The sequence below is a fragment of the Sylvia atricapilla genome, chromosome 11, assembly GCF_009819655.1.
Source record: "Sylvia atricapilla isolate bSylAtr1 chromosome 11, bSylAtr1.pri, whole genome shotgun sequence".
Taxonomy (NCBI): Eukaryota; Metazoa; Chordata; class Aves; order Passeriformes; family Sylviidae; genus Sylvia; species Sylvia atricapilla.
The window spans coordinates 2,450,712-2,594,890 of record NC_089150.1 but is presented as its reverse complement, the minus strand read 5'-3'; the positions used below and the strand labels follow the sequence as shown (position 1 = coordinate 2,594,890).

The 144,179-nt window shown below is 42.9% G+C and overlaps 1 protein-coding gene across 1 annotated transcript; it reads left to right on the top strand.

Moving 5' to 3' along the window:
• Positions 1-56,842: 56,842 nt before the first annotated feature.
• On the top strand, positions 56,843-132,895 carry LOC136366241 (contactin-6-like). Its single transcript, XM_066327163.1, has 20 exons — positions 56,843-57,013; positions 73,044-73,139; positions 79,790-79,993; positions 81,995-82,097; positions 90,509-90,693; positions 93,011-93,147; positions 96,966-97,095; positions 98,059-98,209; positions 113,783-113,910; positions 115,994-116,169; positions 116,544-116,661; positions 117,482-117,640; positions 117,733-117,882; positions 122,092-122,162; positions 124,289-124,523; positions 125,561-125,676; positions 127,504-127,690; positions 130,939-131,051; positions 131,768-131,936; positions 132,632-132,895. Exons 1-20 carry the CDS (start codon positions 56,872-56,874, stop codon positions 132,763-132,765), a joined length of 2,904 nt encoding a protein of 967 aa, XP_066183260.1. The 5' UTR covers positions 56,843-56,871; the 3' UTR covers positions 132,766-132,895.
• Positions 132,896-144,179: the final 11,284 nt, after the last annotated feature.

Below are 144,179 nucleotides of genomic sequence, written 5' to 3'. Positions count from 1 at the left end.
ACATTACATAAAGAGAGCTCTTTTTCAGCCTAATCAAAGTTGGTATAACTTTACCAAATTCAATTATTTCTTCCCGACGCAGCATGAAAAATATTTGGGAAACGACTGAAACAATTCTTAGAGCAAATTATAGCCCTGTCAGAGAACAAGAAATCAGTGTGTCAAAACACGAGGATATTTCTGTACAAAGCATCCAGCCAGTGACTTCATACAGACGATCCCTGTCTGAATATTATGTTCCTCATTAATTTTATCTACAGCTGGAAAGAGGAATATTTTCTGCTTCCCACTGGAAATTAAAAAAAAAAATAATAATAACCCCAATGAAAAATGCCCTCAAACATAATCCAAAGAAGGATGCAGGAAAATGTTATGTTTTAATTCATCTAAACTCACTGGGTGCTGTAAAAACCTAGGTGTAGCTTTACAGCTTTTGTGAGCCTCAAATAACTCCATTTTCTGCAGTAAAACCAGATCTATAAAATTCCACTCGCTCTTCTCATGTATACATTTTTTAATAAGTGGATTTTATGTGCTGGTTCCCTAAAAGAAGGGCATGGACACTGTTAGACCACAGACACTGCACTGCTCGTATTTCCAGTTACACCAAGTGGTGATGGAGGCAGAGATGCTCAGGGATCATCCTGGGGAGAGTGGCTGGGAAAGGAGCTGGTGAAATTCCCTCTGCCATGGATCTGCTCGCACTGACATTAACACCTGGCTGGAAATGAAGGAACCAGAGGAACCAGGAGGGAGCAACAGCATTTGATGGGATTTTGTATCATTTTTTAAAACCATTATCAAAAAATTCTGGACTAGTGTGAGTTGGTAGGGACCTTAAATCCCACCCAGTGCCACCCCTGCCATGGCAGGGACACCTCCCACTGTCCCAGGTGCTCCAACCCCAGTGTCCAGCCTGGCCTTGGGCACTGCCAGGGATCCAGGGGCAGCCCCAGCTGCTCTGGGAATTCCATCCCAGGGTCTCGTCATCCTCATGGGGAACAATTCCCTTCCAATATCCCATCTAAACTTCTCTCTCTCAGTCTGAGGCCATTCTCCTTGTCCTGTCCCTACAGTTCCTGATGAAATATCCACATTTTCCCTTTCCTTCTTTTAGATAATGATTTTTTTTTTTTTTTTTTACATTTACACTCAGCATTTTCTTGCAGGGCTGCAATGTACCAAGCAGTGAGACACAAGTCTTTAAGGGATGCAAAAATCATAGAGGAAATTGAACATATTTGCTGGTTTAAATCCACTTTTTTATCTATCTCCATGAGAACGGTGCCTGTGATGCAGCATTTATGGATTTTAATTCTTAATGCCTTATCATTAACTATAACACTTAGACATTTACCTGGTCAAGTGTAGCTACAGAACCCAAAAATCACTGAGCTTAGCCCTGTGAGGTCATGGAGTCCAAGCTGTGACCAGTCCCCACCTTGTCCCCAGCCCTGAGCACTGAGTGTCACCTCCAGGTGACACCTCCAGGGATGGGGATCTGAACCTCCTTGGGCAGCTCCAACTCCTGAGCACCCTTTCCACGGGGAAACTCCTGCTGATGTCCAACCTGAGCCTCCCCTGGCCCAGCCTGAGGCTGTTCCCTCTCCTCTGTCCCCTCTGCCAGGTGTCAGGTAAAAGAAAGCCACTTTTGAAAGGATTCATTTGGTTTGTAGCTCCACCAGTTCCTGTGAAGGAGAGGCTGGTGCTGTTGTACACCACAACGACACAGACTCTGACTTCAGAAGGCTGAAGATGACTTTTTAATTTTTGGGATGTGTTTCTTTTTTATACTATTTTATACAGACCAATCTGATTGGTGACACAAAGACAAACCTTTTTAATCACATTGGTCAGAGCAGAGGGACATCAAGGAGAAGTCCCTCCTAGGGAAAGGAATGTAAACAAAGCTGCAGTTACAAAAATATGTCTCTTGTTTGCAGAAAATTCCCTGGGAAAAGGATTTCAGAAAAACCAAAACACCTCAGGCACGAAATCGGAGCTACAGAGAGGGTTTGTGCATTTTTCTGTTCCGCTCTGGGTTTCTGAGCGCTCCCTGTCACAGCTGAGTGGCTGCTGGCAGCTGACACCCATTAGGTGACATCTGGTGCCCTGGGCATGCAGGCAGTGATGCCTTTGTGGTCTCCTCCTCCACGGGGCACAGATGGCGGACATTGATCCAGTGACCACTCAGCACGACTGGGAGGAGAGGTAATGGAAGGGACACTGCAATTCCCAGGCTCCCCGCTCCAAGTTTTCTCTCCCTTGAGGAAAATCAATGCAGAATGTCAGCCACTTATCAGATTTTTCGCATCCAGGAAGGTAGGAGCATGAACACAACCCTGGGAATCTGGAAAGGCACAGCTGGTGTTTTCTCAGATGGCTTTTTTCTTCTTTAAAAAACAAATTTGAAAAAACAGCAAGAGAAACGTAAGTGTAAAAATAAAAGCACAACCCCACACCTCACACGAAACCCCTGAAGAAACAAAGGGATAAGCAGGCTCCCCACATTTCACGAGTAGAAGATCAGGGCAGGATTAGCCACAAAGCCACCAGAAAGTCTCACTAAGGTCACTGTGATTGTCTGGAGAGCAAAGGTTGTTCAACAGTGATTGCGCTTCAAAGCACAAACCGCATCCAACAACACCACCAGCTGCAGCAAAAATAACCCCAGTAAACACCTTCATACCTCTTCTTGCTTTTAGTTTTTAAATTTCCTTGTCCACTCATTTCCAGTCGGGGCTGTCCTGGTGTTAAAGGGCTTCCAGTCCCATTACAGATAAACCCCCAGCTATTGATCAGAGCATTCCCCACCCCAAGAATCAGCACACAGATTTGAAACCTGTTTTTTTCTGTGGCAGCAGAGGAGCTATCCAGGCTCCTCTCAGAGCATCACTGCTGGCTCCAGAGGTCACCTTTGCTGGGGGGATCATTAATAAGCTGCACATTTTGCAAGGATTAACACCCACTAAACCTTGGCGTTCATTCCAGAGACGGAGATCAATGGGGCACTTTAGCACAGCACTAACAACATCCCTGAGCTGCTTCTTTCCCTCTTTAATCATCTTTGGTGGTGGAGGGGTTTCAGAGGCAGCAGTTCAGAGGGTTTGTTTTCTGGTTTATTTGTGGAGCCGGGAACTAATTAATCCCCTCGTTATCAAAGCAGAGCCTCTGACTGGGGCTGTCTGTAACTCTGAAATGGAGCCCTGGACAAACCACACGGAGACAAAGCCTGAAGTTCAGGCAGAGGAAAGAGCTTTGTGGAATACAAACAAGGGATAAAGTCCCCTAATTCTGGTTCTTTGATGGGTCTAGTGTGGAAAAGAAGACCATTAATACTTTGAATTGTGTCTTTTTTGTACTCGGCAGAAAATCTGTTTGAACTCTGAACTGTCAAACCTGCAGATCTCTTTTTTTTCAGTGTCATGTCTCCACCACGTGTGTGTGTCCCAAGTAAAATAAAATCTAGAAAAACTACAGAAGAAAAAGCTGTTCTATTTAAAAGTGTATGTCTTATAATTGACTTTTTTTTTCTGAAATAATATTCTTCAATATAACTCAGAGTGCTAAAACACACAGAGAAGGCACTTAGTCCTCTCTCCAGCTGCAGGGTAAGAGCAAAAAAAGGATTTACAAATATTATTTGAAAGAATATTTACACAAAAAGGTAAAAATTGTGAACATTGCTTCCAGAGGAAATTTCTTTCCTTTTACTGGAAGGCTGAATTTTGGAAAAGGATCCAAAGGGAAGGATCCTTTCTCTGGAGCTTCATTGCTGGAGTGGTTGTACCATCTCCCATCCTGGTGGTGGTCACTCTTCCAGAAGTCACCAAGAATTCAGGCTGGTTTGGTTTGGTTGGGTTTTCTTGGTTTTTCTGCTCCAGCAGCAAACTTTTTGGGGAATTCAGAGTGCAATAATCTATTTTTTTGTGGAATTTCAAGACCTCTTTCATGCAAGAGCAGATCATTCCCCAACGCCTGCACGTTCAGCCACCCAGCCTGTCCAGCAGCTCAATTTACTTCGTGGTACATTTTAATTCTTACAGTGCAAGTGAATTATGATGGATTTTTGCTCTCAGGTTTCCAATATCAGTCTCTGACAAAACTTCAAGGAATATTCACAAGACAAAGGTGGTGTAACTCCATGAATCTGAAATTACATCACCTCTGTACTGAAAAGCAATTGCAAGGCTACATTCCTGAAAAATGACATTGAAATTTACTTTAGAATGTGTCTAACACGGTTGAGGGAAAACGAAGCAAATAATTTGGGCAATGTGTACTGAATTAGCACTTTAAAAGTAATTAATTAAATTATTAAATTAATGATTATTCTTACTTGAGTAGTGCCCTGGATTCATCAAGATGGGCAACTTGGGGTTGGTGAAGGTGTCCCTGCCCATGGCAGGCAGTTGGAATGAAATGATCTTTCAAGTCCCTTCCAACCCAAAAGCGTTCTGCAGTTCTGTGGTTTAGAGAATTTTAGAGTAACCAAAACCCTCTGCACAGAGTCAACACCAAATTGCAATTTAGGTGCAGACGTCAGAGCAGAAGGTGGCACTGACTGAGTAAAGCACCTCATGGCATGGGATCATATTCCTTTGTTTTAAAAAACCCTCATCTCTGGGCTTAAATCCTGCCTTTGTGGTTGCAGGGATTTGCCCTTGAGCAAACTGACGTTTGTGCACAGTGGAGAGTTTAGACCATGTCAGTCCTTGATCTAATTCACTTAAAAACTTGGTAAAGACATCCTGGATTTTATCTCCTGTGTCTAAAGGAGAGACAGAAGAGCTGACAGAGCCAGAGGGGGCTGGAAAGCTCCAGCTGCTGAAGGCACAGCGACAAAACCCCACGAGTATCATCCCAAAGCATCTCCAATTTCACCAAGCAAACAGAGGAGAAAGTGCCTCCCAGCCCGAGTTTTTGCAAGAGACACCTTGGCTCAACTTGTAATTCCCTCCTGTCTCCCAGCCTGTGCTCCTGATGCTTTCCTGTCTGCTTTATAGACCAGATCCTATCTCCCAGGTATTTTTAGCCTACGACAGTGTCCTGAAAGCTACACAAGGACATGGTGCACTTCATCCTGAGACAAGGGAGCTTTTGTCACTCCACAGCCAACTTTTGAGGTGACAGGAAACCCATCCCAGGCTGCTGAGGTTGCCCCAGTTTGCAGGAGGTGTCTGTGCTCTGACACTGTCAAAACTCCAAGAGGAGCAGCCCTTCCTTAAAGCTGGAAAAGTTTTGTTTAAGGGGTTTTTGACAGCTGGAAACCCAACAGAAGTTGAAAATTTTGTTTTATTTTGTTCTATTTTGTTTTATTTTTAATCATCAGTGTTAGCTTTGGGTTTGTTTCTTAGGGGTTTTTTAAATGTGTTTTTTGGTTTGGTTTTGGTTTTTTTCTGATAGAATATCACAATTCATCAAAAGCAAAATATTTGACAAAAAAATGTTGATCTCAATGGATTTTTGTTTTGACAGGGTACCAGGCAAAGCCACAGCCTTTGGGTAACATGCAAATGTTTTATCCTGACCTCTAGGAAAAGGCTGGTTAATATTCCAAGTTATCATCACAATTTTCTCTGTCACTTCTCAAAGATATGGGCGGAATCTTTAATAGCGTATAAGATAGTTCACAAAAATCTTAATCAGAATTTTACAAGTTCTAATAAAAAGAAAATTCAGATGTTCAGAAGCTTAAACTTCAGCCACTGAAATGTTACAGCCTTTGTTGAATGGAAGAGAAAAGAGACCACAGGAAGGTTTGGGTTGGGAGGGACCTTAAATCCCACCCAGTGCCATGGCAGGGACACCTCCCACTGTCACAGACTTCTCCAACCCCAGTGTCCAGCCTGGCCTTGGGCACTGCCAGGGATCCAGGGGCAGCCACAGCTGCTCTGGGAATTCCATCCCAGTCCACCACCACCCTCGTTCCTTCCCAATCTCCGATCCAGCCCTGCCCTGGGACAGTGGGAAGCCATTCCCTGTGTCCTGTCCCTCCATCATCCCTTGTCCCCAGCCCCTCTCCAGCTCTCCTGGAGCCCCTTTAGTCCCTGGAAGGGGCTCGGAGCTCTCCCTGGAGCTTCTCCTCTCCAGGTGAGCACCCCCAGCTCTCCCAGCCTGGCTCCACAGAAATCTCCAAGTGAACAATTAACCTTTTGAAGAGACATATCTAATATATATATATATATTTTTCTTTTACATTCTCAGCTGGAATTGAAAAGTTTTAACAGCATTAATTTCCTCAGCAAGTGAAAAATTCTGCTCCCAGTCTTGTTAGGCAAGAAATGCACAAAGTAATTCTTTTATTTTGATGTAGAAAAGGCTAAATTTTTAATAAACTTTTTGAATTGGCTACCAAGAAGCTTGGTTAATCTGTTGTAAGCAACTTTTTTGTGTATTTACTCTCGATACCACTTAGAAAAAGCCCCGTAATTATTTTTTAAAAATTTAGTGAAAAAATACCTATAATGCCATTTTAAATTTTATTCCTAATTAAAAATGGAGCCGCTAATTACAATGCCTATCTCCTTTAGAAGGTGCTGTAAGGCCTAATTAATTGTCGGCAAAGCTCATTTGAGGAGCTCACAAGGATGGAAGTGCAAAATTGTTTTTGTTAATCAGGAGGAGGCTGAGAGAGCTCCTGAATGGGGCTGAAGGGGCTGCTGGGCACCTGTGGGGACGTTCCAGGAGCTGCCACCTCCTGCTGTCCCCATTTCCAGGACAGCTGAGGTGCTTCCAGTGTCATCAAAGAATTCTCCAGGAGAGTGGGAGAGGGACTGGGATCAAGAGACAGGACACAAGGAATGGATTTGAACTGACAGAAGGCAGGGATGGATGGGATTTTGGGAAGGAATTCCTGGCTGGGATGGAATTCCCAGAGCAGCTGTGGCTGCCCCTGGATCCCTGGCAGTGCCCAAGGCCAGGTTGGAGCAGCCTGGGACAGTGGGAGGTGTCCCTGCCATGGGACTGGATGGGCTTAAAGGTCCTTCCAACCCAAACCACTCTGGGATTCAGTGATGAATTCAAATAACTTTTCTCACTAGGAGAAGGACTGTCCCCTGCCTGACTCTGCCTTTTCTCTGATGGTGCAGTCCCAAGAGGGAAAATGGAAATCCAAGGAGGTTTGAAGTTCAATCAGAATTTATGTCTGAGCTACTTCAGACAAGAAAATCTCCCCCCCATTTTTTTTTTTTTTAATTTGTTGAATATGTAGCATATGAAGGGGCAGTTTGAGGTGTTGAAGAGGTCACTCCATGCTGGGATGTGGCTCAAGTCACAACTCCCACCCCACGAGCTGAACCTGACCGAGCTCAGGACACAACAGTGGGCACCAAGACTGAACAAAAACCATCCCCACTCCTGTTCTAAACCTAATCCCGTGTAGTGACCCAGTTTTTGAGGAGAGAGCTCTGTGATTACCTGACAGGAGCTGATATTTGTACGAGAGGAACAGCAAGAGCACATTTAATCTTTCACGCTCCGCTCTGACAGCTGCGCTTTCGCTCGCTCAGCTTTCTTGAAGGATGAGCCAGGCAGAGCTAATTTTTACACATCCCAAATTTCCAGACAGGGAGATGCACAGGCTGTAGGAGCTGTTTATCTGATTGAGGCACTAATTGTGTGTGGGTCCTAGAGAAAGGCAGCGCATTTCCCGCTCAGCGCCGGGGAGGGAAGAGACACGCAACGCTCGGCGGATAAAAAAAGGCTCGTGGTCCCAGCTGGGAAAACAGTTCCATTATCTCCCCCAGCTGCACAGACCTTCCAACACGGCTCCGTTCTGCCTCGCTGAACGCTCTGCCTGCCTGAGAGTCCTGCAGGAAATTGGGGGGAATCCTGAGACATCTCCCTGCTCGGAGCTGTAAGTACAGAGTGGTGATGGGCTGCTGCAGTGTGGATGGGGAGCTGCCTTTGCCAGGCTGGGCTTTTTATCCTTCCTCTGCTCCTTATCATTTGCATAAGGAGGGGAGGGGGGAGAGAAGGGGGGTTAAAAAAAAAAATTAAAAAAAAAAATCCCTGCTGCTTTGTTCCTTCCGAGTGTCTGGAAATGGCTGATGCTCCAAAGGTGCGCGTTCTGGGCAGAAAAAGGAGGTGTAGGGTGGATTTTCGGTGTGTGGTGGCCACAGGCAGCACAGGTGCACGGCTGAGGCTGTCACAGCTCCGTGCTGCAGTGGAACGGGCAGCACAGAGCATGACAGTGCTCGTTCTGCCACTTCCAGACGACTTTTCTGCGGCGTATTAAGAGCTGAAGTGGGTAATGAGAGCCTAACCTCATTTCTGCCAGCTGAAGGTGAGGAAAGCAATAAAAATAAATCTGCAGGGAAATGTAGTTAAGTCCTAAAGAGAAAGTTGTTTTTTTTTTTTTTTTTTCCCTGTTGCTCGTTTGAATCATCAGTGGGAAATGTAAAACAAGTTCCCAGCCTGTGCTGAACTTCGGGTCTGCAGCAGGAGGGCTCCTTTGGATATTGTTATTTATTTACACTGCATGACACAGCTTAAGAGGATAGGATTCTTTATCGAAAGTTTGGGAAGTCTGTGCTTCCAGAAGTGCCTGACTAGAACTTCCTGGTAAAAGAGATATTCCCAAGGTGTTTTTGGGGTGAATCCTTGGATTCAGGCAGTTGTTGCCTGTGGAAAGGGGCTCCTCCAGCAGCTCTTGCAGGAGCAGGATGCTCCAGGCTGACAATCTCCTGCAGCACTCATGGAGCTGAATGATCAAGCAAGATGCAGACACTCTGTAAATAACATTTACTTGTCCTTTTGTCAGCACTACAGATAAATATTGTGAGTTAAAACTCAAATATTTACTCCTCTGAAGCAGCATTTCCACTTCCCCTTTTATTTCCCTCCCCCAAGGAGAGGAGACCTGCGACTTCCACATAAAGTTCTTAAAGTTCAGAGGATTTTTCTGTGTGTGCCACCAGACCTTGCAGTGCTTGTAATTCCAGGCACCACGTCCCCACAAATAACCCATCTCCATCAGCCAGCTTTGCCTCTGGTGCTCCAGAGGCACCGTGTCAGTGTTTCACATTCCACAAGTCTCTGCTTCACAGGTTTTATGACACTAAAAAGTCCCAAATCAGTACCTCGATGAAGTTAGCAACAACCATAGATCACATTTTATCGTGTTAAAAAAAAATACAAATAAAAATAAACCCCCCCAATGTTTGCAGCCATGGGTTTCAGAGGCTGCTGAGGTACTGCTGGCCATGGATTACAAGTTTTACCTTCCATGCTGAGGATAAAATTATAAATAATCCATAACAACTTAAGTGCTTTAAATCAAGCAGGAGCCATGTCTCTTTTCCTGTGCTTCCAGCTTTATGACCACGATTAAAAGGGTTTGTGGTGCATAATAAGCTACCCTAAAATTAATTTCTTGCCACTGAAGCAAGTATTTCCCTCACAGAACAAGGTGCCAGAGTGCCCAAGGGGCCTTAAAACACAAAGCTGGGCAGCCCAAAGCACCATTTGTGCTTGAACTAAGAATTTTCATTACAAGATTATTTCGTGAGTCCGTGGGAATAGATCAGCTCTATGAAAGAAAGAATGCAAATTTGTGTTTCCTCCCGAAAACTATGTTAGCTGCGTGTTACTACAACGTTCCTTCTGCTCAAAACTGAGTTTATTGCTGAAGATTGCCACGGATTGGCCTCTGCTCACCTTCCTCAGGGAGAAAGAGACACAAAAATCATCTTAATGATGCCCTGCTTGTCCCCAGCCTCCCACCCTGTCTGGAGCAGGAAGAGGAAAACCAGAGAAGTCTGACACCAAAAAAATCATTTATTCCTTCTTCCCAAAGGCTGCACTCCATAACTCAGTGCTTGGCCAGGTCTGTACCCTCGTGTGTGCAGGAGGGAATCTCTCCAGGAGAAGGGGAGACACAAAGAAATTCAGGCACAGTTTTACAGCTACAACTCCCTGCGTGGTAAAAACCATCCCTGGGACACAAACAAAAAACACCCCAAAAACCCAGACACAGAAGGTTTTAGGTGATTATTTGCATCCAAAAATGATCAGACTCCACAAATCTCTTATTTACACAAAGCCGTTCCACAAATGCAGAATAAGCAAGGAAAAAAAATGCACAACTTAAGAAGAGAACAAAGCGCCTTCAAGCGCCCTAATCACAGTAGTCAAGAACAACCCCAATCCAAAGAGATCAGGGCACTCTGCACTTCACATTTCTCCACCTCTTGGAGGAAAAAAAAAAAAAAAAACCCACACGGGTGTGAGACAGAGCATCAGAGGTGTGGAAACCCTACCTGGAGCTAGGAAAGTGCTGAACACACCAGGGCAGCACGGAGTAAAGAGCCAGCAAGATATTTTTGCACAAAAACCCTCGTGGGGACTTGAACTCCTGTTTCAGAGGCTGGAGGAGAAACAGTGTGGATTTTTTTTTTTTCCATCCCTTTCTGCTCTGAGCTCTGTCTCCTCTCCTCCAAGAAGCTCCAGCCGTGGCTTTTCCTGGTGGGTGAGGAGCAGCCGGTCAGCACTTCCTGCTGCTTCTATTCCTGAGGGCAATGGGGCTTCTTGTCACCTTTTTTGGGGACTGGAAATATGTTTGATCTGTCTTATTGCAGACAGATAGTCCCTCCCAGTGCCCAAAGGGGCTCCAGGAGAGCTGGAGAGAGACTGGGGACAAGGACACTGGGAATGGCTTCCCATTGTCCCAGGGCAGGGATGGATGGGATTTAGGGAAGGAATTTGTGACTGGGAGGATGGGCAGGCCCTGGGATGGAATTCCCAGAGCAGCTGTGGCTGCCCCTGGATCCCTGGCAGTGCCCAAGGCCAGATTGGAGCAGCCTGGGACAGTGGAAGTTGTCCCTGCCCATGGGATGAAATGAGCTTTAAGGTCCCTTCCAACCCAAGAAATTTCATTGTTCTACTCTCTCATCTCTTAATTTATTTTTTTGGGGGGGGTCTTTGTGTTCTGGGCTTCCTGCAGGAGTTAAAACTCCAGAGCCTGCAGTGCTCAGGGGAACCACTGAGAGAGAGGGATGGGGAGGAAGGAGCTGGGGAGAAGAATTATTTCCTCACTCAGACCCTCGGATGTATTTTTAGCCTGTAAAGACCAGAAGGAACAGACCAAGTGAGTCAGAGAGGCAGTTTGTTTTATTAAAATTCCTGACAGCATCTGCTGCAAAGCTCTTGTTAAAAGAGATGGAAAACATCAGAAAGATGAGAGAAGCCGTGTTCTGTCCTTGCTCTTTACACAACATAATCATATGGAAAGGAGTGTAATTGGTTTCCCAATAACTGGTTTTATTGGCTGTCGCCAAACACAAGTGACCCAGGTGCACAAAAACCCTCCCAGGGTTCTGATCCCAGCTCCCACCAGAGACAGCTCAAACAAATAAAAACATTCTGCCCACTTTTCCTACAATAAATCCACACTTCTCTTCAGGACACCCTGATGTGATCACCAATAAGATCCATTTGTTTAAAAATAATAAGATTCTTCAGAAAAAAAAAAAATAATTGCTTTATATTTGGTGATGAATCCAGCAACCAAACCATGAGGATCTCAAATCCCTCTTAGTGGTGATGCCTGCAAGGGATATTTTATTAAAATTCTCTTATTAAACTTACCACTTATTAAATGAGGGAAGACTGCCTGGAAAACAAGGATCCTCTGCTGTAAAAAGTGGTGTAAATATCAAGTCTGTACCTGTGAGGAACACTTGATTTTAATTCCCATCCCTGTGATTCGCACTGGGAATGCAGAACCTGGCTGGGATGAAATTCTGTGCCAAGTTTCTCACTGAAAGGAATGAATTTTCAGACATTTTGTGATTATTTCTGCCTCAAGCACACCTTTTTCCTTGTGTGTGCATTTGAGGTTTTGCCACATCCCATTGCCTGCTCCGTTGTAGGGTCAGGACATCAGGAATGGATCACAAAGTGCCCGGCACTTGAGCAGTTTAAATCCATTTCTCCCAGACATTCCCTCGGCGAGTTTGGTGTGTGCAGAACACAAATGGTGCCTTTGGTGAGGGGAATGGGGATTAAAAGCACAGAAGTTTCTGCAAGTTCATCTCTTGCAGCAGTTTCTGATAATCCTACCATGAAATTACAAAACCAGCGGGACCAGAGCAAACCTCCCTGGAAATTGTGCTGCCTCCATTTGGAAAGGAAGCCAGATAAGGGGTAGATTTTTATCAGCTAAATGAGAGTGTCACATGGACCTGCCCAGGATCCCACCCCTCAGCTGAAATCCCTGTCAGGACAGAATCTGGGCTGTGGATCCGTGGTTCTCTGCCTTTGCAGCTTCCCAAGGAGAAGAAAGAAAAAACAAACCCCAAATTCTCCACAGAGCCACTGGGCACCCACACCGTGACCTCCTGGTGCCTCAATTTCCCTGCTCTGATCTATCAGCTGGCAGCCACAGTTCCAGCTGTTCCTGATGCTTTGGAGTGGGATAACCCCGGCTGGTGGCAGCTAGGAAATGTTTTACCCGTGACACTGTCACTTGTCCCCGCACTGCAGCATCCAGACTCTCCTCACACTGATGCCACTCTGCCAATTCCCTTAATTCACCCACTTAGCCCCAAATGGGTTTGTTTTCCTTCAGCTGATCATGGCAGGGAAGCTCTGCAGGCCCCAGCGAGGGAATTTCTCTCCCAGAAATTGTTTTGTCTGCTGGTCGAGCGGGAGCACTTGGGCTGCACAGCGGGTTAGAGGTTTTACCCCTGTTAAAGTCACTTAAACTGCCACCTTTCCCTCAGCACTGATATCATTAGTGGTGACACATTGCTGCAGCCTCTCCACAGAGGTCACCCAGCCCTTTCTGGAGCTATCACACAAAGCTAAAAGCCATAAATATCATATTTAACCCTCTCCTGTCCTCTGTTACTCCAAACCCACTGGAGGTGCAGGTCTAAATCCTTCCCTGAGCACGCTCTGACTCCTCTATTCCACCCAATCCATGAGTTATGTTTGTGTTTTCAGTCCTGGCTCAGTTTTCCCACCCCAAAATCCAAATAAATACCAATATTTGGTATAAAACTCTCATGCCTGGGCAGCTGGATTCCCATCTGTCTGTGAGGGCAGAGCCACAGGGGAAAGACTTGTCAGAGGGGTCTTCTCTTTACAAGGAAAATCTTTGTTTCCTACATCATTGAAATAGGAGCAGTTATTCATGAATGCCTCTGCAAAAGCCTGGGTTGGTGGAAGGGGGTTGGCACAAGATTATTTTTATGGTCTTTTTCAGTCCAAAGAGTTCTGTGACCACTTGAAAAACTTCATATAAAAATAAACAAAAATAAACAAAAAATCCTTTTTTTTTTTTTTTTTTTTTTTTTTTTTTTTTTTAAGGAGTGAATTCTTTAATTACTAAAAATTCTAGAGCTGAATGTACTCTAAATATTTGTGGTTGCTGTTGAAGTACCAAGCAGCTTTTGGGGAGGATGAAGTCAGGCTGGTACCTGTGCTAACATTCCTGGGGAAAACACCTGTCCCAGGGGTGGGGTGGTGAGGAAGGGTGAGGAGGTGCAGCCCTCAGCCCTGGAGGTGTCCCAGGAATTCCTGGAGGTGACACTCAGTGCTCTGGGCTGGGGACAAGGTGGGGATTGGTCACAGCTTGGGCTCGATGCTCTCAGAGGGCTTTTCCAAGCTCAGTGATCCTGGGATTCTGTGAAATGAATCCCTGAGTAGTCCAAGATGAGTCCTCAGCACTCCCCTGCTCAGGTCCCACACAGCTCTTGCTGTTCCCTGTGTGCTGAGCACAGAGCTGGAGGTTTAATGCATCATTTGGCCACTTTTCCATGTTTTTGCTGCCTGTGAATAGGATTATCCACCCCCTGTGCTGCTGCCGTGCCCCAAACCTGGCTCAGGGCTGCTCCATCCCCCTGTGCTGCCCCTCTCCAGGTCTGATCCCACCTGAGACATCTCCTCAGCTTTCACTGCACTGCCTGAGGCTAAGGAGAATCCTGGCTGATGAACCTGCTCTCAATTGCTGCAGTTCCAGCCAGGAATAAAGTGTTCTTAACCTAAATACTCCTCTGAGGACACTGAGCTTGGGGGAAGAGGCATAACTGGGCTGTATCCAGTGCAAGCAGGGATGACTGAGCCTGGACATGCTGGATAACTTGGGAAAGCAGCTGGAAAAAAAAATAAAGGGGAGGGAAAGGAAGACACTGGTGAACTCAGCTGAACAATGATGACCACTTTAGACTGTAGTAAATGCCATGTTTCCAAATAAAACACGCGGACTGATGAACCTACAAAGAATGAAAAAGCTGCCAAAGTGAAGGATTTGTCCAAAAACAACCAAAAAACTCCTCAAGAAGGGAAACTCCCGTGTGTCCAAACCCCTTCCATGGTGAGGCTGTTGCTGGTGCTGGGAACCACAAGGAGCAGCACCCATGGAATTAATGATATGGGAAGTTAAAGAGTGATAAAAATGACAGAGTCAAGTGGGCAAAGCCCAGTGGAAGAAGAGCTGGTGTGGAGTTAGGTTTGCAGGAAAAATATTTTACTCACTTCAATGCAAAAATACCCACTGAGGTGAGTCAGGATCTACCCCTGGATCTTAGAGAAATCTTGATTACCAAGAGACATCTGAGGCATTTGGGGATGTTCTGAGGAAAGTTCTGGGGTGTGCTGTTTGGAATTATGCTGCACTTGAGGTGTTTAAGCATTAATTGCACAGCTTTACTCAGAGATTACTCATTTTCAAGTTAGTCTTACACAAGGTGTTGAATAATGGATGATATTAAACTTTGTGTTAGGGATTCAGGGCATTGATTTGGAAGACATAGGTGAGACATCCCCGAAATCTAACTCCTGTCAAAAATTAGCAGAATAAAAGTTACATTTGAAGTGCAAGAACTGAGAAAAAAAAAGAAGAAAAAACCACCCTTCTCACCGATTCAGGCAAAATAAAAATGACTAAGCCCGTCACGATTTTACCTCTTTGTCTGGCTGACTTTCTCAGCAAGATTGATTCCAAATCCAGCTAAGCCCTGAAAGGAATTAGCAGGAAACTGCTTTGTTGGAGGATGCTGAGGGGGTGGGTTGAGCAGCCAGGGAAGCAGCAGCAATATCCAAAAATAAAGCCCCAGCTCTGAGTAACCAGGGGGCTCTGTTGGGTTCACTGAAGCATGAGTAAGTCATAAAACCTCTCACTGGAATCCACAGAGGCAAAAGTGATACTTTGAGAGAATAAAAAAAGCAGGTGAGGAAGTGTTTGTGAGATCATAAAATCAGAGAACACAGAGTGGGAAGGAGCTGAGGGATCATCCAGTGCCACCCCTGCCATGGCAGGGACACCTCCCACTGTCCCAGGTGCTCCAACCCCAGTGTCCAGCCTGGCCTTGGGCACTGCCAGGGATCCAGGGGCAGCCCCAGCTGCTCTGGGCACCCTGTGCCAGGGCTGCCCACCCAGGGAGGAATTTCTTCCCAATTTCCCATCTAACGCTGCCCTCCTTCAGCTTTGAGCCATTCCCCCTTGTTCTGTCTTTCCATGCGCTCACAAAAAGTCTCACTGGCCCTTCCTGTAGCCAGGAGGAGGAAGGTTTCATCCAGAGAAAGGCTCTGGGCTGGATTTGTAAGTGGATTCAGAGTTTTATATTTGACTGAATTTATACAAATATATGTGTACATATATTGAAAGCAGAGGAACTTTATGAAGTGGAAGTCCTGCAGTCATGCTTATGCTGTACAGAGACCTGCAATAAAAACTCCTGACCCTTAAAGCACAGAGATGAGGGACAAACAAACTGTAATTACTGGTGTTAATTAGCATTATTCTATCCAAAGCCAAGTTGGACACTGGGGCTTGGAGCACCAGTGGAAGGTGTCCCTGCTGTGGCAGGGGTGGCATGGGAGGAACTTTGGGGTCCCTTCCCACCCAAACCATTCCAGGATCCTGTGACTGTCAGGGCACTTTAGAGCAGGATCAACTGCTCACCTGTTGGCAGGTGAGGCACCAACATTTTGCCCTCTGTGTCTTGGTGATGGATGGAGCAAAGGTGGCCTGTGAGCACCAAACTGTCGCTGTAGGACACGAAGGAAAGACTCCAAATATTTCAGAAGGCGAAGAGCATAGAAAAAAGGTTTTATTTTCTAATTCTTACTACCTTTATAAGGTGTTTTGATACAGACTTGCCATGATTAGGAAGAACATGTGAATAGGAACAACAGCTCTCTGATGCCATTGGTTAAACCAGAGAAACAGCAAAATGCAGCCCTGGTTTTGTGCCTGAGGTGTTTTGGTTTTCTGAAATCCTTTTCCCAGGGAATTTTCTATAAACAAAAGACGTGTTTTTGTAGTTGTAACTTAGTTTTTCATTCCTTTTCCTAGGAGGGACTTCCTCTTGATGTCCTTCTGTTCTGCCCAATGTGATTAAAAAAAGTTTGTCTTTTTGTCACCAATCAAATTAGTCTGCATAAAATAGAATATAAAAGAGTCACATCCCAAAAATAAAAGAGTCATTTTCAGCCTTCTGAAACTCAGAGTCTGTGTCATTGTGGTGTACAGCAGTGTCAGCAAAACACCACCTGGAGAAGGATTGTTTTGAGAAAGGAGAGTTGTTCGCTGAGGTTGTTTTGAGAAAAAAACTTTTCTTGAGAAGTTTTTCCTTGGGAAACAATCAGCAGCTGCCAGCAGGCTAAAAAATCCCCAAAGTTTCAGACTCAGAAATATCAGACCCACACCAAACCTTCCTGCAGTCCCATTCCTTGTGCTCAATCCCGGTTTAGGCCAGGCCTTGCCCCTGGCTGCTCACCTGTGCAATTACCCACTGCAGTGATCAGTGCCTGCCTCTGGTGGATTACAGCTAAATAATAAACGAGCTGGGATGAAGGCTGAGACAGGTGACAAAGCATTTGCAATGGGCTGTGCAGCCATTAAATGCAAAATAAAAAAAATAAATAAAAAAAGAAGCATTAAAATAAGCGTAAAAAATAACCAGAAATAAAGATGCAGGAGGGTGCCAAGGGGATGCTCAGGTCACTCCTGGTGATGCCACACTGGAGTTTTGGGCTGTTTGAGGGGGTGTTTTTCCTGCCACAGTGCAAATTTGGGTCAGTCCCCACCTGCTGTGCCCAACCCTGCCAGGGCTGGCCAAGGACAGCCAACAAAAGGTGCAGGAGATGCCTCCAGGGAGGTCTCAGGAGATGCTGCTGCTCCAAAATCAGCCCCCAGAGCTTTGGGTTAAACCCTGGCTTTGCTCTGAGCCCTGCCTAACTCTGCACTAAGCCCAGGCTGGGCAGGGCTTGGAACACCCTGGGACAGGGGAAGGAAGAGCTGATCTCTCCTGAGTCACACACACAGGGAGGGGTCAAGGGGATGTCCCCAGGAATTCCATTCTTCAGAGGTGTTTCTGTTAAAAAAAAAAAAAAAAAAAAAAAAAAAAAAACCACCAAAAAAACATAATGGATGTTTTTGTTTTGCTTTTTTATTTCAGTGTTTTGGAGGAGCAGTAATGCTTTGGGTAAAATTCAAATCAATGCAAACCTCATAAGCTGATAAAATTTTATAGATGGTTATCCAATATGTAATTTGTTACACAATTTCTCTGTGGCTTCTGTTTATTGAGACATAAAGACTTTGTGTGCTTTTTTTTTTTTTGAAGGGAGGTTTTATGTGAGGAGGGCATAAGAAGGAATAACCTTTCATACCTATTGTGCCATAAACTAAATTACTCTTAACCCAAACCATTTATCTTGTGGTGGCAGCCTAATGAGACCAAAGGAAACAGAAACAAACTGCCTGGAATTTTCTTGAAGGGACAACTTTTATTTCCTTTTATTTCCATCGAGCCCACGGCTTCCCCAGGTTGGCCACGTGGATGTCACAGATGATAATGTCAGATAATATAATAAAAAAAAATAACCCAAGAACATGATGAGGACATAAAGCTTGGGACAGGGAGTGAGTGTAGAAGAGATGTTCAGGTGTAACTACACACTCTCTTTATTTCCTGGCAGGAATATCCTGCTGGATGTGAGTGATGGAGGGAAGGAAGGGAAGTCTGAGCAGCAGCCTGGGGGCTGCTCAGAGGTCACCATGGCTTTGGGGATTTGTGTCAGGGAGGCTGCAAAAGCTCTCAGGAAGAATGATCCCCTCACCACAGTGAGGAAATTCACTGCAATGCCTGGTGCTTATGACTAAGATGTTCTTTCTCTAATACAGCTTTTCTCTTTGCAATCTCCTTTGGCCTGTACACAACATCATTTTTCCCCGTGTAATTTCAAAGCAAAGGAGCAAAACTTCAGAGCAAAAACTACCTTTTCTTTTCTTTTTTTATTTTTTGAGCCAGACACACAAGCATAAAAGGAGCTTTTACTCAGTAGGTCCTGCTTGAGGTATGAGTGCACTGACCTGGAGATACACAGAGTAAAAACCCATTTGAGGCTGTCTCATAAGTTAAGTGAAGCTCCAAGCCTTTGGAAAGCTGATCTAAATCTTGCTGGAATCAGTGGGGTGTGTTTTCCTTTCCCAGGACTGGATCAACCCTAGCCTGTTGCTTATTGGCACCATTAATTCCTGGGGGATTTTCCCTCCCCAAGGTGCAGCTGTGGCTGTGGGGTTTGCCTGGGCACAGGGACTGAAATGTGTGGCGATGTGCACTCTGATGAGGACTGATTCACCTATTAAAGAAAGAAAATCTAAAGGCTTTCCTTCCTTTAATAGGATAGTGGATCTCTTCAGACCCCAAATTTGCTATTTCCCTTAAAGGATGACAGATTTTTGTGAGAGGAGCAGACCAAGAGAGGGATAGAAATAATCTGTGTGTTGCTCTTAACATAGAACTGGTGGAAAAAAAAAATAAAAATGGATTTGTGTCACTGCGAGGTAACAACATTGTTTTATGTGTCAAGGGAAAAAGAGGAATAGTCCATTATTCAGATCAGCACCGGTAAATGGATGTTGTTAAGACTGAAAAGCGGGGCCATCTCCTCCTTATCATCTCCATTCAATCTCCTAAACTCTTGCTGAACTTGTGACAGAGCCCGGGCTGGAGAGAGAGAGCCAGCCGAGGCTCAGAGTGACACACAGTGACACCAGCAGGAGTTATTAGAGGAATTGATGAGCACAATCACACACGGGGATGACAAGAAGTTGGGGAAGAGCTGCAATGTGCCAGGAAACAATCTGCATTATTGAGAGCAGAGCTCCAGGGAAGGTGTGATGAGCCTGGCAAAAAGTGCAGACCCTTCTCTTCGGGACCCTCCTCAAAAATCTCTTCCCCCGAAAGCAGAAGCACTTTCAAGCCCTTTTAGAGACCAAACTCTGTTTTGAGGTTTTACCATTTCAGATCCAAGGAATTAGGTAGAAACTCGTTGATGGGGCAGCTTTGCAGGGATGTGAGGCTGAAAATGAGGCAGGGATGGATTTGATAGTCCTGGAGAAGCACCAGGTTGGGGTTGGAATGGTCCCAAAGGTGGCTCTGAACTGGTGTCAGTGTTGGTATTAAACTGGTCTGAACCTTCCTGAATGGGGCAAAACCAGCACAGCTTCCTCAGTGTTTAAAGACTTGAAAAGAAAACTTCATTACTGAGTGTTTTAGATCCTTGCCCCACAGAAGCACTCACCAGAAGGGAAGGAAAGATGTAACCATGGTGGTTTCACTGTTCACGTTTGCCAATCAAACTATTTAAAAGGATTATTTTTTTCCCTTTTAATATGCAGCCCCAATTCAGCAAAACACCTGAATCCATCTTTCGTAGTCAACGTGAGAATGATCCTATAACAAGGAATGCACCTGTAAATATGTTAATTAGCAATTTGTGCTGTGGAGCAGCCATTCCACAAACCTGGCATTAGACAGACCGTCAAGCAGGGAGCCTAAATTCCTTAAATTTAATCTTTTCCTTGAAGAAGTCCTTACTTTTCTCTGGAATATTAGCAGTGTTAAATCACCAGCCTCTGTTTTGAAGACAATTTGTCTTGGGCACCTTTAAAAATGAAGAGGAAATTTGGGATGTTGACTTGTTTTGATTTTGATGATGTGGATGGAAAATGAAATTGTGATTCCTTGATAATGAATTTGCTCATGGATTTCTTGAAAAAGAACATTTTTTTCATGTTCTAAACGAAGTAGTTTTGGTTTAAAACAAAGGACAGCCTTTGTTAAGAGGTTTGGTGAAATCATGTGCTTTAATAGAGACTCCAAAAGGCAAAATTTGCTTTTGATGAGGGATAAAGGATAAGAGGATGAGGAAAGATCCCCTTTGCTATGGAAAGATGGATTTTGATATTCTGAAATTCTGATGAAACAACCAACAGTTTTTGATGCAGGAATGAAACCTGAAAATTTTCACTTTTTTGTGTCATCAAAAAAAAAAACACAGCCAGGCATGGATTAGGGGTGGAGGAACTGCTTGGGAAGTCCACAGAAACAGGATATAAACATAGGATGGAAAATACAGAGCAGGGGGACGAAAAGGGAAAGGAGAACAAGCTACACATGAAGGTCAATTTTCACCATCTCCCTTTAATTGGCACAATAACAATATTCAAACCCTCCAGATTTTTCACTCTGGACATTTCTCTGGTTAATTGTGAGGTTTCCCTGCACTTTTCCTGGGTTCTCAGGACCGTGGTGGTGATAGGAATAATTCTCCAGCATCCCTTTGTAATTTGGGCACTTAATCAGCAAAAATCAGGACTTTGCCAAGTAAATGCTCCTCAGGATGGCCTTGGGTGAGCCAGCAGAGTTTAATTCACTTTTTCTTCTCTGTTTTATGACAGATCATTTGCCATTGTCTCCTCTCAGTTATTCTCTGCCATTCCAACACCACGTTTTGGTGCATAAAAGGGAGTGGAAATAAAAGGACTGAATGGAAGGGGAGAAAAGAGGCTCCTTGGAGAGCTGATGTTGAAAGGCAACAGGTGAAAGTCTTGTTAGATTTCAGTGTCCAGTTTAATGGATGAGGAAACAAAACAGAAATGAAAAGGAAGTTCTGTCTCTGGGAAAAAAAATTATGCACTGCCAGGAAAAATCTCTTGCTAAATATTTATATCCAGCCCTGGACTTCCATGGGCCTTCACGTTTTTGAATTTTAGAATTGATTTATTTTAAATAACTGCATACATAAATAAGTGCATCCTAAATATACCCCTCTGTGTATTAGGTGACTCTAAGTAAAATTATTGTTTTTTATTATAAACCAGATAAATTTAAAGAGTTCTTCCTCCAAATATACTTGGTCCTGGTTCCCAGCTGGTGCAAATTTGCATTTTTCCATGAAGGTCAAAGTTTTCCTACTGTCATCCTGGAATATCCAACCCTGTTTACCTGGTAAAAAATCCCAAGTAGCAAGTTCAAGTTGTTTAGTGCACCCAGGAAGGGAAAACATTCCTAAATCCTGATTACTATTCCTGCTAACATTTTGCTTTCCTAACCTGTTCTGAGTTTGTAGGAATTGTCTGCTGCTTATCCAGCAGATGCAAATGCATCAATCCCTGTATGTGTGACTTGTTTGGAGTGCAGGGCAATTATCCAGGAATAAAATCAATTTCTAACAAATCATCTGCTGTGTGCAAAGCAGGACTCTAATAGTAATTAAAGTCATAAAATGGATTAATGTTTCTCTCTATCTCCTTCTTTTACCCACTGGTAAAAACAGCTCATACAGGAGTTCTAGGAAAGAGCATGAACTGCAGAAGAAATTAATTAATAAACAACAAATAGTCACAAATCAATTCATTTCAGGCCTAAGATTACATCATGATTTGAAGCAACTTTATATAATTGCTCTATGTCATGTGAACTGACTTTGAAGTGACTTTGAGGGAATTTTGATGTTCATACGGAACTTGCAGCAAAAATAAAATCATATTTAATATGTAAAAAGGGAAAACTAGATACCTCTTGTTTTAAATGCACCAAAACATTCTCTGTAATAAAACGAATCTCTGAAGCTGTACTTCTGTTTAGCTGACATTGACATGTTCTTCTCCAATATACTCAAATAAGCAGCTCATAATCAAGTTTTCTTCTCAGATTGCCAATTTAAATACAAAAAAAATGAATCTGTGACTTACTCCCTGACTTGAAGCACAACTATCTTCTCAAAATCAAAACAGTGGTAAATGTTAAAATGGGTAAAGAAAGAAAAGGCTATTTATATTTGTGAAACACTAATAAGTCAATAATTTTAATTGAGAGCAGTGGACTCTCAATTTTACTGAACAGTTCACTCTGGGCAGGGAAGATTTCCCAATTTGCAGTCCTTGCTCTTCCTCCTCCCTGGCTTGGCTGGAGCAGCACCCTCAGTGTTTTTATCCCCTTTACCTGGGGGGATCCCTCTGCTCCTCCCTCTTGGATCACCCAAACCCTTCGGGATTTTCCATGGGGGATCCTTTAGGAACTCTAGCTTTTCTCCTTGGCTGCTGTTAACAGAACTTCCTCCTCTTCCTCTCCTTCTGCATTCCACCAGCATCCAGCTCTCCAGCTCCAGCAGAAGAGGTAAATCATTTGTATTCCTCTTCCCATCTCCAGATAGTCTTGAAACCTGTCTAGACACCAAAGTGATCTGTTTGCTGCACTGATTATTCCACTTGGCCCTACCCCCTATCTTAAAATACATAGATTATGCTGAATTAAGTCCAATTTCATCCAGAAACCAACTGATTATTTTCTCCCTTTCCCTCATTATCCAAGAGGTTCTAAATGATGGCAATAAGCAGCAACGGCATCACCAAGGAGGAAGGGAATGATCTTCATTTCACACCAAATCATTCACTTGTTAAACAATAAGCCTTGAAATTGACTTTCCCTCCTGACACCACTACATGCACAAATGCAAATAAAATGATTACAGGATTCATCTTGGGGCAAAAAAAAAAAAAAATGATGGTCATGGATGGTTCAGCTAATCTCAAAGTCACCCTGGAATTGCTGCCCTGCTTGTTCCTATTTATATTGGTTAGGATTTCACCTAATCATGGTTTAAATCTGTGGCCACTCAGGTCAGTCCAGAGCTAGTCCTGGATGCTCTATTTATTGCTGCACTGCAGTGTAGGGCTATTAAAAAATCCAAATATTTCCTGACAGCTCTCGGGGGAAATCTACAGTTCATAATTTCCTTTCATGGTACTATTAATACTTCCTGACAGGCTGAAAGCCAGTTGTTAATAATCTGGCAGATTTCCAGGTTCTTGTCTAAAATTATCTTCAGTTTCACTTCTATTTTTTTTTTTTTTTTTTTTTAATGTGTGTGTGTGTAGTTTTTTTTAGAAAATCTTAACCCCTGATCCAGAATTTTCTGAGGCAGGAGTGGCAGGTGGATGCCCCAGCCTTGAAACTCCTGGTTCAAAAACTCCAAAACTCCAGGGATGTTTTGCTTAACTCCACATCCCCTTTGGGAAGAAAGTTTGGTGGGTTGGCGAGTTCTCTGCGTCCAATGGGCAAAGAAATTTCCTTTATTTTATTTTTTAAGGTGTTGTGAAGGCCACCAGCTGAAAGGCCAGATGTGTAGGAAGTGCAGCAGCAAAAATAATAAATACTGAAGATACTGTTTTATTTGAAAGGAGAGCCCCATAAAGATATCACAATGCCTTTAATATGGATTTTAATAAAAAGATCTGGGATATTGAATGTGAAGAAGCAGGAGATTAAACTGCAAACATGCAATAAGAGACTTCAGGGTGGCACCAATGAAAGCATTGCTGGGATATCAGGCTCACAGAGAAACAACTTCTGCACGAGATCTTGGAAGAGATGGAGTCTTCAAGATATCATTGTAAAAGTTGATCAACAATTCCTTTATTAACCTCTGTATCTTTGAAGAAACCTGCTCACAGTCTTTTGATGATATTCTAATTTTGATCCTCTTTTTACTGAAGAAATGGGAATTTTGCTGCTGACTTCGGTTGAAAGAGAATCTTTTTTTTCAATCATTATTACACTGATAATACTTGGAAGGAGGTTTTCTTGAGCTTTTGATCGTAGATATGGAGTAGATATTAAACTTTTCACCTGGGAAGAACGATGTGTGCACTTCATTCCCAGTGTATGGGTGCCATCAAAGTCTGCAGCTTTAGTGTTTGCAAACGTGCTAAAAGAAAAGTGATAATCGGTTTTAAAGTGATATTTCCTGATTTGGTAAATTTAATACTTTCAAAAACTGTATTTCACAATGTATTGAACTGAAAATTGATCCACACTTCCACTTCAGCCAGGCCTTAGAAGCCTTTTTATCAGACTTTTCCCATCTCAATATTTGCTCAAAAAATTACTGCGGACTGTATTAAATCTTCTTGTTGGAAATTATCTTCTAAATTCCAATTCACATGGAAAACATTCTCTTCTGTAGTCCCCCTTAACCTCTGAGGGCTGAACTGATGTTTTCATCCCACCAACACTTCCAGGACAGATCTCACACAGGTGTTGGAGGTCCATTCCCACATATTTAGGGATTAAAATGAGAGCAGCAGTGTTTCAGACAAGGAATGAGCAATCAGCCCTTTCAGGCTGATTACTGGCATTGCACAGTGTATAAATTTTAAAAAAGGGTGTCAAAATCCAGCTCCAGATGTGTTTGTATGAGAGAGCTGCACCTGGGTCCAGCACAAGGATTGAGTTATAATCTGTTATATTCATTGTCACTTCAGCACTTTGCTGGTGAAAGACATTTTTATGCTGATTTGTCAACAGCAAAACCCACTGGGGTTTCTACTTTTCATTCTTTTTGGGTAAAATACAGCAAATTCTCTCATTGGCTCTTGCCTGTAGAGACAGGGGTATTTACAGCTGGGAATGGCCACACAATATTTGGCTACTGTACTGGATCAGTCCAGAGAGTCATGAAAAGATGAATGGATGGATGGAAGAGTGGATCACCCAGAGACCTTTCCAGCAGCTCCAGTGGGATCCTGGAGCACATGGACACCTTTGGCAGTGCACTGAGGGCAGAGGAGGATTTCTCTTTTCCTGCATTCTGCTTTAAGCTCCCTAATTGCTGCTGTGAAAATAAAAACACAGGGGGAAAAGAAATCAAAATAATTTAAAAAGATATTTAAATCCTACTGTGTCTTGTGTTAAAGAACGTGTGAATCCTTACAAGGACGCTTGGAATCATGGAATGGTTTGGGTTGAGAGGGATTTTAAATCCCATCCAGTGCCACCCCTGCCATGGCAGGGACACCTCCCACTGTCCCAGGCTGCTCCAACCCCAAAGTCCAACCTGGCCTTGGGCACTGCCAGGGATAGGCATCCACAAATTCCCTGTGCCACTGAATCCATCTGGGATAGTGAGTGAGGCCTCATCCTATTTCTCCTCAAATGCCTGGATTTGGGGAGTTCAAGACAACAAAAGCCTCTGTAATGCCCCACCGTGCGGGATCTCAATGTCACCTGGAACACGTGGAGCTGTTTGCTCGGATCTAGGAAAATGTTTTGAAAACACGAGATTTTAAACCCTCCCCGAAGGCTTTATGTGCTGGATTTGAATCACAAATGAGCCACAACCTTTTCAGTTTCCCTAGGAAAAGTAAGCAATAGCAGTCAGGAGTGAAAACCAAATGAAAATCCAAGTCCTTTTGTGCAAGAGGAAAAATGGGAGTGATCAGTATCGGAAACCTTTGTCAAAGAGCACAGGGTGCTTTTCTCCCTCAAAATACGGTTCAATAATTCTAAATAAGCAACAAGTACTCCAACAGCATCCGTAAATCTTGCTGGAGCCTGGAAAACTAGTGGCTCCTGCTCTGGTAGCTGCAAGTGTTTGCTATTCACTCTGTTATGGATATCTGGAAAATAGTTTGAGTGCAGAAAGCGCCTCAGGGATGAAAAAGGTTTGGGAAGAAAAATGTAGCTGTATATCATTGGCATTCATGAGAAAATTCCCATTCGGGTCCTCGGAATCAGGTGCTCAGGAGACAATAGAGAGATCAGGAGACAATGGTGTGCCAGGAATGCAAGCCTGGCTTCTTTCCTGGCACGTGAGGAATACAAAAGCGTGGAAAGGCAAATTCAAAAGATAATATAGACGTGTGGAAGCTGCTGGGAGGGAAAACTGAGGCTGCAGAATAAAAGGCTGTGCACTCCCTGAGTTAGAGACTTTTCCATTCCTTTCCTCTCCCATCCAGATCTCATTCCACAGGTGGTTACACCAATAAACCTGTCCTGAAGCTCTTCCACCAGCACCACTGGGGAATTTGGCCCCAAATCCCTGTTGTTAAACATTTTGTCTTCCACCAGGTCAAAAAAAGCTGCACTTGCTGCAAACACGGCTACATTTCGCCATGGGTAAAAATGTCAATTTGCTGGAATTTAGCTGAGAGCAAAATCTCATCATTCCCAGGGTCTGACAGGTTTTACCCCAGTTCAGTGTCACATCACCACCTGAACCAACTTTCGCTTTCAGAAAACTTAACAGAAAACTGTGGCAGAAGTGGCAAATGGGGCCTATCCTCATGGAAATTCAGATGACACCAGAAGAGCCTTTTGTCTTTTGTCACAGGTTTGGTCTTGGAAATGTTTGGTTACTCAAAAAAATAAGTGGTTGTAGAAATTAAAGGTCTTGAAAACCAAAGCCTGGGCACCAGGTCGGGCTCAGTAAAGAACAAGACATTGGTTAATTAGACATTAGGTTATTGTGCTAAATATATGTCAGATTATTTTAATTAGCAGATGAATCCATGGCCTATTCCCTTCTAAATTCCAAGGAAAAGAGCTGTACAACTGCAACCTCCAGCCATACACTAGAAGAGCCTTTCCCTCCTTGTGATAAGTGCCAAGTCAACACTCAAATCCCACTTTTAGATGTGAATTTTTCAACATCCCACATGTCCAGGAGGGAATGTTTGATGACAGCAATAGGTTTGTGCAATGATATTACTCCTGTAAGGAGAAGCAGGTGTTGTACAGCTCATCCACACAGAGCCATTGCTGACCTGGGTATTTTACCCACCTTTTCCCATTTATTCCCCTCCCTGTGTGCCCCACACATTTGGGTGTCTCAGGAGCAAATATCTCTCCTCTCCCCACAGATAAGAAGTGAAAATGACAGATATAAAGTATCTGAGGACTGAGTTCTCTCCTATGGACTTGTTTTCTCTAATGGGAAAACAACAAAAAAATGATGTTGCCTATTTCTGTAACAAACGTATTTGTATAAATTACACCCTGCTGACAAATGGACACGCAATCAGGATTTTTAGGGGGAAATGTAATGTTTCCCCCATGATCATATTTAACATATTTTGTTTTCCATCCATCTCTCTGCTCAAACTGTGGCATAACAATTAGAATAAGTGATAGCAGCACGTCCAGAAAACAAAGGGTATGATGGCAGAATTTATCTTGTTACATTTCTTGATTTAACGCCAGTCTGGGATTTCTGGTCTGAACCAGATTTTTCTTATGCTATAAATATTTCAGTTTTTTCATTTATTCTTGATTTAGTTTGACAGTAAATAATCCCATGGAAGCAGCTGTTGGAAAGATGTTGTAAAAATTATGAAGTGTCTGTTCGCCAGTTCGGTCCTTGTGTTTGTCAAAGGGAAGGGAGTAAAACAGTTGGGTGACTTAAAGGAAATATGTGTGTGTGTGTGTATTTACAGTAATGCCCCATAATTTGCAGTCCTGGGAGCAGAAGAATTACAGTTCTGAGGACTGATCAATACCTTGTATGAATACAAAGGGTTTGGGTTGCATATTCTGGGTTTTGGCAGCTGCAGGTTCTCATTTCGGGGCTCCAAAAGACTTGTCCAGAACCTGACAAGAGGAGAATAGAAAGCAGGGAGAGTTTCAAAAGGATATTTCCTTGAAAAAAAAAAAAAAAAAAAAAAAAAAAAAAGGATTTGTCCTCTTGGAAAAGGCAGGGTCTGGCAGGATTTGGCTTTTATTGGTTATTTTTTGTTTGGAATATTTGTTTTGTTTGGAATATTTTTTTTATTTGGAATTTTAGGAAGTACGTGAGTAACTCTGGCTGGTCTAAGTCCATTCCCAATTTCCTTTGCCAAGCCTTGCACTTTTAGAAAGGATTTCTGCACTAAATAACCCCCACACCCAATGCTCAAGGAGCAGAAACTGGATATATTTGAGAGATCTTGAGGAAAAGGAGTTGGGTGGGACCAGCCCTGGGAAGTGCTGCTTGTCCAAGAAAACCACCACAGAAAAATACCCAGCACAGAGGAGAATCCAAATAGAAATGCCAAGGAAAACACGTGGGAATGTGCAGAACTGGGGGAGATAACTTCAGCAAAAGGGGATAAATTGCAGACAAACGCTGGTTGTTATCTGCTCACAGCCAATTTGGCATCCACCCGGCACGATTTGTCAGCAAATGGGCAGTCTGAGCCTCCTCACCCTTTCTTGCTGCTGCACACACAGGTCCTGGGTGCCTGGGGAATATATTCCCTCCTCCAGGAGAAAAAAAAAAAAAAAAAAAAAAAAGAAAAAAGCTAAAACTGGGACAGGTAAAGTCACAAAATTAATACAGGAGGAATTAGATGACATCTAAGTAATGAATTTAAACCCTAACTTACATTTTTTTTTTATCTGAAAGAGATGTATTCTATTCAGGAAGGACAAGGGAAAACAAATTTAAAGCGTGGTTTTGTGGGTTTGTTTTGGTGTGGGTTTTTTTTTTTTTTGTCTCAGATATCACGGATATGTACACGAGCTTTGAGACAAATATTGACAAGCAGGAGAAAGGGCGCAAAATAAATATGATGTGATTCAAGCAGGAAAAGCACCAGGTTTTCCACTGGAGCAGAAATAATCGATGCCTGCCTTCAGTGTCGACAGGTGGCTTAAAGCAGGGGTTGGAATGGAACCTGGACTGGAGGCAAGTGCTCCAAAAGTGCACCCAAAAGTATTAAAAAATAAAGGAAATATTGATTGAAGGTATTTAGGCTCAGTTACTGCTGCTTGGGGCAGGGTTGGTATAAAAAGGCACAACCCAGCTCATCCTCCTCTGTTCCTGCTTTGACAGAATTATAATTTAGTACTTTTTAATCCTTTTCCTTTCAAACGCTTATAAATTTTGCAAATGTTCTTCAGTAGATCACAGCTGTGTGTGAAGTAGGACATGAAAGACCAAAAGAAATTGGGGTTTTTCCATCCTTTTTTTTTTTTCCCAAAACTTAGAAGCTTCCCCAGTTTTGATCATTCCTCGGGTTTTTGAGAGACCACCTGCAATTTTTAGGTGAAGTTTATAGAAAACAATAACAAAATTTAGTCCCTTAGAGAAGCGGGATAGCTTCCAGGAGATTTAGATTTCTTAATTTTCTAAAAAAAAAAACCCTCTCTCACTCTTATCAGCACTAAGTTCCAGGGCAACCCTGGATGAGATCTTTTCACACTGCTGTGAAAAATGAGACAAGTGAGAAGAGAATATGGATCCATAAGTGTGGCTCATAATTGTAATTTCTCAGTGGAAAATTTTCAGCGCTTAAAAGGTTTGGAATGATTTTACAATTTTGTAAACTCATTTTATTAAGTGATTTCTGGTTTCAGCTGCTTTGTTGAACTGAGCCCCACCAGTAAATCTCTCGTTTGCCCTTGGGGACTATAGGCCAAACAAATACTTTCTTCCTGCCTTAATTCATCGTCTGTTGACTGAAATGTCAAAGGAAATTAGAGGAAATTGTTATGTAAATCCTTACGGGCTGATGGTTCCTTTCTGAAGGATAAAACTCCACGGACAAAAGGTGTTTATTTTCTTTTTACATGGGGTGTGTGTGACATTGTGATCCCTTCTCCTCCCGTGGGAGATCCATCATTTTGCATCAGGATCTGCTCAGGTTGCAACAAAGGATCCTGGCTGGGATCAGAACCAGCCCACTGTGGGATCAGGTAACCCCAGACTGGTTTGGGTTGGGAGGGACCTTAAAGGTCCAGTGCCACCCCTGCCATGGCAGGGACACCTCCCACTGTCCCAGGTGCTCCAACCCCAGTGTCCAGCCTGGCCTTGGGCACTGCCAGGGATCCAGGGGCAGCCACAGCTGCTCTGGGAATTCCATCCCAACCCTCCTTACCCTCACAGGAAACAAATTCCTTCCCAAAATCCCATCTATCCCTGCCCTGGGACAGTGGGAAGCCATTCCCTGTGTCCTGTCCCATCATCCCTTGTCCCCAGTCCCTCTCCAGCTCTCCTGGAGCTCCTTTAGTCCCTGGAAGGGGCTCTGAGCTCTCCCTGGAGCTTCTCCTCTCCAGGGGAGCACCCCCAGCTCTCCCAGCCTGGCTCCATTTTCCCTATGATGAAACAAAAAATATCTTAACATTTGATGAAGATTTAGGAGTTGGGAAAAACCCATTTTCCCAAACACCTTTTCTCCCATCCCAGCACTGCAGGGCAGAGGAACCACAGGCAGATTTTTCTTTCCATCTTGGAGAAACTCCCTCCCCTCCAAGAGGTCTCTGTGCCACGTGGGGAGGATGGGAGGAATCCCAACATTTCCTATGATTTCCATTCCAACTTTGTGTCCTTTTGGAATTATTTTAACGCCAGGATGATCCCATCCTATGACATTTGTAGTGTCTGAGTCTCCAAAATGTACAGTAGAACGTGATTTTACCTGGGGAAATTTGGGGTATTTTCTTGGAGTCTGTGCTTTAATTGCCCAATATCTCTTCCTGTTTTTTGCAGAATATCCAGGTAGTCACAGGAAGACACACTTTACTTTCTTCCACTGATTGGATGGGAGGAATTTTTGACCTTGGAAAGTGGAGATGGTGTTGCTATGGAAACTAATAAGTCTGCTGCCATTCATGAGCTGCAGCACAGGTAAAATGTTCCACTATTAGTGTTTGTGATTGATAAATCTCTATCAGTGTCATAATTCTTGGAGAAAGGAGAAGCAATTACCAAAATTAACAGCCCTTTTTGGTATGAACAAGTGACTAAGGAGCTTTTCATAAGGACAAGCTTTAATTTTAAACAACTCCAGGTGCTGCCTTTGAACCAGGAAAACATGTTTCAGGATCATAAGAAAGCTGGAATCCAGGTAATGCCTTTAAAAAATAGTCTAAGCCATAACAGTGAGAAAGAAAAACAATTGTTACTTGGGTGACAACGCCATGAAAACATTTCTTGGCCACAATATCAGCAAATGAAGCTGGATTGAAAACCAGACCAGTCTGGGAGCACTGAATTAATGGTCTTGATTCCACATTTCGCATCACACCCTTCAAGTGCTTCCATACGAGTGAAGTGTCTTTATTGAAATCACAGTGAACTGAAAGGCAAATTAAAGTATTTGTTTATGAAGTCCAAAAAAAACGGGTGAGAACCATAAGGACTATCAATATAAATACACAAAAAGGAAAGAAAATCTTGCTTAAAGCCTAAAGCAAATGGAAACATTCCTGCTTTGCCTCCTGCTGGAGTGATGATGGACCCTCATCCTCCCACCCTGGGCATCCTGACACTCCTCAGGTTGGGATCAGAGGACAAGGTGTCATTGGAGGAAGCAGGAATTCACCCCCCACCTTTCTCCTTTTTGAATATCCCTTGTGCTTAATTAAAATATCAACAGTTTGTAACATATTGTGAGGTAAAATGTTCTTCTCTGCCTGGCTGGGCATTGCTCACAGTGAAGGTTTGGTATTCTGAGTTCATTCCTTCCCTGAACCTTTCTTCTAATTAAAAGCATATAACTTGACAATCCTGCTTCATAAAGCCATAAAAATGGGATTAACTCATGTGGCTCATTACAGCCTCGTCTCCAAACAGGCACTGAATGGGAGCTGAACTCTTTGAGGTTATAATGAATTTGGGGATGGACTGACCCTTCACAATTGGCGGTGATAGAAACCATGACAACTGACTTTTGTCTCCAATTAATGCATTGAACTCTAAATAGCCAGGATATTACTCATGTACTTACAAGGAAATTGTATTAAAGTAACCTCAAATGATACTTAAATTAATTATGTAGTGCATGAGTCAGCAGCTGTTTGAAGTGAAGAAACAGAGCAGGGGGCAGACTTCAGTAGCATTTTAAAATACAATTTAAATGAAACTCGATGCTATTTTATCTAAACGTGAGATGTAAACCTCAGGATAAAAAAAAAAAAATGTAAATCTCAGGATCAGACTTACTGTTAAATCAATGTAAAGTTGCTATTTCAGTAACAAACAACCAGCATGTTAAGGACTAAAAACCTTGGAATGTGTAAACTACTGTGATATATAAAATATTTCAAGTGAGCAGTCATTCATTTAAGCCCAGCTTTGCTGAACTAATCTCAACACCCACATGTTTAAGACCCAAATCTTCCTTTAATTCCCCCCTGCCCCACTCAGCCCTCTTGAGTCCCTCTCACAGATCTACTTTACTACTGCTTTCCTACTCTGAGTAAAGCACTTGTACCAGTGTTTCAGAGCACAGGATTCCCTGTCATTCCTTCATTTGTTGGGAACTTGATGGTGGGCCTGGAATCTGAGTCCCTGGAGGAGCAGGACAGCTGTGTGAGAGATAAGATATACTTACACCCATGATTTGTATCTCCAAAAAGAAACTTTTCTTTCCCTTTTTATTTTTTCTCCCCCCTCAGGCTTTAATTTTTGAAACTTTTTGTGGTGTCTTCATCATTCTTGCCAGAGGATCATCGTTAACAAGCCCAGTCCCAGGCTTTAAACCTGAGTTAAAAAGGTACTGGGAGCTCACTTCTAGATGAACATGTTCAGCTGTTTAAAGACTTAAAAATAGCTAAAAATGTAAATGTTCCGTATTCCCAGGCACCAGGAGTAGCTCACAACGGCACTTTTGTCCTGTTCCTTAATTAAAGGAACAGCAAAAGCTCCCACTGACTTCAGTGGGATAAGTTAATTTATGCCTGGGTATAAATTAACTCCATTGATTTCAGCAGAGCTCCGCTGATTTTCGCTCCATGACATTCTGAAATATGCCTGATGGTAACAGTCAAACTGCACTTATGGCAAAACTCCTCTGATTTATCACATGGAAGGTTCACATCAATTCAGGAATGATGGGAATGGGTGGGAGGATGAGGCGCCAGTCCCGACGCTGAGCAGAGCAGTTTTGTGGGCTGGGGATGGAGAGGAAATTCAGAGTGTTGGATGGCATTGGTCACTCATTTCCTGCTTGTTTCTACCTCACTTCTACCTGAAAATGATTTTGACCCACAAATTAATTTACAATCTCAGGATTAAAAGTGCTGTGCAGAAGAGCTGGGTGTTATTACCCCCTCCAAACGGCAATTCAATTACTCAAAAATCCAACTGCCCTCTATGTTCTCTTCATAGGCAAAAATCGTGGAGAGAATAATGTTCCCTCCAACTCCTATTTTCCAGCAGAGCTTTTTTATGTGTCTCAACGAGGGTCTTTAGGATTTTTCTTGCCTTAGGGGACAAAATAAAATAAAGTAATGCATGCACAGTGACACAGCGAGATTAGATTTTTTTTTTCTTCATAACCCATTGCTATTTAAATGAGATAATCTGATCTAAGCAGAGCACCAGAGGCAAGAAGGGTGATGAAGATAAACTCAGAGATCATTACTTTAAATTCTGTGTACTTGCTGTAGGGATGTACAACAACCATCTCCTGACACTGTTGAAATTTAAACATTATTTGATGTGAATATGTTAAGAAAGAGCCTTCACTTTCTGGATTAAAGGTGTAGACAGGATTTGGGGAAGTTGAAATGAACAGACCTGTCCAAAGTGTTCAACAGAAGAAAATAATTGTCTCTTCACATCAAAACTCTCTCAAGTTCACCTCCTATGGCTGCTTCTGGATTGGGCTGCTTCCTCTGGGCTTGTTATAAAGGACAGCTTCCCAAGAATTTCATAATGAGGGAAAAAATTATTTTCATCTTTAATATCATATTTCTGTCCTAAGCGTCCATTAGATGCACCCCAGACTGTTTTTTGGGTGTGGATGTCAGCTCAGGTTCTCCATCAGGCTGGAGGAAATTTCCTCACCTCTCCCCCTCTGGTCCCTCCATTCTCTCCTCCCTCAAAAAGGAATCACCTTCTGGTCATTTCAAGTGTCTCTTCCTCCTGGACAGCTGATCCAAATTTCTTGTGTCTCTCCTGTTCCTTAAGGGAAATGGCACCTCTTTGACCTGATTCTTGGTGGCTTCTTCCCATAAAATACACCCATGCCAGGAGAGGTGGCCTTTGTGACTGTCCCTTGTTCAGCTGATGGTCTTGGCCCCACCCTGGAAGCAAAGGGGATTTCCAGGATTAAAGATGAGATAAAAGCAGAACAGCAGTGAATTCTGTCAGGCTGTGGACAGCAGAAATATCCCAGTCTGACCTGCCTTTTGGAAATGAAGCATCAACTGCATTTCTACACGGCCCTTTTTGGCTTCTCGCCTCCAAATCAATCGAAGATGCAGCCACAACCTCCCGGGCTGGATTTTTGGCCCATCATTTTGAAGCTGTTAAATTAGAGAGAGACATTTCCTGATGTAAAGTGTCCTGATCCTCCTCTGGGTCACAGCAGGATGAATATTGAATACATCGCATCCCACACTCTGCCTGCAGTGTCTCGCAGATTTATTGTTGGCATAACAGCACCTTTAGGGATGGAACAGCAGACCATATATTTTAAGACAAGTGACATCTTTGCTATTTCTAACAGCAAAATGTGGAGATGAACTAGTCCAGCCTGGAAGTGTTCAGGCTTCCCCGAACAACCAGAGGCATTTGGAGATCTGCTGATGAGTCAGACACTGGGATTAATTAGGTGTCCCTCAGACAGCATGGAGTTTTTCATGGTTTTGGGAAATAAAAAGCTGGATTTCTGTAAATTATTTGCAAGGCAGTGGCTGGACGTGCAATGGCCTTCCCAGGAGAGGGAACAGTGAGGTTTGAAGGTTTTATTTCCATGCTGTGGGGTGCCAGGGGGTTCAGCTCATCCCCCAACATCAATGAACAACAATTATCTCCTGGTGCGACAAAGCCAGGAGAAAAAGGGACCCTCACACCCCCAAAATGCAATGTTATATTTATTACATTACTATTACATTATTTTATTACATTTAGGGAAAATGAGGTGACGCTGTTTTACACCACAACGACACAGACTCTGAAATTCAAAAGGCTGAAAATGATTCTTTTAATTTTGGGATGTGTTTCCCTTTTATGCTATTTTACACAGACCAATTTGATTGGTGAAACAAAGACAAACCTCTTCACTCCCATTGGTCAGAGCAGAGGGACATCAAGAAGAAGTCCCTCCTAGGAAAAGGAATGAAATAACAAAGTTACAGTTACAAAAACATTTCTCCCGTTTACAGAAAATTCCCTGGGAAAAGAATTTCAGAAAACCAAAACACCTCAGGCACGAAACCAGGGCTACAGTGAGGAGGTTTGAAGCTTTCCAGCAGACAGACACAAACCCACCTGACACCAGGGCCACTCTCTTATTTCCCAAGGACTCCACATCACCCCAAACCTGGAGACATGGAATTCTGTTCAATACTCCCTACCTCAGGCTAGACTCACTTCACAGCAGAATCTCCTTAATTTTGTTTCATCTCCCAGAAAAAATCACTTTTTTTTGGAATTCCCCTGAGTGCAGGGACCTGTGGTGGAGAAGAGGTGAGGGCTCAGGTGCTGCTTTGAGGGTGCACCTTGAGACTGGAGCCTGGATCCATTTCACTGTCAGGAAAATATTATTTATGATTTCTGGAGTGAGCGGGAGATGCTGGAATTCATGGATGTGACTTCACCAGAGTTTCATGTTTTCTACATGACTCTAGACTCTAAATTCTCCAGTCTGGAAGGCCTTGCCTATTTTCATGCTGGTTTAAATAATTATTGCTTCCCAATCTTTTCAATTAGTTGCTTTACATTATTTTCCCCCTTTTATTTAAATTTTACATGATTTCTTCCTGTTTCATATCAAACCATTTTATCTCCCAGCACAAAAGACTCATTAACTTTGTAAAATAACATCCTGGTACTTTAGAAGTCATTAATTTTTTTTTTTCACTGTTTTGGTTGCAGCAGCTTCAAAGACAATTCAATTTTACTTTATTATCACTGCCAAGAAGTTGAAATTAGCAGGTGATTAAGCACTTCAAATATTTTGAGCATTTTCTATTGTCAACAATGGCAAATTTAAGTATAAAGAAATTAAACTTAAGAAGGCACAATAATATATTACTGAAACAGTTTATTGAAGCACAAAATTTTCAAGGAAAATTTTGAGTAATTGCTTGAACAAAGAGTAGGTTTAGATCAGATTTTAGAGATAAATTGTTCCCTAAAAAAGGTCGAGGCCCTGGCACAGGTTGCCCAGAGAACCTGAATTTTGAGATTCCTCGTTTCAGAGTTGCCATAATGGATTTTTTTTAAGTTTAAGAGCCAAACCCACTCCCTTTGTATCTCCACAACCAATGTCTCAATTAAAGATCCGACACTCGAAACCTGAGATTTTATTATGGAGAGAATGATGTCCTTAAAATCATGGAATCACTGAAGGGTTTGGGTTGGAAGGGATCCCAATGATCATCTATGTCGTACATGAAATAGAGAGAGAGAAACCCAGCTGAAGTCTAATTTTCCACTAGCAGAAATGAGAATTTCGAGGATTTTGTTCCCAGAGAGCTGACCTAGGAAATGCAAAAAACAAAACAAAAAAAAAAACAAAAAAACAAAACAAAACAAAACAAAACAAAACAAAAAAAAAAAAAAAAAAAAAAAAAAACAAAAAACAACAACAACAAAAAACCAAACCCAAAAACCCCCAACCTCCCAAAAAAATTAACTCTCCTTTATTTTGACATGAAAACCCTGACACGGATGAAGACCTTGCCCACGAACTTTTAAGTGTTGCACCAATATCTATTTACATAATCACAGGCTGGTCATCCCTCCCATTGTTTGCAGAAACTAGAAAATAAAACGTCTGGAGGTTATTGATTTGCTACTTCTTTTTCATTTAGCACCCATTGATTGTTGTTTATGTTGTGTGTGTTTTTGTTGAGCAGAAATTAACATTGAAAACTTCTTGGAATTCACTGAGTTCAGATCCAGTTGACATTCCTGGGGAAATCTTGCTGCCACAATCCCATTCCAACTGGGGCTCAAAAATTGGTGTTTTCTGCCTCTTGGCAGAAAAAAAAAAAAAAAATCATACACAAAAAGCTGATTTTTTTTAAATTCTATTTTTTTTTTTTATGGTTGGTACAGGAATGTGGTACAGAAATGGCCTGGGACAGAAAATGTGATTGTCACAGGGTTTGAGCTGCCAGAGTCATGTCCAGCTCCTCAGGATGATTTAGGCCTACATTAGAAAAAAATAAACCTCTTGGGCTTGGGAGGTGTTTTTTCATCCCTGTCTGCGAGAGGAAATCTTGAGATTGCCACAAAAAATTGCATGTTGAGCGTGGATGGGAGAGCAGCTCTGAGGGAAATAGGGTGGGAATATCTGGGATGGCTCTGAGCTGTCGCAGCTGGGCTATGTGGAAAGCACTCCTCTCATGGCTCTTGTGATGTTCAGATCCCACAGTTTTCCCAGTTCTAGCTCTAAAAACAATCAGACTCAAAGGCCAACCACGGATTTCCCCGGAGACTGAGGTGTAGTCCTGAACCACCCAGTAGTAACGTGAATGGATTATTTTTATTTACCTTACTTGTGTTCTTCACACCCCTTTCCTCGATTACTCCATTCATATTTAGGATTAAACCCTTCTAAAAAAATTAAACATTAAAAGCAGTGTTTAATGGTCACGGAATTACCGAGTTTCAGGAACTGGAGGAACAAACCCCACGTGCACCACGCGAGGATTTATGTCAGTAATTGCTGTGTTTGCTGCCACAGTTACCACAATTCCATCCAAAGGCAGATAAGGCTCTCTAAAGCTTCTCTTTCAGGAGGTGAGAGGGGGACTAGAGGGTAAATTTGGGGTGTGGAGGCAGAGTTCAGGCACAGAGGGCACCTGCAGCCCCCATTCCCTCCCTGTTTCCCCTTGTGTGCAGAGTCCACCCAGAGGTGCCAATTCTTGTCCTATGGGTCACACACTGCCCAAATTCCCACCTGGTTTGCAGCAGGAGGAAAATTGATCAACTTTATTTTGATGTATTTGATATTTAGACCCTTGTAGGATTTCTGTGATAGCCAGTATTTTGCCCTGTATTCAATATTAATATCTGCTTTATTGTTCTATTCTAATTACAATCTCATTATTAAAGGGGCCCTATGTTTTCCTGTGACAGATATTGCATCTCATCGTTAGTGGATCTTGGTTATTCCATGCTTATTGTTATTAATAATTTGTAGCAATTGGATTGGAATTACAATATTACTTTGCTAAATCACTTTTGCTGCTAATTAAGGCGCTGTGTGTGACATTGTTTAGCTCCAATCATCATTGTCCTGCTTCTCAGCCTGCTCTAATTACCTGTAACTCATTCATTTCGACTCAGAAATCAGGTCTTTTAATCAAACTCCTCTGAGCATTGCCGTGGTGGGAGCTGCTCCTGGTGGGAATGAAAAGTTCTCATGGACAAAGATATTTGCAATGACAAATTCACCTTTCACCGCAGCCCCGGAGCTCCTTAGAAACAGAATAATTGTCCTCAGTTCTTCCAAACACAATAGGAGGAGGAGGGTTCTGAGGGAGAAGTGAAAGATGACTGAAAAATTCCGACTCTTCAAGGTATCAGCGAGGAAATCGCTGTGGCTTTAAATTGTCCTCTCTGCACAGAACATCTGCGAGATCAGATCTGTCACACTGTTTGCTGGGGTAATATTTCCTCTGAAGAAGCAACACCATTTCATTATTTGCCTGGGAACTTTACTCACTTTGGCTGCCAGACAAACAGAAGACACACAAAGGTCATGCTTGAGCCAGGAGTGAAAACTCACATTAATGGCCAGGGGCTTCCTGGTGTGTGTCTGGCATTAGCAGGAGTGACAGAACCTCTCACATATCCTGAATATTGCAGCAGTTTGAGGGAAAGCAGAAAAAAAAAAAAAAAACAAAACCAGTTTATTTCTGTGCAATCCTTTCTGCAGCCATTTTAGGAGAGTGCACAAAAGGTGTAAAAAAAGTGCAGATATTTGTCCTGCAGCTGTTCTGCACACAAACCTGTGCACACACTAAGCAACTTCACTTTTCTTTCGTCTTGGAATCGCAGAGTGATGGAATGGTTTGGGTTGGGAGGGATTTAAAAACTCATCCAGTGCCACCCCTGTCATGTGTAGGGACACCTTTCATTGTCCCAGGGTGCTCCAAGCCTCAATGTCCAACCTGGTCTTGGGCATTTCCAACAGCATCCCTGCACCCAGGGAGGAAAGCTCCGAGGCAGGCAGGGATTCAGGCATCACTCCAACATCTTTCCCAAGCCAGTGGAAGGTTCTTTCCATGGGAGGTTATTTCTGGGCATTGATCTCCAGCCTGGGTGGGTTGTTTGCCAGCAGATTTCCACAACAGCAAATGCAAAGTTCATTATCATTTGGGAGAACTGTGTGGGAAAACAGCAACCAGTCAGAAAATCAGAGCACATCATCCCTTAGGGTTTGCTTCTCTGTGGATTTGCTGGGTGCCCTTGGTCAGGCTGGGGGTTGTTTTATTTGTACCCAGCAGGTGCCCAGGCTGCCACTCCTCCCTCCCAAACCTTGGGATTGTCTCCATCTCAGTGCCCTGAGCTCACTCTGGAAAATTTAGAGCACTTTGGAGTAAAATCTATCCAAACTTTGGCTCACGTGCTCAGAAAGCCTTTCCCCCCAGCCCCAGTGTGATTTATGGAATGTAATTTCTTCATCCTCTAACATTGTCTCACTTCATACACTTATGCCAAATAGTTTTTGATGATTTATTACTTTTCCTACAGCTTATTAAAAAAAATGGGTATCAATACAATGTCAACAGAACTGCAGAGGTTAATCTCTAGTAACTTACTGAGCATTAATCAGATTCTTATTTCAGTCATATTAGTCTAAAGCTACTAAAATCACTGATGGTGTAATGCAACTTAAATCAGAATATAATGTGATACCTCCAACTGCTGCTTCTATTTAGATTTATTCTGATTTACACTACATATGGTAGAAATAAAAGACTTTTCTCTGAGTCTTCCCTGTACATTTGTGAGTTTGCAAAACACAAATAGTTTGCTCTAGGCCAGAGGAAATGTAACCATTTATGCAATAGATATTGAATTCATATTTGCCTGACAAGTGACCTTATCAGCTATTACTTGTCATCTCCTAATTAGTCTACATTTATTTTATTCACTCAATTAACCCCCAGCCTCTCCAGGAGATAAGTTGGCGATACACAAAATTATGTGTGGTGCTGCAATTAAAATGGTGCTGCACATGTGCTCCACAAATTTGCCTTAAAGAAAGGTAAACCTCATTAATATCCCACCAGCCTGACTGCAAATTAACACGGTTTTATTGCCAGTGATGCCACTGACTTTCAGTGCTCACTGGCAGGGAACAACAATGTCTTTTCTTCAGAGAATCTAAGAATAGTCACATAAAACTAAGAGTGTGCAGTGAGATTGAGAGAGCAGAAATTTCTATGTATTATTAAACCTCTCCTTCCCAGAGAAATGCCCAAGTTCTTAATTAAAAAAAAAATAAAAATTACAGATTAAGAAAGGTGAGCACCTAGGATTTGTATGGAAAAGAACAAAAAAAACCCCTATGAGCAGAATCCAGCCTGATTCACATTTTGTACCTTGAAATAACTTGGGTTAAGCATTTTGGATAAAAATCTGGACCACATGATCAACAGAAATTCATGCAAATTTTAAGAAAACCAAACCTGAGTCAAGATTTCTGTCCCACTTTGATATGTGTAAAATGCTCATGCATATGCACAGCTAATTCATAGGAGAAACTGGGACCAAGAGAATTGTTGTAAGCCCGAAGGTGGATGTCCCCTGCAAGTCAAAATAACAAAACAAACATTTATTGTGTTGCAGTGACATTTTACCCAGATGTCTGCATAGTTTCCAAGATATTAGGGATGTGAAAACACCAACAGGCAGAAAATGAATGTGGTGAAATAGGACGTGCTGTAAATCCAGTCGGATGCAATTACTGAGGAGAGGGAACCTGGAACACCCTCCTCTCTTTGCTTTAAAACTCTGCAGTCTGAATCTCCTGGAATTAGAGCCGAATCCATCATTGATTATGTCATTCCCCAGAAATATGGCCTTGGGCAGGTTTGTCATAACTCTGCTGGTGAAGCTGCACCGTGGGCACGGCGACCATCAGTCAGAGGGAGACAATTTCCCAACGACCACAAGTCAAGCAAATGTGTCCCCAGCCTTGTGGGACAAGTTCTGCTGGAGATGGATGGCAGCAGGATGGGGTGTGATGGATGGCAGGAGCAGGGCAGCTCCTCACACACCTCTGTGCTGTGACCAGGGTTTAATCCTTAGGGAAGGACAGGATTTCCACTCTGAAATCTCACAGAAATTGCGGGAAAGGGAAGTGCTGGATGCTCATCCCTGGAAGTGTCCAAGGCCAGGTTGGACAGGGCTTGGAGCAGCCTGGGATAGTGGCGGGTGTCCCTGCCCATGGCAGGGAGGTGGGGCTGGATGGAACTGAGGTCCTTTCCAGCCCAAACCATTCTGTGCTCCATGATTCCATGATCCAGCCTGAATTCTACACTTGCCCTTTTGTCTGAACATCCTGAAACTCTCCACCACCTCTACATCTCTTGATTCATCTTGATTTATAATCTCACTCGTGTATTATTTTCACTTTTTGGATTTCATTTTTGCTTTTCCTTTCATTTTATCTTTGCATTCATTACCTTTCACTGCTCACATTACCCCCCACAATTTAAACACTCTGTCCCAGCTCAAGCAACTACAATCATCCCCCCTATATCAAGTGTCCTCCTTTCTCTGGCATCAAAACACTTCCTTTTTTTTTTTTTTTTTTTTTTTTTTTTTTTCCCAATCTGCTGCAGTTGGAATTCCACCACTGGCAGAGATGAGATGACTAATCCAATTTCCCTCTATGCAGAGAGTCTCTCTTTGCATTTCTCTCTGCACTTCTACTTTTCCCCTGAATAGCCGTCATTTAATGCCCCGTTATCTTGGATGGCACTCATTTAGTGGTTTATTAAGCAGTAATTCAGCAGCCTGTTATCAGTTCCTACTAGAGCTGGGGAAAATATGCCAGCCAAGTGTGCGAGATTTCCGCAGAATTACAGCGGTTTTGTGATTTTTGGATTAGAGAAAAATCACCCCAAAGTAATAGATATGAAATGTTTTCCCTGCATTTCATTATTGGCCTGGTGCTAAAGCTCCCATCAGGCCGTTCTCACTGTAGATTGTCTGATTTTTATTTCTGTTTCCAACCCAAGCAACAAAATTCTACAAAATCACAGAGAAGTCAATGGACTGATAAGTCCTAAACCTGGACTCACTTTTTCTCTTGCACTCATGTCCTTTCTGAATGTTTCCATGTGGGGAAAAAGACATAAATTAATTTTGTAGAGCTTCTTAAAAACCAGGGAGTTGAAGTGAAATAATGGACAAGGGTGTAAACCGAAGTGTAGAGTGATCAATGTAAATCCCAGCTAGAAAAAAAAAATAGGTTTGTGAAATAATTTTGATGGTAGAATAGGCAAAGGCTTGATTGGAAATCACAGCTTGCAAAAGCTGATGAAAATAGTAATTTTTAATATAAAATTATTCCTGGTTCCTAAAATGGCTGGATTTTAACAAATAATGAAAGCAGAGATAAAAGGGAGGAGGTAAGAGGGTGATGGAGCAGCTAAACTGGCACCAGCCACAGAACACCTGCCAGAGTTATGGAATTTTTCATATCTGCTTATGAAAAGCATTTCAGGTTCTGGTTTCCCTCTGGAAACTTGCACAGGAGACACAGGAGGAGAAATGGAGCAAACTCTTCCCATGGCCTGGCATTTTGAGCTCTCTAGGCTCCTCTCTGGGGTGAGAGCCCTGGGAAGTGTTAACAGGGACCCCTCCAACCCCATTTTTGGGCTGCTACTCTTCCTGTACAGCTTTGCAATGGTGCCAAACATGGGCATTAGGAGAGGAAAGGCAGTGTATAAATGGGATAATTTCCAGTTTTCCCTGGATTTTCAGCCTGCTTACATGGCTAGCAACATTTCCACCTCACATATCCCTGGCTGGCAACTCTTCCTGCTGATCCCTGTAGCCTTGGTTTTGTGTCTGAGATGTTTTGATTTTCTGAAATTCCTTTCCCAGGAAATTTTCTGTAAATAGGAGAAATGTTGTGTAAACTGTACTTTGTTTTCTTTCCTTTCCCTAGGAGGGACTTCTTCTTGATGTCCCTCTGCTCTGACCAATGGCAGTGAAGAGGTTTGTCTTTGTGTCACCAATCAGATTGGTCTGTGTAGAATAGTATGAAAGGGAGACACATCCCAAAAATAAAGGAGTCATTTTCAGCCTTCTGAAATTTGGAGTCTGTGTCGTGTTGTAAAACAGCATCAGCCAAACATCAGCATTAGGAGAGGAAAGGCAATGTCTAAATGGGATCATTTTCAGTTTTCCCTGGATTTTCAGCCTGCTGACATGGCCAGCAACATTCCCACCTTACATATCCCTGGCTGGCGGCCCTTCCTGCTGAGCCCTTCTCTTTCCAGCTCTGCTCTAAGGCAGGATTTCAGTGCAGCCCCATCAGCCTGCATTTCCCCCTCCTTTCAGCTGGGTTTTGTTTTGTTGTTTATGCTGTCAATTCTTTTTTACTTTTTTTTTTTTTTTTTTTTTTTTTTTTTTTTTTTTTTTTTTTTTTTTTGAGAACACATCAGTTAAAGGTCATTTTTCTCTGAATAGAAAAGCACAGTAATTTTGACAGTGAGACATTCCCAGCTTGGTCTACATCAGAAATGTTGATATTAGCTCCTTTAAAATAGAGAGCAGAGACAAAAATTGCCTGAGCAACTCGATGGCTGGCAGTCATCTCCAAAAAATCCCCAAAAAAAACCCCAAAAAACGAAGAACATTTGCAAAGTTATGCTTGTGGCTTCTGCTGAATTCCAGGGTGCCATTACTGGAAGGATTTTTAACTTCATTTGCGTTTGCTCAGAAAAGGAAAAAAAAAAATCATCATGAAGATATTAAACAGCCACAAAAGATGACGGCTTCAAATAGTGTCTTTTGGCTGATCCATAATCGTTTGCCTTGGCAATTTTATTGGGGAACATTAAGGCTGATCACTAACTCTGTGTTCCTAATTATTTCTGAAGTATTGTGCTGTTTTCTGTGCTGAAATGCGGAACGAGCAGAGCAGTGGGCTGGTTGGGACTGCAATGTTCTAACTGGGTTTTAATCAATGAGTGATAATGAGAGCTTGTGTTTTGACTTTCCCTTCTTAATTGCCAGTAATAAAGCAGAACCTCATTGATGATATTTAGCAGAGTTCAGTTTCATTCATCTCTGTTTATTCTATTTATTCAGAAAGTGCCTGGGAGCTTTCAGCGTGCTAGACACAATAACAGAATATACAATGCTAATTATATTTTCCTTGCCTGATATTTTCCACAGCAGAGGATGATGCTGCCTTTTTCTGGGGAGTGATTGCATCTCCCTGTTATCAGCAGGTTTTGGGAATGCAGGAGGAGTCAAAGGGTAAAACCATGAAACCATGTTCCATGAAATCCCAACCACATTTTGGTGTTTAAATCTCTATTTCTCTTCTGCTGCTCATGATAGTTGAGATTTTTTGGTTTTGTTTTTCTTTTTTTGTTGCTGTTTTATTTTTTGTTTGGTTGGTTGGTTGGTTGGTTTGGGGTTTTGTTTGTTTGTTTGTTTTTGGGGTTTTTCTTTGGGGTTTTTTTTGCAAGGGTGCCATAAAAGAATTAAGCACAAATATTCTCAGGATGAGGCACATCTACAGGTGCTGCTGGCCAGGAAAATTCATCTTATCCAAACAGCCACAACAAAGCTACATGAGGTGTGATCTATCTCAGGTGGATCTTCACTGGCCGATTGTCAATTTTGCAACCTGATTTTTGGTTAAAAAAGACCATTTTTTTTTCCTAAAACTTTAAGCTCCAGATTTAGTTTTGGTCCTTCAAATGGATGCCAGTACTGTGATGACAAATGCATGCAAATCAGTCAGTCAATACAATAAATATTTTGATAATATCCTGGCTGAATAATCTAATTTAAATCAGGACCTGCCTTAGGTTTAAAACATTTTAAATATCCCTTCCATTCCTCTTCAATTATATGTAAGAAAATAAAGGGGTTTTTAATCTTGCCTGGATCATTGCTTGAGATGATTTATATCCCAAGATTTTCTTCCTGAGTTATCAATCATCTGAAAGCAAGAAGTAGGTGGCAGCCTGAAATTTCTATATCAGATCTTCCTGTGTCCTGAGGAATTTTTGCCGTGGCAGTAATTTGGGCTACAAAAATAAATGGTCTCCACGTGTTTTTCTATTATCTTCACCATCTCAATTATTTCTAAAGTGTTATCCCAGGATATAAACCTTGTTATCTCCGTATAAAATCACTGCTGATGTCAGGGTCTTACAGCTAATTCCTGACTGGTTTAATTCATCCCTCTTCCTTAAGCTCTAGTGAGAAAAACAAGCAGCTGGGAAGGAGCCATTTTGTTCCAGCTATTCCAAATAAATAAACCAAATTTAAATAACTTGTACACGCAGCTTAAACACCCACCTGCATTATAGCGCTGTAGAATGGAGATTGTATCTGTGTTTCTGCAACGTCTGGGACTCTCAGTGCTGCAGAACCAAGCTACAACTTCACATTACAACAATTTTCCTGTCGAGCATAAGTGGGAATTACCAAGTGTGACCTCTGGAAACAAAGATGAGTCACTGCTTGTTTTAGCAAGTTCAAACTATTTGCAAACCAGCCTTTTCCATGATTTCTCCCCATTCCAGTGTGGCTGGAGCTTTGAGTGCAGAAATTCTCCTTTTTTCCCCCTCTGTCTTCACAGTCACTGGGTGCGAGCGAAGTGTTGTAAAGACTCAAATAAGTCTGAAATTCCCCCAAATTCCGTTTTTTTTTTCCCCCTCATTCTCTGTATAAGCAGAACTGCAATTTCTCATGTTGTTATGTGCTCATGCAAGTCAATGTTTCACTCTCTCACATTAACAAGGCATTTGTTGGGCATCTATCAATGAAATTTGGGAATCATCACACAAAATTCCAATGACAAAAGTCACCTGAGCTTAATTACCCCCCCCCTCCTCTAAAAGAGCAAAGCACAGTTACATATTAAAAAGTTAGGGAAAAAAACCCAAAGTGCTGGCTTTATTTAAGTGGCAGGATATTAAATGATATAGCTGTTATCTTTTCCTGTAGTATAAATTACTGAATTAAGCCTTCAGTCAGTTTGGCAGCAGTGCCAAATGAATATTACAGGAGTACAATGCAGCAAACAGAATCTGTCATTGAATCTGGGGCTCCCTCAGAACTGAAATTACAGTGAACAAAATGCCCGTGCACTAGATTGGAAAAGGTTCATTATTATTTATTCATCTTGCCTGGTAACACAAAAAAAAAAGGGGATGAAGTTTTGTTGAGAAGGGGCCACGTCAGGATTGGTATCCATCAGAAAGGCACATCCCTCCAACTTCATCAGGGGATATTTGTCTCCATAATTAGATGTCTGTTCCACGAGAGTTCTCCATCTGAAGGACTTGCCCAAGCTCATGACACGAAACAAATCACCCACACTAATGAAAAGGTGATTTCTCACCTCTTATTTCACTTGTCTACAGCTCCCACAATAGCACAAAGTTCTCAGGAAATCTTTCCATAAAGCCAAAAGAAGTCAGGCTCAGGTAGGAATTTCAGCCCTGTTGCTCACATGTTTGTTTGTTTTTTCGGTAAAATATTCCATTATTAATGCAGGTGACACATTGTGTATTTATAGCCCCTCTCCTGGAGCACTGTTCCACACATCCCCACAATGAATTGTTTATAAATCTGTGCTCATCTCCAGTCAAAAGCTTAAATCAGTGCAGCTCCACTGAATGCTCTCCACAACCCCATCCATTAGGAGCAATTTGCCTTCTCTGCAACTTGAACTCCTGCTCTGGAATCTTTAGGGAATATTTGGGGGGGTTGTGTAGAGCACAATATCCTGTAAATCTGAGGTTTGATTGCTGCACTTGGGGTGACATCAGGAGAAAACGTCATATTTTGGCATTTAGGGTTCCATCCTAAATTATTTTGGGATTAGAATGTGTGTATCTAGATTAGATTGGTAATAAATTCTTTGCTACCCAAATATATTCCTAGAAAGTGTTGAAGCAATACTGGTTATTATAGAACTCTTAAAAAAATGTCGGGAGTATCACATTTTGACAAAATCTTTTGTCACTATATATATTTAATTCCAAAAGGCTCATAATTCTCATGGCTGTGACAGTTTTTGCATAATACTTCCTTAATTATCACCTGTGATATATTACACCTTAATTTTCTATGCTAGGTTCTGACAATAACGGTTACATTAGGAATTAAATCCTTGTTTTATAGCTTGGATGTTTGTTTTCACACCCAAGGGAAATGTGCAGTCAGCCCATAACCTGAGCATGTTGTTTGCCAGCTCACCCTACCTGCCCCACCACGAAATCCTGTTTAAACAACAGGAAAAATATTGGAATATTTGACTAATTTCTCCAGGAATTCAATTGACAGGCTGCAGGACCAACTCACCAAAAACATTTCAAATTTCTGTGCTATTTAGGGCTGGAGGAGCCCTGATTAAATAAAAGTTTTATCTCCAAACCCAAATCAAGAGTGGAGTTTCCTGAGTGAGCCACAGGAAACTTCCATCCATCACACATGGGCAGAGAGGACAAAGGAGAGGACACTCAGAGTTCCAGCTCCTGGGAAATGCCAGATTCCAGCTGTGCCTCCTCACATCTGCTTGCCCTCATTATTTTTCAAATCTCTAGAAAATTGCACAATTTTCCCACTGTCTCAGGTTGAGGCAGGGGAGGTTTAGATTGGATATTAGAGAAAATGTCTTTATGGAAAGGGTTTTGAAGGATTGGAACAAGCTGTGCAGGGCAGTGGTGGCATCACCAGCAGTGGAAGTGCTCCAGAAAGGTGTGGATGTGGCACTTGAGGACATGGTTGTGTGGTGAACGTGGTGGTGGTGCTGGGGTGGATGGATTTGTTGCTTTGAAAGTCTTTTCCAGCCATGAATCCGTGGTTCTGTTAAAGGGAAGAGACTTGTGCTCTTGGCTGTCATTTTAAAGACAGTTTCATTTATAAACCCTGGGCTTGAGTGCCAAATTCCCTGTCATTACTGAGAGTTTTTCTGACTTCAGCAGTGCCAGGGCTTCCCCTGGTGTGCTTCCCCTTCTGCCAACATCACAGGGAGATAAATGTCTCCCTGGTTTGGTGTCTGCTGACAGAGATGCTGTGGAATTCCACCAGTACTCCCAATTTGCCTCTTCCCATAGAAGCTGAGACTTGAAAAGAGCCCTGTGCCTCTGGAGCTCTGCACATCAGCATCTGAAGGGAGAAAACACATGAAAGCTGAAGGCCCTTTGGGAAAAATCTTACAGGTCTTAGGTTGCTTCTTCCTGCTCAAAACCTACAAGGTCTGATCTGTCTTTCTGTGTGTGGCTGCTTCACTCTCAGGGAGCTGGGTGTCACTGGGAGGGACAGAGGGAACCCTCTGTCTCCTAACAAGTCGTTTTTCTTTCCACAGAACATTTTTATGGCTGGTTTTTTCTGCTTCATCTTTCCCTCCAAGTGTAAAAATCCAACTCCTTGAAGGGGTTTGTGTTACTTGAGGTGGCACCAAGCAGTGTCTCATCCATTGCCTCTCATTTTGCATCAGGCTCGTTTTAAAGTCCTTGAACTCCCTGGTCAAGACCTTTGAGGAGGGAAATAATAATTTCATTCTGCTTCTGACAAGATTCAATCAAAAACCCCAGGACTCTTTGCAGAGAAACACTCCATGGCATTTAAAAATCTGTGGGCCCCATAAGTTCCACGTCTTCCAATTAAAAATTACCCATATCTTCAGCTGAAAAATTAAACAGATTTTGATTAAGCCGGATTTTTCATAATTTTTCCACTGTCATTAGAAGGGGGAAGGGTCTAATTCACCTGTCCCATCCCTTTTGCTGGAGCTGGCAGGTGTTTTACTATCACACTGATTTAAAAGACGCCTCTTAATCAGGTGTCAGCTTTGGCCCATAAAGTCATATTAAAGTTTTGGATCAGATATGAAGCTCTATCTAAGGCACATTAAGAAAGATTCATTAGAAACTCACTACCCCTGGAATTTACAGCCTTCCTGGAACTTAATAGCCTGGATAAATTCCTCCTTACCTGGTTTGCTTATGTGAATTATGGCAGTTTTGCATTTTGAACCTTCTCTCTATGATCTTTTGGAAGGATCTGTTTCAGGTTGCTCCAAATTTTGTCCCACCTGGCTTTGGACACTTCCAAGGATGGGGAAGGCACAGTTTCTCTGTGCTCCCAGCCCACCAGAATTCCCCATTCCTGGTCCTGGAGCAGTGAATCCTCTGGAGTTTAGCTCCTCAGAACTGATTCTCCCAGGCAAATCTAAACTCTTTCCCTACAAATAGACCAAGATGTTTCTGGGACATTCTAAGTTTCACCAAACAGATTTTATCTGCTATTACCACCGAGCAGCTTGGAGTAATGGTAATTAAAAAAAAAAAAAAAATCCCAGTGTGAAGGAAGATGTGTGTAGAAAAGGGATAAAAGTCAGTTAATTTAGAGTATTAGCCCACTGAGTTATCCACACTGGGCCTGGGCCAGCCCAAACTGCTCTTGGGATGTTCTCCTTTGCATTTCCAGCTGGGCAGGGACCTCACAAGGAGCTGGATATGAAGCCAACCAGAGTCAGAAACAGGAAAGATCAGGGAGGAGGATTTGCCAGGAAATTAGATTGATTAAGTGTGAACTCCAGATTTGTTCCTCTTTCTCCCCGTCTGGGTGAGGCAGAGCATAAATATTTAAATATTTGTTATGGCTGAATAAAACCTCTTTATCTCCACTGGACAGGAATATGCTTCCCATAAAACAGTGACAGGGAAGCACTGGGACACCTCCTGCTTCTTCCATAATTCTGGAAAAACCGGGGTTTCCTCCTCTTCCATCAGCACTGAGTTAATCCCTGCATTGGCTGAAGAAAATATCATGTAATGAGTGAAGGAATGATGATTCATTTTCCTGCTTTAGCTTTGAATTCAGGCTGGTGTAATTATGGTCTTTACGGAGATCAAACTGATTTGGCATCACAAAGAAAAACATTTTAACTTCTTATCAACCATTCCTTAATAAGAGTTTATGTTTTCTTTCAAGCGCCACGCTGAGGGTTCACACATGGTTTTTATCTATAGAAACGATACATTTAATCAAATATTCATGTTCCAATCGACTTAAAAAAAAAATCTGAACTATTTAAATCTTAACAAAAGCAAACAGCCCCACGAAAATGCATTTGTCATGTGTATCTCTGGAGAAATAATGGGATTGTATTGAACCTGGAGGATGGAGAAGAAATATATGGCCATTCTCTATAGGAAACACAAAAGGATGCATCAGGAAATTAGAAATGACCAGCCTGACCTTTTCTATAAATAAGAGATGGACTCCTAGGACACCATTGGCTCTGAGAGTGCACATCATTTCTCACAAATTTGATGTTATTCTCTGCTGCAGATCAGCCAGCAAGGAAAGGATATTAAAGAGAAAACAAAACAACAGCAAGAAGCTGCCTTTGCTAAAATTCACGGGCAGTGTTTTTGTGACAGGGATTGTGACACGTCCACTGGAAAGGAGCTGGAAAATATTGTGTCCTTATTCTACACTCTAAGGGCCTGCTGCATTAAGGACATGGGAAGGGGATATAAAATAAAAATATTCAATAGTTTGCAAGTGACAAATGAGTCTAAATTCCATTTAGGAAAAAAAAAAAAAAAACCATGGGAAATTAATCCCAGGTTTACCAAAATATTTACATTTTTATGAGGTGAAGCAGGGTTTTTTATGTACATCAGGCAGTTCACCACTGGCCCAGGCAGGTACAGGGATTTAAAATGCAGAACAATGACCCCTGGGTCATTTTGTGGCTTCAGAACAACTTCTCCCCAGCAGTTCTGGGAAGGTAACGAGAAGGACTGAGGAAATGAACCCAGAAGGGAAGGAAATTCCTCACTAAGAAAAGACAAGTCAAAGGGTCAATTGTAGAAACAGTGAAAAAAGAAGTCTTCAAACACCCAGCCACCATCCCAGAGAGCTGCTCTGCCTTGCCCTTGTGGTTTGCTGAACAAATTGCCTTTTCTCCTGCCCCCCAGAGCAAGGGAGAGCACCAGGAAATATAGAAATAATTCTGGTTTGCTTCGCAATCAATCGTTTCATTTCGGATATGAAATAAAGGTTGATTATGTAATGGTATTCCTGTTTTAAAAGGATTGGAAAACAAACAAACAAACAAACAAAAAACAAAACCAAACACCAATAAACAACCAAAAAAGAACCCCGAAAACCAAACCTATAAAGAACCCTAAACCCAGGCCAGTATAAAAAAAAGTGGACATAAAGTGTATAAAAATAATATCTCAAGGGATAGGAAGAGTTGGAGAACAAGGTGAGCGATTCCCTTAGACTGTGCTGTGACCAGAGAACAGAATTCCACAATTCCACAATTCCATCCTTTCCTGCTGCCAGTCCTGACCCACAGCACGAGGATGAGGTGGATGGGCACATTTAACAGCTGGCCAAAGAGCTTCCGTGGGAAATATGCAAAGGAGCTTCACTGTCACCTGCCAAATAAATCAGCAGCACCTGAGCTCTGCGATTTTATTATCAATCAGCCTTGAAATATTTCCTCCTTAATAGTCCAATGTCTGGAGGTGGATTCTGTGCTGAGTGTAATAGCAGACCTTAACTTGCAGCTGAAAGCAAAGGACTCCAAAGGACAATTTTATGTGGAAGGACACGCTAAAGACATCTAATCTTAAATTATTGTTTTTCTTTCACAGGGGAAGAAACCCTTCATGGGCCTATTTTTATCCAAGAGCCATATGATATCACTTATTCCATGGGCTCAGCAAATGCAGAGATCCTCCTGAACTGCACAGCTAAAGGATATCCACTGCCATACTACAGGTGAAGTCAACCTTGGGGAAATACTGTCTCACTGTCACTCCTTGAACTGTGTTTTAGTCACTGCACCACCAGAAATAAACACCCCAAAAAATCTGCTGAGTGCTCACAGCAGGAATATGCAGAGTTTAGAGTGAATTTGAGGAACAAAGGGAAAATGTTTTTGCTGCCTTGCTGTAAAGAAAACTAACACAGGAAAAGAAAATAATTGAAAATCATCCCCAAAGTATTAAAAATATATATATATACAGAATTAATTCTGAATTCTCAGAACAGCTGTGGAAAATGGGGAAATGGAAGCACTGAGCATCTGCACTTGATAAAACTTCCCAAACATTAATAAATGCTTGGAAAGCAGAAGAGCAACATCCTTCCCCTTTTCTAATTCCAGCATTTAATGTGCATATTTATGGTGTTTGTTTAGAGAAACAGCTCCAAAACCCTCACCAAAAAAACAAAGACGTGCTTTCTTCAGAAAATAATGGGAGAGTAATGTTTGAGGTGAAGGAAAAATTATATATATAAAAAACCAAATCATTCATGCCAGAACTTGAAATAAAATCATGTCCTATCTTAGGGAATTCTTAGGGAATATTTACTGAAGAGGTTTGAACTGCTCCCACCGCAGCCTTCCCTGGGAAGTGCCACCACTGGTTGGCTTTTGGACTCCATGGCTTGATTTGTCCCCAGACATTCTGTTATGAAAGGAACCCTTCATTCCTTTAATTTCCCTAATTTCTTTAATTTCCTTTGTGAATGGAACCTTTAATTTCCTTTTCCCAGTGCATCTTCTCCTCCTATGAGCAGAAATCCTCATGTATTTCCCAACCCGTTTGTTCTCCCTGTTCTCAACATGAATCCCAACTGGTTCAGGCCATGAATTTCAAGCCTTTCCAGGTCACCCACCCTTCTGTTTCATATTTAAGCAGCTTTCTAGAAAATTCCTGGACTCTTGTATCCCCCCATGGATTCCTCACACCCACAAAGAGCAGAGGCAGCAGCTTCTACCAGGCAGGAGAGTTGGGAACTCTCCTCCATCCCATATTTGATATCCAGATTTTACCTTTAATTTTTTCTACCCACCCATTAATTAAATTCTCTGGGGTTTGGGATTGTTTTTTTCCCATTCCCCTTTTTTTTTTTTGCAAACCTCAGTGGCTCCAGAGCCATGAAATCAACACCTGGGGGGATGGATCCTGGAGCCCCGAGGTCAATTAAAAGTTATCAGACAATCTCTGCTGCAATTACACCACGACTCGGAGGGAACAGGGAGCTTTTCACTTTTCTTTCATTTCCCCACAGCTAATACTGCCTTTGTCAGATAAGGATTGAGCCCACATATTTAAAGTTCCAACAATTTGAGATAAATCAAGCCCAGTATGAAATTTTAATCACCTCCTTTGCTGAGTGATGGCCAAGAACAGCAAAGACTGCTGGAGGTTTCTCTTTGATTCAGAAATGCAGAACCACTCCAACAGGAAGAAAGTTAAATACAAGTTAATTTACCATTTAGCTTTTTTTTTTTTACATCACTAAATATGCTGATAAACGCCTTTTCTTGAAAAAAAAATGCTTAGCGTTTCCTAAAAGGTTTTTTTTCACTAGGTACCCTTTTATTCTTATAGAATTGTTGAATGTAGTGAGAATTTTTTGCAACTCCTCAAAATATTGTGTGTCTGAGAAGCACAGGGCAAGAATTGTGTACAGCTGTAGGTGGAAGGGCTGAGCAATAAAAATGAGACACAGTTTTCCCTGTGGAAGTAACAGAGAACACAGATTACACTGGAAACAAAAATACGGATGGAAGCATCTCTGAAACCATTAAGAGATCCATATTAATGTTCTGATAAATATAATTTTATCCCTTATGTCTTTTTTATAAAGCCAAAATTGTCTATAATATCAGGTATGTTATTCCAGGTGTTTCCTGGTGTGATGTTGGTGGTAAATAAACACAACTTTTTTAAATTAGATTTATCATTTTGGCACTTCAGCTTTTTCGGTTATAGTCACCAGAGGGTTTATCACCAACTAAATCAATGAATTTTACATATATTTTTTTTTCACTTCCTGCCTATCCATGAACACCCTGCAGTGTTTCCAGCAGTATTTTGAGATTTTTTTGTTTGATTTCAGGTGCTCTCTTTTCCTGCACTCCCATTCAATATCCAGAGCAATCCCACAATACGGCATTTTCATGCAAGTTGGAAATTGAGGGTTTTTTCCCCTCAGTAATTTTCTCAGAGAGGAGTCAATGGAACCAATAAATAAATCTAAGGGCAGCATAAGCAGCACTCATTACAACAACATTTTAATATTTCAGCCCAACACAGGGCACTGCTCTAAAAGGAGATAAAGAGATTCCAAATCCAATTCCAAAGCCAAGCAGCACAGGAATAGCTGGAACACACAAATGAATGTGGGGGAACAGGGCACAAAGTCTGCAAGGATTGCAAATGGCATCAAATATGTCCATAATCATTGCATCAAACTGGAGAACAAGTCCCAGTAATCCCAAAAATCCACCCTTGGCAAAGAAATTGCAGCCCTGCCCTCGTGTCCTTGTTCCCTGGGATGCTCTTCCTTGGCTTAGTGAAGATTCTGCCTCTAAAGTGGGCTGGGATTAAAAACTCCTTCACCCTCTGCTGTCTTGTTCACAGGCAAGAGTTTTTCAAATTCCCATTTTTCCTCCTGACTGAAAATGCTGTACATAAAGGGGGGTTTTGCAAATCCTTTTCCCAATTACAAGAAAGCCTCAGGTGGCTTGGCAGGACATTTCCATTTGAATGCAAATAATCTAAGAAATACAGAACACGGGATGAAGTCATAAAAATATTGATATTTTTGTTATAGCAGCATGCTGAAAAGATAATTTATGAAATCGTGTGAGCATATACTCACTCACAGTCCTTGGGCTCCAAGGGAACTGATCAATTCAGCATCAGAATATAGGATATTTTTTAAAGTTTAGGTTCTGAAACAGTCGCTGAAAGAAAAAACAATCCAGGATGCATTTCCTATAATTGAGGAAAAATATTTTCCAATGGTTGCATGAAAAAAAATTCAGAAAAATACATAAATGATCTCTGCCTTAAGGGGCTTATGTTAAAAATTCCCTAAAATAATTATCCAGATTTCTGTGATTTAATACACTGCAGAACACACAGAGTCATTAAATCATTGTCTACCACATGAATTCATTAATTCACTTCCTCCAGTGATGTAAACATATTAATTAGGGAAAAAGCCCACACCAGGAGCCGAACCCCTGATCTATATGCAAAGTTTAATAATCATTGTACCATGGTGATTAGAATGATTATGGGGATACTGTGAAGAATTCATTTGCAGCAACTAAGCCCAACGTCTTCGCATTTGTTTGGAAAAACAATTAGAGGTCTTAATTGGGAGCCATGCAATGATGACAGCAGTTATTTCAGTGATTGATTCTGAAATTAAAGAGAACTGGCAAATTAAATACCAGAATATCTTAGATTAGAAAATGGAAAGCCTAAGACGACTTGGAGCGTATGTAAATCCTGAAATATGGCAAAGTGCAAACACTAATACCCTAAAATAACAGCAGAACCTGGAGCAACTACAGCAAATATCAAAAACTAATTGAGGAGAGGTGCAGAAACACCAAAAATCAGCTGGAATTTGTAGGAAGAATTCCTGAGAGTTGAGTGTTGCACCCAGATTTTTCAGTGTGGGTGTATCCATGAAAGGGGAGACAGCAACCCACAGAAATTACTTCATGTTGTTAAAATCTGCTGACAGAATTCTTCTGTGAATTCACAGATCCACAGAATCTTTCAAAACAACAAGTGCTCACTTGAAATGGATAATTTTTCTGCTGTGATCCTTCAGATAATTAACAAGGAGATGGTTGCCCTTGGTTTGGGCACTGCCAGGAGCCCAAAGTGAGCCAGTTTTTGTATGAACTTTCCATCTGATGGACACTCAGAGATCACAGGATAAAATCTGATAAAATTAAATTAATAAATGAATTGATCAGAAACGATAAAGGCTGAGGAGGTGGCTCTGATATAAAATCAGGAGAAGAAAATACCTGGTCATGTAGTTTTAAGATTGCTGACCATCTAAAAATTGGCATTAACCCCAAAACTTGCAGCCCTCAGTGGCTGAGTCCTTTATCCTTCCTTTTGCCCCCAAGTGAGCAAGAAAAATTCAACCCTAACGTGACTAATGGCAAAGCCACAAAAATTCCCCTCCTGAAACACATAAAAGTTACTTTCTTCCAAAGAGAAATTGTGTTCTAACATCTGTAAACAGCTGGGTAAAATGTTGCAGACACCATCCATTTTCTGCTTAGTGGACTAACGGGGACAAATCACGATTTAAAACAGCAGAGTTATCATCGTCAAATGGTCAGTCTCAGGCTTGCTGTATGAAAACTTCCCCCTCAGCTTTTGTTCTGCCCTCTGAAGTGCAATCCTTCCTGATCTACATCTCCAAAGCATTTCTGTTGCCAAATTCATGATTAATCATTTGCAAGGATTGTAAAGCACATTCAGGTACCACTCATATGATAAAAAATAATGTAGTTGTAGGCAAGGTATAAACCTCTCCTCCTGATTGTGTGGGAATAAGTTATAATTACTTTTGTGGACATTTGGGTGAACACTGGTGACTAAAGTAAAGATTTTCCAAAGAGTACCATTATTGCTATCATTAAGATTGATGTAAGAAGCAGTCGTGTGTGAAAAATGATCTAATTTTGTGATATTTAACTACATTTTTATCATTACAGGTATGCTACAGCACACTATTTAAGATAAATATGAATAGGCTCTGTAAATTATAAGCATAATTTGATTTTTTTCCCCTCAAAGGTGGAAGCAAAATGGCACAGATATTGATCTTACCATGAGTTATCACTACAGGTTGGTTGGAGGCAGCTTGGCAATCAATAACCCACATAAAAATCAGGATATTGGAACATACCAGTGTTTGGCCACAAATTCATTTGGAACAATTCTGAGCAGGAAGGCAAAGCTTCAATTTGCATGTAAGTTGGGAATATCATGTTTATTTTCCTAATAATTCTGCACATGGATTGTAATTTATTGGGTAATTAATTAAAGGATCATTGGGGAATTCTGTCCGAAATGTTTGACTTCCTAAAGAAACCAAAATGTCCCTAGTAAATATTAATAACAAAGCCAGACACCTGATGGCTGCTGCCCTCGGGAGCCAGAATAAAAATCAGGAAATCCAAAGGTCAAGGAAAATGAGCACAATTATCTTCACTTCATAAAGGGGTTTTCACTTTTTAGGACTGTGGTTTTGTTGTTATCCCACAGGTGGCTACAGCTGGCGGGTGGGGGAATTGTTGAAAAAAGTTGGGCTTTGAGTTGTCTGTAACTAATGAAGTCTAATCGAGACACAGAACCATTGTTACCCTAATTGGCACACTGATTTTTATTTTTTTTTTATTTTTACATTACCAAAGAAACACTCTTTTTTCCGTACACAATGTGTAAAAGTGTGAGCTACTCTCTGCAATATTTCATGTTTCAGTTCCCCTCAGGTTGAGCACGTTGTCTGTCTTGAGATGATTTAAAATTTATTTCATCTTTGCTCCCCGTTTCACTTCTTCACAACTTCACAACCTTTTTCACAAGGTTTGGATGCAGTGACCGAGTTCTGTGAATGCCCTGGGGAGGAGGGGAACAACAGTGACAACCAAAAAAACTCCAGATATTCCCTCCAGCCCTTTTTTTGTTGTTGTTGTTTTCTGCGGTCTAAAGCTCAGAGCAGTCTGTTGCTGGGAGAAAAGCAATTGTTTTCAAAGCTCATTAATAAAACATGTGACTAAAGCCAAGCTCGTGTCACTATTTCAGACACCAGCAAACGGATTAATTATTAATCTTGTTCCATGTCTCAGAGCAAACCTCGTGTCACAGGGGTTACACAAAGGAGACATCAGAGGTCAGGCTGGTTCACAGAGTGTCTTTCAGCAGAGCTGATCAAAAGGTGTATCACTGGTACCTCATTTAATCATGTTTTACCCTGAATTCCTCAAACAGCTTTGATTTCCAAGAGCTGGTCAAATGTAAAAAGCATAAAAATTTGATTCATTATTTTACCACTTTTTCTGCTGAAACATTTTTTCAAGCCTGTCTTCCTGTGAGAGGAAAATTTTTTGAGATTTGGAGGTTAAAGTTGTTCAATGATAGAAAAAATTCTGTTTTAGAAAGGAGCAAGAATAGAAAGCCACCTCAAAACTGTCCATGGAGTCTGGAATCCCCAAGGAACCAAGGCAGGCCAGGGAGGGAGCTGGGAAAAGGCCTAAGGAAAGGGAATATCCTGAAATGAAGGCACAAGCAAGGTGTAAATAAATTAAAATTAAAAAAATAATAAAATAAAAAAAAAAAACAGGAGAAGAAAGGAAAAAGTAAGGAATATCTGCAACAGAAAGAAAGCTCTGGTGATTATTCAGCATTTTATATAAAGGAGTTCCTTTATTTAAGCTTTATACCCCCACCCAAACAAAGCCCAAAGTTCCTGCAGGGAGCAGACCCCAGAGCTGGTTCTGCTTTGCCCCCAGCTCAGCCTGCTCCAGTCCTAACAGCGCCACAGAATGCTAAATTTATCCCATAATCGAGCACTACACCACTTTTCCAGTAGTGGTGACAGATATTTACATCCTTCCCCACGGAGAAGAGAGAGGACAGACAAATCAAAGGCTGTTATTTACACTGACAAGCACAAATTTACAGGAAAACACTCCAATTTAGCAGCATCACTGCAGAACTGGGAGTTTTAAGTTGTCTTACAATAGGAAAAAAAACCCAAATGCACAGTACATGGAAAACGTCATAATGACCTGATGAGAATAGCGGAACAAATTACCTTGAAACACTTATTTCACAGTCAACATTTCCCTGTTTCTTATTTTCATGTTGCCACCCAATTTAATTCTTTGTTTCAACCAATACTTCAGGCTATATCTTAAAATCCAGGCAGGCAGGCACGCTGCTGTTATGACACTTTCAATTCAACACCTCACAAAATGGGATTCTTCCCTGGGCTGGAATGCCTGGCATATTATTGCAATCTCCCTGATAAAGAATTGAATCAAACCTATTATCCAAGTAGCAGGGTTTATGTGTATTTGTCTCTTTACTCTGAGCTGGAGTTTGAATTAATGATACCTCCAGAAACCCATTCACCACGTCAACTTAATACGTGAAAAACACTTTTTTCCTCTGTTCGAGACGGGAAGTTCTCCGAGAAGCGAAATAAAACACGGGACGAGATTAGAAACATGTCTTCAGATTCAGCTGGAGTTTGGTGCTTATCCTCTATTAAAACCAGAGCTGTCAAAGGAGAGCTGCAGGAGGAATATTGCACAGAAGGCAGAGGCATAGATTATTAAAGCTACAAGCCAAAAATGAGAGACAGTGTCAGGGAGAGGGAGCGCGAAAATGCATTAGCGGGACACGAGGATGGCATCCCCGCTTCCTGCACAAGGGTTGTTTTGTCATACATAAACTTGAAAGCTCCCTATAAAACCCTGCACTCTCCTGCTCCTCTGCCAGCAGCACATTTGGAGCAGTCCAGGTGTGTTTTGCAGGAGCTGGAGTTGTTTGAGGTGGAAGTTGTTGTAAAGATTTGGTGTCACACCTCTCGGATTGGGATTGCACAGGCAGAGCCAAGAGGAGCTGGGTCCTGGTCCAGGCTGGAGCCTGGAGTCATGGCCTGCCACCCACAGGCCTTTTCTGCTTCCAGGGCAGTGCTGACATCCAGCACAAGGTCACCTGGAAGCCTTTAGGCCAGCTCAAAGGGAAGTCAAAGGCTTGGGAAGTCCATCTTGGAAGTAGCCCCGAATCAGCTTGAGGGAAGAGATGAGGCCGTGAGAGCTTTGCCTTCAGCTTTTACCCAGCTGAGAGTCACAGACCCAGTGGAGGACAGTTTTAAGCTGCACCAGGGGAAGTTTAGGCTGGACATTGGGAAAAATGCTCTTCACAGAAGGAGTGGTTGGGCATTGGAATGGGCTCCCAGTCTCTGGAGGTGTTTTAAAGGTACACTGGATGAGACACTCATTGCCACAGCGTGACTCATGAGGTGGTGATAGGTCATAGGTTGGAGGTTTTTTCCATCTTGAAAAATAATTAACAGGATTGGGAAAAGACTTTTGAGACCATCAAGTCCAGCCTTTGCCCCATCTCCCCCTGCTCATAAACCACATCATAAAATGTGTCTTCTACTCATCTTTTCAACCCTCCCAAGGATGGGGACTCCACCACTTCCATGAGCAGCCAGTCCCAAAGCTTGGCCACCCTTTCAGTGATGAAATTTTTCCTCAGGCATTTTTGTTTAAGGCATTTCGTGCCTTGTAAAAAAGACAAACAAAAAACCTGTTAGGGGAAAACTGCTTCAGTATGGTTTCAACCAGAACTTTCTCCCAAGGCACACGGGGGATTTGCTTTAATTATTTCCTCAGTTTTAAGCAAAAATAACTGTGTGCAAACAACTGGTCTTGAGGGAAATCCCCGTAACAGGCTGCATGAAACAGCCTGTCCAGGCCTGTTACTTGTTCTTTTAGTTCTCAAAAACATCTCTAGCAGAGGCATTAAGGGATATGCAGGAGAAATAAGAAGTGCAATTAAACAAACTAGAATAAAAAAGGACTCCACAACGAAAAAGAATCAAATGCGAGCCTAATTCATAATTATTCAGGGCGTAAACCCAGAAAATTCAGTATTAATTGAGAGCATCTTGTTGCTTAGGGATCTTAAATTAGATTCTCAGTCAAATTAGTCTACCTTTGATGATAAAAATCATGATGATTGCAGCTTTCTCAGACCTGAAATTCTGAGAAACAATGATGACTATCTAATTTCATGCCTAGAATTGGTCACTTTGCCCTGAACCACATAGGAGGGCACACAGTGGAGCCATCAGACCCAGGAAAGGTTTCTCCTTGGAGATTTTGGGTTCCAGCGTCATTCTCCTGGTTTTCAAAGTGGTGCTCAAGGGTTTTGTTGGTGTTTATTCTCAGCAGCATTTTCCTGGCACTACCACCCTCCCTGCTCTTGGCCAGTGCTGATGTGCTCACAGCAGAGTGGCTGAGAGTGACAGTGCTGGAGCACTTGGAATGAAATCTGCAGCTCCCAAGAGCTTCCACGTGCTTCTTGTCAGAGATACAGAAGACACAGTTTTGCTGAAATAACAAATTAGAGGCAATAATTCCTCCTGGATTCAGTTTCTGCCATTCCGAAATGCAAAAATAACGGTCCATCATTAGCATTTAACCATTTCAGGGAGGAATATATTAAACCAAATCAAACCCATTTAGTGTTTGCTGGATGGTGACAATCAGGGCTTTAGCAGAGCCCTGTCAGAGGGGCCAGCATGAAAAGCCCACTTTTCATCTGATTACTTCATCGTGTTATTTACCTTCGAGTGCACACAAATTACAGAAACATCACAAAGCAATCCAGCAGCCTCAGGATGTCATAACCCTTTTCACTGGCAGTGTATGCTCTGAAACAGAAAATGGAAAAATCAATAGGCTTGGATCAGATAGGCCTGAATTTGCAAAGTCTGGACATGCATGAATTTAAGGCTAAATGGCACCTACACTCCTGGCTGGGTTGTGTTGTGGTGCTGTGTGTGTCCAGAAATCCCTCTGTAACAATTGTATTTGATTAAAAGGTGTGCTAGCTGTTGTAACTACCACCTGGAGTAAAGCTCTCTGGGTCTTTAAGCTGATTGTTAATTCATCACAGCACACGAGGGCTGGAATACTGATCAGGCTCTGCCTGGCAGTTGGATTGCAGGAATGATCTCTGGCAGTGCTTGTCTTCCTCAAAAGGAGGCATCAACTGCTCAGTTCAGTGCTCAACAGGCACTCAGGGATGACCAGCTGATAGCTGAGGAGCAGGAAGGAGGAAGAACTCAGCCAGGAAAAGGTCATCAACAAAAGGACAAAATGCATCCCCAAAAGTCGGACTTGGTTTTCTAAATTCCCTTTTCCCCTTGAGGGACATAGACTTGCCCCTATCCACAGAGAATCATGGAATGGCCTGGTTGAAAGGGAGATGAAAGATCATTCAATTCCACTCTCCGCCACCTTTCATTCTCCTAGGATATTGCAAACTCCAATGTCCAACCTGGCCTTGGTCACTTCCAGAGATGGGGCAGTCATGGTTTCACTGGGTACCCTGTGCCAGGGCCTCCCCATCCTCACAGAGTTATTATTTTATCCAATAACCCATCCAACCCTGCCCTCTGTCAGTTTGAAGCCATTCTCCCTTGTCTCGTCTCCTTCCAGGACCTTTTCCAAAGTCTCTCTCCATCTTTCTTGTATCTCCTTCAGGCCCTGCAAGGCCACAATGAAGCCACCCCAAAGCTTCTCCTCTCCAGGCTGAACAATCCCAATTCTCTCAGTCTCTACCCTCATTCTACCCCACACATGCTGAGTAATGCACTGACCCCACCTCTCTCTTAAAGCTCACCTCATTCCAACCCCAACTTCCACAGGCAGGGACATCTTCCTCTGCTGCAGAAACAGATCTCAGCTGCAGACACGTGGAGAATCAGCCACAAAACCCTACCATGCATGCTCTGACAGCCCTCCTGGTGATCCTGGTAACACCTCCCAGTCTGCATCTTGCCTTCAGTGGGTGAGGAAAAAATGCAACATGCAGTAGGGAGCACTTGCAGGGATTGATCCTGTCTGGAGGATAAAATGCTGCTGTCATGTCTTCCATATGTCACTGAACAGGCTCACAGCCCGAAATTGCCTTTTTTGGATTTCTAAGCATAGGTAGAATCCAATGTCACTGCAGCAGCAGCAGCAGCCACCTTCCCTGGTGTGGGGAGCTGAGGGCCAGGTTCTGAGAGAATGAGTTACAGGAAATCAGCCCTGTATTTTGTCAAAAATTCTGCTTGCAGTGAAAAGAAAGAGAACTTTCATTTATCACTTCTGATTGCTCTAGACACTCTGTACCAATGCTCCAGCTCTCTCTGCAGCAGTTCCCATGGCAGGAGACCACACCAAGGTCTTGGCTTAATGGAGGCTCTGCATGGAGCAGACCCAGCAGCCTCAGGCATGTTTTCCTTTTTCTGCCCCTTTACTTCACAGAGTTTCCTCAGAACACCAGGAAAAACCTGGCAAGAACTGTTGTTGTGAGGAATATGAGATTTCCAGGAATAACAGCCCCACTCTCCCAGCTGTCTTCACAGGAGAAGTGTCCCAGCCCTCTGATCCACCGGTCTCCTCTGGGCTGGTTCCAACAGGGAGGGTCACAAAGGGGTCACTATCCTGCTGTACCCACCCCAAATTGGGCACTGGGCATCCTTCGAGGCCACTTTGAGCAGAACACGTGCAGAAAACCCTCTAAAGCAATGCAATTTAATCACTCCAAGACCAAAACCTCTGCAAGACCTTCACCACGCTCAGCTCATCTTCCCTTATCCCCGCTGAGCTTCCCAGTGTTTATTTCTTTGCAGAGCTCTGTGCACACAGATCCTCTCCCAGGCTGCAGGAAAAGCAGGATCCACCCCTGAGCAGTGATGAGGCAGGAAGCCTGGAAGGGTTTCACCTGCCTGCTGACAGGACAAGGCAGGGTGATAACAGAGCTTCTATTTTAGAGCTCTGGTATCGCAAGAATAGGATTATGCAAATCTCCTGACGTTCCTGAAGACACAAAGAGCAGCCTGGAATCCTAAAACCAGGAGATATGGGTGTATCTCCATAAGGAAGAGGGTTTGTTTTCCCCATCATTCCCTCTTTTAGTCTCCTCTGCATTCTCAGAGCCCGTGTGATGTCCATTGACACCAAGAGCTGTCACAGCCTCCTGTCTCTTGTTAAACACATCCCGAAGCTGATGGCAGCAACATTCCCAGTTTATTTTATGTCCTTTTCTTCCCCTCCAACGGTTTAAGCATCTCTCTCAGAGTACTTAACCACTGTGTTCAAGGCTCTGCTCTATCAGCACTTGGTTAAAGCCGCTTTATTCCAGGTTAGTTCCTTAGACTTTTGTTATAAAAGGAGTTTTTTTTATCTGTGAAACAGAGATCTACATTGCAGAGAGGTTGTAAGGAGCATTACAGGCACTGAACCAGGCAGATAAGGTAGTAATAGGGAACATAGAAGTATTTGAAGATTATCTTTTAGTTCTATATTACTTACTCTTCTTTGGGTCCTTTAAAAAGTGTTTATCCTAAATCAAGCCATTGCCAGTTGTATTGGAAAAGCAATATATGTGATTGAGATATGGTGGGGAACAAAGCCTCCACAGATCCCCAAGCTGATAGATTCTGATTGATAAAATTTAATACTTGGGAAGGATAAAAGCAGTCTCTGTTTGCAGTCCGGGTGCTTTGCTATTTTATCTGCTCTCCTTTCATTACAGACAAGATGATGTAGATTCCAATAAATTATTGAGTGAAATATCCATGATGTTCACACGAGATCCTTCATTTTTTGGCGTGAAGAAGAAGTTATGGTGAAGGTTTGCAAGGGGAAAAAAAACCCCAGTAAATTATTTGGAATAAATGATTGGCTTTTTTTCTACTAAAAATAATGAAATTAATCAATAGATCAATTATTTTTGCAGTGGAGGTTGATGCTGTGTAATATTTCAAGGTAGCAGATAAACTTGTCTGTTCTGTAGCTGGTATTGGAGGAGGAGGAACAGCACGTAACATTTGGACTTTTCCTGGAGTGAAGGAATGAGGTCACAGGCATTGCTTTTCTCAACAGGAAAACCACATCTGGCACAGGGAATGCACTGAGCTGTAAATATCCATTTCTAAATGCTCCAGCAGGAACAAATAATGTAACCTACACCTGAAATCCCACTGACAAGATGCACGTCGAAAAATCCCCTACATCAGTCTTGAGATTCCCATTGGAAGGAATTCTTTGAGGGCTTTGTAGCTGCAATGAGGGAGGTAAAGAAGGGGCTAGGGGTAATTCAGGGTTGTTCTACAAGAAGTAATTCTGTGCTGGATCAAGATCTCCAAAGGGCTGGGCAGGAATTTGGGAAGGGCTGAAACAGGCATGGACATCAGCAGCAGCGTGTGAGAGCTCTCTCTTCCTCGCCACTTTTCCCCTCTTCCTTGCCATTTTTTATTGAATGTATTATAAGCCTTGATTATAATTTTGTTGGTAGAAACATTATAAAAAGAATTAATGGCCTGAAGTGGGACTGGATCCATCAGAACCCCGGGCAGGGATGCAAGAGCTCCTTCCTGCAGGACTAGGGTACAGCTACATGATCCCTACAGCAAGGTCAGGGTCTGAGGGAAGGGAGAAGTTCCTGAACCATCTCCAGCTAGTTAAAAACAGGTTTTTGTGGGAGCAGTGGGAAACATGAAGGAGAAGAGGGTTTGGATAAGAATTAACCCCCCTGCCTAAAGGAGTTTTGCCCCAGCAGCCAGGGCTGGCTCCCGTGGAAGTCGGTGTGGTTGTGGCAGGGATAAATCCCACCCTTGAGGTTCAGCCCAGGAAGAGAAATCTGTCTTTAAGAGCTCTCCAATCTGGAGAAAACTCCTGCAGACGGCGAAGTGACTCTGGTGATGACAGGTGACAAATGAACTGTGCCGTGACAAGTGAGAAAACTGTTCAGGAATATAAAATATTAAAGAAATATTCCCCTCTCGTGCCCCTCCCTGGGAGAGGGGCAGCTCCTCAGCTGTGCCTCTGGCCTGCAGATGGGTTTTGGAGCAGGAGCCCTAAGGCTGTGTCAACACTTACTGCTCAGAGCAAGTCCTGTGCTCGGCTCAGAAGAGAAATTTAATATTTTATGCTGCTAACTCCGTAAAAGCAGGGGGAAAAAATAACAAAGGCCAGATGTAGACCAGCTCTACAGCTTCCCAGCATATGTTCCTGTGCTCTGAGTTACTTGGTGCATGAACAAAAATCCAGCCAGCTCAGGGTTTTTCCCCCCTCACCTCACCCTCCCTCTTTAATTTAATTGTGACCTTCCACTTCTTTCCTCTAGAGAAGCTTGATATTACTTTGTAAAGGGCATTTTCACCCTTTAATTGAATAAGACAATCAGACTGTGGCAGGAATTATTGTTCCCCACCTTGAAAATTAGTGCCTGGATTGGCCATTCAGATCATTTAAGCTGAATTGAGGACCCTGGGCCTGTGCTCATCCTGAAGTGCAAATTACAGGTCCTTTCCCTGGGAAGCTCCAAAGTAATTTAACTGAATAAGGAAACACTGATGAAGGTCCTTGGATGATTACACAGCTCTGGAGAAGGACAGGACTCAGTGATTGTGATTTTCCCTCTCTTTTTGACAGAGCAGCTCCATCAGGGAATTTGGGGGGACAAGGCAGCTTTCCCTTTACCCTCCCTGGCATGCAATGTTCCCCTAAGGTGGAAACGAGAGCAAAAATGGGATTTTTTAACCTGTGCTGGTGAAAGGAGACACTCAGGCATTGACTCCTGGCTGATTTAGCTCCAAATGTCCCAGACCTGAGGTGTTAAAGGCTCACCTTTAGAGTTAGAGTTTCAAATGGTGCTTGGAATGGAGCAGGAGAACTCAGCAGGTGTTGAGGAGAAAATCCAGCTCTTTAAAATAAGGCAGGAAATGGGAAATACTAAGAGGCTTTCAGACACCTTAATTAGAGATAACACCGCTCTTAATCTCAGCATTGAATTCATAGAAAATCAATTAGAACATTTTAAAAAATTGAGATTAGATGCTAACGGGAAAAGATTAATGTATTGACAGTATTATCAAGACAAAGGAACTGTCAGAGGGTTTGTTCAGCAAGTTTAGTGCAGTTTGGAAAGCTGAAAAAGAGAGTTTACTTTGCAGAGGAAGTTGTAGGGAAGGAGATTAGCTATTCTTTTGGGAGATATTTGGAGAAAGAAGGATATTTCCATAGTATCCAGGCTGTAAGAGAGTGGTGATCATCTCCTACAAGGCAATTCAGCACAAAAATGCTGAAGAGAAGCAAAAAACAGGGATTGATGTCCAGGAGGGGTCTGGGGTGGTCTGGGTAGGCAGAGCCTATAGCTAAAACGGCTTTAACCTCAAATTCTTTGGGACTTCCTTGATGTGAGAGAAGAAAAAATACAACAAAAAGACCCCAAAATGTGGAAGTATGGGGCCTTCCAGAATTAGAGATAATTTAAAAGATTCAACAGGCTTCATTTTTATTATTTGTACTTATTACAGACCTAAGTTCTCTGATCCAGGTACCAAATTCAGACCCAAATGGAGCCCATAATTCCATTACAGCCAGAGCAAAGGAAAGTAACTAATGGTCAGCTGATAACACAGGTGCTGGAAATACTCACAGCAAATCATGACCAGGAGCTTCCCTGGAATGAGCTGGTCCTTTGTGCCCCATTTCCCTGTGAGGAAATTCCTGTTGTGCTGCAGGGACACCTCTCCTATTGCAATATATCACAGGCAATAAGAGACACAGAATTAAAAAAAAAACCAAAAGGGAACAGAAGTGATCTATCAGAATTTGACACAGGCCCATGGAAATGTGAGGAATTGTATTGATTTGTCCTCAGGAGCGTGGCTAATTTGTAAGGAGCTCTTACTCCTCATGCCTTAACATTCACTGCACATTTCAATACCAAGTAATTACAACCACTATATTTGGGATTATGTAATGACAAAACATTTATGAGAGGGGGGGAAAAAAAGAAATCAAAAGTTCAAGAAAGCATGAAATCACATTAATTCAGATGAACTGTGGTAATTATGCAAGATGATAAATTGGAGTTTCTCTAATTGCCTGTAACAATTTTATATATTAGAACACCCAAGTTTCCTTGGGGAAGTTCTGTGCTCCTTCTTAAGATGGACTGGTTTGGAATGGACAGGTTTGGGTGGACTGTCCCTGAGCAGGTTCAGGAGTTTCAAACACAGGATTGAGAGGTTGAAATGAATTAATTGTGTCTTGTGATTTGGTTTTTGTTCCTGCCAAACATACTTCAGAAGCAGTTCCCTAATCCCAGGAAAAACTGACCTTTTACTCTGTTGTGCAGTTAAATCTGCTGCTCTCACAACTGTAAGGCAGTTTTATATTAAAATAAACCAAACAAACCCAGATGTGTGGGTAACAGTGGTGGTGGGGAAATTAGAGCAAATATATTAATGAGCAGTCAGCGACAGCATGTTGCTTGGAGCTGCCTGATCTAGTGGAAGGTGTCTCTGCCCATGATAGGGGTGGAACAGGATGGGCTTTAAGGCCCCATCCAACCCAAAGCACTCTGGGATTTATGATTCTCTCTATTATTATGAGCTTTAAAACACTAAGGAAAAAAATAATGTATGGCTGAACCTATTAATTAACCTATTCATTAAAGGAAGTGCTTCAGCAGGAAAGATTTCTGTCCATCACTTCCCTTTTGTTTCTGTCTCCAGAGGTGAGTTTTTCACCTCACCCAGCTGGGTTTGCTTCTCTCACTGGCAGGTTTGTGCTCAGTGACACCGATGGTCACCTTCATCCAACACTGATGTTCTTCTCAGCCTCTGGTTCTTTTCTGTTTAAAATCTACCTGGAAGACTTTCAGGCCATAAATCAGGATAAAGGGAATCTGCACAGGGCTTGGAGCACCCTGGGATGGTGGAAGGTGTCCCCTGCCCAGGGCAGGAGTGGAATAGGATGGGATTTAAGGTCCTTCCAACCCAAACTTTGTGTAATTCCATGACACCACCCCGGAGCCCAGTGGGTAAAGCTGGGTTACACCAGGAAATGCTCTGACCCGTTTCTTCTCCCCATTCCTCCCTTCATTCCCAGCAAGGAGCCAACAGCCTCCTCCACCTCCAGAGCTCCTGCTCCCATAGAGAAAGCCGTGCCATTCCCTGAGCCCACCCCACAAAATGCCGTGTGTTTGGGGTGCTGAGCCCCTCCTCGCTCAGCCCTGGGACATTCCCAGCTGGATCCGAGGCCATGCCCCACACAGCTGAGTCCATCCATTGCCCCTCTTCCCTGGGAAGGGGCACTTGTGCATCTGAGCTTTTTGCTTGGCCTCCACGACCTCATTATCACATCCAACTGATTATTCGTGCTCTACCAAGAGCTGTCTGCCAAAGTGCACAGATCTGGGGGGGGAAAAAAAGTGTTGTTTTTTTTTTTGTTAAAACTCGCAGCTGAGAGAGCAATGGAGTGTGAGGGAACTCGTTGTTCTTCAAGTGAGATAAACACAGACAAAGAATGAAAGGAATTATGTAGGAACTAGGTGATAATTTATTTATAGATCTCTGCAGAAACACTGAAGTTAGCAAATATACCATCTGTTAAATAGTCATCTTATTCCTAAGTGCATATTAGCAATCTAAATGTGTGCCAAACACCTGATCTTAGCCTTCTTAGTTGATACTCTTTTTGACAAGCAACATTCTGCTTTATTAGGTTATGTCATGTTACGTTATGGAGCAGTGCTAGGGAACAGGAGCTGGAAGAACACAGTGCTTGTGCTCTCTTGGTGTCAATGAGCACCCAGGGCAAGGAGAAGGGCTTTTGACAGCAGCCAGAATTTCAGAATAACAAGAACAAAGTAGAATATCTGTATTTGTATAATCAGGTGGGGTGTTTTTCTACATATATACACTTAACACATTTCCAGTTGAGATAAATCACCGAAAATACAACCCCATAGGTTGGAAAATAGGTGGAGAAATCTTTGTGGCAAAGACAAAAAATGTTTCTGAGGGTCCACCTCTCCCCTCTCTCATGCACCTGGACTGCAAAGCAGAAGGAGATAATTTTATAGCTCATTACTGAACCCATTTCAATGAGGTGTCACAATATTCCATGGGGAATGCTGCCTGCCTGGAGGAAGAGTCCAATAAAGATGAAAACAGAAGCAACACCAACTCTACTAATGAATTCTCTTTATCTGTTTTGCCTTGGTTTGCTCTTTCAGAGGTTTGAGGTTCTTTTTGTTCTTCAATGCTTCTTTATTACAGAGAGAGGCACTGAATCATTTCACTTTGTACAATTATCTATCAAAATCAGTCAAAGCAAAAGATCATTTCTGGTTTGGCCTGTGAAATTCTAGGGAGGTGAGGGTTTCCAAAGGAGGCAGAGTGATGAAGATCTCGGAGTTAAGCAGTGGAAGGGATCCTTTAAAGAAAATATCTTTTCCTAAACTCTTTAAAAATTGGGTTAAATAAGGACATTGCATATTTGTCCCTGTCATGGGTGAGATGAAGAGATTAAATGGTGATTTATGTGCCTCCACAACTGCTCTTTTGATACCTACGATTAATAAGCATAAAGGGATGGAAATCTCCTCTCCTGCACTGGCAAATCCGAGTTGCTTTGTGTAACAGAGCTACAAACATGCCATGAAAGAGCCCAAACTCCTGCCAATGGATTTTGATCCTCAGGGTTGAAAAGTGGAGATTGAAAAGGCACAGCCAACTTCTTCTCCACATGGATTCAACTGAAAGGGACTGGGTTTAGATGGGATATTAGGAAAAAGTTGTTCCCTGTGAGAGTAGGGAGGCTCTGGCAGAGAAATTGTGGCTGTCCCATCCCTGGAAGTGCCCAAGGCTAGGTTGGACAGGGCTTGGACTGAGCTGGGATAGTGGAAAATGTCTCAGGGGTAAGGCTGGGTGAGCTTCAAGGTTCCTCCCAACCCAAACCATCCCAAGCTACAATCAAAAACAATCCTTCTCCCTAAAAAACACTGGATCCCTAAGAGATCCCATTCTCCTCCTGTTAATTATTCAAGTCAGGGACACTTGTCACGGTTTTAATGGAGAGACACGGACAGGTGACACAGCACCTAAAATGAGAGTAAAACTGATAACATGACATATTGTGTCATTAAACTAAAAATTGCTACTAGCAGCTCATTACTTCCCAAAATCTATTCCCATTTCACAGCGAGGTATTACACAGTTAATTCTCAATTGTCAGGAAAACTTCTTCCTCCTGCTGCACTGCGCTTCCTTTATTTTTCTCTCCCTCCTTTCTCAGATGTCTCGGAACAACTGAAATTTAGTTCTCAGCAAAAAAAAAACCACCAAAAATAGGGCTGATTTCCTGCAAAAAAATATTGGGAAGATTTACTTGGACTGTACAGATTTTCCATGCTGCCCTAGAGTTTTTTGGGGGGTTAACTCTATTTTTAAGTAGCAATTACAGTTTGTTTTATATTTGCAGCTGAGGGAAAGAGATAGGAAGGGGAACTGTGACCATTTTCGTTGTTAGTGCCTGAATCCTAAAAAAAATCTGAATTTTTGCACTTTTCTAATATTGAAAAAAAAATAATATAATAAATAGGAGAATTTGAGGGTTTTTTTTCCCCTTGTCCCAGGGCACAAAGCCTCAGACCAGGCATCACAAGCAAACCTTGACAGGAATTCCAGGGGTCCGTTTTCCACACAAATATTTGGTGCTGGCCTTTTTCTTCTCAGCAAACAATGGCCAGGGAAGAAACAAAAAAATGTTACATTTTCTCCGATGGAATTTTCAAAATGAGTAAATAAACCCACAAATTCAGAGACCAGACTAAGTACAAAGCCAAACCCTAATTAATCCTGTTATGCTCATCTACAATATTGTCTTTTATTTAGAATTACAAAATGGAATACAACTAAATAAATTACTTTTTTTTTTACTATTTTTTTTCTCGGCCTTTCTTCTGGATTTTGGTTTTTTTTTTTTCCCCTTGGACTACCCATAATCCAAGGCAGAGCTGGAGCCAGCAGGCAATTAAAAGAACATCAGAGTTTAAAACCCTTTCCCCGTGTATTGACAGGCCCCATCTATTGTGCTATGACAGCACGAGGAGGTGCTACAGGTGCTTAATTCAATCCAGCCCCCTCTGAGCAGACAATGTCTTCATAGGAGACCAATTTCCAGGAGATGAAGAGGAGGAAAAGAAAAATTAACTGTGTAAAGTTCAGCTAAGGGGGAGAAAATTGATATATTGACATAAATAGCTGAGGCTGTACAGGTAGTAATCGTTATTGCTCTGACCAACGAGGGCTGTTTCTCTCTATTGAACTCTGGCTCAGGTTGGTGTTCAGCTGATGAAAAATGGAACAATTGTTTGAAACAAGAATCTGCAGCCAGGTAAATAAAATGAGCTTAGGGCAGGCAGTTTACAGCTCTGTGGTATAAAGAGGTTTAAGGGGAAGCTGATATTTATTGTATTAAAGCATATTTTGAATGTGTTGCGAGCAATCATTTCCCAAATGGCTCTGAGAAAAGGGGAAGGCTTCTCATTACGATGAGAATAGGATCAAAAAGTAAATAACCTTTTTTTTTAAAAGAACATCTATTGTGTCATATTTTGTAATTGAATTACCAGGAATAAGGCTGATAATTCTCCAACATCTCAGTGAAACGTGAGGCAGCAGCAGATTGAGCGTGGTGTTAGACGTGGTGAAAAATAGACATTAAGAACCATAAAAATCACCTGTGGGAGAAGGGCATGGACAGGAGATTTCCCACTGAAAGTTCCCTCTCCCTCCCCTTAAAAACCAATGCTAAAGCTCATGGCAATCAAAACATACCCAAGCACTGCAGCCAGTTTAGGCCAGACCAGAATCTTAAAGAAAACAACATATTTTTATCATCATTTAAACCCACACTCTGTGGGAGTCCTGCTGATCTTTAATTATCACTTGTATATATAGAACACAGCTGTTCTCTGTTTCTATAGAAAAGGAAACACTACAAAATGTAATTTTTTTTTCCCCAACTCATGTAGATTAAGTCTTGCAAGTTCCAAAAAATGATGCTGGAAAAAGCCATGGACTGGCTTTGCAAATAGAGATTGTAAACACAAATTCCCAGAGTTGCAGCAGAACTGCTGGAGGAATAAATATTTTGTGAATGCCAAAGGACTCAATAATGGCTGGACTGGATGATCTGAGAGATCTTTTCCAACCTTAATGACCCTGTAATTCCATGACATCAGGTTGGACGAAGTATTTTTTTGCCTGCTATTTCTCAAGGAAATTAAATTCCGCTGTCCAGTACGTGACCATTCTGGAGTTAATAAATTGGGATTAATTGGGATGCAGTTGGGAATTAATCTGATGGATAATAACCAGGCTTTGTTCTCTCCTTCTCCCTCAAGACCTGGAAAACTTCGAGACGAGGCCGAGGAGCCCGGTGTCAGTGAGAGAGGGACAAGGAGTGGTCCTGCTCTGTGGAACTCCTCCCCACCATGGAGGTAGGATGGGGGACAGCCTGAGCAGCCCCTGCTCTGCCTCAGGACAAGCACAATTCCCTGTGGGATGAACGCTGGAATTTTATTTGTGTATCGTTACCTGTGTTTACGGCAAATTTGGATTTTGTTTCTTCCAAAGGTTCACGCTTTTTTAAGGCCCCTTTTTGTTGTTTTGTTAGGGAGGAGAAGCTGTCATTCCTTGGGACACGGCAAGGACACAGCACGAGGGTGTCCAAGACTCTCTGCTGACATTCCTGGTTATCCCAGGAATCCTTGGTCCTCATGGAATGGCAATTCCTCAGCAATCCTTCCTGCACCAAAACTGCTCCAGGTCTGCCTGGAATGGCTCCTCTCCCCTTTGGTGCCTGCTGCTGCAGTGCCCTCATGAGAATCCTGCATCAGATTGGATTTGTCATGAAGGTTTGGCTTCTGCTCCTCAATCCCTCATTTTATTCCTTCCTGATGATCAGAGAATAATTTTGATTGGAGGGAGTTTCTGGAGAGGTGAACTGCCTGATTAAAGGAGGGCCTAGATTTGGTTTCATAGTAATTGTCTGTGCTTCAGATGGGGAATGAAAAGAAATTTTCTGATTAATTATTTGAGGGTACTCACTGTAAAACCCTGGAGATCTTCCTCTCAGGGTGAGGTAAACTCAGGCGCAAATTTTACCCAAGTAAAGCAAATATTTATTAATAGAGGGTAAATATCAATAGTTACCAAAATGTCTTGTTCTGGACTTAAAGAATGAGCAGTTCCTGGATGACTCATGTCCTGCTTTTGGCAGCAGGGACCACATATCCACAGGAGCTGCAGTTTTCCATGCCCTGCTCCCAGCAATCCCAAATCCTTCCTAAAGAAACAGAGTTGTAAGCCAAACTCGCAGGAGAAGGTAAATAGTGCTGTAGAAAGAGGATGCAGTATTTCAGAGAGGGAGAAAACCCCATCAATCAATAGAAACCCCCCCAGCGCTATAGAGAGAGGAAGTGACAGTTCACTGGGTGTTTACAGCCGTATGAAAGGAGGATGTAATCAAGGAGACAAGTGAAACCCGGTCCTTAAGGGCACAAAAAAAGCTTCAAAGAGTTCCTCAAATGTATCAGTGGGACAGGCAGAAAGACAACACATCCATCCTGGAGCCAGTGAACTATCCACTTCTCTCCTGCTGCAGGGTAAAAAATTATGATTTGACAAATAGGAAGGAGGAGAAGAAAACATTCAGAACAAACAAATAGTTACCAGGTGAGTTCCCCCCAGATTAATTGAAGTGACAAAATGGCATCCACGAGCAAAGCCTGTCCCAGAGTGTTCCTGCAGCTGGGGCTGGGAGCTGCTGACCAACAGGCCTGGAAAATCCATTCCCTGCAATAACAAGTCCCCAGAGAGCAGAGCCTGAGCCCTTTTGTCATCCCCAAACACTCTGTTTAGGATCTAAAATTATGTGCCATGGGGATGAAGTACATGGTGTGAGCCACGATAAGTCAGACACTATTTCAAGCTGCTTGGGAAGTTGTTTTTTGTTGAAAAGGACTGTATATTTAGGTCTTCTTTTAATTGAAACCCTTGCCTCCACCTCACAATACCTACAGGAGCAAAGATTACAAACTGTGCTTCACATTACAGGAGTTCTGTGCAGCACTTTAAATGTGTCAGGAATTAGAGAGATGTCAAGGAATTTGGAAGATAAGCCCTACCAGCAGGGAAAGAGTTGCCTTTCCTGTGATGTAATGACTTGAAGGAAGACAGGAACCCTCTGTACAGCAGTTTTTTGAAGCAGCTGCTATTAATATAGGAAATTTGAAATAGGAAGCACCGGGTAAAACCTCCTGCCAACCTCTAAAAGTCAGGATAACAATAGAAGAAGAGGAATAGAAATAATGGAATGGAAAACAAGGATGGTTCATTAATTCAATTCCTCCCATGTAACATCAAGGAGATGGAAGGAGAGCTGCAGAAGTGTTTCTACCACCCGTGGTCTCGAGGGAAGTGTCTCACTTCTCTTGCTCACGTTGCCAAGTTTATCTGGTCCTGCACCACAGCACTGGAGTTCAACCTCCTGCTCACAGGAAAACCCTGCAGAGATCATCAGGACACTCAGCAGCTTATCAGACACCAAAAGTGTTGGCCTATGGGCAACAATATTTAAAATATTTAAGGATCAAATGGAATTAAACTTAATTTTGCAGTACAGTTGACAAGGAAAGATGTTCTGCTTCTTTTTCGGTGTGCTGGTTTCTTACCTGAGAGCACTGCTAACCTATTTCTGTACAAAAAAAAAATGAGGGATTCATTTAAATAGAGGACAGAAATATGTAAGTCAGCCATAAACCAGAAACAAACAAACGAAGCCCACCAAGCAAACAAAGAAATGCACAAAAAGGCTGCTCCAGCAGCTTTCACATCAGCTTTAAACTATCTCAGAGAACAAAAAGAGAATTCCATATTGCTGTGAACTGATATTAGGAGGACTTTCAGGATGGATCAAACACAAGCATGAAAGGAAAAAACAAACCACCCACCCAAGTTTATATCTTAGCTCAATTAGGACATTAAAAATTACAGTTAACAGGGCAAAAAAATCACAGCCTGTAATTAGTTTTTAGAGCAAGAGCAGGGCTGTCCCAGGTTACCTGACCCACCCCAAAGCCTTTATTCCCTCAGCCTGCCCCTGCTCACTGAGTGATGCTCTGGTGTGTCTGTTGTTATTTATGAGCTCATTACCTTACACCTTGCACAGTTCAGCTCTGCCATCCCTCTGCTTGTTACTGAGGCTCAGCAGGGCAGGGGGGACCAGGTAAAGGGGATTTTTTCCTGAATCCCATCCCAGCTTTCAGTCCTTTAGGCCAGCCCTTTCCCTCCCGTGTAATCAGCACACAGTAATGTTTTACTAGTAAAAAAAAAAAAAAAAAAAAAAAAAAAGTGGTTTATAGAGAGCTCTGAGGCAGGGAAAGGCTGGAGGGAGAACGTTGGGAGAAGCTTTAATTTCTGCAGCTACACACGGGCTTGACCTGCCTGTGCTTAAGAAGCTGCTGCCTAAATGGTAATACTTGACACGAGACTGTGGGGTGGACTGTTGTTCATTTATTTCCCTTAGAAGTGAAGCTTGATCTAAAGGCTGTTTCCTCCGAGCTGGCTCCCTGCAGAGCTTTAAGGAAGTTGCTAATCTTGTTAGGAGCAGCAGGCTCGCTCTGCATTTGCATTTATTTGTGTGGAAGAGCTGCCAGGGCTGGGAGTGGGACTGAGCTTTCCTCAGTGCTGACATTGCTGCAGGGAGGCTGAATAAACCCCAAAACACCCCTAAGGATGCAGGAGCCCTGTGGATTTGCTTGGGGAGGGGGTTAAAAATTCCAAATTGTCCGCCTGCAGAAGGCTGGGGAAGGAGGTGAAATTGGGTGTGTGCAGTGGGGTGAGATGGGCAGCGCTGGGAAAGGGCCTTGGATTTCTGCATTTCCCATTAAACGCTGCACTTGATCAAGTGCATGACCTCAAAGGGAAGGTTTGGAGTGTCTCTCCCTTTATAGAACCCGCTGCCTCAGTCACGGGCTCAGAGTCCCTCTCTCTCTCTGCTCCCATCAGTGTTTAATCCAGTTTTCCCCAGCTCCAGAGGGAAGGAGAGTCCCTTCCCTGAGCCCAGCCTGGAGCTGCTGTGCTGCAGATGCAGCAGCTTTGATTTGGATTTGCCTGGGCTGAGGGAAGCTCTGAAATGTTCAGATCAGTGTCTCAGGGATGATTATCAGCTGCTCCTCTTTCCCAGCTGAAGGAAAACCCTCAGGGCTGACAGAGGTGGGAGATGCTCTCCAGCCTGGCCAACTCAGGAACTGCCCACTCAAAAAGGTGTTAAACCAGCTTTTAAAAGTGGATTAACCAGCTTTTGGGGTCTCCAGGCTGAGAGGAGACACTGACACCACAATCACTTCTCTTGGATTAAAGAAACCCAAAAAAACCACACCCTAATATTGCAGCCCTATAAAATATCTCCTGCTCTGCCATAAAAGTGATAGCAAAGGGCTTTTTCTCCTTTTGTTTTTTGGCTCATCTGATTCCAAATGACCCAAAATGGAAGATTTTATAACACACCTCTGGATTTTCTACTCTAGTACCTGTTGCTGTAGTAACTTCCCAAGAAAAGACACTGAGTAAGGGAATAAGTTGCTGGTATTACGCCTTAAAAGCGTGAAAAAAAAGTTCAGTCTCCAAAGTTTGGCTCCTTCCTCTCGAGATTTCATCCAACTCCCACTGAAGTCAATTAAAATTAGGGTTTCTACAGAGTTTAGTGGAGCTGAATTAGGCTCTAGGCAAGGATGGCCTGGGGATGGGTGATGATGAACCTGCAGTTAGGAGAGGGGGAGTGTTTATATCCCTCGTACTGGGGGGAAAAAGGATTTAAATATGACTACGAGGGGCCTGTGCTTGTTCCCAGTTAATGGGGAAATTCATCAATAGTCCCTGAAGCAATGGTGAGGAGCAGACAGGGAGAGAATTCAGAAAATGAAGTCAGCTGGAGCCTCCTGAGAACAGAAATCAGAACAGAAAAGGTCTGGTTCACTTTTAGTGATTAATTAATTCACAGATTGGCCTCCTGAAGAATCTCTGTGTAGCACAAAGTTGGCTTTAATAGAATTTTATTTTATTTTATCTTGCACAGAGAATTCAGCTGCATCACCTGCTCCCATGGCTGGGCTCTGGGTTTTGGTTCCATGCCATAAAATGTTTTAAAGATCCTTCCTGGGAATCCTTTTGGAGTCTTGGCAGATGCAGGGATGCCCTTAGAGGGGGTCAGGGCTTTCTTCAGCTCTGTAATTGCCACCATCAGAACTCGGGCAGAGAAATTCCAAACTGCTTTCTCCCTAATACTCATTCTTAAAATTATTTCCAGATTCTTTTGGATACACTACCCTGGCATGGGAATCTGGGCATCCAAATGTCAGGTTTGAGCATTTGGAGTGGTTTTATTGCCTGGAGGTGCCTTGGTGCAGGTCTGAGTAAGGAGAAAGGCAAGAATTCCAGCTAGCAGGAAAAGCACATTGGGGTACCAGCTCTCAGTGTTTTGGAAAACCTGGGGAGAGGCAGATCCAAGGTGTTTCTTCCACAGAAATGTGGACAACATTTAATTGAGCATAGATTGAAGTATTTACCTTGCAAATCTTCAGCGTTACCTGTAGAGTCCCCATTCTGCAGCTTAGAGGCTTTCAAAAAAATGAGTTGAAATCAGAATTTTTCACACTTTGGTCTGCTTGCCCAGACAGTCTGCAGTCAGCAAAACCTGTGCCTGAGACAGGGAAACAGTCTGTGCATCTCTGCAAGACATACAGGTCATGGCTACAGCCCTTATTTCTCATCCTTCCTGTAGGAAAACCCTTCCTGCTCCACATTTTCCTCTGTAAACAAATGCTTTAAGGCACCTCAAAGTCCATGGGCAGTTAAATGTGGGGCTTTAATCTCGTGGGTGAGCCCAGGGACCTGCACACACCTTGTGCAACGCTGAGAATTAATTGCTGCATCTCCCAGGTTTACTGCAGAGCACGGGAAAGTCTCGCATTATCTGCAGTAAAACGGAGCCCGTTGCAGGATTTAGCCAAGTATAGAAAGTGTCATTGATTGCTCCCTGGAGATGCATCATTTCTAATGAGAGTCCTAAAATGCTGGAAGCTGATAACATAAAACTCCACAAAACTACTGGAGTTTGCAGACTTATTACCATGCTGCTCCCAAGCTGGAGCTGAGGGCGGGGGGGTAAGCAACGTAAATAATCTTTTTGGAATGGGGTTGTTGATGGGGGAAACGTGTAAAAATGAAGCTGTTGGCAGAACACTGTTAGCTTATGAATTATGCATTTAATTAAGAGGAGCTAAACTGGTAGATTTGGCAAGTTCTGATTTACTGTGGCTTGTAAAAGACAGGGTTTGAGTCCCGCTCCTGCTGTTGGGTGTGGAGCAGCTGCAGAGAGGCCCTGGGTGACCCCACACTGGAGGATCTGCTGTGAACCTGCTCCTCAGTGCCTGAGAGTTGGCCCAAAAGCCTTTCCCAAAAGCAGAGAATGGAAAATGCACAAGGAGGTCTGCTTTTCCAGGGCGGGCTGGTCAAATGAATCAGTCAGAAGTTGCCTGGTCTTACAGTTCTACATTATGGAAATCTACATTGTGGAGCACCATGTGGGAAAAGGGAAGGAAGTGAAAATGGGGTAAGAAGTATGGAAGAGAAGGGGATGTTCATTATCAAATTTGCAATAGGATCAAATTTTAAGTCATCTCCAAAATACTTTAGTGAGCTCAGCTCATCCCTCCCTGAAAATCCAGCGATCAAGCTCCACGTTATCAGTGTAATTTTTCCGTATTGAGAGTGAAGAGAGGAGCTGTAGCACCCAGCAGCAATTTGCCCTCTGGATTTTGAGAGGGAAAGTGCCACAAACAGAAATGATTTACCAAAGCAGCTTTCCAGCACCACCATTTCTTCTTAGGAGCAGGCTAAGCGGGAAAATGAGAAGTAGCAGGGGACAGAAACTTCTGGCACCTCCTGAAGTGGCTTGAAATGAGTTGAAAACTTGAGCAGTACTTACAAGGCCTGTGTTAATTTGTGGTTTTCCCTCGTTCTTCCCTCACGGGGCAGCGGGTTTCTGCTGGAGGGGACGCATGACTTGTGTCTGGTGTTTTTCCAGCCTTGTCCTACACGTGGATCTTCAACAATAACACCCTGGATCTCCAGGAAGACAGCCGGCGCTTTGTGTCCCAAACAACAGGAAACCTGTACCTGGCCAAGGTGGAGCCCTGGGACGTGGGGAATTACACGTGTGCTGTGAGCAGCCCCCAGGCACAACGCAGGGTGTGGGGGCCCCCCACTGCCCTCACCCTGAGAGGAGATGGTGAGTGCACAGCAAGGCTTGGCTGCCCCCAAACACACAACTGCTCCTGCTCCAGGGATTGGGAATTCACCCCCCGGGAGGGAAAGTTCCCCCAGTGAAGGTTTGCAGCAGGACATGGGTCCGCACAGTGATGGTGCCTAAAAACAGACCCCAGGCAGAATTCAGGGAATAAAATCTGTTCTATTTATTGAAGGGCTTTGAGGTATGTTTAGGGCAGATGAAGCCCCCCAGGGGCTGAACCCAAAATGGTCACGGGTTTTCACACTTTGATCAGTTTGGTCCATTTGCATTTTGGGGGTTCATCTTCCAATTCCAGCTCCAGGTAATGAATCATTGACCCCAAGTTTGCTGCCCCCAACTCACTTTTGTTCCCATCTCTCAGCCCTGGGGCAGTGAGGGGTCCTTGATCCCCAGGCCTGGAGAGGAATTGTTGTGTCCAAAATGGGAAATCAGTACCTAACACTGTGTGTGCAGTTTGGAGTTCTACACTAAAGAATCACAGGATTACAAATCTATGAAAAATATAAAAGCTGAAATCCTGAGGCATCAGTGATATTTGAGTTGTCAGGGACACAGGGGTGAGGAAAAGAACACACAAAGAAAGTTCTCAATGTCACTGAACAACAAGAGAATGTCACGCGGAATGTTAATATTTCCCACCTCGTGCCTGTGTTGAGGTTTAAATCCGACAAATCTTTCTAAATTTGTCATGTAAGTATAGCTCAAATATCAAATCCAGAGAGCTGCTTCAAATGAGAAAGTCCCTGCACATGTACAAACCTTCCTGGCAACATTTGTAATCAAATGTTCACGGGGAGAAATACAGACCTGGAAATCTGTACACCAAGTTTGTTCTGTGAGTTTGCCCACCTAAATTTCAATATACTCGTGCTGTTTGCAAAGCAGTGGCGACAATCAGTGACAAAAGTCTGTTGCAGAGCTGGATTTGGAGGATAAACAGAACTCAGCTGTGCATTATGGAATAATGCTGTCTCTGCGAGGCTGTGCTGCTCAATAACACCAGCACATCACACAAAGCAAAGCTGCTCTTCCTCGGCTCCAAAGTTAATAATTTGGCACAAACTCTGATTGCAAATGCTTAAGATATTTTCTGATTCCTTTCTTTCTTCTCATCACGCCATTCCTTTTCTCAGACTCCTTCTATCAGTCTCTTTATCTTCTCCCATTCTCTCTGGTGGCCTCTGGACTGGCTCCAACGCTGGCAGCCTCTGAGGCAACAGTGGAAGTCGCATGTGCAATATTATCCAGATGCCTGTTAAATATAAAACAAGAATTGTTTCATTTTCTGTGTGGGATCTGGGCAAAGACACTGCAGGAAAACACCTGATTTATCTTCATCCCTACGGCTGGAATGAGTTTCGCTGTGAGAAACATGAAAGATATTTCAGAAGTTCAGCTGAAAGTTTAGTTTCCTAAATCCATCCCAAACCTGCTGCAAAATTAAATGCCCTAAATTAATACTGGATTATCTGTGATTTATCAGATGCTCAGCCAGATTTTCAAATATGATAATTCCATCTAATTACATCGGCCTTCCTCAGGCCTGCAACTCACATTTGGAGGTTTTAAAGAAATTTTAAGAGTTTTGAAAGTAGTTTGGACATGGGATTTTCTGATTTTCTTGCACATAGGATCAACACAGTGTCCTGAGTGTGACTAGTGCCAGAAGTGTTGCTTGATAGGAGGTGCGAGCCCAAAATTATCTCAAAAACCTTGATGCACAGCAGGTTTGGAATGTAAAACTTGTGTAAAGTCACGCTCTTCAACTCCTGAAATCAGGGAATGAAGAGATTTCACAGAATTTGCAGCACGGGGTTGAACCCCACCCAGGAGGTTTGACCTGCTCCATCATGTGCCACTCTCCACGGGTGGAACACGAGGCTCTGGAGTGATTCATGGCACCCTTCCTTTCACCCCGAAGTTCTGCTGCAGGAGGAGGTCTGGGGCTCAGCTGGAGTGAGCTGTTTTGATGTTCCACAGGTGTGATGGGGGAGTACGAGCCAAAGATCGAGGTGCGTTTTCCAGAAACGACCTACGCCGCCAAGGGCTCCTCTGTCAGGCTGGAATGCTTCGCCCTGGGAAAGTAAGAGCTCTGTTTTTATTAAGTGTGGGGTTTAACACTGCTCCTTTCACGTTAGAATTATTCTGGTCAGAAGGGGATTTGTGAATCTTGTGGTTTTTCAACCTTGCTTTGGTTGTTTCTGTGCCATGTGTTCCCAAGGAGATGAGAGAGAACACTGCTGCAACCGGAGCTCACTTGGCTGCAGCTCGAAGCAGGGGGAGGGAATGTGGGAAGAGGAGGGAAAACTGGAGGAATGATTTTCTTTCTGGAGAGTAGTTTTGACTCTGAGATGGGGCCTGACTCCAGGTGACAGCTCTTGGTGTGGCTGCACACTCACACCTGATAGATACCACAATAGGAGTGGGGTTTTTCTGCTTGTGTGATGTCACAGAATCACAGACTGGTTTGGGTCCTTAAAGCTCATCCAGTTCATCAAGTTTGAACCCCTGCCCTCAGCAAGAGCATCTTCCACTGTCCCAGACTGCTCCAAGCCCTGTCCAACCCTTGGACACTTCCAGGGATCCAGGAGCAGCCACAGCTTCTCTGGGCAACCTGTGCCAGGGCCTGCCCACCCTCCCAGAGAGGAATTTCTTCTCAATATCCAATCTAAACCCACTCTCTGTCAGTTTGAAGCCATTCCCCCTTGTCCTGTCACTCCATCCCTGGTCAATTGTCTCTCTTCATCTTTCTTGTAGCTCCTTCATGCCCTGGAAGGGGTTTAGTTCACAATTTGTTCAGTCCAGATCTTCTTCTGTCCAGCTGTGCCAGTCTTTCCTCCCAGCAGAGCTGCTCCATCCCTCTGCTCATCCTGGTGCCTCCTCTGGATTCTCTCATTGCTAAAAATCAAACGTGAGGAATCAGGTTAACATTTGAAGAGTATGTGGGATGGATCTCCTGACCCTCCTGACTCCAGAGCAATGCTGAGGAGCCCAGGGAAGACCCAGCAGTAGCCCTTCCTTCCAAAAATCCATTTTCCTGCGTTTTTCTGTGCTCTCTTGCACTGCTGCAGCTGCTCCCAGCTGCAGTGGTGGCACAGGCAGCTGCTCTGCATTCAGGGAGCAGCTGGGGGACTGAATCACTGTAACCAGCCCACAAACCCCAGTCTTTCCAACGAGCATCATTTTCCCTGGAAAAGCCCAAATAACCCTTAGATTGTTGACCTCTATTTAGTTTAAGTTCACTTTGACAATCCATTTTAAGGCTGTAAGCTTTTAAAGTGTTTAGAGCTTTCCCAGAGGTTAAAAGCCTGACTTGCAGACAGCACAAATTAATCAAATGTTCCTCTGGAACCTATGCTGGCAAGTAGAAAAATAAAGCAAATAAAAAGGTAATAAGATTGAAATGGCCTTGCCTTTCAGACGAGATTTCTATACAAACTAATACTAGAGCTAATTTTTATTAAAGGTATATCTACTGTTTTGGCCCAAAAGCAGTAGCAAACTTTAGCACTCTGGGTAAAGCTGATTTTCTTTCCCAAAAACTGTCTAGTTACTTCTCTTTAAATACCTCCTTAATTGTGTGTTAGTCCGTGCCGGCTTTACATTTCAAGTTGTCATTTCTTATTTCCATCTGTTGCATGGAAAGCATTGAACAATGATAGAGAAAAATGCAGGAAACTAAATGTACACAGCACTGACATCTCAGTGAAGGGGTAAAGATGGGTCATGTTAATGTGAGGAACAGATTTTGCCATTTTAAGAACATCTTAAGGAGAAAAAAGGGGATGTAAAGGACATATGGATAATGAGATCCCTCAGGGAGACCCTTATATGCAGTGCTTAGGAATGCCTGAGAGGTTTAATGCAGCTTTAATGTAGATTTTCTTCTTCATGTGCAGGGCTGCAGCTGAAAGCAGGGCTGCCAGACTTCCCTGGAGTTCTCCTGCCTAAATGCCCATGGGCCCAAATCCATTTTCCACCCACTCTCTGGTGTCACACTGGTAATGTGCACCCTGTATTGGAGGCGCTGCTTGGGAGCAGAGGCCTTTGGGTGGTGATCCTAGAGAATTTCTCAGCATTTCTCCTCTTAAATTTTGTTTTTAGAAGTTCAATGTCTCATACACAACTGCACAGTTTTCAGTCTGTATCTTTTTGGTGGTTTTTTGCTCCCTAAACAGAGGGAGAAAAAAACCCCACCTTAAACCACCTTTTCACCAACACGTCCATCAGTGCAAAACTTTATCTCAGAGCTGGCATTTAGATGCGAACAAAGCAAGCGAAACAGATTGCAGGTGAAACACTCTTAACTTATTAGATAAGGCCAGATTTCCAGAGGTATGCAGGTGATTTAGTGGCATTGTGAAAAGCTGGAAGTTTCCTGCCTCCAGCCGTTCACAATTGCAGGCAGAACCATCTAAAACGCAGCGGCGCCGGCCGCCCGCACCTTCTGATTCCCAAATTCCGCCGAAACCCTGGCCCCTGCTATTGTCTGTTTATGTTAAAATCAATTCAGCCCAGCGTTTGTTGAGCTGTACCTCTGATCTGCCACGAGCACCGGTGGTTATTATCCCGCTCGGGTTTCAGAACCGCTTTCCCATTATCCATAATTTTCTGCATTCACACTGTTAGGCCGATGCCGCGGCTGCCGCTACCTGGGCCCCGTGAATAGCGGAAATCTGTCACGCCGAAGGCAGATCATAGGCAACCCGCTGGGGTTTTGGGCTGCAGAAGTCTTAAATGAGAGTAGTTTTGTGGTATTTAGAGAAATAGCGTCTCTCTTTTTTTATTTTATTTTTTTTTATTTTATTTTTTATTTTTTTCCCCCAGCGCGGAGCAGCAAATCGCAGCAATTGGGCCTCGCTCAAAAGGCAATTCCACGGTTCAAACGTTGAGGTTTAAACTCGGTTTAAAACATCTCAGAGATGCATTTTTTTTTTTTCAAAGTCACCCAGAATGTGCTCCTGTGGGGCACCCTGGGGTAGGTACATTCCACAGAGATCTGTTGCAAAGCTCTTTTTGCACTTACGTTAAAATACCATGAATTATTTTCTTACAAATCGTCCACCAGCCCCAGAAATTCTTCTTGTTTTGAGGGGTTAAATAAAAATTTCTCCCTGCAAAGAGGATTTGGAGGGGTGGATCCCAAATGGACAAAGGATCTCAGGCCAGTCCTTGACTTTGAACCTTATTTTATAGAGCAGACACCACAAATAGAAAATTTTGAAGAGCGAATTAGTGCTCGCTGTGATGGAAATATAAAGTGGAGCTCTCTGATGAATCTAAACAGGCAAAAAAATGCACCTTATACTTAATCCTTTGAAAGAGGGAAAACTGAAATATGAAATAGTGGCTCCAGTATTTCAAATCCTGCAGCCTGTGGCAGTTTAATAGAAGAGATGAGACTTTGTGTTCTGCACCAATATTCATTACCATGACAGTGTTTAATATTATGCCAGGATTAAAAGTCCTGGTTTGGATCAAGCTCTATTAATCATGCCATATATCCAAATTATTGTTCCCTGTCTTTCAGGGGATTGAGCACCATGGAAAGAATTATGTTCAGTTGAGTTACGCTGTGCTGCTGTCTGTAGATTTCTCTCAAAATAACTTTATTTTTCTTTTTTTCCGTTGCGCAAATGAGAGTAGTCCCTCGAATGAAAATAAGCAAAGTAGTTTCCATGTCTGGTGCACGTATTTATTAAACTCTGTCTGTGGTTTATATTTTTCTTCATTCCCTTCTTAAAGAAAAGGAAATGATCAGTTCACAATCCCTGCAGATGGGCTGTTGCCAGCTGAGGTTGTAAAAAGCATATGTGAATAATACAAAACAAGATGTCTTTCACCCCAGAATATTCATTTTTCAAAGATCCCACCTATTCCCCTAAATGTATTCATGGAAGGATTTTTTTCCTAGCAGCTCTTGGAATAAGTAGATAATCACACAGCTCCAAGGGGGTTCCAAATAACCATTTTTACTGAATTTACATAAAAATCCCAGGCTTCACCTCTGGTACATTCTCAAGCTGTTTCTGTAGGGGGCTTTAAAAGGGTCAGTTGCAGGATTCTGAAATCCCAGACATGGGGATGATGTTTTGGCACCACAAATGAAGTTTCCAGCCCCCATCCGAGGCCTGAGGATTTGTCCTTTCAGGGATGAGCACAGTTCAGATCGTGCCTCCAGAAGAGTGGCACTCAACACCTGGCAGAACACTGCTGTTTTCAGGTAATCCATCAGGAGGGGCCAAAATTAAATGCTTTAATTATGGTGCTCCTCAGATCCTAATTCTCCCCGGTGTCAGCAGCGAGGCAACTTTCAGAGCTCAGCTCGGGCTCATTTGTCTAACGAACCACGGGTTTCATTATCCCAAATGCAGATTGGATTTCCCTTCGAAGGACCCCCAGATGCACAGGACAAAAGATGAGGCACAGTCTCCAATGCATCATCTTTGCTGGAAGAGGTGAAACCTCCCTCACGGTGTGGGTTCTAATTCTGCAGACAAATTAATTTCGCGTTTGCTGTGACAAGAACTTGTCACCAACCACAAAATATTCGCCATCTCCTTTTCTTCCCCAGTTAGTAACTTATGGTTTTGTGATTCTGCTGCCTGTATGGTGGAATATAAATTAAATTAGTGCTCCTGGATGCTCTGAAGGTTTCAAATAAACTGCAGATTTATGTACTAAGACACTCTCATATTTATGCGCTGTTTTCTTATTTACTCAGGAGAAAGCCAGACTTTGTCTATGAAGTGTAATAAATTTGGGAAGTGCACTCATTGTTTCTTTATGTGCTCCAAAACTTTTTAGGCCCAAGCAGTTATTGTTTTTAATCTGGTTTTTGGAAGGGACTGAATGACAGAAAGACCCTAGAGAGGCAGCTAGAGACCGGTTCACCAGAGTCAGCTCCTGACCTTCCAAGGGATAGCAACATGCAAAATAATCCCACAAAAATTCACAGGGCTGCATTTATTGCACTAGGTTTTATACACAATTACCTACATCTAAAGGAAAGTTTCTCACCTCAAAGCATCAATTTCTAAATAGGTGATTTGTTCCAAAACCAAATTTAATCAAACTGGTTTTATTTAACCTTGAAAGGTTTACGTGGCCTGGGTAAGAGTTGCTACTAAGAGATTTGGTCATAAAGATGGAAACTAGCAGCAGAAAAAAGTCAAACCAGCCAAAAAACTTTTCTGCAAAATGCAGTGACTGAAGATGTTGGGAATTCTGTAGCCCTGAGGTGTCAATGAGGAATTCAGATATTCTCTGGGAAGCTCCATCCCACGGAACTGGTTGAGTTATGGATCCTCCCACATTCTGCCCCTTTACCTGTAGCTCAGGTGGAGCTACTGTCCTGACACAGGAATCCTTTCTCCTGATAAAATCCAGGCTCCCTGGCAGGAGAACAAAGTGCTGTGAGCTATTTGTTGTCTTTAAACACGGCAAAGCTGATGAACTCAGGTTGCTCTGTCCTCCTGCTCAGCTGACATCAGGAGTGAGCTTCAAATATCCTCATGTTTGGCCAAAATGAGCTGAGCTTGCCTTGGAACATCCCCAAGGATGTGATTAGAAGTCTGTGGTGTGGAGAAGGAGAACAGGGCAGTGCCTTCTGCTCAAACCTTGGCCAAGCTGACAGAAGGGTCTTTTCCCATCGAGCACTGCCTCTGATCTTCGTGTCAGCACAGAATTCCCTCCTTCAGGAGCAGCCAGTGCTGGGAGAAAACAAATGAATGGAAGAACAGGAAATATGGAGATGAAGCTCTTCAGGTGGCAGAATGCATCTAATTATTGTTACCTTCACCCATATGGCTGTTGGTTCCCTTTAATCGCTTTGTTATATATTAAAAAAAGAAAAAAAATTTAAATCCAGGAGAGACGCCTTTAAAACGAGTCATTAAACGCTGCTGGCATTCTTCAGGCTGCTGTTGCACAGTTGCTGCTCACCCAGTGTGGAATATGCAGGAGGATTTGAGGAGCCAGCAGTGCTCTCGTTCCTGTGGATCAGGCTGGGAAGGTCCCCTGGCTGTTTTCCTGCCTGGAGCACAGCAGTCGTGAGCCAGACTCTGTCTGCACTAGAGCTGTGCTCCTTTTAAACAGCTGAAAAGCACCTTGCTTTATAATAACTGAATAAGTAACTGAATAAATAACTGAATAAATAGCTGAAACTAACTTGCTGTAGGGAAATCCCGCAGGAATGCTGGAGCACAGGATTAGTCTGGAGGAAAGAAGGCTCCAGGGAAGCCTCTCTTGTTGCTCTCTCCAAACACCTGGAGGGAGCTTGAGCCAGGTGGGGATGGGCTCTCCTGACATGACAACGGCCTCAAGCTGCACCAGGAGGGGTTTGGATTGGATTTTAAAGAAAACTGGTTCATTGAAAAAGCGGAGAAACATCGGGAAGAGCTGCCCAGGGAAGTGGTGGAGTCACCTGTTGGTTTCATATCTTGTTTTCTCTGTGTTAGAGCCAGGATTAATACACAGGAGTCACTGTTTTGTGTCTGGACTCGGTGTTTATTAATTCTTATCTATATTGCAGCCTCACGAGTCATGAGCTCTAACTAACAAGGTGGAAAATGGAGGTAAAATGGAGCACCTCTCTGTCTCTACAAGGTCCTTTCAGGGACAATCTGTCCGGTTATGAAATGCCTCATAATTATTTTTTACTTTAAACCCAATAACTAACTACTTGAAGTCCGCAATGTGGACTCCACTAACCAATTACAGAAAACCACCCAAACCCATGGAGAAGAAGGAAGAAGAAGGTGAAGAAGAAGGACACAGACAACACTCCGAATCCTCCATTTTGCCTCTCATACACACCACTATATACCAAACCCCAAAATTCTCAGCTTCCAGAATTCCAACAGTCACCAGCCCTGGAAGGATTAAAACCACGGGTAGATGTGTCACCTCCTGCCATTGGTTTAGTGAGCAGGTGGGAGGTTGGACTCGATGATATTGGAGGTCTCTTCCAGCCTGAATGATCCCGTGATTCTGTGCCAAGGTTCCTGGAAGAGACAGCACCTTTAAACAGTTCAGGAAAAACAAACCTTTATAAATTCCTCAGGAAGGAATGGTTTTAAACAACATCTGAAATAACTTTCGGACTTGTTGGAAATAAAGTTAACAAAGGTGGTGGTGACAGTGGCTGTTGTCCAGAGAGATCTGGAATTTTTTACAACTTGAACCAAAATGGGGAAAAGCAGAATAAAATCTCAGTTTTGCTTTGCAGCCCTTTCACTGGTTTAACAATATCTGACATGTCCCAGTCACTCCTGCTTGTAGGAAATTGTTCAGAGAGCTCACATTTCTCCCAAATCCTGCTTGTTCTCGCTTAGAGGGAAGCTGTGAACATCACAGACACACAGCCTCAAAATGCAGAAATCAGGCCCAAACTTCCTGAATTATTAAGAAATTAATCCATTTTGTATTTGTGACTTGATTTCTTTGTTCAATAAACAAGGCCTTGAACTTTAATAATTTAAGGTGTGAGCAGTTATAGTCTCTGCTAAAAAGGAATAAATCCTTTGTAAGTTAGCACTGCAGTCAGGCAGAGACCTTGGAGACTGGAAACAAGGACTTGTAATTTCCATGAAAGTTGTGTTTTCAGTTGCTGTCGATGTTCCTTCCAGTGGAAAAGAAGTCAGCACTTAGCCAAAGCCTCTGTAAAAATCGCAAAACTGAATATCTTAGAAAAAGCAACTTACTTCAGTTTGCAGAAACAGCAAACAACTGTGAAATCCGCCACTATTAATATTTCAAAGTGTTTTGGTGACATAATAGATCATGAAAGTGAGGCTCCTTTGGTTTGTGATATTACCAGAAATCCAAGATGTATTTATAGCTGCCTTCACACTTCACTGTTTTGTGTTGATCTAAATATAAACAAAAATGATAGAGAGCTTCAAAAACATGAAAAAAAGGAAATATTCCTTTTTTTGTTTCTATCTCCTTCCAGCCTCAATGTTTTTTTCTTTCCTCTCCTCACACAATTCTCTGTCTGCTCCTTTCTACCTTGGCTCCCATTTTTTATATTTAGATTTATGGGTATTTTTAGATCTTTTGAAATCTTGGCCAATATTTTCTATTTTGGGGTATGAAAATACCTTTAGTGCTACAGGGAATTTGTGTGCTGGGAGAACCAGTCAATAATTCAGTACTTCTGTGGTGTTTATGTGGACTTGCAAAGTCATTGCTTCAGTGTCACAGGCTTTAAAAACAGGTTTGAGCCCCAGGTAAGAGTTACTAAGGGGAAAATACAAATTGGCCCAAGGATAAATCATAGAATTGACTGAGGATTTCATCCCCTTTTGGATCTGTGCTCCTAAATAAATTGGGCATGCTATAAAATCTCAGTCTTACATGAACCTCTGTATGTCATGCTTAGAAATTATTCCTTTTTAAAAACATTGCCACTCTCAAGAAAGGATTTAACACTCTTTTTCCTCTGCTGTAACCAATGCTGTCTCTTTTTCTCCAAAAAATACAATTCCTTAGCCCTGTCCCCAGCATTAGCTGGAAGAGATCTGATGGGAAGTCCTTGGCCAAGAAAATCCAACACAACAGGAGCAGAGGAGTTCTGGAAATCCCCAACGTTGAGCAGGAAGATGAAGGTTCCTACGAGTGCATGGCAGGGAACACTCGAGGAATAAACATTGCAAGAGGTCAATTGCTTGTCTATGGTAAGCAGAATTAATTGAATTTTGATTTTTAATGGAGAGCAGGGTGGTGTTCAGTTGTATTGTGCAGATGAAGTCTCTCAACCCCTTCCTGAAGGTAGAACGTGCAGGTCAGGTTAAAAACTGATTAAAAACTGATTAAAAACGGATTAAAAATGGATTAAAAACTGATTGAGGGCTCTCAGTGACCTTCCCTGAGTTACAGCCTCAGCAAATAAAGGTATTCTACATCAAAGCTCGGACTGGAAATGTGGGAAGTGGGAAATGTTAAGGAAAGGCGGAGAGAAATCCCTGTACATTTGTGTACAGGGAGGGATCAGTGTCCAGCAGCAGATGCAGAGCAGGGAAGGATTCAGGAGCCTTTGGTCTGGTTTGGATTTCACCTCCTCTGTTGACATTAAGAATAATTATTGGTGAAATTCCTATTAAATAGAGCTGTCTGCAGATAGAGGTACAAGCTCAGGAACAGCTTTCCCAGTCAGGACAGAACTCTGGAAAAGTGTGAGAGGTGACCAGAGATAAACAATCAAGTTTTTAACAGTAGAAATCAACAGAAAGATTAAGCAGGGAAAACTCATCCCATTCCTCCCTCTCCTTCCAGCTTGGCTGAAAGTGGAGGATAATCTGGGAATCTTCTCCCTTTCCTTGTGCATTGATTCCCTGCAGTCCCAGTCCCAGGGGATGGTCCCTTCTAGCCGGGGTGAATGATGTCTCTTTAGTGGAATTGTTAACACCCAGGGAAGGCAACAGATTTTGACAGGAATAAGAGGAGAGATCTTTCCTTTACCTCATAAATCTTTCAAAGGAGAAAGTTAAAAAAAAAAAAAAAAAAAAAAAAAAAAAAAAAAAAAAAAAAAAAAAAAGAAACATAACAGCAAGGAGAAAAAAAATCACAGCAAGTAAGACTGAGCCTCCAGTTAACATCTGTTGAGAAGACTCTGGGAAGTATTTTCTTTTTTTTTTTTAAGTAAATCTCTTCTAATGAAGAGATGCAGGCTTTGCTGATAAGCTACCAGGCTCCTGCAGCCATGGCTAATATCGAGATATATGCCAGGAATAGAACAGTCTGCTGCTGGTTTAAATATTTCATTATTTCCTTGCTTTCAGGGAGTAGTTTTTGCTCTCATTGCTCACTAATTTTTTTTCACTACGTCAATCAAGCAGTTCCATTAAAATTAAGTTCAGTAGATTACCTGGCTGTGATTGATAACAGCACGGGCAATTATAAAATTATGATCAGTTAATTCAATCTAAGACAATGTGCTTATTAACTGTGCTTTGTACATTAATTAATAGCTGTTCACAGTGCAATGTATAAACAGCACTCATGAAGCCTTGGCATGAGGGGTTTTTTGTCATATTAGGCGTGTGCTGGTGAATTATCTCTGTAATTGATTTCCTCTTGCTCCTCTTCTGCTCTCTGGGGGTTTTCCTCTGGAGGAAGGTTGTCTCCAAAAAATTGGGATTTTTTTTCCTGGACACTGTTTTGTGTGTGATCCCTCCAGCCCATGATCCAGACTCTGAGAGAAGCAAAAATTAGATGTAATTAGGAGTGCTTTTAAGCAAGTGGAACCTCATCCTTATAGGAACTTTGAGCACCTAGAGGGTCTCCAGCAGAGGGACTGGGGATGAGGGATGGAGGGACAGGGCACAGGGAATGGCTTCCCACTTCCAGAGGGCAGGGCTGGACGGGAGACTGGGAGAAATCATTCCCTATGAAGGTGATGAGGCCCTGGGATGGAATTCCCAGAGCAGCTGTGGCTGCCCCTGGATCCCTGGAAGTGCCCAAGGCCAGGTGGGGACAGTGGAAATTGTCCCTGCCCATGGAATGAGGTGTTATTTATTCACTCCAGGTCTCACCTCCTCCTGTCTCTTCTGTCTCAATGTCACCTTCCCCAGGAGAATTCCTGCTCAGCGCAGCCTTTGAGGCTCAGTTGTTCACAGAGCTCCTGGCTGATTCCTGCAAATTCTGCTTTTACACCTCAGTGCGTTTCCTTAGAGGAAAATTTTGCAGAAATCGGGTGTCTTGGCGCTTTCAACACATATGTCCTGAATTTCAAGCGTTTAAAAGTCACCATTTTTGAAAATTTTTTTCTGCAAAAATGGCTAAAGCTCCACCAAACTCCCCACCCCTGAACCACTTGACTTCAAACATTTTCCCAAGCTTGCTCCAAAGTTTCATGCCAGGGAATTGTTGTCCACAATTCACTTGCAGCATAATAAAAAAATGCGTTGAACAGATATTAATTAGCCCTGCTCAGTTCATTAATTAATGGCAGCACTTTTCTCCTGCTTAAAATGCTTTGCATATTCCTTTCAGCACCCCCTGAATGGGATAAAAAAATCCAAAATGCCTTTCTGTCTCTCTATGACAGTTTATTTTGGGAATGTAAGGCAAGAGGAAAGCCAAACCCTTCCTACAGCTGGTTAAAAAATGGCCAGCCCCTCGTGTCAGAGGTAAGATTCTTGTCTCCTTTGATTTTTTCCTCATCTTTTTGTTGTTGTTGTTGTTGGGTTTTTTAACATTATATTAATTTTGCAATATATTAATTAGGTTTCAAAAAATAGCTAAAGATTAATGTATCAAAAGAAATATAATAGCACAAATTCTTTGCGACACAAAGCCTCAAGGCTTGGACTTCATCTTTGTCGGAAATGTATGAAACTGGAGTTTAGAGAGAGAAAAAAACCCCACTAATTTCTTCATGTGAATTATCTAATTGCTACAAGATATGGCTGTAGGTATAGAAGGGCTTAAAAATAGGAATTATAATTGGTGAAAGAAACACTAAATACATTTGTAGACGTAATCTGCAGTTTGGGGAACTGGTAGGATGCCAAAGGACTGGCAGAGGAATCCAGAGCTGAAATTGCAAAATGTTCAGCCTTGAGTTGCGCTTTTCTTCTGTTTGTGTTCCAAACCAGTAGCTGGGTGGACCTTTGGTCTGGTGCAGAGTGCCTGCTCTCCTGCTGAGTTAATCCTTTACCTTAATTAATCCTTTACCTTAATTAATCAGTAATCAGCAGAAAATCAGCTAATTTTTAGGGTAATATTTTCTGTGCTTTGTGGAAGGATAATCCAAAGAAAGTCATGTAAAAGTAAAAGGAAGAGCTGGAAAACTGCAAAATGTCACTTAAAAGGACCAAGTGGAAAGGGAGGTAGGAGTCCAGGAGGAGAGGGGAAGTTTGGAGCTCAAACACTTGAGAACCATCATTGGGTCCTTCATCAGCCAGGTCTTTGAGAGCTTCCAGGCACAATCCTTCTATTCCCGTGGTGGCCAAACTCTGACACATCCATGCTCCAGCCTTCAGCTGGTGGCACCCTCACGGAGAAGGAATTTCTGTGATGAGAAGCTCTTTGCATTCTGCTGAGGCCAAATTTCCCTTTTATTTTTTTTTTTTTATGGATCATCCATCCAGCCTCTCTGGGGCTCATCTCCGAGGCATTTTCACTTGGATGGAAAAAAATAACACTGTGATTAATTCCTGCCTAGCAAGAGCACATACAGGAGAATTTCCAAAACATATGGGCTAAACTCACACCTGCTGGGCTGCAGAACCAGCATTTATTTGATTTAGTTGTACTTATTTAAAGTAGTTGGAGTGGGGTCCAATCTTCCATATAATTTTCTGCTGGATCAGGCCTGAACAGACCTAACCTGCATCTGGGGAAAATAGCCAGAATTTACCTGGACTGCAATTTTTCTGAACCTGCTCGTTGCAGTCATTGTCACCTTCTTGTGAGCGAGATTATCTTGTTTCTCTCTCTTGGAAGGCAGCAATATTTAGAGTCTGTCACTCTTCAATTGCACCGTTTCAATAAAGAGGAATGAAGCTCTCGACAGACACATTTTCAGCCAGCATTTTCACAGTACTTACAGTGTGCTGTAAATGCAATTCTTCAGGCAACAAAGTGCTGGATGTTATTGCTCAATGGGCAGAATGGACACTTTGGAGGGGAGAGTTACAAGGGAGATGCAATAAAATATTCAGTTTGTCGCAGCACCCAGCGTGTCGGAATTCTCCCAGGAAGAATGACATCCAGATGCTTTTCACCCTGGGGCTGATCCTGATTGTCTCCTCTTTGTCAAAGCTCTCTGCCATGACCACCTGGCTGGTCAGGGCAGCATTCTCCCTGCTCGTGTACACGGTGTGCTTTATTCTTCTCTTTGTCTGCACAGCTCGGCAGAGAACGGTGGGGAATTTGGGATAAGGATGGAACACACGAGCCTTGCTTCAGAGAGGGGTTTTGTATTCAAAGGGTGTTTGTAAAAATAGAATGCATTGAGAGGATAGCAAACAGCCTGGAGGTAAAACTAAGTATGCAGAAGATATCTGTAGCGAGAGCCTCGGAAAAAAAAAAAAATTATCAGTGGCTGGGTAATGTAATGCTGTTAATTAGTTTGCCACACACCAGCCTTGCAGCCCCAGGCTGTGCTCTCATCACATTTCCAAGCTAAATAAGCTTGGGCTGGGTCAGTTCGTGGTTGGGAGACCTCCAAGGAAAAGCTGGGCTGGTGGAAAACATTCCCTGAGTGTGTGTGCTGGGACCCCTGAGCCCTGGGCTGACCCCAGCAGGAAATGGGAGATTCTGCCCCTCTCAGGTGAGAGCCCACCTGCAGAGCTGCCCCAGCCCTGGGCCCAGCACAGGGAGGAGCTGGAGCTGCTGGAGAGAGCCCAGAGGAGGCTCCAGGATGAGCAGGGGGATGGAGCAGCTCTGCTGGGAGGAAAGGCTGGAGAGCTGGGAGTGTTCACCTGGACAGGAGAAGCTTTGGGGTCACCTCACTGTGACCTCCCAGGACCTGGAGGGGATAAAGGAAACATGGAGAGGGACAATTGACAAGGGATGGAGTGATGGGACACAGGGAATGGCTTCAGACTGCCAGAGGGCAGGTTTAGGTGGGATATTGGGAAGGAATTCCTCCCTGGGAGGGTGGGCAGCCCTGGCACAGGGTGCCCAGAGCAGCTGTGGCTGCCCCTGGATCCCTGGCAGTGCCCAAGGCCAGGCTGGACACTGGGGTTGGAGCACCTGGGACAGTGGGAGGTGTCCCTGCCATGGCAGGGGGTGGGAGGGGATGAACTTTATGATCCCTCCAACTTAACCCATTCTGGGATTTTATGACAAATGTTTAACACTTCCCAAATACATTTGAGATGCTCGTTCATCAAACACTGGAGTGCATCCCCTGACTGTGTACTCCAAACTCCTCCATTCCTGCTCCAGAGGCAGGAGAGCCAGGCTCAATGAGTAGCAGCATCCTCTCAGTGATATCTGTTGTTCAAGCTTGCACTTGGTGATGGGATTTATATTTCCCGTGGGTATCTTCCAAACTCATCTGTTTGGGGGAATGTTTTTTTTTCTCCTCTTCCACTTTGCAGTGCAGCTATTATTGTCTCCAGAGGGTAGTAATTGTAAAATCACAAGATATTTAGCTTTAAGTTATGATTGCAGCATGAAACAGGCTTTTTTTTTTTTTTTTTTTCAAAAGCAGAGCAAGTCAAACTTCTTTTAATACAGCAAACTCCAAGCTCTGCTCCAAATTTCCCCACTGTGCAGCTTCCTCTATTTCAGCAGAATTTCTGGAGAAAGTTGGTGTGTGTAGAAATCCAGGCCTGGAGGAGAACACTCTCCCTGTGCTCTGAGCAGCTGCCTGGGGCTCTCCAAGTGGAATTCAAGTGTTGTTTTCCAGTGGAGCTTTTCCTGTGGCTCATTTTTCTGTGACTCAGGGCGTGATGATGTTTAAAATATTCCTGTTATTGGAGCACATCTGTGTCCTGTGGATCTTTTCTGATCACCTGGGGTTATCACCATCAGATTTATCTGATGGGATGATGTTTCACCAGTCAAGGATAAGGTGCTGCTTCCCAAAATCCAGGTGGAAGATGCTCCAGGCTCCCAGTGTGGAGCATCTCTACCTGCCCTGTGGTAGCACCTTTGGTGCCTCCTTCATGGAGAAGGATAACCACAGATTCCCAGTGCAGCAGTGCAGGGAAAGACATGGAAAACCTGGACAAACCAAAGCCACTGCTGCAACGTGTGCCTGGATTTCCTGAAAAGCTGGAAGAGTTCAGAGGGCTGGAAATAAAACTACCACCACCACACAACGCGGTGCACATCCCATTTCTGATGTACCCATCCTCATTACCGCCAAGAATACAACATTTCTGCTTCTGAATCCTGATCAGGTGCATCAGTGTGATACTAAAAAACCTTTTATTTGTTCACTCATCGGCTCTGTCGATGTTTTTCCCTGTTTTTTTTTTTCTCTTATCAGGAAAGAATTCAAATAGAAAATGGGACTCTGCTCATCCCCATGCTGAATCTGTCAGACTCAGGCCTCTATCAGTGCGTGGCAGAAAATAAATATGACACCATTTATGCCAATGCTGAGCTGAGGGTGATTGGTGAGTAAATGTCACTAAAATACGCAGGTACAAGTAAAAAGGACACTCGTTGAAAGAAAAAATTGAATTTAATAAAACCTGGCAGTTCAAACCTAGTATTTCTTTGCTTTTCACCCACATGGAAATGTGGGATTTTTTAAAGTTTAATTTCTTGGCTTGTTTGGGGGAAGAATCTAATCTATGTGTGGTCTTTTTTTATTATCACATATACATCAAGTTAATGAATGCTCTTTCTCGCTTAGGTTGAGTTATTAATAGTTATTCTGCAGGTTTTTAAAGTTTTTTCAGAAAGCAGGGGAAAGAGTTTGAGCTATAAACAAAGAGCATATGGCAAATATGGACATAAACAAATAACATGGAAAAAAGGAGTCGAATGAATGATAACCACAGATGAACATGAATGGAATTTGCTCATATATTGTAAAAACATTCTGTTGTAGACTTCAAAATGTAAAGTTTGCTCCACAGACTAATATCAGTGAAACCAGGAAAACGCAGACTTCAGGAGCACGCAGTGTCTTGTGTTTTCTCCTTCTCCAAGAGTGAATTCTCACATGAGCCGCTGGAAAAATAAACATATTTTCAGCAAGCAGTGTAGGCCTGTGAAAAGAAAGCCAGAGTAGCACTGTGCTTGTGACAGAATATTCTCTGCAGATGAATATATGTGGCTGGATCAGGAGTGTGAAGTTTATCCTGATGGGAATCTGGTCCTCCATCACAGACAGACCAGTTCTCCTGGTCACCAGATTTCCTCTGGAAAGTTTGTCAGAGCACACAGTTCTAGGCAGACAGCTTTAGAAACAGAATTCTTTGGTACTTAGATACGTTTTTAATGTTAGATTTAGATTTCCTTTTGCAGAAATCTGAAAACCAAAACAATTACTGAATTCTCTGGCTGAACTACAAGAGAAGACTTTGGCAAGTTCATGTCATGACATCTCCTCTTCCTTCTTTTTTTTTTAGCTGCAGCCCCTGATTTTTCCAGAAACCCCGTGAAGAAGCTGTCTGTTGTTCAAGTTGGAGGGGAAGTTACAATCAGTTGTAAACCCAGTGCTTCTCCCAGAGCTGTTGTGTCCTGGAGAAAGGGCTCGGAGGTTCTGCGCCAGAACAAAAGGTACGGGCGGCAACCAGCCCCTGGGCCGCCAAACCTTCTCTGTTTTAACATCATTTAAAGTTCATTGAAGCCCAGCTGGCTCAGGATTGCTTTTGGCAATTTGATGATTTAAATGATTTGAAGCTCCTTGATGGAAATGCCAGAGGCCTCTCTGTCTTCGGGTGGCCGTGGAGTTGCGCGGGTACAAAGCGCGATGAGCGCAGAGCCGGAGCCAATCCGTGGTGTGATCCATACGTTTGTGCTCATCATCACTTAACTCCTGGCCAGCCACGGGGCTGGAGGGGATCAACTTCACCAGGAGACAGCGCTGGAGGCCCAGGATGTGCCCCCAGGCTGAGGCAGAATTGTCTCAATCAGCCTGGTACAATCATCCTGTCGCTCGTGTTTAGGCAGGATTGAGCCCTCACCAACTGCTCTGGGTCAGGTGGGCTTTGCTGAGGACCAATTCCTCATTTCTGAGCTGCCAGGAGGCATCTCCAGCATTGTATTTCAATGTCCTCAGGCACAGGGTGGGATGTTGAGGTGGACAATTGTGACGGTTCTGGCTGCTTTTTCTCTGCCAAGGTCGGGATTAATATAGAGGAGTCCCAGTTGGTGTTTGGACTTGGATGTTTATTAATTCTTATCTATTTACAGACTCATGAGCTGTGAGCTCTAACTAGCAAGTTAGAGAAACGAGGTAAAATAGAACACCTCTAACTCTTTCCAAGGTTATTTAAGCATTAATTACCCAATGAAGAGGTGACACCTACATTATTTATATTTCTCACCCAATAATATCCACCCAAGGCCTGCAATGCAGACCTTTTTCACCCAGTTACAGAAAACCACCCAAACCCATGAAAAAGAAGGAAGAAGAAGGTAGAAAATAAGGACTTAGACGATGCTCAAAGTCCTCCATCTTGCTATTATTAATAAATACATTATTACTAAATCCACACTAAATCCATACATGACAGAATACTAAAATCCCAAATCTAAGTTTTTCGCCCTGTGAGATGACACACTTCTATTCAAACTGCACACCCACAACCCCAGTGCTATCACTCAGTTTTGGAAGCCTGTTCCATGGCCTCAGGTCAAATGCAGTGCCTGCCTGAGGGTCAGAGCCCTTTAGAGCAGAAAGCCTGAGATTTTCAGCCTCCAGGGTTCCAACAGACAATCCCCATGGAGTTGGTCTCCATGATCCCTCTGGGTCCCTTCCAGCTCAGGCTTTTCCATAAATCTATAATTCCACACTAATGGCAATTAAATGGTGGAACACTGAAATCAAAGGGTCTTACTGACAGAAATGAGGGATACTGAATGCAACACACAGCCCTGAGGATATTTCCGTGCACAAATGGAGACAGATGGATGAGATGGGCAGCAGTGTCCTCAGAAGTGCTGAGAATGTCTGAGAGTCCTTCTCAGCAGCTCCTTCAGTTCACAAATGTGAACAGCAACCCTCTCTTTGTCACATTCTGTTGTCAGCCTTTGAAATCTACAATCAGTAATTCATAAAGCTCTGGCAACTGAACACCAGATTTTCACACAGGGCCACTTGCACAAGGAGGTTATTTGGGGTCACATCAGACTTAAAATGATGATAATTCCCTAGAACATCATCCCAAACTGTGACACAAGGAACTGTTTCCTTATGCCACGCTGCAGGGATGCATAGTAGAGATAAATCACAGGAGTATTAATGAAAGAAGGTGCAAATCTGAGGATTTTACACAGGTGCTGGCAGTGGAACAGAGAAATTTAAGTGAGCAATCCATTACATGGCCGTAGAGAACTTCCCAATGGCTTTTCCCCCCTTTGTTGTGGCAATTTTATTTTCATGTTAGCGCTCACGATGGAAAACACTTTTCTACCTGGTGTTTAATCAAATCTTTGTTTGTCTTCTGATTGTATTTTGATTGTATTGCTTATTCCAGAGGCTGAACTAAGCCTGGATCTTGAGGTTCCACTACTCTGATATTCCCCACCTGATCTCCTGATAAAAGAAATATTTACACACTCCGTACAGTATTTACTTGTGCTCCTGTATTAATTTACTAACAATAATTCCGAGCACACTGTAATTTCTGAGCATCCCAGAAGGCTCCTGCTGCTGGGCAGGAGCAAATAACAGGAGCAGGATTTACAAAGGAGACAGAGTTTCAACTCTCTGCGTGCACATTATTGCCACAGTGTGTGCAAAGTGGAATTTATGAGGCTGACAAACTGGCAAATGCGGTGGTTTAAAAGGATGGGAGATAAATCATCAGCACAGTGTTAGTCCAGAGATCTCCCTGACAGAAAACAAAATGAAATAAGGGTTTGTGTGGCTGTAAAGTACATGGCTAATTAAAGTGCTGGAATTACACATAAAAAGAGAGGGAACATGGTCTGCCTTTCTCCACAGATTATGATTAAACCCTGACAAAGCCTTATTTCTGCTCCCATTTTATCGTGCTGCAATTATAACCTTTATGGGCTCTTTTATTGGCCTTTTTTAAGAATATTTGATAGGGTTATAGTTGCTAAAAAAGGGAAATACCAATCCCATCCAGTTCTGGCAGCTGAACTGTGGTGGGCACATTCCTAAATAAGTCCGATCATGCAGATTCTTTTCAATTATTTAGATAAATTTAATCTTTTGTTAAAGAAATAATGAATCCAGACCTGTTCTGCTCAAAGGGGGAAGAATATTCCTTCTTTTTCACCTTTTTCCTTTCATTCCTGATAAAAGTTTATTCCCTAGAGTCCTGAATATGTGGTAACAACTCTCCCTGATCAGCTGAACTCTTGATACCAGAAGAAAACTTTCCTTTAAATTAAGTTCAGTCTGTAAACATGTAAAGAGAAGTGTGCTAAATAAGAACACTACTTATTAGATTTTTCCATATGGATAGATGCACAATTAAATATTTTAACTAGATCCCCTCAGAGTTCTTAAGGTGATTTTAAAAATGACAAAACTGCAGAATTTGGGCTATCTGAAAAATGCCTTAGAAGGTAATTTTCTGCATCTCTTGGTGGGATTCAGCAGTGAAGGTCCTCAGCCCCCAGTTTCTTTTCCAGGGCAGAGTTTTCTCCAGCCCCACTTGTCTTTCCCATCCTTTCTGTGGATCAACCCACCATTGCTCAGCTCTTCAGCAGATTGTCTGCTCTCATTGCTGTAAAATACTTTATTGCACTTGAAGCACACATGTCAATCCTGCAGAAAATGCCAAAATAATAGTTTTTTTACATTAGATGGTGAAATAATGCCTGAATGTATCAATACAAGATTTGCTCATTGTTCCAGCCCTCTCCATTGAGAGATTCCAGATTTTCAGGAATAACTCCATTCCACCCTGAGCAATGGGATTTATCCATGGCCCATGCTCTGGCACCTGAGATTGGGAATTTGAGGTTATCAGCTGCAGGAAGCCAAAGGAAATCTCACAGACTGGCTCATCCTGACTGGTTTTCCCTGCTCTTGGGCAATTATCCTCCTCCTCCTCCTCCTCCTTCTTCTTCTTCTTCTTGTTCTTCTTCTTCTTCTTCTTCTTCTTCTTCTTCTTCTTCTTCTTCTTCTATCCTTCTTCTTTGGGTCAAAATCTGGAGAAATGGGATTTGGGGAGCAATGTCACTTCTCCAAGGGACAGCAGTTTGGCCTTTGTGGAATAAAGAACTTTTCCTGGTGTGTGCTGGGGGGTTTTAGCTCAGTACAGCAACGAGACACAACAAAAGCCAAGCTTTATGCTCCAAACTCCCTCCCCGTGGAGTCTGACACAGATTTCAGCTATTTTCATGTGTGTCACATCCTCAGTGCGTGCAACAGGAGTTTTCTTCATCTCACTTCTCGCCCCTATCCTCTCCTATCCAACTGAGGAAATGAAAGAGAAGAAAGGAACAATTCATACATTAAATAAAGCAAATTTCCAAGTCTAGACACCGATCTCATCACAAACGTCTGTCTTCGTGCCTTCAGCGAATTTCAGATTCCGGACCCTCGTGGAAAACTTATTTTCCATAAAGTTCCTTTTGATGGGAGCGTTTTAACGAAAGGGAATTGGGGCTGGTTTTGCTTTGCCAGAGAGAGGTGCTATTCCCCCAGCCTGGGCTGAGCATCCCCGAGCACTGCAGTGAATGCACAGAAACATATGGGATTCACTTCACTCGGAATTTCAATGAGGAGAGCTGAGGGAAAACTGAGAAATGAGGTAGGCTGGAAGAATGCATTAGTCATATACAGCACTTTCCATGCATTAATAATCAGTAATAAGCAAATATTCATAATTTAAATTGTTTTTTGGGGGCCTGGGCAAGAAGTACATTTAGAGATGATAAAATACGCTCAATACTTGTTGGCTCCAAGTCTAGCTTGTAGGAAAGAGTTCAGTCCCAGCTCTCTGAAGGATGGGAATGGATCCTCTGCCATCAATAAAGCTGGTGAATTCTTTGTCCTGTGGGACACTTGGTTTTGGTGTTTTACACTCAGTTTATTGCCGTTACTCAGAGGAAAAATGGGAAAACAATGAGGTGGGAATCTGGGAAAACAATGACCTAGGAAGTATTTCACCAACACTGTGGGAGGAGAATGGAGGAGATGTTGTGACTGGGTGGGAGAATTTTCTGGGAATTGCTGAGTTCTTGGAGCTGCCCCTTGGAGCCCAGCCCTGAGGGTTCTCCTGCTCCCAGGGGAACAGCCAGGACCCAGCAGGTTTCCTTGGGATCTGTTCTCCCACCACCTTCTGAGCACTCTGGGCCCTCCTTCTGCTTTCCATCTGCTCCTCCACTGTTCACAGGCAGATTCCAAAACCAGGAGACCTTTAAAACATTTAAACTTTCTTGTTGTTATTTGGGAAAAGGATTTTTTTTTTTTGTCTGTGGATGGAATTGAACAAACAGGGGGATAAGAAGTGTGCAGCTCAAATCTCTGTTCCCTGTGACAGGGAATGGCAGGAGCTGGGTCAGGGCAGGGTTAGGTTGGACTTTAGGGAAAGGCTCTTCTCCCAAAAAGGTTCTTCATTCCCAGAGGGAATGGGCACAGCCCCGAGGGTGCCAGAGCTCCAGGAGGGTTTGGACAAAGCTCCCAGGGATGCCCAGAGTGGGATTGCTGGGGTTGATCCTTGTGGGTCCCTCCCAGCTCAGCTTCTCCTGTGCCTATTTGGTAAACAGGAGGAGTCCTCACTCCATCCCCTGATCAAATCCAACACACAAAATGCATTGTCTGTGAAACAGCGTCTCAGCTCCAACCAATTTGAGCAGAAATGTGTCAGGACAGTTCAGCAAACTTCAGGGGAACGTTTCAATTACCAGAATGTCAAAAGCTGTTGATTTAGCTTCAGAATATCCGTTATCCTTAAAAATAAATAATAAAAAAAATCTGCTTGGGGAGGAATCAAGACCAAATGGATAGAAAATTCCAAAATTTGCACTAGTCTGCTAACAAAGGAGGAGATTGATGGCACTTGACTGTTCTCTAGCTGAAGTCAATATGCAGCCTAAGGGAGTTATTTACTTGCTCTTGGCAGGTGCCTCCCTCTCAAATGAGACACCAAACTTAGACAAACAAAGCTGAGGGAATGAAACCCATTCACAGTGTCTGAAAAAAACCCCTCAACTGCCTTGAAGTCAAAGCAGATGAGTAGCAGAGGCAAAGAGGAGTTTTGCTTGTCAGGCTGCTTAGTGCCACGAACCACCCTGCTTTCCTCACCCACTGCTGGCACATAAAGTATCCCAGATATTTGCTACAGGTACGAAGTTCCATATAAAATCTATTTTTCTGATGATATTCCAGAACTTTCTATTCTATTCCCAGCTTTCTACAGCAATGCAGTTGGGTGGATAGCACTGGGATAATAATTTTACTATTATTTTATTTTTTTAAAGTCTGCTTTTTGAAGCCTGGATTAAGTGGGACTCTGTTTTTATCCTCCTTGCTTCTGTACCACGAGGAGCTTTGCATAGCTTTGATGAGATGCCTTAACCCTTCCATCTTATCAGGGGCTGTGTGTGCTTGTAAAGAAGTTCATTTCCTATTTTAGTATTTAAATAGAGCACTTGAAGTGTGGGCATCAGCAATCAGAGCAATTCCAGCTATCTCAGACACCACTGCTGAAAGTCAACACGAATACAAATTAAGCTTATCTGTTGATGAAATCCCACTTTTGCCTGGAGGACCAATGGGATTGATTCCACCCCTGCTAAATTTGATTAATCACTCCAGCTGCATTCCTGGCTTACAAAGTGATTGACAGGAATCCAAAGCACAGATTTACCTGCCTGCTCTCAGCCTTTGGTCTGAAGTGACTCTTTTAAGACGTGAAGACTCCTACAAAGCCTGGGGTTGCTGTTTAGGAGTGTTTTTAATCTCTGATGCCCCAATGTCACAGCACATTTGGTGCTAACCAGACACACCCCACTCCATCACACCATTCCTCTGGGAATGCTGAGAGCTGCAGGAAGCATTTTCCAGCTAAAAATACCCAGTGCTGGCACCACAGTGGTCCTGGTTTGAGAGAGAAAAAAAAAAAAAAAAAAAGGGAATTGCAGAGAACTGGGAGAGGCAGCTCCAATGCAGTTACTGAGGATTAATTTGCTCTCAGCAGGGAGTTTTGTGTGGTTTGGGCGTTTGTTTTTGGTGTTGGTTGCAGGCATTTTTCAGTGCTGCCCCCTGAACAATGCCACGGGATGTGGGAGGAACATCTCACACGGCAGCACCCACAGGAATCACCAGAACTGGTGATATTGGCAGAAGAGAAGTTTTACAACCAAAGGGCTCTCAGAAAACACCCCAAACTCCCCTGGAGTTCCTTCAGCCTTTCCTCCTTCTCCATCCTTCTGGTTATTGTGTTCTTGTTCCCCACACTGAGGATGAAGGCAGAGAAATGGAAAACTTGACTGAAAGATGAGGAGGGAGATAAGGAGAAGGAAGAACAAGCACAGATGATGGGAGAAAAAAGAAATACTTTATTATTTTCCTTCTTTATCTTATTTTCCCTTCATTTTTTCCCATTTCTTCTCTCTCTGTCCTGTTTCTATTTGAAGTCAAGGCACTGCAGAGTAACGAGGAGAGAAGAGGGAACCCCCATTGCTACCTGACCCAGCCAGAGGATTTTGGTGCAGGAGAAGACAGGAGAAAAGGGTTTTCCCTTTCTTTCCTCTCTCCTTGGAGAGTTTCACAATGGAACAAGCCAATAAACCTAATTTCACCCTGTACTGCTGAGTGCTCAGTGCCAGTGTAATGTGAGCACGGAGGAAGTAAATGAAGCAGATGTTCTCACGTGAAAAAGAGAAGGATTTATTACAACTCCCCTCGGCAGGACACCTCTCTAATGCAATTTGAAATTGTTCCCACTCCAATCCTGGCAGCCTTTTAAAGGGGAGCCTTTCCAAGGGGCTGTCCTGCATGCTGAGGTGGCCCAGGAAATCTGTCACTGTTCCCTGCCACGAGGAATTGCAATAGTGCCAACCCCAGTGAGTGTCAGTGCTGTGCCCTCTCCACCTTCCAGCTCGTGTCCCGTCCCTGCTCCATGCACATTTCCTGTTGGATGCTCAGGACTCCATCCAAAACCAGATAATCTCTTTGGATTTTTTTTCCACTGAGCAGGCTCCGAATCAAGGTTTCTGATTAGGAGTTTGCAGGGGAAAAAAAAAAAAAAGAAGTAACGAGAGAAGGCAACCTTCTGTGCTTCTCTTCCAGGCCAAGTCGTGCTGCCATGCACAACGTTGCTGCTGGGGGTATTGCTGCAGCATAAAAATGCCAATGTGGGGTGGAAATCATGCTCCAAATACAGAAAACATGCATCAAATACGGAAAACATGCATCAAATTTGGAAAACCTGCATCAAATATGGAAAACCTGCACCAGATTTGGAAAACCTGCACCAGATTTGCTGCAGAGGCACCAAAGGTCCTGACCCCCAGTGATCTCAAAGGAACAGATCAGGGCGTGTTGAGGAGGTGATCTAAAGAGAAATTGATTAACAAAGAATCACAGAATGTCCCAGGTTGGAAGAGATCCATGAGGAGCATCAAAGTCCAACTTCTGGCCCTGCACAGAACAAATGTGGTGGGCACAGGGACTGCAGCCAGGCAGTTTCCAGGCATGATGAACAAAGAATCCACCAGGGAGGGATTTCTGGGATCATTTTGGGTGGGAAGGGTGGCATGAGTGAGAGCACCTTGGAAAAGTGGCTGATGTTTGGCCAACATGAAAGATCTGTAGGAGGCCACAAACAGCTCTGGTTTAGCCATGGGATTTTGGGACTAAGGAATGTCATTCTTCCCCTGCTCCTTTTCCATGAGAGCTAAAAATCTGTTCAGATTTTCAGTGAAAGGGAAATCTGGAAGAAGAAAGGAATAGCTGAAGGGACACACACAAGTGACAGAGTGTGACTAACACATCAAAAAGACAGAAATCTTCTGTTCTCTGTGCTCTTTGGGACAGAGATGTGGGTCTGGGGCTTCAGTGAGCCGAGTCCTCATCGTTGTAACTCAAACTGGGCTTAAATTCACCAGCCCAGGGAGGATTGTCCCAGGTTTCCTGCAGGTCCACAGGGAGCCCAACATGAAATTAGAAGTGATGAGACCTGCCTGGATGGGGTTTGGAGCACCCTGGGAGAGTGGAGGGTGTCCCTCCCCATGGCAGGGAATGGAATGGGATGAGCTTTAAGGTCCCTTCCAGTCCAAACCATCCTGGCATTCTCTGATTCTATTTTGGGGGATTTTGGTCTCTGTTCCAGGGTTTCTGAAATCCAACCAGGGCCGTGCTGGTGTCAGCTGCTTGTTGTCTGGACGGAATTCTTGAAGGTTACCAGCAGGTTTTGTTGTTCCTGTGCTTCTGAGATGTGCTCTGAGAAGCAGAGAGGGAAGCAGCTTCCTGCAAGTGAATGAAACTCCCACGCAGAGGGCAATTCAGGGCCTCCTGTACTGTTTAAATTCTACTTAAATCCCATATTAAGGGCTTAGCTTTACATCTGGAGTGAATTGAGTTGTGTGAAGGGCTGAGTCAGAGCTCCTGATAGTGTCTGGATGATAAAAATGATGATCAATGGTGGGATTAGAATAGTGGCAGTGTGGACATCCCATCCAGCACTGGAAGAGCTTTTGTCTGATGTCGTGGAGTTACAAAGATTTCATAAAACCAGCAGAACTTGGAAGAGGAAGGAATTGGCAGCTGTTTTATTTGGCAGTTGCGCTCCTTTCCTGCTTTTCTTTCCCATGCACACAGAGGAGCTGTTGCCCAGTATTCCCTGGCTGCCAGTTCTGGGATGTGTCACTACAAGACATTTGGGCACAGGGTGGGTTTTGTCCCTTTTTTCTTTGGCCATCACAGAGGAACATCTGCCTCACATTTCATCCTTGAGTGCGTTACAGACAGGGCAAAACAGGTTTTGCTATTTTGTGTTGTTAAAGGCAGTAGCAGGTCCTGAAAATCCTGTGTTCTCCCTGGAATCTGTGTGATGGAGTATAGCTCACTTCAGATGGCTGTATATATTTACATAAATAAATATTTGTGGTCCCAATTGCAGGAACTTGATGCAAAAATAATTCTATTTTTAGGAAGAGGGGAGAATTTTAAGGTGTAGGATGGAAGAGTTCTAGCGTCACGTTTTATAATTTCTGATAATATCCTTTTCTACAATATTTCAATAAGATTATTCAGCTGGATTGTGTAGTTTTGTTTTGATCCAAATAGTTAAAAGATTATAATGACATTTATTTGATTTCCAGTTAATTGTCAGTCAACCCTGAAGCTCATTTATATCAGCATGCAGATAAAGAAAAAAAAAATCTTTTAAGCACAGTTTATTAAATGGCAACACTATTAGCATACGAATTATGCTCAGAATAGAATAAACAGGTACAAAGATCATTAACATATGATACAGACAGTCAGATCTCAGATGGGATTCAGTGGGACCTTTTCAAAAATACCAGGGCTGTCAGCAGCAGGGACAAGTCATTCACTCAGCCAAACTTTACTCACATTTCCATCTGCATAAATCACTGCTAATTCCGAGCCACCTGGGAGTTGTGCTCATCTTTCTGCCCCCCTCTCACTTCCCTTTGTAGTTTTGAATGCAGCCTCTCCTGCTCCTCAATCTTGGTAAAAATGAGAGGAGTCAGATATTGTCTCAGTGTCTGGCAGCACGTCTGGAGAAATTTATAAACAATATATCTCTGCACTGCCTGGAAATAAAGAGGGGGTTTGCTCCTGAGCAGCGAAGGGAGGCTGAGCAGACATGGTTTCAAATCGGATTTCTCAGATAATAAAAATTACTTTGCCTGTGATTTCATCAGATCCAGATTCCTCCCGTTTTATCAACACAGCGCCGTGATGAGGCTTCAATAAGGCTGGGAGGTGTCAGATGTTGGAGGCAGACAGGAGACAAGAGGAGGGAATCTGTACAAAGTATCAGGGTTACTTTATTTGGAAAAGAATTACACCCTTGAAGGGAGAGCTGCCCTTCTGGCAGTGCTGAATCCTGCAGAATTCACCCAGTTTTACACTGATCCAGCTCAAGATTTTGATGGGGATTTCAAAGCCCTTTGCTGTTTGAATCTCTGCATTTCATATCCCTGAATTAACATCTCCCCTCTCTCCCAAAACCCGGCTGGCTGAACAATGCAGCAGTGCACAAAGCCACCCCTGCTGCACTTTTAAATCTAATGACTTGACACCTCTTTCTTTTCTCAGAGTTTAGTTCTTCTATCAGCCTTTCTAAATACATATTATTCTTTCATGCTCTTAAGATCAAAGCAAATAGCCATCAACAATCTTTTGTTCACACAAGACAACACATTCGGAGATGGTTTGTTTGGCCTGGTTAATTAAAAGCTGCACCTATCATCCCTGCTTGATTTCTCAAGTTCTTTACTTAAAAAGTATGTGTGACAATTTTAATGAGCTCTCACTTCTTCCCCACAGCCGCGTGGCTTCTGCACAAACTTTGCAAACTCTTCTTTTTTGAACATCACACGGAGCTCTGACTCCAGCAGATCCCAGGGAAGCTGTTTGTTTTCCCTCCCTGCACATGGTGCTCATCTCGTCTCCTGATGGAGTCACTCAGAGGGGAATTGCAATTTTTATATCTGATGGGTTTAAAGGAAAAAAAGAGGGCCAGGTTAGATTTAAAATGAGGGAGAAATATTTTACATTGCTGGTGATAAAACACTGGCACAGGGTGCCCAGAGAAGCTGTGGCTGCCCCTGGATCTCTGGAAATGCCCAAGGCCAGGTTGGAAATTTGGGCTCGGAGCACCTGGGACAGTGGAAGGTGTCCCTACCCATGGAATTGGATGATCTTTCAGGTCCTTTCCAACCCAAACCATTCCATGATTCTATATGGAACAATATTTCTGTGCATTCCAAATTCTCCCTGCTGTGCAGGAACTTTGCATCAATAGTCAGAACTGGATTTCCATCTCTGCCTTCGCTCACAGCAGCTTGGTTTGAGCTGTTCACCCAGAGGTGGCACCAGGCAGGAGGCAGCAGGACTCTGATCAGAATTAAACATTTTATAAGTCAGAGATGCCGGCCTAGAGTTAGACCTGTGCTTAAGCAACCCCTTGCTGCCTCAGGGCTTTATGAACAGCTGGGTCCTGAATTCCTCCTCCTCCTGCCTCTTTCACAGCACTGCATTTATCAGATCTGCTTCAGCTCTTGTGCTTTTTGGTCCTTTGACAGGCACTTATTTACTTATTGAGAGAAGTCCAGTTCTCCTGGCAGACAAAATATTCTCCTTGCGCTGTGTTGGACAAGTTAAACTTTTCTGTCTCGTCACAGCACTTGGAATTACCTTGTCTTGTGGAGCAGCTGCTAAGAATTATTATCTATAGCCTTCACACAGCCCCAAATGTGAAAAGGAATGGTTTCCAGCGAGCCTTTCAGCAGGTGAGACGTGCCTTTCACAGCTTCTTTTTAAACCATTTGTCAGAGCTTGATCCAAAGCCCATTAAAGGCAACATTCCCGTTGCCTTCTGCATCTCAGCTCCCTGATTTGGGAGAGAAACGGGACAGGACAAAGTGCAGCCCCTCTGAACCCACCCACGGCACAAAATCCTGGTTTTGAGGGATTTGGGGGCGATTTTGCTGTCCTTGGCACCCGGGGCAGAGTTTCACAGGAGGTTGTTGGTTTTCTTCTTGCATTCGAAATTCATCATCTTCATCTTCGGCTGTGCTCTGTCTTCCCATCCCTCTCCTGACACAGACCTCAGGACAGCTGGAAATTTCTCATTTTTTTAATGTTTTTGGTGGATTTTTTTTTTTAAATTCCCTTCCCCACTAAACTAATTACTCTGGAGTCCTTTGTGCTCTTACACAAATTCTGCCTGAGTGTCTTATTTACTGCTGGCTCTAATTGTCGTTAGGTAGAGTGACCTGTTTCAAAAAACTCGGGAGCTTTTATTTAGCAGATTTTTCTCTCTGCTAAGCTCCATTTTGATCCATTGAAAAGAGCCATTCCATCCTCAGCCTGCCTGGCCATTGAAATATTGTTTCAGAACAGCATTTCTTCAGATCAAACGTGACACTGTCAGCTCTTGTGTGGGTACAAACCCCTCTTAGTGGCGAAATGAGAGAGATGGGAATTATCAAGGTCTCAATTCATCATGAAAAACACAGGGATGAAAAATCTGAGGCATGACCAAACTTCAGTGAAAAAGCTGCAACCAGAATCCACAGGGGCTAAGAGAGACTTCCAAAGCTTCTCCCCTTTGCTATTCTGTATTTTACGGACTGTTTTTTTTCCTGTCTATTTACCTACATTGAAGCTTTTGGGGGTGGAGATTTTCTTTTTTCCTTTTTTTAATTTTTTTTCCCTTTATGCCACTTCTGGATTTTAATTTGCACCTAAGATCTTTTAGTAAAAGTAACAGATCATCAATATTTGATGGAGGGAAAGACACTGAGGTGGCTCGTTGTGAATTTTTATTCAGGTACCAAATTTATGAGCATTTGCTGATTCACCCTGTAATCTCTTTGGATACTGCTTGATGAACACCATATGTTACCCAGCCACTCGATTGCATCCCCTATTTTATCACCAGCGGTTTTTCTCTGGTGGTTGGTGCAAGCTGATGGGAAGAAATGCGTCATTAATGCAAAAAATATGGCAGAGGCAGAAGGGGAATACTTGGGAATGTTTCTTCATATTCAGTGTTTCTTCGGAGCAGAGCCATGGGTGTGTCCCCACACAGAAGGAGAGGACACAGGGCTCCTGTGTTGATGCACAGAGGTGACACCAGCTCATGGGGTGGCAGAATTGTGGAATATCCTGAGCTGGAAGAGACCCACAAGGATCAGAAATGCTGCCCCAGGAGCCAAGATCCAGCTCCTGTCCCTGCACAGACACCCCAAATCCCACCCTGGGCATCCCTGGAGTGGTGTCCAAGCTCTCCTGGAGCTCTGGAAGCTTCAGGAATGTTCTCATTCCCTGGGGAGCCTGGGCAGTGCCCAGCATGCCTGGGGGAAGAACCTTTCCCAAAAATCCCAAAAAAAAATCCAACCTGAGCCTGCCCTGGCACATCTTCATCCATCCTTTCTCATCCAAAACCTCTCATTCTGCTGATACATCCTTGTCTTGAGGAGGGCACTTTGCTCCTTCCTCTTTTGCTCTGCCCCAGTTCCAAAGGATGGATTATTAGACCTGAACTTATTTCCTCTCTGTACAAGTGGCAAACCCAGAGCTGCTGCAGTACCTGGTGATTATTGCCAAGGAAACAAAGATTTTTTCATTCAAGCCTAAATCCCTTCCCCTCTCAGCTGCACACCCCAGTGACAGCACCACGGGGACATCTCTGCTCCTCCCCGTCCTAAATCCACCCTGCCCTGCCCAGGAGCTGATCTTTGTGCAGGAAAAGGTAAGAAGAGTGTGGGAGACACGAAATTAGGGGGATACAAGTGAGGAGATCCCCAGAAATCCCAGCTGAGATGTTGGGAGGGTGTAGCAGGAGCAGGACAAGGTCTGACGTGTGTTCCACTTGCAGTTACAAATGTATAAATGCCAGAATGGGAAACAGAAACACGCTGTGATGGGGGGTTTTTTGTGTGTTTTAAATGGTTCTGATGCTACTGCCAGTTCCAACTTCTGCTCCTGTGATTGTTCATTTCCTTTAATAATTCACTACATCACCCAATCTTATGTTGTTAGTAATAAATATTAAATACCCGAGCTGTGATGCATGAATTAGATATTTTCTACTTTATGAAAGGAGCCTTGTATGAGAGTTAAATGTCAATTAAATGAGGGGATATAAAAAATGATGCAGTGCTGCTGTGAGTGAATGGAGCCTGGTTTCCTGTGGAGTTGTGGCTTACAGTGAATTTTTTTGAGTGTAAAGAAATGTGGCATTTGGGAGCAGATTCTCTGATGCCTGTTGAGGACTGAGCTTGGTGGCAAGAGGAGATGCACACACAGACCCTGACCCATTTTTATGGAACTTCCAGGAGCTTCATGTCCTAAATTTCTTCTAAACTCAGGAAAAAAATTGTTCAAGTTCCACATTTACCAGGTGCAGCAGGTGGATGTTGAAGAACTGGGGGGAAAAAAAATCCCAAAGTATTACAAAACAATATGTTCTGTGCTAAAGTTCATTGCTAATTCAGCTTTGATTTGAAAATTCTCTGCTTTAAGAGGCGTGCTTTGTGTGATTCTGTAGAAATTTGTAGGATTTTCTGCAGAAAATCCACACAATCCTGAAGTCCTGCCCTTGTATGTGCCAGCAGAAGGATGCCAGGCACAGTGACAGCTTATCCCAAGGAAATTATATCCAATCCTGGTCCTGACTTACATCCCATCTCGTTAACATGTAAGAAAACCAAAATATGAATAAGCTTAAAAATTAATTTTGTCCGCAAAACCTAGGAGTGGTCCTGAAATTGCCATTAAATGCAATTTTCCCAATACCCTGCAAACTGGTGCAAACAACTCAGTGACTCCAAGGTGAGACAGTGATGGATTTGATTTGGTTCCTTGGCTTGTGAGGTGGCATTTGAGCATCTCAGCCAGTCTGATAATATCTTTTAATAATCCTGACAGAACTCCACGGGCAGCTGGGCTCATGCACAACCTTAGTTTGGCTTAGGGGCACTAGGATCTGTAAAAAAACCCAAAAAAACACAAAACCGTGGGAAAACAGAACACAGGTAAGTAGCTAGTTGAGTCTTTCGACTCTGTCTTGAGATTTCAGATTTTTCTGGAAGAAAGTCACCTGGAAAAGAGAATGATCAGCCCCAGTTTGCCAATAAAACATTTTTAACCTAGAAATTAATAAGCAGCAGAGGTGAAAATTGAATATGTGTGAAATAACACACATTCAGCTTGCTGTAGAAGAGAAAAATCATAATGGAAACGTTTAAATATTAAAATATTTCTTTTACTATTCTCCTGCCACAAGTTTTTTTTTAATTTCTACTTTTTTATTGTTGCCCAGGAAAGTTGTGGGTTCCCCATCCCTGGAAGTGCCCAAGGTCAGGTTAGATGGGGCTTGGGGCACCCTGGGATGGTGAAAATTGTCCCTGTCCATGGCAGGAGGAGGGATGAGCTTTAGGATCCTAACCCAAGCCCTTCTGGGATTTTGGGATCCCATTTTGTTTGTTTTTGCCCAGGTTGGTGTTCCTGGAGGATGGCAGCCTCAGGATGTCCAACATCTCCAAGGTGGATGCCGGGGTTTACACTTGTGTGGCCACGAATCAGTTTGGGACTGCCAGGAACTCAGGGAGCCTGATTGTGAAAGGTATTTCAGCATTTCCTCCTTTTGTGCAACAAAATCAGCTTGAAAGACTCTTCCAACCCAATTCTCCTCTGATTTCTTAACTCTTTTTTTTAAAATATTCTTGTTTCCAGCAGTATCAGAATGCTTTCTGTAGTTGCAGCCTGACCTCCTCCTTAACTTGGCATCTGGCAAAAAAATCTTTTTTAATATTCACCTTTTGACAGAGCAATTAGCACTGATACAGCTCAGAGTGTGGCCTGAGATGGTGCTGCAGCACTGCCAGCACTGAGAACACCAAGAACTTCAGGGTTTCATCAGCTCTGACTTCATTAAGGTTCTGCCCCCTCTCACATCGTCCCATGCATTGTGGCAATATGGGAACATCCCATTAAAACAGGGAAAAAAACCCCACATTATTTTGTGTGGCATTTAGGAAGTTTATTAAAAGACCGAGTAACAACATGGCATAAAAATGATCTTGTTTGCAGGGAACATTTGTTTTTGTTTCCCCTCTGGAGAAGTTTGGGCTGTTCAATTATAGGCCTCATTGCTTCAGCATTATTTTCAACTGAAATGTCAGAACTTGGGAAAGCATGGCTAATGTGCAAATTAAGTTTATTGCTGCTCATTGAGTTGTTTATTCTTGGTGGGAGAAGTCTTTATTACACCTCCAGCACTCACATCTCCCCTTTTTCCTCCTCTGGAATGGGATTTGTCATATAATGCATGTTTGCTGTTGCTAAGCGAGATAGATGGATAAGACAGAACCAAGAGCTTTTAGGAAGCTTTTAAAAGTATTTGAGGTGGAAGTTTTTTGAAGACAAGCCCATAAAAGAAGTAAAAAATATCACCCAAGTGAACATTCTGCATTAGTGGGGATGAGGAGGATACAAGAGGTGCAAAAGGATGGGAATACCATAATAAATGAATTTATTTTTCGTTATCACTACTAAAAACCACACCTCATGCCCAAAGCCAGTGTAATTCCCAAATAGAGAGTTTTAAATATTTATTTGGTGGAGGTTCAGGCCAATAATAAAGGATATTTCTTATGATAACAGCAGTGCCCAGTGCCAGGTTGGACACTGGAGCTTGGAGCAGCCTGGGACAATGGAAGTTGTCCCTGCCCATGGCAAGAGTGGCACTGAGTGGGATTTAAGGTCCCTCCCAACCCAAACCTTTCCAAAATTCTGTGATTTAAGAATCAGTTACATTCTGGAGTTAAGCTGTGATGAGTATTAAACTAACCCAGCTCGTGCGCATTTCCTTCTCCTCCTCTCACATTATTTTCAGATCACATTAATATTGTTGAAGTGATTCTGCTCTCATTTTCTACATGTGTCTAAATCCTCACCACTTTATAACACTTCCATGCACAAAAGCTTTATTCAAGGGAATTGCTTACAACAAAGTGGTTGTTATCTCTAATCTGTCTGCCAGTCATATCAACAGAAGTGAAGCCATATAAACCCATTTCTTTCCCCTTCAGAGGAGCTGCAACTTTGGCTCTCGATGTAATGGGTTAAAAAATGATCAAATAAATAATTTTCCTGCCTGGGAACATCATTGAAGCTGTAACTTGAGTAGTGCTGTGGAGTAAAGACATTAATATAGATTAAGGATGTTGATGTCTAAAGTAAGTGGAGGTGAGCAGCAATTTTGCTTCTGCTGCAGTTTTCGTCCAGGAGAATCCTTCAGGTTTGAAGAACCGCGGGCACGTTTTTGAGAAGAATTCTATACCTTTTGACTGAAATCAAAATTAATAATTATGGGCTTTATGAAGTAATATAATTAAGGGTGTTCCTAATACAAATATATACTAATTTAGGGTATTCCTCTCACATATGCTCACTCTCAGGCACACAACGTGATTGTGGGGCTGGTGCTGCCACAGAAGTGGTCTAAAATCATCACTCTATTAGAGAGAATTCCCTTTATTACAGAACATTTGGGCCAACTTGAAATCATTCCCAAATGGTACAAACCTCCTTCAATAACTGCTATTTTTATGAACATTTGAATTTAAAAGATATCTTTTTTTTGGTGGTTTTTTTTTTGTTGGTTTTGTTTTGTTTTGTTTTGTTTTGTTTTTTTGTCCCCTCAGAAAGGACTGTCATCACCATCCCACCCTCTGACACAGATGCAACAGTTGGAGAGAGCATTGTCCTGCCATGCCAGGTGTCCCATGACCCCTCCCTGGACGTGGTTTTCTCCTGGTCATTCAATGGCCAGAGGATTGACCTGAGCAGAGGAATCCATCACTTTGAAAGGATTGGAAGAGTGAGTTTCCCAAACTCCTTGATGAAACTCTCTGCCACAGCCTTTACATGACACGAGTGTTTATCATAATTCCTCCCTGGCTGTTTATATGCCTGGCAAATCACTGTTTCTTTACAAGGGCTGCAAGCATTTATTTTTCTTCCCTAAATTTCATAAAGGCGCTTGAGTTATTTGTGAAGCCATAATAAAAATGTCCCCATGAAAGAAACTGATGATAGCTATGAATATTTTAATTTAAAAGCTGAATTTTTTATTAATATTGAGCAATTTATTAAAATGCCCACTACAGAAAGCATGTTGTGAGTGATTAGTTTACTCTTTTTTTTTTTTTTTTTTTTTTTTTTTTTTTTTTTTTTTTTTTTTAATCTCTCCAGGAATCTGCTGGGGATTTGATGATAAGAAATATCCAGCTGCATCACTCTGGGAAATATGTGTGCATGGTGCAAACTTCTTTAGACAGTCAATCTGCAACAGCAGATATAATCGTGAGAGGTATGTCTGTAAGGGAGGGAGACACAAGATAATGTAGAGGGACCAGGAATTTTTAACATCAGCTGTTGTTTAAATGATTCCCAGGATGTCAATTCCACATCTCAGCAGTGGAATGTTTTTTCTTCCTTTGACTCTTGGACCCAAAGCTGTGGCCAGCATGATCCTGGTGTTCGGCCAACCCAGGGGAACCTCTGCAGCTCTGCCCTGGCCTCTCTGGCAAAAATTTTGGGCCATACAGATCAGAGGGAAATCCTCTAATCTCAGCAGTGCTGTTATCTCCTTCAGGCATCTCTGGGTCACTGTGCAGGCTGGGAAAAACAAAAGACCTCATTCCTTTCTCCTCTTTGGAGATAATATAAAATAATCTTTTCTAAGAGTCAGCTTTTTACTGCCAGCAGTAAGGAAATACTGTCATGGGAGCAGATCTGTAAACCTTAAGAGAAATCAGAAATATGTGTAGTGCACCATCCTGCATTCTTTCTGAACCTCAGTCTTGATTGAATTCAGTAGGAATTCTCAAAATGTTCGATGGTTCAACACAAAAACACAACATTGGGTGCCTTCCTTTGTCAGACACAAAAAAAGAAACCATTCCTTTGTTTGTAGTTTTCATGTTAGCGGCATCAAGACATTAATTTTCCTGACTCATAAAGATGTAATCCAGGCATGGAGCCATCATTTAGGGATTGTGCAGAGCTTTTATGACACTGCAGCTTCATGAATAATTCCTCTGAGTTGAGAAAGTGAGAGCCACCCAACCCATTCCAGCGGTGAATCTTCTCTTCCCAATGCCTTCCTCTTAAAATGCTGGTCGTGTCAGGCCCCCCAGGTCCACCAGAAGATGTTAAAGTTGAACATGTTTCTAGCACGACTGCTGGCTTATCCTGGAAGCCTGGAGCAGATAACAACAGCCCAGTGCAGATCTACAGTGTCCAGACCAGGACTCCCTTCTCGGTGGGATGGCAGGCGGTTGCCACAGGTGAGCAATTCCAGAGTTCTCTTGGGTTTTTTATTTTGTATGTGCCATTAATCACCTCAAAACCCCATTGCTGGTTTCGTGTTTGCCTTCAGCTCCCGAGGTCATCAATGGCAGGACCCACAAGGCCACCGTGGTGGATTTGAGCCCCTGGGTGGAGTACGAGTTCCGGGTGGTCGCCAGCAACAGCGTTGGGATTGGGGAGCCCAGCAGGCCCTCGGCTCTCCTGAAAACCAAAGCTGCAGGTAAGGCCCTGCCTTCTGCCGGGTTTTCCCACCTCCCAGCTGTGGGAATTCCACTGCAGCAGAGCCACTCATTCCTGCAGGGTGATTCACCCAATTCCATAGGCGGGGAACCAACGTGTCCCAAAGGATATGGATGGGGCTTGGAGCAGCCTGGCACAATGGGAGGTGTCCGTGCCTGTGGCATGGGCTTTGAGGTCCCTCCCAACCCAAACAAGTTTGGCATCCCGTGAGAAAAGCTGGAGTTAGTCAATGTTCCTCCCGTTGATGTGTCCCAACCAACCTTTCACTGAAGCAATTAATCGGGCAAACAATTCTTGTTCTCTCGATTAAATCCAAGGTTTTACCCTGCTCAGAGACTTGCATATGAGGTGATAACTCCACTCTCTGAATATCCCTTGGCTGCAGAGGTGTTTGATATCTGAGCATGAGGAGGAGCAGGGTAACTTTGGAGGAAATAAATGACAGCATCCAAAGCCCAGTGAAACCAACACCTTCTACTGATTCCTTTCTGTCTGTCTGTCTGACATTTACTCATTTATCTTCTGGGACTTGGAACCTCACAGGAAGCTGCCTCATTCTTGGGTGACCAACACTGTCAGTCCTTTGACCTGCTCAGTTTGGGACAATTTATTTGCAGCCCAAACCTTTGGTTTGTTTTATGTTCCTCCCAGCCCCCTGCTTATCAACTCTCTCCCACCTATAAAATCAGAGTTTATAGGATGGAAAGCAGTAAAGTAGAAGCAGCTTTTACAATCCACTTTCTCTTTTCTGTTTATCTCATTTGCCAAGCTCTGAAGTTTGGCAAGCTGCATTTCAGGACAGAACTCAAAATACAGTATTGTACATTATACAGAAGAAAATACATTTCTTTTAGAATATGGAATCCATTTGTTTCTGGGAATAAAATCCCAGAGTGGTTTTGATTGGTAGGGACCTTAAAGACCATCTAGTTCCAACCCCCAGCACCTTCCAGAAGAGGTCAGATTTTTTAAATTTCCCAGCAGAGTATCTCAAATAAATATTCTCCATTAAATGATTGATCACAAAGACCAAATTAATCTTGAGAAAGTTTTTGTTGCTGTTGCCACCGTGGGGCTTTGTAAAGTGGGATATTCAAAACCAGACAGTCAGTGAAAGCTTTCATCTTTTAAAGCTTTTATTTATTTATTTGTTAGAGGGATTCACAAGGCTGGGGCGACGAGGAGAAAGAAACAATAAAATTATTGTTATTTATCATGGCAATAACACAAGGAAGATTATTTCCTTACAGCATAGCTCTGTCTCAAGTTTAACAAAAGGGACAAAAAGATTCACTTCAGGTTTTAGCTACTTAACTCCTTCACTGCTGTAAATTCTTCTGTCTCAAAACATTGCAGTGCAGTGGGACAATATCAGTTTTTATTAAATTTTCAATCAGCATAGGAAACTGAAATCAGCAGGGCAGTGTGGATAGCAGATACCTGGCCAGGAAAGGGTGAATTTGAGCTCTGCTGTTGTAATAACTACTTTGCCAGCTGAAATCTGAGCATTAGTAGATTTGTGTATGCAAATGAGCCACTGTTCATTTCATTAAAATGGAGCTGAGAATTAATTGAGCCTCTGTTGGTGCACTCAGCTGTAAATTTTCATCTGTTTCTCAACTCTGACCCAGTTGAGGCTCTGTTGAGCCGCAGCACAGAACATTTTCCCCGTGCAAATGTAGTAAGTACCAAACACATTTAACACATGAGCTAATTGAGCATCACTTGGTTCATGAAACAGTGAAATACCAGGCTGGGAGGTTTGTTTTGCCATTTCCATGCAGTTCTTGTCAGTCTGAGATGATTTGCCTCTGATGTGCCCAAAGACATTGATTGTGGGTGACAAAAATGAGCAGCTCTGCAAAACACTCCAGAAGAGCCCAGGCTGTTTGCATTTGCACTCACTCTCACGGCTGCACAGCAAAATTGTCCTGAAACTGCTCCCATTTCTAGAGGATGAAGTCAGGTAAATATTTATACGTGAACCAGAATCTGGAAATGATAATGGGCTGACGTCAGTTTTGGTGAACTTTAGGCACTTTTGCTTTTATTGCCACCCCTGGAGCTGGGTTAATGCATTTGGCAATGGGAAGGATGACCAGATACGGCAAAACTTGCCCAAGATCACTGAAAAAAAAGCTTCTGAGGTGTAAACATCCCACCTGATTCTCACCCTACACATCAGCTTTTCAGGTAGTGAGAGCTGAATGAAGGCAATGACAGAACAATCTTGAAATTTCTGGAGATAGGGTTTGGAGATGGCACCACCAGATGTCCTGTAGAGGGTTCCTGTCTCTGCCCATTCCAGGGATGTCCTCTTCTCTTACACTTCTCCAGCAGCTGAAAAAGAACATGATATCATAGAATGGTTTTGGTTGGAAGCGATCTCAAAGAAGAAATATAAAGCAAGAGGCAGGAAATGCTGTTTTTTTCCTTGCCTCTCCACCATGAACCCCTTCAGCCTCAACCAAGTTCTCTGATCTCAACCCTTTACCTGTGAAGTGCTGGAGAAATCCAACTCTAATCAACCAACTTTTGGACACTTACAGTATTGGGAGAAGAAGAAAAGCAAACTGTGAGTTTTGAATTTGCTAAGAAAAGCATACAACCAATTAAAAAAATTAATATATTGCTCCAACAACATGTTTACTGAAAAAATGCATAATTAGTAAATCAGTAGTGTTGCAGCTACAGTCTGAATGGAACATCATTTTGCCAATTAGTTGATGAGGCATAATAATGTCAGATACTTGATGCTCCCAGCTCTTTAATTAATTTTTTGAACCAGGGTACTCATGTATCAATTGCATCTATAGCTTCAGCCTTAGAAAATGTGTAAACATCATTTCAGTTCATCTCAAATGGGCTGCTGTGCAATGTCATCCCTGTCCCACCTGCTGAGAGGTGGAATGGCTGCAGGTGAGGCAGGAAATGCTCTGATCACTCTCTTGGAGAGGCCTCCAGGGTCATTGAGTTCAGCCTTTGGCCCATCACAGCTTTGTCCAGAACTGGACACAGCACTCGAGGTGTGGCCCCAGCAGTGTCCAGTGCAGAGGGACAATCACAGAATTCACAGAATCACTGGATGGTAGACACCTTCAAGATCATCCAGACCAACCCAGCCCTAACAACCCAACTAAACCCTGGCACCCAGTGCCACATCCAGGCTTTCCTTAAACACAGCCGGGGATGGTGATTCCACCACTTCCCTGACAAATCATTCCAGTGTTTTATCACTCTGTCTGTAAAAACGTTTCCCTAATATCCAACCTGTATTTCCCTTGGTGCAGCTCAAGGCTGTGTCCTCTGGTTCTGTCAGTGCTGCCTGGAGAAAGAGCCCAGCCCCACCTGAGCACAGCCACCTTTCAGGGAGTTGTACAGAGTGACAAGGTCACCTCTGAGTCTCCTTTTCTCCAGGATAAACACCCCCAGCTCCCTCAGCCCTTCCTCACAGGGTTTGTGTTCCCAGCCCCTCACCAGCCTCGTGGCCTCCTCTGGATGTGTTTGAGCATCTCAATGTCCATCCTAAACTGAGGGGCCAGAGCTGGACACAGCACTCAGTGTCCATCCTAAACTGAGACACAGAACTGGACACAGCACTCAGTGTCCATCCTAAACTGAGGGGCCAGAACTGGACACAGCACTCAGTGTCCATCCTAAACTGAGATCCCAGAGCTGGACACAGCACTCAATGTCCATCCTAAACTGAGATCCCAGAGCTGGACACAGCACTCAGTGTCCATCCCAAACTGAGGGGCCAGAACTGGACATGGGACTCAACTGCCCTGGTCCTGTGGTCTCACAGTTGCTGACCCAGGCCAGGTGACCTTGGCCTTCTTGCCCACCCAGGCACACCTGGCTTTGCCTTAAGCTGCTGTCATCAGCACCTCCAGGTCCTTTATTGCTGGGCCACTTTTCAACCACTGTTCCCCCATCTTGGAGTGCCACGTGGGGCTGTTGTGACCCAAGAACAGGACCCTGCACTGCTGAGCCCCACACCAGCGGCCCCAGCCCATGGACCCAGCCTGCCCAGATCCCTCCTTCCAGCAGATCCACACTCCCACCCAACTCAGTGCCATCTGTGAACTTCCTGAAGGTGCCCTTTGTCCAGATGAGCCATTGGACAGGCTGGCCCCAGGACTGAGCCTTGGGGAACCAGCTGCAAGCACTAACATCTTTCCTTCTGCAGTTCCTGTGGTGGCGCCCACCAACATCGGCGGAGGAGGAGGGAGCCGCTCCGAGCTGGTCATCACATGGGAGGTAATGTAATTAGCTCAATTAACCTCAGCGTCTAACGAGGGAGAGTCTGTGGGGGAAACCACAGCCCTGCTGAAATCCAGAGGCTTTTGGTCACCGGCTTTGGTCGAGCCTGGATTTCACGCCGGATGTGGAGAGCAAACAGCCTGTAAGACTCCCAGCAAGTTTTCTGTGTTATAGGGAACAATTTATAAAAATAAACAGTTTAAGAGGCGTGTTGTAAAGATGTTTAGAAGTCTGCATAACCCTCTTATCTCCATTGTACAGGAGGTGCTTAACACATTAATCTGCTTGGCCATTTTCTGCATTTACATTTTTCCTACTTTTGTTTACATGTTTTCCATTCTGGAACTCTGTGCTGACAAGACATATCCTATTATGTGTTAAAGGAGATGAGCCCTTTAATTCTCCAGCACTCCAGCGAGAGCAAAGAATACACATTTTCAGAGCAGTTAATGCCAGACAAGTTGCAAAGGGTGAGTGCAGGTCATTTCAGAGAGCACAAAGTGAGTGTTGTGGGAAGGAACCTCCTTTTCCAGCCTCCCAGCAGCTTCCCACAGGCACTGGGATGAAGGCAGGCAGCCTCTGGCAAAGCCTGGGAAGTGATGGGGCAACTTCTTGGTTAAAAAGTGGAAAATCAGATCAAAAGAAATTAAAAAAAAATCACCACTAGATAAATAACACCGTTGGTGTTTTCTTCTCCCTGTGATGCAAACAGAGTGCAATTCCACTTTCTCTGAACTAAGTTTTCCTCCATCTGCACCTTTCACTCTTTTGTTTCATTTTCTCCTCTTTGGGAGCAGAAGAACATGAAAATGGAAAACAACCTGAGAGATCTCAATCAAATTATCCTGTTGGGCTCCACAGTGTGTCCCGAAAAACAATCAGAAGAAATCCTAATTATGGCCAGCTAACAACACTGAACACGGCTCTGCGGCTTTCTGTGATGAACTCACTAAATGTCTTGATTAAATCTGAGGTCACAGAAGCCTCAAAAACAAATTAAATGCTCTAGAAAGTAGCTTGAACTCCTATAAATCCCCAGTGAACCATCATCCCTCACATTTAACTCTCTCAGGACTGGAAAAGAGATGGAAAGGGGAGTATTGGGTGTTTTAAACATTGAAGGAAAGACACGTGTTATAAATGCCAGGGCAGGCTTATTATCATCATTTTTACTCTTAGAATGAGAAGGGATTTATGATAAAAATAATGTAAATTATTCTGAAGTGCTTCCAGATTTTCCCCTACCATCTCACACTGTTTGTGCTCCCAAGAGTTTGCAGAAGAGTTTGGAGCCAGGACTCAGAACCTGACCCTATTTCTATCTTTTTGCACCATTTTCCATGCCTGTTTTTCCATGCCCTTCCCTTTGATGCGAGCTTCTGTAATAAATGCAGTTTTACTGAAAAACGCTTCCTTTCTCCATTTAATCTTGATTTTATTTCATAAATGTCCTCTTGCCTTGAGAATGTGGAAGTATTTTTATCCCATGAAAAATCAAACTGCATGCTGGACACGGTGTTGCTGTAATTGCCTTTTCAGTTTGAGCCTTTCATACGTATCTTGACATGAGATTTTATTAATAGAAACATTAATTTTGCCATGTTGACTTGCTAGAACATTTCTGTTCTAAGAACTTAAATAAGAATATGCTCATGCACTTGAAGCTTTCTCCTTGCTGAAAAAAATACATCAGTACTGTACTCAGAGGCAGGCAATTATACAACTGACACATATTTCTTTGTATACATTTCTTCCTTCACAGCTCTTTTTTCCCTTTAAAATCATTTATTTAAAATTAGCATTCCTATGCCCCTTTGGGGGGAAAAAAAATCTACAAGCTACAGCTTGTACTGAGTGAAACGCTTTTAATTTTGCAAACTTCACGCCTGAAAGAGACAACTTTAATGGAGCTGATCAGATCTTTTGTTTCTAAATTGATTGCCCCGATAGATTTATTATTTTGATTTTTATTTCAATATTACATTGGCGGACGGGACAAACATTATTATCTTCTCCAAGGCACAGCCAGCTAAATCAATACCACTGAAATACAGTCAGGGAATGAAGATTCAATTAAAACTGTGGATACATGCAGACCTTTATTGACTGCCTTGTCACCACAGCCAGTGTCAGAAGAGCTCCAAAACGGGGAAGGTTTTGGCTACATCGTCATGTTCCGTCCCCTTGGCTCAACAACCTGGACCAAAGCTGTGGTGGCCTCGGTGGAGTCCAGCAAATATGTTTACAGGAATGAGAGCATCACACCCCTCTCTCCTTTTGAGGTGAAAGTTGGTGTCTACAACAACGAAGGAGAAGGGACCCTGAGCCCCATTTCCATCATCTACTCGGGAGAGGATGGTAACACCAGCTACTCTCAGTAGTAATGGGTGTGCAGCAGCAGTAGGTCACAGATATGATCAGGCAGGCCTCACAGGGGTTTTAAGGGCCCTGCTCAAACCTGTTAATTGGATATTTATAACAGACATGAAGCAGGAGATGGGAATCTGAAGTAAAAAGAGCAAGGGGCAAATTTTCAGAATGATTATTTTGAGCAGATGGGCTGTTTCAAGTAATTTGTCCCCAAAGTGCTCTTGGCTGAGTGTGTTGGGAAAACTGGGAGACACTCCAAGGTGCTGCTCTCAGAGGGTTTGGTTCCTCAGACCACTCAGTGTGACGGAGGGTCACACTTTCAGCTGCTGTTAGGAGCACGAAAGGATGATGCAGGCCAGCAGGAGGTCAAGCAGGAAAGCTTCTACTTTATTTTTCTGACTCCATATATATACAAATTTACAGACAGGCCAAGATTGGCTACACAGGTAGACACCTCTTCAACCTCGTTGGTGACCATCACCATCAATCATCATTCTCCTCCTAGAGAGGAAGAATGTAAACAATTCTAATAATATACATAGTTTACTTGAAGCTGCGTGAGAACAAAATGCAAAAAGTGAAAAACAGGCAAACTTGAAGCAACAACTCAGTGCAGCTCTCTCTGAAAATCTGCTCCAGCAGGATGGGGAATGACCAATTTTGAAAACAGCTTTTGCTGGCATTCCACCACAAGTGGAGAGTAAAACTCATAGTTATACCGAGGGCCAATCCCGCTGCTCCCCGCAGCATCTCCAAAGATCTGAGGGCACAGAGGAGGTACAAAGGGCAAGGACCTATAGAGGGGTCTGAGGATGAAGAGCTGGGGAGGGCAGGGCTAAGTGAGCAATGAGGGAAGCAGTCTAGAGTAGATCAGCAGTAGTTTTCCGGGACACCACGAAGGAAGTCTTCTCTTTCAGCCTAGGAAGGGACCTCTATGCTAAATCTTTTCCTGAGGGGGTTTTTAGGGTTCCCACAGGCTGTGTGGTCACAGCCATGTCCCAGCAGGTGTGTTTTCCCTGTCCCAGAGCCACAGATGGCCCCGGCGGGAGCCTCGGCGCTGAGCGTGTCGGCGGCGGCGGTGGAAGTGTCCTGGCTGCCCATCCCCTGGAACCGGCACACGGGCAGGGTGCTGGGCTACGAGGTGAGGGGCTGGGCTGCTGCGTGCCTCAGGGAAAATTCGGGAGGAAATTGCTGAATAGGATCCCTCGAGAAGCAAACCCAAAACCCCGACTGGTCTGGGAAAAAGATCTCCTGAGAGAAAAGTGGAAAAAACAATTTATTTAACAAAGTGCCCACGAGCACAAAGAATGAATGATATGAAACTCAGATGGCAAACTCAGAAAGTCCTTGCTGTGAGTGTAGCTCAGCTCGCCCAGTGTCTCACAGTGGGCCCCAGGTGTGAGATCCTGGTGCTCTGCTGGGTTTTCAGTCCAGAGCAGGTTTAAACAGTCCCAACAAAAAAGAAAAAAAAAAAAATTTTCAGGGAGCTCCTCTGCCTCATCTTGCTAAAAACTATCTAAAAGCAAAGAGATTTCTGTCTTGCTGTCTGTCCATTCTTCAGATGAACACAGTCCAGGAGCGGAATGTGGAGGAGTGAGAGCAGTTTCTCCAAACAAACTCCACACTGCTTCTTCCTCCCCCTTCACTCTCAGGACCAGTCCCAAGGGTACAGGAGGCAATACCCAACACAAACAGATCAGGCAATTTTGGTTACAAGAATCATGAAGTCACCCCAGGACAGCTAGAAGGTGGTGAGGGGCTGGGCTACGAGGTGAGGGGCTCTGACACCTTGAAGGTGTCCCTTTGCTGTCCAGAATCCCTTTGGCCTTCTGGTTCCTCATCCCAATCAACAAATTGCTGCTTCCAAGTCAACAGAGCGTGGAGTTCTTCCCTTTAACTCTCATTAACAGCAACCCCCCTGAGATAATCAGGATTTACAGCCCAGAACTGCAGCTCTGTCCCAGATGTTTTGTGCTCAGGTTTGGAGATGGGCACGCGTGGCACTGCTGACAGACCAGGGCAGGATAAATGTCCTCCAGCACTACCCAGAGCTTGTGCTGTGGTGCATTGAAAGGCTTTTAACTTCTCCCTCCTCTCAGAATCATAAAATCATTTAGGCTGGAAAAGACCTTTCAGACCATCAGGTCCAACCATTAACTCAAACATTTGAAGAGGGCAGGGGTGGAGTTCCCATCCCTGAGGGATTTAAAAGCTGTGTGGATGTGGCACTTGAGGACATGGTTTAGTGCTGGCCTTGGCACTCCTGGTTGGACTTAAAGATATTTTCCAACCTAAATGATTCTGTAATTTTAGGATTAAGTAATGTCAGATATCCTTCCTGGTCATTTTACTTGCATAGTGAAGCTATTTCTTTTTTTTTTCTTCTTCTTTTTTTTCCTTTTTTGTTTGTAGATAAGAGGAAAACAAGTCAAAAACACTTTAAATTCTATCTTATCATTGCAGTGTACAAATGAAGGTAATAAGAGTCATGTACAGTCCACAAACCTTCCTAAATCAATTACTCACTGAAAAAAAACAAAAACAAAAACAAAAAAAGGCAGGTCTAAATAGGTATTACTGAATTAAAACTAGAGCCAGGATACAAAATAATTAAAAACCTTTTAGATGATTGAGATAAATCTTTTGTATCTCTTAAGGTTTTCTTTCATTGTGTTCAACCATAAAACCAACAAAGCTTTTATCATTCCTTACTTTATCAAAGGTTTCCTTCTGGACATCTGTAAATTTAAGGATTTCATTTAGTTCCTTAATTGGGATTCAGTCTCTGAAATGTTATTGCTTCTCTATAAATATTCATGCCTGGGTTTACATCCTGCTAGATTGGAGTACAAAAAAAAAAAAAATCCTGTATTCCTCGAAATCTTCCTTGTCAGCATGTCTGCTTCCCAGCCAAGCCTCTAATTGCTGGAACACAACGAATTGCCTGTTCTTTGTTCTCCCTTTTCAGGTTTTATATTGGATAGATGATCCCAAGGAGAGCACAGCTGGGAAGGTCAGAGTCAGTGGGAACGTGACAGCCAAAAACATCACGGGCCTGAGAGCTAACACGGTGTACTTTGCAGCAGTCAGAGCCTACAACACGGCAGGGACAGGGCCCTCCAGCACCCCTGTGAATGTCACCACCAAAAAATCCCGTGAGTATTGGTACAATAAATGTCCCAAAATACAAGCTGGGACAGGCACATTCCAGCTCACCCTGACCCAAACGCTTCAACAGCCAAGAAAACTAAATCCCTAAATTTCTTCATAAATCAGACAGCAAAAATCTGTGACTGGGAAACTTCCTCTTGTCCTGAATCAGTGTCCACGAGGAAAGATTTCTGTTTTCCTTGGAATGGCAGGCCCCTGCTTTCAGGGGATTTCAGGAAATGTGTCCCACAGGTTGAACAAGAGATTCTGGTGTTTGGGGGTTTTAATGGAAGCTTTTGAGTGCACCAAATCCAGAAGGGGTTTGAGACCTCTGACCTTTGCATTGCAGAGGGCAGCGTAAGGGATACATTGATATAAAGTCAATTTAGTCATTTTTTAATTTATTTACTACTAAAAGTAAAGCCCTCTGCTGTTTTGTTTTCCTCGGACTCGGTGTTTACAGTAAATTATTGATCAGCCCTTTATCATAAAAGGGAAATATATCTCCTGAGTTTCATCACTTTTCCTCTTTTCCGTGTGCTGTTCCATGCTTCCATTATTCCAAGTGCAAGATAGGAACAACTTGGGGAATGAGTTAATTGATTTTTAATTGCCAGAAAACCAATATTTATTGTAAATCAAAAATAAATCCAGAGAAGATATTTCTGAAGGTCTCAAATAGAACCCAACCCTGGAAGTGTCCAAGACCAGGTTGGATGAGGTTTGGAGAAACCTGGGATGGTGGAAGGTGTCTGTGACTGTGGCAGGGGGTTTGAATGAAATGAAATTTAAGTGCTATTCCAACCCAAACCATTCTGTGATTCCATGACTTTTCTCACAGTCCATTTTTCGGTGGAAAATAGATTCATCCCTGAGAATTCTTCCCTCTATTCCTATGTGAAATATGTAGGCATCTCTATGAAAGACAAGTTAAAGACATGGCAGTCAAATGACAAAACACAGAAGGAATAAATTTGCTTTTGTTTTACATCTACTTCATCTTCTGTCAAATTCAGGGTTGTGCTAATGGCTCATTTAAAAATTAAAGTCAAAATAACCTTTTTAATATTTAAATATATAGATTAAAATTTCAAGCTCTGCCTGTGGAAGATGCAAGCACTTGCAATAAGAGAAGAGATAATATGTCAAGAGAATATAAACAACGTGCATCTGGAGCAGGAGATGGAGCTCCAAAGTAATAGCTCTGTCTTCCTGCTCAGCATCCAGGATTCCTGCAGCTTTCTGCTCATCCCATTATTGCAGGGACTCAGGAAAGCTGAGATGGTCCTTTCTGCCCAAGAGGTACAATTCTGATTGAGATGATGACATCCTGGTTTGAGTTAAAAATACTTAGGGAGGTGGAATTGAGGTCCTCAAACCATGGACTCCATAAGGAGCTGTTCTCTTCTGGTGCTTGAATTATATGGCATGGATTTCAGAAATCCCTCTTTCCTCTTTCTTCTTCCTCTTTCCTCTTTCCTCTTCCTCTTTTATCTTTCTCTTTCCTCTTCCTCTTCCTCTTCTTTTCCCCTTACAAATAGATCCATATCCACACAAAATAAATCAATACTATATATAGACATTAGAAAGACTTCCACGGATAAACCTCAGCTCAGTGCAGCAACAAAGCCAAATGTTACCTAGACCATGACAATGACATCAGTACCTCAATGAACTTAAGCAGATATTTGGGATTTCTGTTTTTTCCTGACAGCATCGATTGCAAGAAATTAACTGAGGAAATGATCTGCCAGTCTTAGACCTGGAACTGCTTTGGGGGTTTTTGCAGCTGTTCCTGTGGATTTGGGAAAGTGTTCTTAACCACTTATTCCTCTTTCTGGCTGAAAAAAAAAAATCCCAGATAAATTTGTTTTGCAAATCCCCCTGTGGTGTTTTCTCAGCCCCAAGATCATGAATTAAGATTTAAGTTGCCATGTCAAAAAGCTCTGGACAAGGCCGTAATTCACCCATTCTTGAGTGATTTCAGACCTCTTCAGAGTGCACAGCCAATGAAGTATTTGACATCCTTTGCCTCTTGTGACTATTTTGTTATCCAGTTCCTTATATAAAATATTTCCTGAAAGCAGCAAAGACCTTTCAAGCCGTATTTAAATAAATTTGCAGTTTGATGTGTGTGAGAATAGATAAATACCTCTGTAATGAAATGAATCTTTTCCAGCCCTGACAGTGTGGCTGATGGAAGGACATCCATGGATATTCCCCTGGGAGCTCCACCAACACCTCATTCCCTACCAGGGGATGGATTAAACTTCTCCAAAGTCACGATGCAGATGGAGATGAAACAGCATCGATTTGTTTTATCTCTATGGGAAATGAAAGAAATTGTCACCAAATCAACTGTTCCTTCCAAGGGACATCCGGCAAGCACCAATATAAAGGGGAGGAAGAGAAGGATCCTGGAGTCAAACGATTTAAAATCAGGGCTGGAATGTGTTTCTCCAAATCTCTCCTCATTTTTACCACTCTTTCAACCCTCCTTTCCTGTGCCACCACCCAGCAGGGCCCAGGAGGACGTGCCATGGAACAGGAGAGAATTTTCTGGCCTAAATCCGAGCTCCAGTTCAAAGGCACAGCTCCACCTTCACATGTTCACACGGGATTCGGTTCCAGGCACTTGTAGGCAAATTTTCAAAGTCCTCACACTTAGCCATAAAAAGCCTTTGAAAAAAAAAAAAAAAAAAAAAAAAAAAAAAAAAAAAAAAAAAAAAAAAGGTGCTCTCAGCCTATTGTGCTGAGAATTTCTAAAATCCTGCAATGTTTCATGGCGGATCACATGGAGACTTTCATGTGCAGCTCTTTGTAACCTGTCCTGGCTGATGGAAATCTTGCCTTCTGTAGCTGGCTCTCAGTTTTTAGCTTTTTCTGAGATCCAGACAGCAAAACATCCTCTAGGACATGGAAGTACAGAGAGGAACAACATTTTCCTTCCACAAAATCTCTCAAGTATAACTTGAACTGTCAGACACTGTCAGGCTGTGCCTAATTTTGCAAATGAAGTCTCACAGTAAGAGGTTCTGTGCTATGAATAGATCTTTATTCTGACTAATACCAGAGAAATGATGGACTGGAAAATGTGGGTTTTTTTCTCTTTTAGGTTTGAATCACCCAAGCATTTGCTACTCCCCTATCAGCAGCTGATTTAGCTCCACCATGAAAAGTAATATTCAGTTTATCTCCTTATTATCATCATCTTTTTCTTTTTTTTTTTCTTTTTTTTTTTTTTTTTTTAAAGCACCAAGTCAACCTCCAGCAAACATCGCCTGGAAGTTGACAAATTCCAAAATCTGCTTGAACTGGGAGCATGTGAAAACAATGGAGAACGAGTCTGAGGTGTTGGGCTACAAAGTAAGTGATTCCTTTACCTCACTAATCAGATAATTTGGTTACAATACAGATACACAAATTTGGTGGAAGGTTCATTAGCTGAAACACTGATTTTTCTGATTTTTCTGGATTTGTTGGGATGGTTGGCTGATGTTTATAAAAATATTCATTCAGAGTAGGACTTCTTTGTTCCAACAGAGGGATTTTCTGTCCCCAATCCTGCATTTTTCTTGTCCCCTTGTAATCTTACTTACCAAAAGTTTCTCGCTTTCACATCTCCAAGGAAGGAGTTTCAAAAATATATAAGAAATAGAGAAGTCTTTTAAGCATTAAAGTCAGCCATAAACCACATTTGAACATTCTCACTCTCTGGCAGTTCATAAATGTACCTTTAAAAAGAGACTGGAAGAAACTCACACAAAGGTCTACGTGAATGAACCACATAACACTCCTTTAAATCTGCTTTTAAAGGAAATACAAATTTATTTTAAAGTTTGGTCTCAGTGCAGAATTTTTTGATTATCTTTACCTGCTGGGGTACACACCCCAAAATCCTGCAGAAATTATTCCCCATGTTTTAAACTGTTTTTAACACCCTGCAGGACGCTGAGAGTGCTGGGAAAACTTCAGGACACAACAGAAGAATCTCTCAGCCTCCCCACCCCCAGAAAAAAAAAAATCCATTAAAACCTAAAACTAAATGAAATAATCTTGTTTTCCCATCCCTTTCTGCTCAGATTCTGTACAGACAGAACAGGCACAGCAAAGCCCATATCCTGGAGACAAACAACACTTCAGCTGAACTCCTGGTCCCGTTTGAAGAAGATTATCTCATCGAGATAAGAACCGTCAGCGATGGTGGCGACGGCAGCAGCAGTGAGGAAATTAGGATTCCAAAAATATCCAGTAAGTGAGAGATTTTTTTTTTTCCCCCCCTTTGAATGCTGTTGCATAAGGAGAAATCTGTGCCTCTGAGCACGACAGATTCCCAGCTTTTCCCTTGCCACAGGTGTCCTCCCTCCTGGTGCTTTGTGGGGCTGGCTCCTATCAATTTCTCTCTGATTACTCTCACATTCATTAAAGGGGAAAATGTTTTGCTCCACACTTTATTTTTTGTGCAGGACTCCACTGCCCTGGCAAGCAGAGCTCAGGGAAGGACCCAGGGATGAGATTTCTTGAAAAAGTCAAAGTTCTCCCACATAATGTGGCCCTAAACCTGCTCTGGAGCTGCTGCTGGGACTGAGATCTCAGCCCTGTCCCATGGCTGGGGTGGGGTGGCCCAGGGTGCAGCCTCTGCCCTCATAAATAACTTATTATTCATGGGAAAAGGGAGAAATTTTATATTTATACACCATAGTTTGTTTTGCTACAAAATAATCAAAACCCTCTTAAAGGAGGTACTCACAGGAAAAGTGGGATGTTGATCCAAACCCCTACTCCACGAAATGGCCACTACAACTCAATAAACAAATAAATAAAAATAACATTTGTGGGTAATGTCTCATCTTGACAAGAGAACAGAGATTGCTGTTAAGCTAAAACACAAAGAAAAACTGATTTTTGACACAGATTTCCCTCTGTCTGTTTATATTTTTTTCCAGGTTTAAGCTCTGGAGCAACGAAATCATCCCAAAGGCTAAACCACACGTTGACATCTGGGATCCTGCTCTTGAGTTCTGTCCTTCTAAACCCTTTTCCTTGCTGGTTCAAGCAATGCTCAGCTGTGGACTTTTAAAAACAAAAAATGTAGATTTTATCTTAATTCTTTACCATAACCAACATTCCTGAGAAAAAGCAACACTGGGGAGGGGGAGGGAGGTAGGAGTGGTCTGTCATTAAGAAAATATTTAGGTATCAATATTCCATGAATTTTTCAAGAATAGGCTTGGAAATGAGCAGATAAATCAACATGCATTAATTAAATGGAGTGGTGCCAAACCTAATTTGGGATTGACAAGTGGGTGGTCTCAATTTTTTATTTTTTTTTCCAAGTAGTTGTTATTTTAACTGAACAGCATTTTCAGGGAATGTTAACCTGTGCAAGCTGACACCAACAGAGGGGAGAAGAGATTTAAAACTCTTGTGATGTGGATATTATTTATCTCATGTTCTTTAATGCATCCTGTTAAAAACCCACTTTCAATTAAATAAAAGCTATTTGTTTATTTTTGCACTGGTCTGTATCAGAGGAGGTGTCACAAAACACATTATTTGAAGTGTCCTGTGCTGTTTTCTGCAGAAAAGGGGAATTTAAATAAAAGGAGTCTCCTATGGACCAACCCAAAGCCCAACGAATTTCATGGAAAAACCTTCAGTGGGCATCAGCAGGCCTTGAACCAGAGCTTAAACAGCAGCACCTTTCAAACCATCAGACACTTTACATATTCTCAAATCCATTTTAAAGGACTTTTCCGTGCAAAGACTCTTCTGATCAACAAAACTTCCAGAGATACGGAATATTTTTTTGAGGGAAGATGGAAATCTAGCTGTCATTCAGCAGGATCAGTAGGTCTCTCCTGGTTTTGTTATTCCTTTTTTTGTGGCTTGAAAGCACAGATTCATCTTTGGGTTGGGCATGAAGGTAAACGAGAAGAACATTGATTTTCATCGTCTTGAAATATAAATAAAAGCAGCTAATTAAGCCCTTCAATCTCCTGAGTCCCCAGAATGAGAAATTAAACACCAGAGCTTGGCTTTCAAGTCAGGAGATGCAGCTCAACACTTGAAGCCACGCTCCTGCCAACTTGAACTACGTCTGATAAAAGCTGTTCCTTGCCTGATGTCATTTCTGGGAAATCTTTTCTTCCTTCTCTCTTTGCTCTGAAGTTTATTTTCTTTTCTCCGCTCTCAGATCCGTGTTGTGTCACCTTTGTAAACGTTTGTAACTACAAGATAACCAAACACCCCAAATATTTTTTCAGAAGGGGGCTGTTGGAATGGGGGTGAGGATGTGTCAGCACGTGAATGAGTAAAAGAAGCTCGGCTGTGCGTGGGAATCATTTGAAGAACACATTTATCCACGTTTGTTATCCATGGGGATGTGAATTCATAGAGAAAACTCCCAAACTTTGGTACCTCCTCAAAGTTCCTGCCAAGCCAGACCTTTCTCTGATTCCTCACAGAGCCCACGGGCTGGTCTGGCAGAAAATAAACTCAAAAACGATAAAATCGTGAATCCACATGGTAGAGATTGATGTCCAAGCAAATAACTCTGCACAGAATCATGGAATGGTTTGGTTGAAAGGGACATTAAAGATCTCTCACAGGTGGTGATATTTAATAACCCCCCCACTAATTCAATAAAATATTTTATGGAGGTCACTCCTGTTTGGTTGTGAGAGAGCTTTTTGCATCATCCCTGTCCCAGGATGTGTCCAGCAGGACCTCTGCTCACTCCCAGACCTTCTGTGCCCATTAAACAACAGGAACCTTTTATTTCCCTTCATTAAACTGAAACTCTTCTGCTTCATAACACAAATGTAGTCCTTTGCTAAATTCACCCAAAACATCTTTTTATTCGAGTGACAAGAGATTTTCTGCAGAGCAGTTACAGCTCAGTAGAAGGTCTGAGGGATGCTTAATTACAGGGAGGCTCTGGAAATAAAATGTCACTTTTCGAAGTCTGTCCTCTGGGATTTCTACAAAGTTCCTAATCACAGGAGTTATTAGGAAGAGGTTTAACACAGCTTTCAAAAGAGGAGGATGGTTTAGAAAGAAGTGAATGTGCTATTAAAAAAGTCCTGATAATACCTTAATGAAGTAAAAACATTTTTCTTTGCGGTGGAAGTAAATAATGAATCACTTCTTCAGACTTCTTCTCCTTTCTGATGTTCTTTTCCTGCTGTAGAAGACCCAAACCAGACTCTTTAACTTCAGCATTTCTCAATTTTTTCACTCCCCTGGGAGCAGCCCTTTTTAACAAAGGGACAACTGAGGAATCCCAGGAATATGGGTGAATATTCCCTTGCTGAATTCCCTTGGAGCTAGAGCTTCCAGGGTGAATATTCTGCCTCAGGAGCAGAACTAAGCAGTCTTAAGGAGAAAAACTTCAAATCCAGCTCCTCCCATCCTCCCTAAATCATTGCAGAACTTGGGCAGGATCATTTTCTCTTCTTCAGCTCCCCAGTCCCTTTTTTTTTTTCTTTTTTTTTGGTGTTTCACCAGGACAAATTGAGCCTGAGCAGCCCAAAGCACTGAAAGCCCAGTTCTTTTTATGTGAAAATGTTATTAAAGCAGCTGATGCTGAAATGGAAAGAGTTCATATGGCTGGCAGCTTTCATTAAAAAGAAAAGAGAAAGGGTCAAAAAAGAGTTTTGTCACTTAGAGTTGCAGGAAAAACTTTGAGAATAGGAACGGCACAAATCCCCTCAAACCAGAAGTTGAAATGAAAACAACAAAAAAAACTCTGCAGTGCTCCTGATTTTTAACAGCCAAGAACCTGAATTAAAAACCCCATTTAAAGGTGCCCAGTACAGGGAATTTTGGGCCCAGACTTAGCAGATTTTAGAGAAAATCACAGACTAGCCAAAGTTTTCAGACAGCTGGAAAAATAATACCTATTTTCTTTTGATAACCTAAGCAAAGTACCCAAACATGAAAGAGACTCACAGTCAGGGATTTTCATTTTGAATTTAACACATCAACAAAATATTTCTCCATGAAAAAAGCAATTTTGAGCCTCTCCAAATGTTTCCGTTCACTCCAAGCACAATGTTTCTTTGTGATTTATGAGCATTTAAACTTTATTTAACATCTCTTCCCTACTTTATAGGGCAATTTTTGAATAGGAATGCCAAGAAACAACATAAAAGAGCCCATGTGTGTTATTGTACCAGCCCCTAAATCAACATTATCCCGGAGTGCAGGAGCTCCCTGTTTTCTGTGGGTCCTTGGAATGCAGCCTCAACACTTAGCTCTAAATCACATCCCTGAACAAATGTGTTGTAAATGTGCAAGAAAGATTTTATTAATCTCTGCCCGTGCCTCAGTCGAGCAGAATTCCCCCCAGTGTTTGGCAGGGCCCGTGTGGAGGAGGAGAAGGATCTGCTCCTGGGGTTTGGGGCTCACTGGGGCGCTGTGGGTGGTGTCAGGGGATCCTGGCTCCCTCTGTGCCCCCTCTCCGTGGATTTCTGTCTGCTCAGGGAGCATAAAAGATGTGAGAACTTCAATAAATGATATTTTTGCTTCTCCCGCTCAACAGATGTCAGAGCTTGAATAGCCCAAAGTGTTTGTTCCCCTCCAGCAGTGATATTTCAGAGACAGTGTCCCCCTAAAAATGGCCCTGGACGTGCCCAAGGGTTGCTGCATCTCAGTGCTCCCAAAAATGAGGTTCCAGGTGCCTCTGCAGGTGCAGCCACAATGTCATGGTGATGCCTTCAGTTTTCTCTCCCCTGTATCCCAGGTTCTGTGGTGCCCAGGGGCAGCTCTGAGCTCACAGTCAGTGTCACTCAGCTCTGCACACAGCAGGGACACAAAACAAATCCTTCTCCTGCTGCACACCAAGGACAACTTTCAGCCCCAAAGCACAACCAAGGGTGGGCTGGAGGGAGGGACAAGAAGGATGGGACCTCACAGCCTGGAGCTGGAATGGGACAATTCAACCCCAAGGTGCAAATGGACCAAAACTGATCCAAGTGTGAGACCTGGTGACTGTTTGTCCATTTTGTGACCATTTTGGGTCCCCCTTGGGTGTAGCCCTGGCCAGGCTCTTGTCCTGCCCAAGGTGGATCCTGGAGGCCTTGGAATAAATCTCTCCTTTATTCTCCAGCTCTGTGCAGTCTCTGTTCCAGCTCAGCCTTCCCAAGGGCTCAGTGGAAGCACAGAACCCCAGACTGGTTTGGGTTGGGAGGGACCTTGAAGATCACTGAGTGCCACCCCCTGCCATGGGCAGGGACACCTCCCACTGTCCCAGGCTGCTCCAAGCCCTGTCCAGCCTGGCCTTGGGCACTGCCAGGGGTGTCCTGGCCTTGGGAATGAGTGGACTGAGGTCTGGAGGCAGTCACAGAGTTATTCCCACAAGGATGAGGAGCTCTGCCAGGTACAGGTACAGCAGGACTCCCCCGTTACCTGTGCATTATTCCAGCCTCTCTTCACTGAGCTGAGCAATTTTCCATATTCCCCTTCTGCTCCTGACTGAATTAATAGGACACAACTCTTCCAACACTCTCAGGACTGCTCTGAATCGTAAATATAAAATAATGGCAAATGATGCATTCAGGAACATCCACCTGAAAATTTAAATAAGGCTCCACAGGCTTCCCACAGAATGCCCCTGGCCAAATCCAGAGTCTGGGTAAGGATTTGACATTTGTCTTGCTATGACCATTATCTGATCTAAAAACTGAGGGAGTGGGTGGGGAATCAGCACTATTAAAATTGCCTGTATAAAATCTTCCTTGGAAAATTTACCGTGAGGAAAAGGTCAGCTGGACATTTTGACAGCACAGTACAATGAGGGCCTCTAAATAGCTTCAATCATTCAGGCTTTTTTTTTATTAGGAACTTCTTTTGTCAGTTCCTAGCACTAAATACTTGAAAATAGGTCTGACGTAGCAATTAAAATGTCATATTAATCACACTGGTGTGCATTGTTTCTTTACTTAACCTATTTTATGGCCACCCATATATTTCAGTACTGAGAAGCAGCTACAAATGTTTGTCACCTTTACGGAATGAACTGGAATAATTCTGAAATGCTAAGGGATCCCAGAAGAGCAGAAGTTTTTTGGTAAGATAAATAAGATAATTGGAATTGATATAATAGGATAAATGGAATTGTTACTCTTGAGTCATCACCCCCTAACAATTGAGGTTTTTTTCCATCCTTCAGTGAAATGTCCAACACAAACTTTCTTCATCCATGTCCCTGTTTGTCTCCTTGTGCTGGTTTTGCAGCCACATTCCCAGTCACATCCCTCTGCTCCACCCTTTTTACTGCCATGGGTCCCGTCTCCTCAGCTACAATCCCATTTTTCCCCTCCTAAACCACCCACAGGCTCTGCCAGCAGCCCTGCGTTGGGTTATTGGTATGGTAAGAAACAAAATAAAAACCAAGGTGCTCGAATGCATTATTAAATAAATGCATTATTTAAATTATTACATTTAAATTTTAAAAATGGAGGTGTTTGGAGAGGCCAAACCTCCTACAGCTCCTGGGGCTGTCAAACGAGGAGATTCCCTCCTCTGTGCACCACTTGCTGCTCTTGGAATCACTGAAACAGGAGTCATGGAAATCACAGGAATTGTGGAAATCATGGAAATCATGGAAATTGTGGAAATCATGGAAATCAGAGAAATCGTGGAAATCACAGAAATAATGGAAATCACAGAACTCATGGAAATCACAGGAATCATGGAAATCATGGAATTCATGGAAATCATGGAATGTTTCAGGTTGGGAGGGACATTAAAGACCATCCAGTGCCACCCCAGCCGTGGGCAGGGACACCTGACGTGATCCCAGGCTGCTCCAAGCCCCAGTGTCCAACCTGGCCTTGGGCACTGCCAGGGATTCTCTGGGCACCCTGTGCCCGGCCCTGGCCACCCCATTCACCCTGAAACCCCCTTTTTCTGGGAAATTTGAGTGAAGAGATCTTCCCAGGCGCTCTCCCTGCAGTGGCCTGTGGGAGCATTGCTGCCCTCATTTAATTACATTTCTCTGCAGCTCCGCCTGTCCCAGAGATTTTAAAGAGGAGCAGCACAAATCTTCCCCGGGTCCCAGTGCCCTCAGCAGATTTAAAGCCTGTGCAGTTTGAGTGGGTTTAGAATTTATTTGAAAGCCTTCTTACACCAGTACAATTTATCCACAGAGATCAGCAGTTTACATCGTATTGATTAATGCAGTTATTGATTTATTCTGCAATTGTACTGGCCAGGTTTATACAGCACTGGAAAGTGCTATTTTCCAGGAGTGATTGACTTCTTTCTTTATTGACTAAAATGAGCTGATAAAAATCATCCACTGGCTGAGCTGGAAGTACTTTTTTTTGTATTCCTGCTTCCAGCAGAGAAAAGTAGGAGACAAACGCTGCTGAAGAGGAGAGGAAAGATGTTCCAAGGCTTAACCCCTCTGGAATTGCCCAGCCTGGGCTGAGTCCAGCCCCCAGCCTTAGCCAGGTGAGAAGCTGGAAGGTTGGGATGGTAAAAAACCATCTGGATTTGGAGGAGAAGGATTAAACTACTCTTCCTTCTTCTCACTTCAATGCCTGGACATGTTTTTGGGGGCTTCCTGCTGCTCCCAAAGCTGATATCACTGTCCTCCAGATATGGGAGCTTCAGGAAGGTGTCCCCCCAAAGGTGCTTTTCCTGCTGTTTTAGGGAAGGTGCTGTCTGCAGTTGCTTTTTGTAGCATCTCCTGCCTTTGCAGTGCCATAAAGTGAATATAACATCCACTGATCCCGGCTGGTCCAAGTTTTCCCAGTTTGAGGGAAGAGCCTGGTGCTCCTGAAGCATTTGGCTGCTAATCACATCAGCTCTGAGCTGTTCTCCTGCTGGAACTGCTCCTCAGGCCAAAGAAATCCCACTTTTTAACAAGTACCAGGGTGCAGAGCTGCATCCTCCCCCAGCCCTTCAAATATCCTAGCTCCCTGTCCAGAGAGTAAATAATAAACACTTTTATTTGATGTCATCTGTGCTGCTTTCAGTTTACAACTCATTATCGCTATATTCATCTTTTTAATGTATATATTTATGCATTTGGATATTTGCATTTTCTACTGAAAACATGTAAAATAAAATTAACACAGATGGATAAAGAGCTCCTATAGAAATCATCCATAAAAACCCCACACTGTTGCAGCTCAGAAATGCTCTCCTGCAGAAAAGTTCTTCCAGGCCATTTCATTTCACAAGGCTTTTAAAATTTCTCTCCAAGTCTGACTTGTAAAATAAACCTTTCCCCCTATTTGACATGCACACACCTCTCCCAATATCCAAGCACCACAAGTTAGTGATTTTGGCAAAAGATGAGGTTTATTCTATGCAGAATGGATTTAAGGAAGGGGATAGTCTGGGGTTATGGAATGTCAATCCATAACCTGGGTCAAGCTGTGGTGCACAACCACCTCCAACACTGGCCCACACAGGGGAGGTGAGTGCACTTAGCAAAAAGGAAATTCAGAACAAAAAGCATAAAATTAAAAAGAAAGGTTAGCAAATGAGTGATCTGTCATATATATATATATATGATACAGATAGATGCAAACTCAGAAATGTGTGTATATACATGAGGAACAGGAAAAATAGAGAGCTGTGTGATGAAAATAACACCACATTTCTGATTTTCCCTGGCTGCCTGAGGGAGGGAATCACAGGAGCGATCCTGCACTAGCAGGCAGGGCAGAGCACAGACATTGCAATCTCATTTCTCTAATTCAGCTCTGGCACCACATTCCTGAGCAGGAGCTCCCAATCATTCCTCTGCATTAGGAGATGTGTGTTCCTTCCTGCAGCCACTGCAAGATTTCCTCCATAAACACATCCTGCTGTAAATACAGCCCTGGCTCTCTCTCTGATTGGTAGTTGGGGGAAATAAAATAACAACACGCCTCACGCTTTAAAACCTTGTTCATAAAACATCTTCATAAACCCACTCCAAGAAACATCTGAAATAAAATCATGGCCCGTTGCTCCCCATCATGCCAGCCCTACAAATTGATTATTTTTTCTTGAAATTAAAGCCATCAACTACAACAGGGATGTTTTGTGGCACTTCACAACTTTAGGTAAAATAAACCCGCCAGAATTTATTGGTTCATGGGCCCTCGGGGCTGTGCTGGTACCTACCTGGGCTTTTCAGAAAATAAAAGAGCCCAGCCCAAATTATGCCTCTGGGTTTTAATCAGTGACATCCAGTGGCTGACAAGGTTTTCAGCATCATTCCAGGTGGGCAGGATGCTGACTGTGTGTCTATTGGTATTCTTTGGTTGTACACTAAGACATGAGGGGCTTTTCCTCCAATAAAAACACTTTTTCTTCTGATTTTCCTTTGTAATATATTTATTTTGACACAGAACAGGGGCTGTCAAATTCTTCTAACCAGATTTCCCCAGATTTGGGTTTTCCAGAGCTGTTTAAGCCAAAAGAGACACTAAAATGCTCTTGGGTGCAATGTTGTGATTGTGCTTTGCCCCTCGGGATTTTTGGGCTCTGGGACATCTCAGGATGGGCAGGATCCAGGAATAAACTTCTCCAAAACATTCCCTTTTCTGGGAGGCAGAATTTGGCTCATTGCCCTGAACTGTTGTTTCTTCCCTCTACACAACAACTGTTGAGTGGCAAAAAAAAAAAAAAAAAAAAAAAAAAAAAAAAAAAAAAAAAAATCATAATTAGAGAATGAAATTAGTTCTGGAAATACCCACAAATATCTGCTACATAATTTTTTTTAATTCTTTAAAAGATTAATGGATGAGAAGAAGTGATTAATTCAAGCTTTGCTTTGCAGATGATCTCTCAGGCCTCACAGCGTACTCGCACAGTCAATATTTTGCAAATGTTTTGATTAATAAATCTTTATATAGCCCACTGCAACTTTGTAGATTTAAATTGATGCTTGCACTCTGCATACTGATTTTCCCCGCATGGTTTCCTGACTCAGACTCGTTAGTCCAAAGGAAAGAAAACAAAATAATAAAAGCTGCTGAGCACAAAATATTTCACTTTCACCACAGAAGGTAGAAAACCCTTTGGAAGTGTTTTAGGCAGAACATCAGGCAGCTGTCTCCAGCTCCACAGCATCATCCCTGGATTTTTTTCTGGATTATCAGTTGTTCCCACAGCAAGAAAAGATGAAAGAAGGTAGGGATCAGTGTCTGGTCTCAGGGAACAAGTGACAGGACGAGAGGAGATGGCCCCAAGCTGCACCAGGGGAGGCTCCGGTTGGAATTTCCCTATGGAGAGGGTGGTGAGGCACTGGAAGGAGCTGCCCAGGGAGGTTTGGAGTTCCCATCCCTGGAGGTGTCCAAGGAGAGGCTCCAGGATTGGGCACAAATTGGACTCGATGATCCTGGAGCCAAACCTCAGATCCTTTTCCATCCTCTGGGATTCTCTGCACACTCTGAGGTTAAAGCAGCTCACCTCTAATGCTGGAGCAGGAGTTTGTTCTCTCTTTGCTATTTGCCTTTTGAGTTTTGTTTAATGCCACGAGCACTGAGTTATTCCTGGCCTGGCTGCAGGAGCTCCCAAACAACCTCTGGAGGGTCTGGAGGAGGCACCAAGGGCTGAGCCCACCCTGGGCTCCTGATCCCACCCCATCCTCCAGGTCTGCACAGGTCCAGCCCTTCCCAACCCCACCTGGACACTGTCAGAGAGAAAAACCTCATGCGAAACTCATTATTGCACATAATTAATGATCTGGGACAGTGGAAGCCTCGTGCTCCTGTTAGGGACAGAAACCAAGCACTGAATCTCTTTGGCAAAGCCCTGTCACTCACAGGAAATATAAAGGGCAGAATGAATTAAATAAAACAGGAAACAAAAAGGTTTTTATCTGGTTTCTGATGCACAACAGGATCACTGGAAGCCACTTTTCCTTCACACGTGCTTCCCACAGCCCCTGATTCTCTTCACTTCTTTTCCTCATGGCATTTTCAGTCCCCTCCTGCACTCCTCTGCTTCTCACCTCATCTCCTGGCACTTCTGCAAACATTCCTGCAGGTCCATGCAAACCCTCAGCTGTAATCCAGGGAATTTGTGGACAGGGAAAGTGAGTGCTGCCACTGAGCTGCACGGAGGCTTGGCTGTGGATCTCTGTTCTTCCCAATTTTCCTGAGTAAAAGAAATATTTAACAACTCCTTTTCTTTCTCCAGACTGAACTTTGGAGGCACAGGCAGTGATTTCTCCCAGGTTTCATCTTGTCCTGACACTAGATTAGGGAAATGCAACAGGCACTTTAATTCTACACTTAAAACATCCCCAAAAGATGGAAGCACGCTCAGGCTACACTCATCCTGCAAAAGGAACCATTTTTTTTATAAAGAAACCCCCATAAAAGCTCTCAAGTGCCAGAGAGGATGCTCAGTACCATCTTTTTAATAGTAATGGAGAAGATTAATGAGAAGAAATTTGGACCCCAGCATTATAACTCTTGCAGCAGATATTATCATTACATTCATTTCACATTATCACTAATTTTGTATTCAGCAAGCCAGGACCATTAATTCAGATCCAGTCTGCAGCTGAATGAGGCAGATTGCTTAAGAAAATAAACGTCTCTATTACTTTTTATAGTGTTGAAATTAATTTACAGTTCCAGTTTGTGAGAACTAAAATTGAGAATTAAAAACTATATTTGGTACCTGAGATTTCTCAGAGATTAGCATTCACGAGGCAGTAAAAATATTAACTGCTTTAAATAATGCCTGCAATATTTCCAGGGTTATGAAGCATCTTCTCTTAGCTCATTTTAATTTATTTAGCATCCATCTCTCTAAGCGTATTCACCCCACTGGAAGATTAGAACGAGATCATTGCATTAAGAGAAATACTATTTACAATGATGTGTAGTATCTATTTCCAGGGCCTTTGGAAGGCATGAAAATAAAGATTTTGATGATGTCTTTAGGGGCTCTCCCGCTGCCTTTGTGCTGCAAGAAAAGTCGAAGTTGAGGAGAATTTCTGAGGCAAAGTGGCATCAAGTCAGGAGTGGAGTAAATAAAACCTTTATGGGGAAAGGGGAGCTCGATAAAACACACACAGAGACGTTTGTTCTGGAATTGTCTCTGATAATCCAAAGTGTAGAAGAGAGAAATGGAGGAACAGAAGCCTTCAAGCTAAGCCACAGGCACTGTAAAATTACGGGATTTTGGCATTTATGCCCAAACTCATGATTGTTCTCAGGCACTCTGGAGCAACTCTCAGCAGAGAGAAATAGAATCTACAGATGATTTGGTTTTGAAGGGATCTTAGACCCCCATCCAGTGCCACCCCTGCCATGGCAGGGACACCTCTCACTGTCCCAGGTGCTCCAACCCCAATGTCCAACCTGGCCTTGGGCACTTCCAGGGATCCAGTGGCACCTGCCCACCCTCACAGGGAGGAATTTCTTCCCAAAATCCCATGTGAACCCATTCTCTGTCAGATTAAAGCCATTCCCTGTGTCCCATCACTCCATCCCTTATAAATTGTCTCTCTCTGTCTTTCCTCTATCCCCT

Bases quoted from the DNA above. Each gene is read 5' to 3' on its own strand.
- LOC136366241 (XM_066327163.1), top strand. From the start codon at position 56,872: ATGAGTTATCACTACAGGTTGGTTGGAGGCAGCTTGGCAATCAATAAC. The intron at 125,677-127,503 runs GTGAGGGGCTGG...CTCCCTTTTCAG, and splicing joins GCAGGGTGCTGGGCTACGAG to GTTTTATATTGGATAGATGA. The intron at 131,052-131,767 runs GTAAGTGATTCC...CTTTCTGCTCAG, and splicing joins CTGAGGTGTTGGGCTACAAA to ATTCTGTACAGACAGAACAG.